Genomic DNA, 143,163 nt, shown 5'->3' on the forward strand with positions numbered 1-143,163 from the left:
CTCACTTGGGGGTTCAGGCTGCAGTGTGTAACTCTCCTTGTCACCAACAGGAATGCTGCATGCACACAAAGAACCTAATCCCTTTTGAAAATAAAGCTTTGCTACACCAATGAATAATGAGCTACATAAAATTCTGTTTATTACTTCTATCAGTCTCAGGTTTCACAAACTGGGAGGTTAGTGACACTGAATTCTACTTTCCAATTCATCAGTATTTAGGTAGGTCTCTATCTCATCCCTTAACTGTACTACTATTCTTCAGAAAAACTGCATAGCTCAACATGTATCTGTGAGTTTGTTTGCTTGTTTTGAATAGATTAGAAAATATTTACAGAGCATTTTAAGTATATGGAATGAGTATACTGCTGGGGGGAAAGCTGTTTTTTGAATAACCCCTCTACATTCTCTATGACAGAAAAAAATGTGTTTTTCTTTTGATCATATAGAATCATATCCCAAGCTTCCCATAACTTCAGACCTTTGTATATATCACCAAAGCAGATTTCAGGGAATAATATTAAGCAAGTTGTGAGCCTTACAGCAAGGCTCTACAACCTCTACAGCAAGGCTCTACAACCTCTACACGGCACGTGATCAGAGAGGGAAATGGTGAACAGGACTGCCCTTCTCTTCTTCACGTGTTTTTTTTTAACTCTGTCACAACTTCCTATGTGACCTTGACCAAGTTTTTCAATCTATTTTCTAATTCCCCATGTGCTATTTTGGGTTTAATAATTCCTTATGTCAGAGTTGAGTGTAAATTAATTGCTAGAGGTTTTTATGCTCAGACTTCTAAGCAATATGCCCTCTCAAAGAAAATTACCTTTCTGCTAAAGCAGCAATTGCTCTATTGATTATAAAAGAACCTCGTTTACATTTTCAACTTTCCGGTTTATCAGAGCTCTTGGTCTGATACGTCCACATTATGTACCTTTTCTGTTTGTTTACACAGCAGGAATTTTATTCCACCTATATTTGATACTTTTACACATGTTTTGATCAGCTATAGATTACTATTTTTGGTGACAAGCACTGAAAAAGTTAGGCCTTCTATGCTCTGGGGAGGAAAGATGGGAAGAAAGGTATGGAGCAACAATCCTTGCACACACACAAAAAGAATATCTCTGGGCTGAATGAATGAAGGATGGAATGAAAGGCATATGAATACGAAGAGGCGACTTTCAAAGACAGTTTTAGCCACAGGCCTTTTCATGTCAAGAATCTGGTATCTCCAAGCCGTAAAAAGCAAAGCAGGAATTTCTAGGATCAGTTTCACCCCTTTGACTCATCCCCTTCCTTTTTGCTCTCACAAGACAAGTCCAGAGTGTGCAACAGGAAACCAAGCAAAAACAATACAAGAAAAACACATTTTAATTTTAGCCACACAGCTGCCTCTGGGTTCTTTAAATACACTCCCCTCTAAGTGCTTCCATACACCAAGCTATCCAAGAGCTCTAGACAGGCTGAGTCTCATCGGCAAGCTCATTCCACAACTAATCTCTGTCTGGCATTGTTACAGCAATCAACCCAAGCTGGTCCAATGCCCAACTGGGGCAAACTGAGTGCTTATCCAAGTGCCCTCTACCAGCCTCTGTTATGTGGCTTGAAGTGACAAACCACAGTCTCTGTATCCTTTGGGAAGGACAGATTTTCAGTCAGGGCTTAAAAACAACCCCTTTTCTCCTTATCCTGTCTCCCTGCACATTAATACAGAGAGTAAGCATCCAAAAATATCCTTTGAAGTCGTGCCTGAGAGTGACACCGTGCCCCAGTACGATGTGATGGGTGGCCTGTTCTCCTTGTGCCAGAACGCCTGTAGCCTTGCTGTCTGGAAAATCATCTGGGGAATTTAAGGACTACCAACAGAAAATAAGAAATTTGAAAGCCCAGCCACATCCTCAGTTCTTCATCTAGGGCTGTTTTCCTCTTTGGGTATTGAAAGTGAAACATAAGGCACCTCTGAATTTTACTGTATTTTACCGCCATCATGTGGAGAATTTTCTACAAAAATGAAAAGTCATCTTCCCTGATTGAATATCATTTTCTCTGCCCTCAGCAAACTGAAAAATCTAATTCAATCTTACATCTATAAAGGGCCAGCCCTGGAGCCACAAATGCCCAAACATCTGCAAAATATGCTACTGTCCTTAGTACACTTTGCTTTAGCCCTACTTAAGCAAAATATCTGTTGGCACAGCAGAGCTGGTCAAGAGTGTGACAGCCCGGCTATGCTTCCATTTCATGTATCCCATTGCAGGTTTGTGGTCTGCACAACATACAAACATTTAGTACCAGTGTTATTTCATTCCACAAAGCAATGAAACAAATGGAAACATTATTACAGAAGAGTATCTCAAATAAAATGACATAAAATATCTTAGAATCAGATATTTGTGTTTTTCAGGCATTACTACTCCCCTCCACAAGCGTCCATTATATCACATCACTGCAACACGAGAGGAATTTGATAACAACCCTACAACAGTTCCAGAAGGCAGTCATTTTACAGGGCCATATTCATTCCAATTTAAGAAGAAGAGCATTTCCACCTTTCAGGAAACTCCAAGATTCCAAAAGTTTTGACCAAAACCATTAAATATATTTCAATTCAAAACAGCAAAACAGAACATCACCAGGTTTGGTTTAGATTTTATTTCTTCTTAGTTTTGTATTGTAGTGATTAACATCGCACCTACTGCTGTAAAAGTCAAAATAAAATATTTAGGTAATTTTTCAGTGATGTCACAGCAATTGTGACACATTTGCCATAAAGGCTTTACTTCTGTTAAATCAATACGGTCTGTAAGGCAAATACTGTCAGAAAATCATCTAGGAGCTGTTTCTTTTCCCAAAAACAAACAAATAAATGGCCTCATTTGTTAAAGTGGACAGCCCCCTACGGCACTGCCTGAATTCAGCACAACAGCAGAAATCAGCCCTGCACAAAAGTTAGAAATTTAATTGCTATCTCCTGCCCATTCTGCCCTCACTTGAAATCAGAACTGTTTCTTAGTTTCTTTCTCCCTAAATGGAGACTGGCAAAGATACCCATTAGAATCAGTTAGGTTCATAAATGATTCCAAACTAAGCACGTTCCAGTTGATACAGACCTTTGTGAGGTACAAGACCTCTTCAGAAGAGCTGCTAAACTTGATAACTATTGAAAGTTGGCCTGAAGATCTGTGAAGTGCTGCAATCAAGGCATTACCTTCTTCTAGTCTCATTCAGATTCATTCAGATTTGGATACACTATTGATACGGCACAGGAAAAACCAGCACTCAGCAGCTTTAGCGCGATCTGCTCCTACAGATTTGCTTTTTTGGACACAAACAGTTCAGCGTTTTGCTTTGGCAGTCTGTGTGGTACAGACTCTTAAGCTAACGGTAAAATGGATCTCCTACCACATAGGAATATATTTCACCCCAGGAATCAGGAGCCAGTTCTACATTTGTCTTTTAAATGGTTATAATAAATTCACACATTTCACAAGTAAATTCCCAGTCCCTGCACTACCAAACAAACCCATGCATAACAGCTGCATTCAGCCACCCAACTTAACAGCCATACAGGGAGCCGAGTCACAAAAGGCACAAAAGCTGAGTGTCTTGGGAAGCACGTGTCCAGTCTATGTCCTTGGTTCATCTAGCTGCACTATGAGGCACAACACATGACTACATCGGTGTTACTGCATCACACGATCACAGTGCTGACTAGACGAAGCTTTAGAGCATCTAATCCTTCTACGTGCAAAAAATATTCCCTTGATCTGCAGTGGCAAACTGGCAAATGGCAAACCATTATATACTGAATGGTCACATTCAAAATTCTCATCTGAGAGAATGAGGAACATTTGGTATCCTTGCACATAAAGTAATGAGTTCTTGCCTTTTCATTTACAAAAAGGATAGGAAGTAACAGGCCAAAACCCTTATCAAAATAATATTCTCAAATACAGTTAGGTGGAAATTACAGATTTGATGTAGCATTAATTCTGCTGCATTATGCATTAACATTACCAGATTATCTTTAACTTCCCAGTGACATCTTAGGCTTTTTTCCACCAAACAATGTGCCATTCAGTGGACAGAGTAAAAAATCTTGGGAATAAATCAAAGCCAAATAGAGAATGAGGCTGTTGTAATTGTTGTCCTTGCTGTATAAATAACACTTTAAAGTAAGATTTACAAATATTTACTGTTATTCTATGTAAATTAAATAAAGCTCTTTTAATTCTGGCAGAAAAAAAAAACAACACAAAAAAACCTCCTTGATTGGACCACGTTTGACCTTTCCTCCCTACCGTAATCCAAGGAGACCCACGACACCCTGTGGTTGTCAGAAATAATGCAGGAATGCAGAAAGACATTAAGAATGTGAAGATGCTTAGCACCATTCTCTGGTTCACAAAACTAAGATGTGGCTAGAAAAATGAAGACATTGAACTATTTACAATCCAAGTTAAAGAGTCAGTAAAGTTGACCTTAACAGGATCAACATTTGTGACATGCACACCAAGACAACCCAACCCAAAGCAACCATCACCACTCAAAACACAAACTCCAATAATTTTATCTCCAGGCAAATATGACAGCCATCCTCCCATGGAGTAAGAAGCACCTCTTTTATGGCAACTGTGTAAATCCCATATATTCTCTCCTCGAAAAACAACAGTATAATGAGGAAATCTCACAGCCTGCAATGTATACCCTACAGCCTTCCATACATGCACTGGAGACACAGAAGAGAGAAAGAATCTGCTGAAGGCTATAAGAGAGCATGCTGCCTTCCAAACTACTTTGAACTGCTGAAATGCCATTCCAGCTAAAACCAGTCCCTGGGGCTGTTCTTTTATATAGCTTCCCAAAGGGGAGAGGGAATACCACAGCTAGCTTTGCTATCCTCCAATATAAATACAGTACAGTGGAGAGTAAAGATCACCAAAGGTGCATTTTTTATGCACGCTGTGCTCCCTCTGTTATGCATCTGTTGTGAAATAACCTTTATGGTGCCTTCTCTTAATTTGGAGTTAATTTATGTTAATGATATAGTTGCAGATGGACACCTGAAGCTGAAAGGTAAGTATTCTGAAATGAAAGCATTGTTGCATAAACTTGAAATGTAGAAGGCAAACAAACAAGTGCTAAATACCTTCTCTAGAGAAAAATCTTGTTAAAAGAACTTCTGGATGAAATTCTATGACCTATGAAAACTTTAGGTCATAGTAACGGACCACAATATATCTCTTTCACGCTTTAATAAGTATTAAATAAGATAATGTTAATAAAGCCCATATGTGGAATATATTTTTAAACAGATCAGAAGGTTTAACAATGCTCTAATGTCTAACAACACACACAACACAAATACAAGAGGAAATACATTTGAGATTTGGTGTCAATCTTTTGAAATCTGAAGCAACTACTTCATATCTGTATCCATTCTTTGGTTAAGACTGACAAAAACTTAGATGTGGCGTTTCAACAATATTCTTCAATTAATCTATTAAAATTACAGAAACTAATAACAAAAACAACCAAGATGTCTGTATCAAATACTGAAGTTAGCTTTGGTTCAATAAAGTGGCATGTATAAAGCTATTTATTTGCAAGCTAATTCAATGCAACGCCTATTAAAGTGTATTTTGCCAGTGACAGCAAAATAAATCGGCAAGTGTATAAAGAAGAAAGATTGAGTATTTGTTGCTTTCAAACAAACAGCTCCTGCCTCTCCAGTTCAGACAATGTATTACCAAACTGTGCTCTTCCTCTGATCTGGCTACGTTTTACTTTCAGAGTTTGCCAACCATTTATTTCTACTGTGTTAGGATGAAAGATTATTTCTTCCGTAAGCATATATGAAGTCCATATATCATCACGTGTAACTGTAACCACACAAGACCTTTTAATTGCTTCATTGGATAAACATTTGCTTGAGTCACCAAAGACTAATTCTACATCTTTTCCTGGAAAAAGAGATTAAAATTAAAATGCTGAAACACCTAAACTGAGCAAACATGCAGTCACAATTTACCCATACCCTTTCCACTCTTTTCCTGTTGCATGACCAAACTAAACAAGGAAGTGAACGAAAAGCTAACACTCATTTGCCAAAATGTTCACCTTTAGAATAAACAAACCACAGTGCAGCTTAATGAAAAAGGAAAACATCCCATTGCCACTGACAGTAATCACTGAAAGCACACAGCATGTGAGACTTTGGATCAACGAAAGATCAAGAGGGAAGAAAGGGAAAACGATATAAATTATTAAAAACACACAAATTAAAGCACGATGTTATAGAATACAATGAATTCAGGTGATAATGTTCAATTCACATCTAAGGTATAATTCAACTGAATGCAGAAAGAATTCAAGTGATAGATATAATTAATTTAAGACAGAGGCTTACCTTGACTATCCAATAAAACTTCTCTGTGAACAGGAAAGTAGTTCCATACTCCTACCTTGGATGAAAGTCTGGTGTCAGGCAGTACGAACGTCCTGAATCAGCTCAACTGAAGGCAGGTTTCTTTCCCAAATACAGGTCTGTTGCTCTCTGATGAGTTGTTTTCAGACAGAACCCATGAACACTCTATACTCTGAAAAATCTGGTCTCTGTGGAGATCGGTGAGGGTTGTTTCTGGGAATATGGCAATCAGCACCATGCCTAAGCAAATATCATGATGTAACAGCATTCTTAGCATGCTTTTCCTCAGAATCCAAAACTCCAAAATGGTAAGGGATCCAAATCCACAGCCTAGATATCACACATCTCACAGTACTGTTTAGATGTACTCGGAGACAGATCTGATATTTAAATACTCAAAAATGCATTCTAGCAGTCCGTGTAACTACAGTTCTTTCACAGCACTTTGAATTGGTAGGAATGAAATCCCATTCTGTGTAAGATTTTCAAAATGACAATGTCATTTCACACAGCCCCAAACATTCTGATTTGCTTTGTACATGACCGGTTATTTGCAAAAGAGGGCTGAGGCTAAAGATTCCTTTCATTTCCATTCGGGAACTTATTAGATCACATTGATCTTTTTAGTAAGTGTGTTTCAGGTTCTTTAACCAAGATCACCATTACAACGGAAGCATTCATTTTATGTACTACTATTCAGGGAAATAATTGTCGTTGCTCAGCCCTTCCACACATCCCTTTTGTTTTCTCTCATGAAACTGCTTTTCATCTCCAAATGCAAAATATCCTGATAGACTTCTGGCTGCTGGCAGCATTTAGGGGTCTTAGAAAAAGAACATCTATTCTTGCTGTAGTCACTGATGTAGAAGATCCTCCTCCTCCTCGTTTGCCCTTGGCTTCCTGCAGTTCACGGAAGGCAAATCCACACACACATTCCTTCCACTATTTCATATTTACCAACCAAGGAGAAGAGTATCCTTTACTCCTCATTTGCTTATGACAGCTCTTTCATCTGCTGTGTTTTCCCTCTCCATTTCTGGACTTCTGATGCTGCCTTCCCTGTTTGCTATGTGGCTGCGCATACGCTACGTCTCTTCCTCACAGCACAGCAGGCACTAGAAAAGCCTAAACTGTCATTTGTTAGATGAATTATACTGCTCAGCACAGCGCTTGGGAACTCCAGCAGCACCCCGGATTCCTGGCTCTGATCACTTGCCCGATCCTCTCAGGTGTCCAGGCCGGGCAGCTTCACCCACTTCCATACTTGCTGCGTATAGCAGAAAGCACTAGTGCTTTTATTGCAAAGATTCTCTTTTCCGACACTTCTCTGACAGCAGCGGGGTGGATGGACCTCCCGAGTACTTTTCAGGCATCACCTCAGTGTGCCTTCTTCCCTGGCGAGCCCCGCGTGTACTCACAACAGCTGTGAATCTACAGCTGCCTACTCCCCCACACCCGACCCCACCGTACGCTTGAGGGCCAGCGAACACGGTTTCAGACCGAATTTATTCCCGCCTCAACGCCCGAGGTGGCTGCGCGCCGCACACGGCGCCACAAAGCACCCCACTGCCCTTCCCGCCCTAACGGCCACGCACGCGCACTGCACCCGCCCCACCGACAGAGGGCGCAAGCAGACGGCCGTGCGCATGAGCGCTGAGGGAAGCGGCTGTGTCACTTTCCCTTTCCGGGGCGGGCCCGTCTAGGCCGGCGGCGAGCTTTGCGCCCCGCGGCGGTGGCGCCGCGCACGCGCGGAGCGGGTGGCGCCGAGGCCGCCGGCGGCCAGGTGAGGGGTGTCGCGGCCCGGCGCGCGTTACCGCTGAGAGCGCGGTGTGACCGTAGTGCTCGGGGCGGCCCGATCTCGGCTGGGACCGGCCCCGCCTCGCCGCGGGGAGGGGCTGCGCCGCACCTCTCGTCCCGCTGTGCTCCGGGACGGCCCGGCCCGGTCCGGTCCTGCCCGCGGGTGAGGCGCCGGGGAGGCGGGCGGCCGTGAGAGCGCGGCGGTGTGGGAGGCAGCGCCGGGAGCGGGCTGGGGGGGGGGCTCGGCGCTCGCCGTCCCGAGCGCTGCTTGCGGGTGGGTGTCTCTCAGTTAGTTACCTCGTTAAGGGAAGATCGGCCGGCAGCTCGCAAAGCTTCCCTTGGTGGGAGCCGAGGAACGGCCTGGAGTTGCGTCTTTGGGGGGACGCCGGTCGGATGCCGGCATGAGGTTCCGTCCGCAGAGCGGTCGGGCGTGGAGCGGGCTGCGTGCGGCGGTCGCAGCTCCAGGGCCCGCAGCTGGAGAGCTGGGATAGCTGTCTCGGCCGTAGGGTTTGAACTTTGAATGGTGCTGTGTGGAGCCGGGAGCGGAGCTCTGTGAGCTTCGTGGGTCCCTTCGACGGGGTGCCTGGCTGACAGAAGGGGTGCTTGTATTTTATGTATTGCTAGCTCTTCTTCGCACTAGCATTCCATACGCAGTGCTTTCTTAACTAATGTCTGCTTTGGAGAAGGATAGGTAACAGAAGCTGGGATCCGGCTCCTTCATTTAGCACTTGTCCATATCGCAAACATTCAGCCATGCTGTTCTGGTAGTGACTGCAAAGCAGGGTTATCTTCATAGCTTTTAATCCAGTTAAAATTCATACAGATTACAATGTATACTGATAACTAGTTTAAAATGCCAGTAATTACTGGATTTCCTGATCGTGATTCCTTGATAAGTCCTATCAGATGATTCTATGAATGAGACACAAAGCAGGGATAGCACCTAGGTTGCTTTTCCGTAGTTCTGACAGCTCCATATCTGTTAGCAGGTCAGCAGGTGTGACTGAAGACAGAAGTAGAAATGAGGCAGAAGACTAGTGACTAAGTTTTCTTCTGTTGAACATTCTTCTGCCTTTACAGGCAGCCACTTAGCATGTCAGCAGTGTTATTTAACATACGGAATTCATTAATGGAGGTGCTGAGGCTTAAGAATTTCAAGCACAATTCTAGCCATCAAGTGTAAGGACCTTAAGGAGAAACTTGCTTTCGGGGGTAGGTTATTCCAGAATATGTATGTTGCAGTGTTACTTGAGGTAGATGTCACTAGTCAGGGCTGTTAATGGGCTCCTGCTCTGTCTGTTATGTGAAGTTCAAAGTTTCTGTAATTTTAATTTAAATATACAGCTCTAACATGAGATGAAACTTGAAGGAGTTGCTTTATAGGAAATTTTTATGAATAGTATTGGTCAATTTCTGTGTTTCATCCTGTCAGCTTTTTGTTAGCTAATGTCTCTCCTACCTTTTATAAGAGGAGAAACTGTTCTTAGTTTTACAAAAGCCTACCTACCCTTAGGAAGCATGGGAAGGTTGTTACAAGTACGTGTCGCAGGAGGCCATCATGTAACTGCATTTTTCTGTTTTGTCACTTCTAGTTCCAGACTTTCAGAATTTTCATTCAGAAAGGGTATGGGGAGGCATTTCTAAGGCCACATCTCCACCAGGAGTGACTTGCAGGTATACTATGTGTTGTGCTTTTAGCAGTATGGATTTCTTCATCCCTATCTTGTTCTCTGATCACAAGACTTGCTTCATTAAGAGAGTGAAACAGACTGTTATAACAAAACCACAGCTTTGCAGGTTTCAACTGTGTTTGTTGTGTGGGCTTCATCCAGCATGGCTGACTTATTTGCAATCCAGCTCCTAGAATAGCTGTTCGGAAGACAGATGTAACCTGGGCAACTTTAATTCTTGGGAAAAAATTGTTTATGAGTAGCTTTTAGCTTGTTTTGCCTTTGTAGGAAGAAAAGTCGCTCTAATATTTTATTTGTCTATTTACATTTCATTCTTTGAGTCATTTGAGCTACCCCTAAAGTCTCCAATTAATTTACTGGCAGCGTAGAAAGAAATAAGTGACTATTCCACTTCACTCAGAAGAGCCTTGTTTTAGTTGCAGATGACTACTGTACACTATATATCTGCTATTTGATCTTGGTTAACCATCGTGCTGAACTTCAGAGCCATCCAGTAGAGCTGGGCATTGCATTTTTGCCAGTTCAAGAAATTACATTCATCTATAGGGATGTGGGATGTGGGCATGGTGCTGATGGGAGGGTGGTTGGACTTGATGGGGACTGGATGGTCTTAGTGGTCTTTTCCAACCTTAATGATTCTATGATTCTATTTACTAACATTTGTGGCTATAGAAGTTGTGAGTTGTTGCCTCATCTGTCGGAATTTTTAGCAAAGTTAGAAATATGTACTGTGCTCCCAAAATGAATGTACCGTGCACCAGTGATTTTACGTATGGAATGATTCTACTTCAGGTAATACAGTAAGATTGGCAGATCTGTGCTCTGTACTTGACTTGCCAAGCTACTGAAGGAAAGAGCTGAACAAGATATGGTCATCTGCCCTTCCGCCAAATCCATGTCTGTAGTACTTCTGACTCCTCTTGGATTTATCCACTGGCAGTGTTCACAGCAACAGCGTGTTTTAAAAGAGCAATTGCATTCAACAAGAACAACAAAAAAACTGTACTGTACTTCTGCTTCAATTAATTTCTTTATTTCTGTCTTAGATTTTTCGACATGTTTTAACCTACTCTGAAGGACCCAACAGCCACGTCAACTGTGGTATCATTCCCTTGTAGTTGGTACAGGGAACTGAAAGATTGGATTGTGGGAACTTCCTTGAAACTTAAGAAATTAGCCTGAGGCAGGTGGAAGGCTTGAGTCCCAAAAGTTCTACAAAGTAATGTGATGCAAAGAATTGTGGCCTGTCTTTTCTGTTCTCAAATGTGTTATTAAATATGAATAGTTCAGAGTGTTTTGCAGGGAATGAGCAGTGGTTTCACTGGCAAGTCTTTGCTAACCTAAATCTGTGATAAAAAGCAAATGTGAAGCTGGAAATTTAATAGAATTCCACAGATTGCTTAACAGATGCCTCAAAACTTTGATAAGATTTCTGCAAGGACATGCATAGCCGCTTCTGACTTATGCTGTTGGATCTTTTGTTAGATTCAGAGGAAGTCTCTGTTTTGTTTTTTAATGGTTTTTATAGTTCCTCAATGGAAGAGGTGTTGAAGACAGCCACCAGCACTGGGGAAGCATGGAGACAAAATAGTCATGTACTGACACCCTCAAAAAAATACTGAGCACACGGATGGAAATGAAGAGCTTGAACCATCACTTCAGCATGGCAGCAGCTGAATCTGACAAGGACTCCGGATACTCAGGTTTAGAAAGACTGTGCTACTTTTTTTTTTTTCTTCCTGTTTTCAGAGTGCTGGTGATGTTGGATAAAGCTGACTCCAACCCTTTGCAGTTTGTGTTTGATTACATGGTAGGGTCTTTATATCTAAGGCAGGTTAAAAAATAATCCTACCATCAAAATTTTTGGAGTGGAGCGTTGCGTAGTTCATCCTGTGAGTTTCAGTGGCATGGGAATATAAAAATGTGCCTAACAAAGAACTGAATGGAGGAATCCTTTTCTTCAGAGTCTAGAAGTGGGAATGGAAATTAACTTTTGTTCTTTGCAGTGATCAATGAACTATTGGATTATGTCATGTAATGTCTTGCAGTTTGACTGGATTGTCATTAGAGCCTGATTGTTAGTAAAAAACCGTGATTTTTGTAACATCAGCAAAATGTAGACAGTATGTTCTGTTTTAATAATCAAGAAATAATCATACAAAGATTTCCTTTAAAAGTTAAAAGTGTTTTTGTGGGAGGTACTGTGCACACTGGGTTTGTAGGTAGCAGATTTAAAAATGCAAAAGATTGCAGCATGGACCTGAATCTGCTAGCTCTTTTGAGTAACAGTCTTCAGAGCTGACTTTGTGGTAGCATGTCATCCCTTGGAAACTAAATACAGATGAACAAAAATAAATAGATTTTCATGGAGACAGTATTTGCATCAGAACTATTGTGAAATACGAAGTCTTTTAATAAATAAAGGTCACTTAATAGCTGTCACAAAAGATCTAATTTTATTGGTGTTGCAGAATTGAACTTTATTATTCACTGTGCTTAATTGAAAGGGCACAGAATAGTAGAACAGAAAGGAAACAGTAAGCATGCTACATGCAAAATTACTAACAGCTGAATTCTACATTTGGCAGATGGCAGTTCAGAGTGCCTAAGTGCTATGGAGCATACTGACTCTGAGGATGTCCTGAATGCACTGTGTTGGAATGCAGAGGATGGGCCTTGGCCTTGCCCTGTGACCACAAGCAGCTCCTTTCCTGCACTTTCTCCTATGGTTGTAATGAAAAATGTTCTAGTAAAGCAGGTAAGGAAAAAATAATATATCAGAAAATACTGCAAAAAATTTTTTTTTATATTTTCTTTTCAAAAAGGATTATATTAAGTTGATGCAGTCCAAAAAGTAAGCAGTAATTTGTAAAGTTTTGTTAATAACAACCCCTCTTTTGGAGAGGCAGCTAAAACTGCTAAGGGGGGAAAAAGATGAAGTACAGAAGCTGCATTGCATCTGCTCTTTGTCTCAAAGGGATCTGCAAAAAATAGATCTTTATGATGTTATTCAAATGGCACCAAAGATCAAACCAGAATAAGTATTTTTCCATTCAAAAGCTGATGATTTCTTGGTCTAGTACTAAATGTGGAGGTTGGTGGCCCTGCATGTGGCAGGAGGGTTGGAGATTCGTGATCTTTGAGGTCCCTTCCAACCCTGGCCGTTCTGTGATTCTTAGTTCAGTTTAGACAAAGGAGTGGGATGATTGATTTTGCTTTCCACTTCTTAGATTCTAGAAGTGCTTTAGATGCAATATGAAGCCTTCATCTAGAAAGTTATAAATGAACAAATCAAATCTGTATCTAAAATTAGTTTCAGTATATTTATTTGAGCAGCTTTTTTCTTAATTACATGTCATGTCTCACGTTGCAACAATTACATTCCATGTTTGTACCTTCCAATATCGTGTTATGTGTTACTCCTCTAGCGCTTCTGTGACATCAAAAAGGTCTGTAATGTGACAGAAGATGCAAAAGCTACAAGTTTGAAGTACTGCTATACTGTTAGGCTTCTCGCTTCTACTCGTGTTGATAAACAAGGCAAAAGTACTTCAGCCTATTTTACTATTAGAATACGTATGAGAATACAGTGAGAGTGAAGAAAAAAGAAATAGATCTTCATTCTTTTATACTGAATCTGTTCTGAAAAGGAGAAAAATCTGTTAAATGCTGTGTGTCAGAGCCAGCATAGAGGTGGGTTCTTGCTCATATTTCATAGAATCATTAAGGTTGGAAAAGATCTCCAAAACCATCTAGTCCAACCATCCATCCATCACCACCATGCCCACTAAAATGTGTCCCTGAGTGCCACATCTGCATGTTTCTGAAATACCTCCGGGGCAGAGACTCCAACAATTCTCTGGGTAACCTGTTCCAATAATTTGACAGGTCATGCATTTGTTGGGGCACATGGTTCTGATCTGAGCATTGTGCTTCATCTTGAAGCTTTTTTTTTATAGCCATGTTCTCAGATGTGTGGACAGAACGCTCATGACTTAAAACACAAATGCCCAGGTTCTCTTGTAGTAGGGAAGAGGCAAGCTTCACCACAGACTGATAGCTGTTGGTCTGGGGTTCAAGAATTGGGCATTTTGAATTCTTGATTTTGTTACAAATAGGAAGGAGAAGTATCCATATGATACACATAACTTGAATGTTGATAGTGTAGCAAAAGGAAAAAAAGATGCAGAGGAAGATGTAGATAAAATTACCAGACTCAGTTAATTGGAGCAGTTCATAACATTTAAATCTAATTATTTATGGATAAGGGCAGTCATTTTAAATTGAAAATGTTCATTTCAATAAGTAAAAGCAGCAAGACAAGGTCAGAATGATGGAGTGTCTTTCTAGCTCTTTCCGCTGAGTCTTGTTACCTCAAGTGGTCATGCTGGTCATCTTATTAATGTGCTCTTTTCAACACAATTCTCAATTAGGCTCCCTGGACCAAAATAATAATAATAATAATAATAATAATAATAATAATAATAATAATGATGATGCAGTGTCCCCAGCTACCACAGTTTATCTGTTTCAGTCTCGGTCAGCATCACCTTCTGTCTTAAAACCACTGTGTTTCTGCTTAGTGATGTTTATCTGCTGTCCTGATTTCAGAGTGCAAACAGCTAATTATGTTACTAAAAAAAATAAAGCAGGAAGTGATTCTGTGGAATACAGTAGTGCTGAGGTAAAGTTTGTAGAAGTTCATAATAGGTGAGAAGGCTTTTTAGGTGAGTAACACTGGTACGTGCAGGATGTTGACTGCAGAATTTGTAAAACTAAATGTCTCCTCTACTAAAAATGAGATTTTTGGGCGTGACAGTAAGAGCAGAACACAATGAGAATGGAAAGGACAAGAAAGTGAATAGTGGAGATGGGAGTAGGGGATAAAAACAAGAGCATGGTAGACTGTTATCACAGTTCTTTAGGCCTCGAATTTGGGGCTCCAGTATGCTGGGTACTGCATAAATAACAATTTCTGAGTCCAAAGCCTTGCTCTTAAGGTTTCATGTTCTGTCTAATGTTTATATAGCCATGGTATGTATATATACTTGCCCATTCTTAATTTGTCTGGGTACCTTTCTTTTGGATGTGTTCTTTTGTCTGTGAAATAAGGAACTAATGTTAACTACTACAGAGCTTCTTGCCCACTGAACTCAGTGTCAGAGTTGGTAATTGAATCTCATCGCCGAGTCTCAATATCTGAATCAGTGGATGACGCCCACCTTTGTCAAGTTAAGTCTTCTGCTGACAGGGGTGGACTTCAGCAAAGCATGTTAGCATTTGCCAGTTTAAATGTTCTGAGGCTGAAGAAACGAGGCTGGATTTCAGATGAATCAAAATAGTACAGAAAAGAATGAAATATTGTAGTGCTTCTAAAACTAGTGCCCTCAGCAGGCCTGCAGTAACATTCCAAATAGTGGACCGTAGAAATTGGAGAAACAGCAGAGAGTATATTGTGCTAGAAGAAGTGAAGATTTTTTTGTTTTTGTTTTTCCTGAAAGAAATACTATTTTTTACCAGACCATTTGATACGTCAAGAGAAAGGTGTGCAGGACAGGAGATCTCATGAAGTTCCCCAGTAGTGTATTTGTGAAACAAAAGGTAAAGTCTTGTAAAAATTGATGTATTACCCTACCTATATTGCAGAATGTGATTTGTGGAAGGACATAAAAACTTGAACACTTTTCTTGACATATAATGCTTTTAAGGCATTGCACAGGATTTCACCAAAAGGATGGAATTAAACTGTCTGGGGCTTAGAACAGGCAGTTTTCCTTGAATTGGTTGATAGTCATTATTTTTTCTTCTTTCAGCTTCATGGTTTTAAATTTATTGCAACTGTTTATTGTACTCGTGATTCCAGGACTTACTGAGCAGCTACGTTAAGTAATGTCTGTATTAAATAACCATTTCAAAAGCTTGCTGTAAGAATAGAAATGACAGAATTGGAGTTGCTGCATTTCAACAAAGAGGGAGTCTGAATTGCTCCTGAAGTGTCTGTGCTGTCTCCAACTCTTCTGGAATATTTCATAATCAGAATTTTTCAAGTTTATTTTTCAAATTTTCTGTGTACTTCTTCTTTAGCCTCAAGTGCAGTAATAATTTTACACTAGCACTGCATGATACAAGCATGCACTGTAATTCTTATTAGGGAAAGTGTGTATAAATTGAATTGTTTTTAAATATATTCTCTATGTATGGTTTTCAGCTTTGATTTTAGTGTTACGTTCTGTTGTCAGAGAAGAGAAGAACAAGTTTGATAATAAGCTGCTCACAGTGTGTTACCTTGTGTAGCATGTATCAATTATGAAGAAATGGCATAATTCACCTGTTTTGCTTAAGGTTTTTTAATCCTTATCAGTAGCACTGCTGTAAGAATTGTTTTTCCCCATTTATGCTTCTCAGGGGAGTTCATCTCAGCTCCAGTCTTGGACTGTCCAGCCATCCTTTGAAGTGATTCCAGCTCAGCCGCAGCTGGTATTTCTTCACCCATCAATCCCACCTCCCATTAACCCTCACCCTGTCGGGAAAAAGAGAAACGATCCCACTAACTACCTGCCCATCCTGAACTCTTATCCCAAAATAGCACCACAGCCCTGTAAAAGAGATCACTCCTTCGATCTAGAGGAACATCAGGAAACCAGTTGCCATAAACGACTCTGCACAGAAGCATCTAAAATGGAGACTTCTCCTATATCAAGGAGCACAGGTTTGTCTACTAGTCCTTTTGCCCATCTGCCAGTTAGCTGTAAGGCTCCTCAAGATTCTAACCAGCAAAGTTCTTCAAGCTTGATGACAACTGGAAAAGTGTCAACTCTTCCTGGTTTACATCGCGTTTCTGCTGACACTCCAAAAGTTCCAGGTTTGGCTTCTCTTTTGCCTTTTGGAACTCTACAGACAGCAAAGTGCACTCCTCATGAGAATGAGAGTGCATCACAAACTACAATGCAGTCTGCAATGTGGAGCCTGCCACTGATACCAGAAGAGACTTGCACTACCCCCGAGCTGCTTTTGCAACAGCAAAGTAAGTGCAGACGCTTTCAGAATACACTCGTTGTGCTACGCAGGTCAGGATTGCTAGAGATCACTTTAAAAACCAAGGAGCTCATTCATCAGAACCAGGTGACTCAAGCTGAGCTGGACAGGCTGAAGCACCAAACACAGCTTTTCATAGAGGCAATAAAGAACAATGCTCCACAGTCATGGGCAGAGCTAGAAGCATCGCTAACAGGTTCAGATAAAGCTAATAGCAACCTTGAAGACTCCACTTATCCAAACATGTAGTAAAATGGTACATAGATGTTAAGTTATTCCCGTGCCTCCTATTTCCTGTCTCAAGCTTTTACTTGAACATTCTGAGTCCAAGATGTGCAAGGTAGCATGCCATTCACAGCTTGTCTTTACAGCCATCTGTGGGACTTGGACAGCACAGTGGGATCTTGGCAAGATGACTACTCACTACTCCAGTATGACCTTGAACTCCTTGCTAACTCTATACTGTCTTGGACTTCGGAAGCTTGGATGTGCTCTGCTGGCATGCTCCCATTCTTGCTGTGAGAAGACAGTCATTTGCAGAATTCTGCAAGCAAGTCTTTTCCTATTCCCATCTTCAGATTGTCAGTTCTGAGAGTGGCATGGCAAAACAGTCCCCAGCATTGGGCTATCACCGGTTGCAGGAAGGGAGTTGGTGTGAGGAGAAGATCAGTTTGGTGGGGTGCTATCAGACTGTTGCTGACTGTCGATGGAGAGTCTTGCTTTTGGGGTTACAATTGTTTTGAATTAGTGAAGATCTGCTTGTGGTGAAGCAACATTCTGTATTTATTGCAATCTTTGACCAAAGTGACAAAAGTCTTAGGAGCCCGCTGACTTGATTTTGTTGAGTATATGTTGGATTTTGGTCTGTAAAGATGAATGAAGGAGAATTGCAAGGCTTGCATTGGAAGTGTTTGTTTCAAAGCTGTATTTATTTGCACTTCCCGTTAGTGACTAAAAAGTGTACGGAGCAAAAGGCTTTAGATTTTCTTGGTAGAATGCAGAGGCATTTTTAAACATTGTGCAAGAAAGACACTTGTTCACCAGAGTTAATTTGGCAAGACTAGTTAAATGTTATTTTATCCTTTTTTTTTTTTTTTTTTTCCTGTGAAATTGCTCCTAGTCTTGTTCAGCATCTGCATCAGTGACCTTGATGATGAGGGGATAGTGTCCACGCTCAGCAAGTTTGCTGATGATATGAAGCTGGGAGGAAGCACACCAGAAAGCTGTGCTGCCATTCAGCGAGACCCGGGCAGGCTGAAGAGTTGGGCAGGGAGGAACCAGATTAGGTTTAATAAGAGCAAGTGTAGAGTCTTGCACCTAAGGAGGAATAACCACATGCACCAGTACAGGTTGGGGGATAACCTGCTGGAGAGGAGCTCTGCAGAAAGGGACCTGGGACTCTGCAGTGTGCCCTGGTGGCCAAGAATGCCAATGGTGTCCTTGGATGCCCTAAAAGGAGTGTGGCCAGCAGGTCAAGGGAGGTGATCTTTCCCCTCTACTCTGTCCTAGTGAGGCCTCATCTGGAGTACTGCATCCAGTTCTGGGCTCCGCAGTACAGAAAAGACAGGGATCTGTTGGAACGAGTCTGGCAGAGGGCCGCTAAGATGACAGAGTGCTTGAAGCACCTCTCTTTATGAGGAAAGGCTGAGCAACCTATGTCTGAAAAAAGAATGCTGAGAGGGGTTTGATCAATGTCCGTAAATATCTAAGGTGCTGGAGGCAAAGGGACAAGGCCAGACTCTTTGCAGCAGTGGCGAGAGGATGAGGGGGAATGGCCACAAACTGAAGCTTAGGAAGTTACACACAAATGTGTTTGAAAACTTCTTCACGGTAAGGGTGAAGTGACGGAGCACTGGAACGGGCTGCTCGGAGAGACTGAAGCCTCCTTCTCTGGAAATGTTTAAGATCTGCCTGGATGCCTACCTGTGGAACCTGGTCTAGGGAGCCTGCTTTGGCAGGAGGGTTGGTCTAGATGATCTTTAGAGGTCCCTTCCAGCCCCTACAATTCTGTGAATCTATGCAATCAATTGCTAACAATGAAAAAAAGGAGAGAAGTGAGAGTAGAAGGGGCTCATGGGAAAACAAGTCCTCCCATCTCCCTTCCCTCCTTTTTTTTGTTACTGAGAGAAATTGAGTGAATATGTGTATTTAAAAATAACTAAATAAAAAGATGTCAACTTGGAAAATCTTGCTGAAAGTTTTATCTGCTTGAGTTTGAAGTTAAACAAAACCATTTTTGTCCATGTAACTGTGTCTCATCCCTAGCCTGCTTGACATTAAATGTAGTTAAGGGCTAACATCTTATGCAGTGGTATTAGCAGACATCTGCAGTTGTCAGTTGCAAAAGCTATTCTACAGATGTCAGTTTATCTAGACACTTTTGTCAGTCCCTCCAGTAAAAAGGGTCTGTTTGTTTGCTTTTTACCAGAGGCAGGCTGTACAAACGAACTAAGAACGTCTCTTCCTATGAGGGATAAGAAATCTGGATTGATTATAGCGTGTTCATTTCCACTTGAAAATGCTTTCCAAAAAATGTGCCATATAGATTTCTGGGTATTTTGATGCTCTGATCACTTCATTTCAGATTCGTAAAAGAGGTATTTGAAATTATAGTAGAACTCTCGCTAGTTTGTGGTTAGACCCCTTCATTTTCTGATGCCTTTGGGAATTAAGATTAGAGAAGGCTGTGGAGAATGCTGTTCTAGACTTCCTAAAATACACTCAGTAGAAAAGGTGCAAGGGATTTCCCTGTAATAAGGGGTTTCCCCCTATTTAGGGAAAAACCAATGTAAAGAAATGCTGTAGATGTCTCATGTGGAGGAGAAATGGGAGTCATGTTTTCCCTACCCAGAGGCCTAGAGATAAATTTTGTGTCAGGGTTCCCCATAAAGCCCTTTATGAGCTGTAACAAACTAATAGCAGTGTGTTTCATTGTTCATCCTGTTCTCCTGCTGAACTGCTGTGCTGCTGCTCCTGTAGCACGGTACATAGGAATATATTGAGACAGATTTTTGAAGACTGTGTTGTGTTTTCACTATAATTGTGCATAATAGGATATCCCAACTTGCAGCACAGCAATATCAAAATTGAACCAGAGAAACCAAAAGGCAGGAAAGCAGCATAATACAGTGCAACAATGTAGGACGTAACTAGCTCTTCCAGAACTGCATGTGATGTCTGCATTAAATGACAATTGTTGGGTGGGTAGATATGGTGGGGCCCTGTGCCATTTGTGTAAGAATCCCAGAGGATAAGAGCTTCTTAGAGGAAGGAGTAGGAGGCAGTTCCATTGATCTGATACCTTTAATAGTCTTAGAGGTGTAGTGTGGGAAAGTGCATAGGATATCTATTCTATTTTTCTTAGCATTCTTATTCTGTCTGTCAATTATAGAGAGGAATAGGAAGTTCAGAATGTGTTAATAGGAAGTGATTGTCTTCCTAGAAAACACGATGGATTCAGGTTTTCTCTAGAGATGAAAGGAGGTAAGAAAAATGAAGTTGAATTCCAGCTGTATATGATGAGTGAGTACACCGGTGACCTCTTAAATGATTCTGTGTCATTACTTCGAAGGGACCTTCAAAGATCGTCGAGTCAAACTGCCTAACTGCTTCAGGGCTAACTGAAAGCTAAAGTGTGTTAATGAGGGCATTATCCAAATGTGTTTTCTAATATTTCAAGCATGGGGTATCATCCCCCTCGTAGAGATTTCCTCTAGGAAACTTGTTCCACTGTTTGACCACCCTTACAGTAAAGAAATTTTTTTTTTTTTTTTACTATTTGATCTCCTTCCTATTTCTGTTGCTCTGTTGGAGTATAGGGAATGGAAAACCTGGCCTTGCACTGGCAAAAAACTTGGCCTGGCACTTTGGCTTAGGGAACTTCTAGCTGCTAAAACTCTCTCATAGTCCTCTCAGCACCACGTACATTTTTCCCTGACAACACCAAGAGTGAGCTGAAGTGTATGCTTACAGCTGATAGGCATTTCAAATGGTTAATTTGTATAAGTATGTATTTGATAAATCTGGAATAATGTTCAGCAGCTGGTCAGAAATCTACTGGGCATCAGTGCAGATTTAAAGAGGTTTTGCTGAACTAGAAAAACTCTAGTGCTCTGTATGGGTAAGGCCAGGGCCCCATAGGAACTGTATCCCTAGACAAATTTTGCTTCAAAATTTGCAGTTACCATAAAGGATTTTGAAGGCCCTAATAACAGATACATTGTCAGATATCTTTCTGTTCAGTTTCTCTTAGCTGCCTTTATTCCGAGAAGTCCTAGTAAAGCTTTAAACAGTAAGGACTTTCCTTTCTTGGCTGCAATTTAATAAAACAGCATAGCTCTGGTGCTCTTTTGAGGAAAATTAGTTGACTGTATTAGGGCAAGAGTAGATGTTGAGTCTGGGCAGGGATCTGGAAGCGGTCCAGTGGAGATGAGCAGAAACATTAACCTCTTTAATTGGAAACATGCAAGCATAAACTTAGAGGGCTTTTTTGTTTTGGTTTGGTTTTTGTTTTTTTTTTAAACTTTAAAAGTGGCAAGACAAGTTGGTCTAAAGCACGTGTCCCAGTCTAAAAAGTCAGTGAGATGGTCTGCTGGGGCTTCAATTCTAGCTACAATTAGCAAGCAGGGTATCTTCATGGCTCAGACAAACTGCTGTTTTTCTATTGAGGTTAAATAAACATTGGTATTTTTGATTACTTTTGCTACATATTTTTGAAGATCTACTGCTCTAGTTGGAATGTAAACTTTTTCTGTACCTTTGGAGTTCATTGTCAGCTTTGAATACAGTAGCCTAAGAGCCCTGTTATAAAACATGACCTTTTTGTTAAATCTTTACAGAAATAGACTGTGAAATATGAATCAAATAAAGTATATAGTTGAAAAACATATGGATTGGTCTAGTGCTGTTGAGCTGCCATGTCCTTGATTCCAAATCATGCTTTACTTATTTCCACAAGACCATGTTGTCCATGTGGGAAAGTGCAGATCCAAAAGTGATACTATGATTTCTTACTGAAGAGTGACATGTGAGCTTTAACAGTGTATGTGAATTAAAGGATTTCTGGGAGGAGCCTGACTCAAAGTGGCCTGTACAGAACTCTAAAAATATATTGCAGTGCGTGACCATTGCCATAGATTTGTCATGAAAACTTGGAAGAATTTTTCAGTTCCTTAACTGTTACTTCCATGTGATGACTGTACATTATACTCACTGTCTGTGCAGGGCAAACTCCTACACTAGCTTAATCTGCCAGCCAGATACGCGTAAGGTCTGAATTGTGAAGGGTATGGATAGTTTTGTTACCAAAAGGATTACTTGGGTGAAAAAATTTAGTCCTTTTCTTGGAGGAGAATGCTCATCAACTAAATCTGTATCCCAGATTTTCAGTAAAACAGGTTTTTCAAAATGTGGTTGTCTTTTCTTCAAGATCAAACTTACAGCAAGAACTAGGCAGTCATTCCCAAAACACCCAGCAACGTCATGGCTTGAGATACTGTCATAAAGTAAGGTACAGGAGATTCTGCTTCAAGTTTTCTCTTTGAGCTAGGTGGAACAGTGACTTGAACCATATTGCTTTACATCCAAAGAGGAGTGCCATCAATGGAGGTCTTTCTATTCACTGAGAGTGCAAACTCACTGTTTGCAGCCTTTGTTCTCCTGACAGGTATAGGTACAAGTAAAGCAGTAGATTTTTTCACCAACACAGTGTTTCCATCTCTTCTGGCTCGATTTTTTTACACTATGAAGTCTATCTACAGGATATTAGGCCTGCTAATCTTTATTTCACTGAGGACGAGTCTTGCTTCTTTATCTTTCTGATAACACAAAAGTCTGAAAGGAGCGGAGTCCCCAGCAGACTTGAGCTGAGGACAAAATTTCTGGCATGCACTAGGCTGTAGCTTGCTGTTACTGCTTTTTTTTCTCTCTATTCCGGGACAGAAATAGGGGCTCCTGCCTACACAGTTTTACACTCTTCCTTTATCTGTGTGTTAATTCCTTGCAGGCAGCTGTATAGTGTAGCCATACAGTTCTCAACTGTATAATGTGTTCCAAAGTGTCCAAAATGCATGAGACTTCTGTCTGTGAGACAAATTTAACTTGCTGGAGTGTAAATTCCGCTTGTCTGACTCAGAAGACAGAGGGAAACAGTGTTTTGGCCTCCTCTATTGTGGAGTGCAGTTTCCAAGACTTCCTCAAATTCTTGTTTGAACTAAAGTGCATCTTTGAAAGAAGCATCCAGCCCTCATTTGAAAGCTCCTCACAATGAAGAATCCACCCAAGTTGTTCACAAGGTAATTACTTACAGTTAAAAATGTGCCTTTTATCTTGAACGTCATCTTTCAGTATCCAGCTGTCAGAGCTTTTACCTTTTGTCTGCTAAACTGAAATGCATGCTGTGATATTGCTCTTTTCACTATAGGTATTTATAAACCGAACAAGTCATTCCTCAGCTTGCGTTGTTAAAGTAACTGTTTAAGCTCTCAATTTTTTCCCATCCTTTGTTCTGGTCTCTGGATCTCTGGTGCTCTTCTTCATATCCCTTAAAATTATTTAAATGCATTTTTAAGTGGAGCACTTAAAGCATAACAGCATTGCAAAGAGTTCTGCCATATCGACTTTCCCCACTGCTACTATCTCTCATTTTAGTAGCACCTATGGTCTGAAGACTAAATCTTCTGTGGACCTGCTAAGGTTAGTGACCTCCTGTCCCTTAAGTATATTTCCGTAGTCCTTTGAATTCAGTTTGCATCCAGAAAGCAGGTCAAACTGATTTTAAGTCACCAGTCTCATACATTACTAACAACTGCTTCCTTCCTTCTAAGCTGTTTCATCTTTAGTTATAAATAATTCTATGTTGTATTCCAATTTAAAATAATATTAAATGACGTAGACAGGAGCAAATTTTAGGCTGTTTTTGTTTCAGTGGAAGAAGGCAGTGTTTGACAGATTACTATATACAATCAAGGGACCATAGTTGTAATACATTTCACACCATCCAGTTAATTTCATATAATTCTGGCATCAGAGTGTGTCACATAGCACATTTCAAATACCCATCAGAGGTATAAATATATCCTTGTTTTTGTCCTCCCATCAATTTCCAATTCCATTTAATCAAAGTAAGGTCTCAATTTTATTTGGCCAGTTCTATTTCTTTTAAGCTTCATTAATTTCAGTTATTTTTGCTTTATACCTGCTTAATCAAAAATTACAGGTTGTTCTAATGTTTTCTCTATGTTCTGCAGTCAATGTTCGTTCAGATCCGTCTTCCTATCTTCTGAAAAACTGGAGCTGTATTAGATTTTCCCTCCCCTAAGTCCACTGAAATCTTGCCTAGCAGTCTGAAATTCATTGCAAACACATTGCTGGTCCATAGAGCTTTTTGTTAGTTTGTGTTAAATTTTCAATCATGACTTATTCAGACTTGCTGACTTAAAAATATTTAGCAATTGTTGTTTAAAATATCTTATTATTTTACTTTTTGAAGTGGAAGTCAAGCTGTTGTCATGATATGAGAAGAATACATCTGGCCTTTCTCTGATCACTTATTCTCTTGATTTTTTTTCTGGAATGCTTTTGCTATTCTGCACTGCAGCAGTATGATTTCCATCTTGAAATGGAGCAGTGCCAGTTTAAAGATTCCTCCTACATCTCATGCGTTTCAAGAAATGGAGGAAGTAGGGCTTTTCAGGGCTGAAAGAGGAGTTTCCTCAACTTCTTCATTGTTTTCTTTTTATTGTGATTAAATTAATTGGAATAGTTTAATGGAACTGGAATGCCTCTTACTATGACCACTTAGGCAGTTTCACTTTTTTTTCCATAACAGTAGCAGGGTTTTTTTTTTTTTAGGCCACTTAAATTTACCAGAGCTAAGAAATCCAATAACAGACAGAAAACCAATGCTTATTGTTTTTTAATAGATAGAACTGCTTGAAAAATTGATATGCTTTGAATGGAAAACTCACGTGTTTTTATTGGAAATGAAAATGCACTTTGTCTGGAAGCTCAGCGTTTTGCAGCATTGGTCGTAGCATCCATTTTTCAGTGAATCTTAATCAGTGTGGAAATGCTCTGGGCAGTGTGGGTGGGCAAAGATATTTCCCTTTACCTTCATCACCTTTTGAATTGTTTTGGGTTTCCTGTACAGGAAATGGGACCCTAGCTTTGAAGAATGGTTCCATCACCTCATGCTGAAGAAGCAGAATCTCCTGTAGCAGGTCTCCTGAGGTGAGAATAAAACTGCACCTCCTAAAGAAATTCTTAGCTCAGCAAATGCAATTTTTTCCACAATGCCCCTAAAATGTCTAATTTTAAAAAATAAAAATAAAATAAAGGGTTTTATTTAGTACAGAACACTGCCATACCAGACAGACCTTGTGCTATACTTCACAGAGGCAGTTTAATGCAATGAGAATTTTGTGAGTTTTGTGCTTAATGTGTAGAGTAAAATATGAGTAGCTACTAGGAAAATTATTTTTACCCAGAATAAATGTTAATAATGCTTATTATGTTGTGCTACAGTTGCTTCCCACCCAGAAGTTAACAACAATATCATCAGCAGTTTTTCAAAAAGTGAGTCTTGTGTGCTACAAAATATAGTGTCAAATCAGTTTTGATGCAGTCAGGGTATTCTCAAGGCTGGTGATGTGTTGTCAAGACAGCAGCATTTCAACTGGAAGGGGGCTGTTTTTGTCTTGACACACCAAAAGAGCCCACAAGAATTATGGTATTTGGTATGTATGGTATGGTTTTGTCACTGAGAAGGTGATTGTGACTGTCGTAAGGCTGCAGGTACCAAGGCAGCAGTCTGACTGATACCAAGTAGGCTATCAGTGTTACCTGCTGGACATGCATATAAGAACACATGAAATACTATGAAGTTATAAAATCTCAGTTTTATTCAAGGTACCCACTAGCATCCCAGTTCTTAGAAGTATTTGATCCTTTGAAACGTGTTTTTGCTAAAAGTTGTCTCCCATGCTAATGCTAGTGCTATGCAGCATGGCCAAACATGCTCGGAGTTCAGGAGAGGACAGCTTTTATCACACTGAGCTTGGCTTTCCCATCTCATTATTCATTATTCTACCCCTGACCATGCTTGCAACAATTCTTGCACAATAAAGCTTTCTGAGTTCACTCTGAAGTGGGTGGCTGACATCAGTTACATGAGAAAGGGCCAAAATGAATTCCCAAACATTTGTTTCCACACTAATTGCACAAGTAAGGCAAGTCTGGACTTGAAGATAATCATTTGAATACTAAAAAGCCTCCAAATGGATAATGGGCGCTGCAGCCAGTCCAAACTGGAAGAAAAAGAGAGGTGACTGCTTGAGGTTTCGTTGCTGCAGCATTTGTGGTCTGCAATGACAGCGCATCAGTAGAGGCTGCCACAGTTAGAGAAGCAATGCTGTTCAGCATGAGGGGGTGTGTGGAGGCACCAATGGCTCTGACAAGCTTGTAGCGGTTAATAATGAAGCTGAGCATTCAGGAAATGCACCTTCTGGCCACAGCCATGCGGTTTACTTCTATGAAAATCTATGAGATGCGAACTTAAGGCCTGCTTGCACATGAAAAATGCTACCCTGCTCATTTTTTTCTGCTGCCAAACTTGAAGCAGTGAAATTAGGCAAAGCAGAATGATGCACTGCCTCTGTCTGATCCTGAAGCCAGCAATGTTACAGGAAGCATCACTGCAGTTTGTAAGGCTTTCTTCTTTCAAATTCCATCGCTTCTCCAGCACAGTAACACCTTCCAACCAGAGATACTGCAGCCATCTGATGTAAAAGCCCTGAGTTTATCGGTGTGCTTGGCTTGGTGACTGGAAGCAGATGAATGCCAATAAAATAAAGATTTTGAATTCCCAGGGGTGAGATTACTTCCTGATAGCACTTTTCCTGTTCTCTGTCATTATAGCAGCTGTGCACGGTTGAGCACATATGGGGAGATCAGTTCATCTAGATATAGTGGCAGTTAGTTCAAGCACTCAGCAGTCCTGCAAAGAATCACCATTACCCCTTAAAAAATAAAGACAATAACAGCAATAGGCCACTGTCTGCATCTTGTATTAGTATGGAGAAGGGAGGAAAACAGTTTGTTGTTCCCCTAAGTCTAACTTAACTTGGGAGCATTTCCATAATTCCATTATTGCTCCCGGTTCTGATGTGAGATCAGTTCTTAGCACATCATTTTTCAGTAGATGGGATAAATCATTTAAAATATAAATGTGACTCAAAAGAAGTCTCTGTTTGCCTGGAATTGTTTCTGCTTGGAATGGAACCAAATATAGCAGCACTCAATTCTTGAACTCTTTCATGCATTTCCATGGCACTCAAGCTGCAGGTCAGAACTGCTTTAACCCAAACATTCATAGCATTCATAACAACATGAAGTTGATATTGGCAATTATGTGCATACTTACTGTCCAACAGGTTGTACCATTAGCACTGACATATCTGACGTATACTTTTGGGCTTTCTACTTTTTTCAGATTTCCCTGGTCTCTATTTCAAAGAAGGTCTTGGTGTAGAGGTGGTATTTATGATGTGTAATATCAGCTCTCAATCCTGTTTTAGTGATTGGGATAACAGTGCTCTCAGTGCACTGTAATTTTCCATTCCTTTTTCCATAGTCTAAAAAATCACATCAGGTAAAAGATAAAATAAGAGAACTTTGAATGAGGAACTGGTCGCCATATGGCTGACGCCCAAAATCTCAGCAATTTGAGGGGATGGAAGCAGAAAAAGATGAAGTAAATTCCACAAAATTTGTACCATAAGTAGGTGGCAGCTGCTAGAAAAGAAAAACAAAAGCAGAAAGGAAAAAAACACTGATAAGCAATGCTATGAGGATGCATGAAAATAGATCTTAAGGTAACCATCCACACGTAATATCCTAATCTTTTTACCAGATTTCTTATTAAAAAATCGCGTCTCTGCATTTTTTCCCATTTGATCTGGATTTATAAGCTGAAATATATTTTGATGGTGGAAATGAACTCACTCGCTGCCATCGCTGGTTACTTGTTGTTCTCCCCTCCTCTTTTCTCTGGCCAAAGAGAATGCTGTAGGCTTAGGTTCATGGCTTAATGCTGTGAATCACACCCAGCTCTAAAGCACCTGGCACCATCGTCACCACTGCTGCATGGAATAATTTAAACAACAATATATGATTGGAATTGAGATGGTCTAAGGCTCTGTTCCTTCTATCCTTGGACAAAGCACTTGGATCTTCTTAACTATAATGTAAGTATATCACTAAAGAAAAAACAACATTTGTTTCTTATTGTAAAATCTTTAAATTTCTCTTGTAGGAATTGCAATATTGGTATTTTCTCCAAGTCATGGCTGTGGGCTGCCATGGTTCTGGTACTGAATTTTCTAAAGGCTGAACATCTGTGTAGTTGTACTAACCTATCATTTGTTTCATTTTAGTGAACTAAACTATATGGCTGCTGGGTTAATTTCCCCTAATGCAATTCCACCAGTGAGTATAGAAACTTACTCCTTATGGAAAACTGAATGGAAGGTACATGGAGACTAAAATCTCTTTTTGTATGCCTATAACAAGGGAAAAATTTAAAATATCTCCACGTTGACAAGGCTATGGGTGTAAAGAGGGTGATAGCTGGCTGTGTTGCATACAAACCCTCTCCAGCTTTTGTGGTGTAAGCAGACATCTATCTTGCCCACACACATATATTAATTCATGCCTGCACATGTCTTTTTCCTCCCTGGTGTGTAAACTTGCTCAATAAACTGTAGTAATGCGACATGTGAAATAGAGGTCAAAAGCCTGGAGGCTTATCAGATGTTACATTTTCTTATCTAAAAAAGTTACAGTGTTTTAAATCAGAAAAACATGTTGATCTCAGTCCTGGAAGGCACTGAGTTCTGCAGCCAAACCAAGAGAACTTAGAAACAAATGACTGAAATGAAAGATGCGAGTAGTTCAGCTGTAGTTATGGGACAACGACTATGTTTGAAACTCTTTGTTTAAATCTTTTCTCCTATACTGTGTCGCTCTGCAACTGGTAGGACTGAGAGCATTTTCATTATTGTCTTCTGTCCTGATTGTACATGCCTATTGATATTGTTATCACAATATTATATCAGTATTATTATATCTTATATTAACAGCTGAGATAATTAAATGTCTACTTTCTCCTTTTTGATATTTCCCAAACACTGCGCTGATCTCCCATTCTTCTACTCTTTTCCAATAAGCTGCTATGTTTTCCTGTATTGGAGAAAAATACAGGAAAAGTATTTTCCTGTGTTAGAGGAAAAGTAAATTGAAGAAAGGAAAGAAAGAACATCCTAAAATGATGTCAAAATTCAACAACGATCTTAAATCTGTTCTGACATCACGCCTCTTGTGTATTTATGTAGCTGCTCTGTTTAAGGGTCATGTTATTGCCAGAGGTTTTTAATTGGCAAAGTTTCTTATCTGAAAGCTGTATTATAGGAATTTAGCATACCTAACGGTATGGAATGAAAAAGATTCCTTGTATTTGTTTGTTTGTTTGTTTGTTTGTTTGAAGTTCATTTGCATTCTGAAATGCTGTCATCTTATTCCGCAGGCTCATACGGAGTTTGTCCATCATACTATAATTTGTAGTCTGGATTGGCATACTCCTTCATGTGTTTCACACTTTCCTACTCTTTCTGTTAACATAATACATACCCTAATGAGCACCCTCCCTTCCCCCAGATTTATCCTTTCCCAGAGGGTGCTAATAGCTGACTGGATGGTGCCGAACCAGTTTTCATCAAATTAGTTCAACAAGAGCAGTCAGTGCACAGAGCCAAAGACAGATCGTCAGGGGAAAGATGTGTTTGCCTCCAGCCTGATTACAGAAGTTCTTGTATCCCAAACCCACATCTGGCAGAAAGCTTCTGTGATACATGAAAGATTTTTATCTGAGCTAAAGGGTTTTTGATGTGCAGCCCAGGCAGTAGAATTTCTGAGCTGATGGTATTTCCTGCTGCAGGCCATCAGCTCTGCCCAGGCTGATTGTGCCTGCCAGCTGCAATGATTGTATGGGCAAATTTCTGAAACCACTACAGACTGCATAGCTTCCCTGAAGCAATGGGGTGATGTGAGGTGGTGTTTGGTTGAATTCATACACACTGAATATGCTCCAATTCTGAGAACCAGAAACTGAGTCTTATTATTTGCTTTGAAATTCCAGTTCTCCTGGTATTAGAAACACATGAGCTTTTTTGTTTGTTTTTATTCAGAAGTTAATGAAGATCTGTTTCCACAAGCTCTGAAAGAGATTTTAGATCTCCTTAAACAACGTGACTGATAGCTTAGTAGAGCTTCATTACCACCTTTTGCTTCCTGCAGTCAGTAACTTTATTTCCATATCCACAGAGAACATCTAACAGGAGTCTTAAATATCAAACTCTACGTGAAAAGTAATAAGCTGACACTTGAAAGTTGTTGGCAGGAGGGACAGTTTTCCCAAGATTTAAAGGAACTTTCATTGCTCAAAACATTGATCATAGCATTGAGTATTTGGTAGTCTTTTGAAACACTTTCTGCTTTAAGTAGTGGTGTTTTGAGTTTTCTCTCAATGTGTTTTTCTTGCATCTGGACTCAGGGCCTGCTTGATTTTGGCAGGTCATATTTAGACCCACAAGGATTGATTATGTTGTACTCATCAACAGTTTCCTCCCAGCAATCATAAGCCACAGGGAGTCCTGACTGATGATGTTGGACCTGTCCTTTGTTTTTGCTTCCTAAGGCTCACATCCTTCCCTGAAAACAGGCTCTGTGACAAGGCTGCATCCAGCAGTTGCTTGTTAACTCCCAGGACATTCTAATTTGGGTCCACTGTGTTAACTCCTTCACTACTGCAGGTTTAAGATTTTTAAGGGTACACTGTTGGAAAAGCCTATTTATTGCATTTTCAGCAATCTTATGTCACATAGGTACAAGTCTTCACTTCTTATCTAATATAAACAGCTGAGAGACTGACTTAACATCTAATGGGAACCTTCCAGTCAGGCATGATGAAAACCTGAATCTGGGAATGATTGGTGGCAAAAACAGAGAGAGAAAAGCAACTAAATAACATACTAGAGACTAGGCATCCCCCTAAGCCTGTGGATAAACAGCAATAATAGGAAATTCAAGTTGCTAACTATTCAAGATCAAGACAGATTAACAGCAGCGCTGAGAAAATCAGTAGCAGACAAACGGAACTTTCCCATCCCCACTGATCACAGGTGAGTATTCTCTTGTACATGCGGAGCTGGTTACTGCCATTCACCCCCTTCCATTTTCAAAGCAAATTGTTGCAATGTGTTCCATGTATTTTCAATTCACATCAGTTCTGGAACTGCTGTTAAGGTGTCTGCCAGAACGTTAAATGAGGCACTGTGCAAGGTACCTGACACCAGCACTTGGGAACTTGTATTTTTTCTTTGTAAACACATGAGGAGACTTGGAAAATGCTGACTCTAAATCCTTAAGGGCCATGGGACTGTCCTGCCTGAGCACCATCATCTCTTGGCAGTTAGATCCTGAGGGAAACCCAATGCTAAGACCTCTTTGGTGTGGTGAAGATGATGCTGGCAGAATGCTTCCAGAGGAGATCAGAAGCATTAACTAGTCCATATTTGTTGACGTGTGGTGTAAGCTCCAAGATCTCTTTATTCCCTGTGCTTTCTGGAAGAGAACTGAAAAAGCAGAGAACCCACATTTGGACACGTTGTTATTATTATATAACACTGTTATACCATCATACTATTTATTAATGTATGTTGCTTGACATTATGTTTCTATCAGTGTAAACATTTAGAAGAGCAGAGTCTCCTTAGATGCTTTAAATTCTCTTCTCCGTTTACTTATTCATCTTGAACAAGTAGGTCATCACTTTATTCCAACCATGATAGCTCTGGTTGGTCTCTAAGTAACTTGAAGAGAACTGTTACACAGATTCTGCTCTTATGACTTAGGACTTCTACTCATTGAGCACCTGCTGATAGCATTATTTGTTATTCAGCTGAGAAAAGCCCTTTGAGTTCTGCTGGAGGGTTTTGAGGGGTTTTGTGCAGAAAATTATTAAAAATCTGTTTTCTTAGACTGGGCTTTCTCCATGTCTTTTCAGTCAACAATCAATAAAGACAACTTGAATTGTGCTGTCATACTCCTATCGCCTGCTGGATGTTGGTGCATCATCCCTACCAACATAAAACCGCTTCTACTCTTACTGGGAACACATCTCTGATTGCTTTCCACTGACTGTTATAAAGATAGCTGCCCTCATCCCTGACCTTGGCTTTTCTTTTCCTCGCTACAGGACTGCCTGTCCTCCTCCAACTATCTTCTTACAGCTAATGAGTCCACTCATTCATTTATTCTGTCTCCTTGCAAGTATTTTTAGACTGTGATCATCTCCCTTGAGTTGGCTATTTCTTAAAGAAGATAAATGCTATTTCACCTCATCTTTTCTCATCTCTTCCCCATGCCTTATTACTTCAGAGTCTTCATGTTTCAACTCTGTATCCTTTGAATATATTCAGTGGAGACCTTTTGCATGCAGACCTGAATGATTGCCCAACAGTGTAGTATGAAAAAGAATATCACCTACTTCTTATTTGTATAAGAGTTTCGCTATATATAAGAACTGATCTCTACTGGTTTATTTCGCATTTACATTCCTCAAATTGTTTTCCATTATTGTTGCAAAGGCTTCTGAGGCCTTACAGATGGCACTATTTTTTTCAGGAAGCCACTCAGTGAAAGCCTGTGGTTTCTGTGGCAAGGAGTTGGGCAACAGGGAGCTTTTCCCCTCAGCCATTATCATTACTGGAGAAGAAATTATGGTCATCAGATTTTCCAAAGCCCAGAGAAGCCCTAGATGTTTTATATTTAAAATTGTTAGAAATACTTAGACATTGTCACAAGAAATCATGTTCTGAAATGCTTTTGCTATTGCGGCTGCTACTTAATAAAATGCAAATGGTAAGCACTAGCTCTCTAAGCACAGAAATTGGGAAGCTTTTATTTACCCTTATAAAACTTCAGAGCCATCAAATGGATTTAGCTGAGATTTTGTGACACTGCTGTTGAGCTAAGCCCTCATTTACCAATTCATAGCTAAGAGCAAAGGCTCTATTCAGAGCTGTTGAGCCCTGTTACATTTTCTGCCCAAGGATTTCTACAAGTGAATGCACAGGTATGACTGGGAAGGGGTGTCAGGACAGCTGGATAATCAAAGAGCTGCTTTCAGCTGTTCCTGCAGAACTAATGATCTGCCCCCAAATAGGGCAGTCCACGCAACTGGGAATGAGGAGAGAAATAAGCCAATACAAGGAGTCACTGTAATGTTACATTTTTATAGCTCTTTTCATCCCAGAGGATCATAACTGTAAAGACTGCATACATCTGAGAGTCCCACCACTTCTGCCGACATCCAGCTGTTTGCTGCAGGGGAAGCATTTCACTGCACAAAATGACAACATGATGGTTTGCAGTCAGAACACAGATGTCTGAATAAGTCATGGGGAAGAACAATTGGGTGAAGGATAACTGTGGGGAGCCATGCTGTGGTTGCTCAAATTGAGATCCCCCTGGGCTGCAACATGGAGAAACCTTGCAGCGAGGGCAGACAGCTCTGACTGGCAAAGGGCAGGCATGGCCCAGCATCAGTGAGCAGAGATAGCAGGCTCTGGGGGCAATTAACATCACTGCCTGCACAGGACTGTCCTCACAGGCAGTCCACCCAAGCTGTGAGCTGGCTGTGCCTTCCCCACAATGCCACCCCCAAAAAGCTCATGGCTTGGCAGCAGGCCCTGAATGCCATGAGCTGCACAAACTGCAGCATTCAAGCGCCAGCTGCAGAGGGTAAGAACATAATTTCTACTGATGTAAAACCTTGGGAGCCCTTTGCCTGTAGAGATATCTGATAAAAGAAGTTGTTGCATCAACTGATTGTTGGGACAAGAACAAGAATAATTTTGGAGCCTGTCCAAGATGACGTGCATGGCTCCGAGTGCTGGCTCAGCTGCCAGTGACAAGGTGACTGTCTGCTCACCTTGGTGCCACCTCACCAGTGGGGAATAATTTACTTTGAGATGCTGTTTGTGGGCAGTGATAACACTCAATTTTCTTGTAGCTTTCCACTGAGATTTGTAGTGTAATTTATAAATAGTGATTAGAAAGCATCTCCAAGTTGCCTGCTAGATGCATTTTTAGATTGGTCATTACATTAAAGTAGAAAGGGTGAAAAGACTTATCCAAAATGTTACATTGAATTACTGGCAAATTGATAAACACATCCTGACTTTTTCCTTCAGAATGTCTGTATTCATGAGGTAACAAACGTAGCTTCTGTCACATACAAAGACAGATAATGAACTGTTAAAAAGCATAATACAGCCACCATAAAAAGTCAAAACACTTTTTATTGTTCACAGTTAGTGCAAATACAGATTATTACACATTGCAATAGTAGTGCATTCATGCGAACACACACAGTGTGGAAGGGTTTGTATGCTACAAGTTTTAATTATCCAGTTAGGGTTTTTTCAGTATATTTTCATGGTTGCTTTGCTCATCACAATAGACTTTATTATTGATCCAAACGCGTATACAAGTGTGAAGCTATAGGACTGTGTGCCTCTGCTGTGTCTCATGAGGAATGCAAGGATGTGAGCACGTGTGCTTCTCTACCTGGGATAGAGAATGCATAGAGAGCATTTTTGAGGAAGGGAAAACACATTTTTCACGGCTTGTCAGCATATTCCCCAGCTTATTAAAGAGAAGCAATGGATTTCTGCCCAGCCCATATAAGCTGATGCAGTTTGCTAAAACAACAGCTTCTTGTTGCAGGTGCTGAGGAGCCCAGCACTATGATCCTGGTCAATGTTGCTCATTCTTTCTTAAGGCACCTATTAGCGTAGCATATCTGCACTGATCTCAAGGGCTGTTGCTGCAGCTGGAAAACAACTGACACGTTAGGCTGATTAATCCCTGTAGTAATTCCATTAACCTCCTTAATGGAGTTATAACATGGATGAATTTACCCCTCTGCAGCAACGTGAGAGGGAAGAGTTGCTCCAGAGAGCCTAAAAACACGGTGTGGCAGGGATGTCCGAGGTAAACATTTTGATTTTAGTGCAAAGCAAAGTGTCCTGATCCACTGAAACTGCTCCTGTTCCTGGCATTCAGAGCCCCTCGCAGCACCAACAGTGTCGGTGCCCTCTGCAGAGTGTGGTGCAGGGGGACGTGGGCACATCCCTGAACGTGCTCTTGTCTCTGTCTTTCACCCAGCCTGACAGTACATTTCCTCAGACACAGCTTTCCATTCACCTCTGCATTGCCTCTCCCTTTGCTCTGCCTGATGCTGATATATCTGCTTGCTGCAGCTTTGTCTGTGCTGCATTCCTGGACAAAGGGCTGCTGAAAGCATGTGGCAAAGCTGCAGTGTTGGCCTGTCATTGCACAGGGAATGGGTTGCGACAGAAATGGAGAAATACTGGATTTCTCTCTGTTTCCTTCCTGGTTTTTGAGAGCAGATTAATCTGCTGCCATAGCCGTGTTCACAGCCTGCTCCTTTGGAGGCTTGATTGCATTGCAGGTCTGCCAGGGAGGGCTTCTCAGTGCTGTTGCCTCCAGAACGAAAGGGCCAAAGGCACCTTGGAGGCTCCAAATGAGCAGATGTCAGTGTTGCAGCCTATCACAACAACCCAGGCTCTCAGGGAGCTCCTGCTGTAGCTTGTTTGGGGACATACAGGTGGCCGAGGGCAGATCAAACTAATCCTACTGCTAGTTCAAAGCCTGTTGCCATGTATGCAGGTGCAGTGATGCGACTACTAAGCTGCAGTATCTCTTCCTCTACATGGTTTGTGATCTCTGCATTAATAGGCTAAATTGATTCTCCTGGATAGCCGGTCCCATCCTCCTGCAGAGGCTGCAGTCTCAAGGGATGAAGTGGCCAAGCTCCTCACAGTCCAGGAGCTGGGGATTGCTGCCCGCAAGGGATGCACATGCAGGGTTTTTATTTCACTTTCTGCCTGCGGCAGTCACTTCCCACATTCAGCATGGGGACGAGAAGCCCCAGCAGCCATCTCTTGCCGAAGACCTCCCGCAGATTCTCCCTCCAGGGCCGGGCTTTCACCACCATCCCCTTCCGCACCTGGTACCGTGTCTGACCACGCAGGATCAGCAGCAGCTGGTGGCAGCAGAACCCAGCACAGGCCAGCCCAATCCCAAGCCAGAGGTAGAGCATGAGGATGACAAACATCTCAGAGCTGAGCAGAGCCCCTGCACAATGACAGTCAGGGGAGGGGAACAGCAAAAGAAAGAGTTTAGGAATCTCTCACATGTCAGCATCGCACGCAGCCGTGAGGGCCTGGCTGGCCACATTGAGCAGCCATACAAGAAGTGAGTGAGGAGAAAGGTAGGGTGGTGAATAACGACATAAAATTGCTTTCCTTGTAGTGGCCAGGCAGTGCATCCCTTTCCTTGTAGTGCCCCAGGCAGTGCATCCCACTGGGGAGGTACTAAAATGGTGGCAGTCTCTGCAGAGTTCTCCTTTTGTTGTTAATGTGTGGATTTCAGAGGCAGTCTCCAGAAGTGAAAGCATTTGTATGGCTGCAGCTCTTTTGAAGAATATGAAATTATTTCAGCACCTGCCTGTTAAGCACAGGGACTCAGGGGTTCCCAGGCTCCTTTTGGAAGGAGATGCAGTTCTATAGCATTTAGATGCTTCCAGAAACCTTACTGTATGCATTAATACCAGGCAGACAGATATGGGGCTCATCACTAGACATACATGTGCCCAGAGAAGCTATAGATCCCATCCATGGAGGGGATTGAGGACAGGATCGATGGGGCTCTGGGCAGCCCAAGCTGATGGGGAGGCAGCAGCTCTGCCCATGGCACAAGTGGGAACTGGGTGAGCTTTAAGGACCCCTCCAACCTAAACCATTCTGTGATATGTATAATCGCTGAACAAGAATATGTTTAAAAAAAATGAAAAATCAGTAATGCCTTTCCTACCATTTGACAAATACAGCTTTCACATGAATGCAATAAACTGAAACAGAAAACTTTCCCAAATGCAGTCCAAATTTCTTTCTTAAAGTTGCTACTAGAATACTCCATCCAACCTATGGTCCCTGAGCCCAGCCTGCCTGGCATGCAGGGTGGGAGCTTAAATTTGGCACAGGCTTGCACCATGCACTCAGACCTGAGCTCTGCCTGCAGGCCACTCTCAGGGCTGTTGGTGAGAGTGCTGCTTGCAGCCATGAACTATTGTATCATCCTGCTAAGAAAAGGCACCAGAGTTGTTCTGTGCTCTCTTTAATTGCAGCATCATCTAACGAGAAATCATGAGATCCCAGTGGGCTTCATATGTCATGCAGCAAGGAGAGAACAGTGTCCAGGATGATGACAAACCCCCAGACCAATTCTATCAGAATAACTTAGGAGATCAAACTGGAAGTGCAGAGCCAAATACAGGTTTCTCTGCTCTTCTGCTGGACCTGTATGACAGGCATGTGTTCCCTTCTACAGCTGATTTCAGATGGGATGGAGCAGAGGAAAGGGACTTTCTTCTGAGCCTTGGAAGACAGCTGCAAGCTTTGTTTCTATGAGCTGCTGAAATTCAGCATCAAATAAGTAATTACACTCATTTCCCTTTGCATTTGTTCAGCATCTCTCAACCATATTTTCCAGATGTGTGCATTTTTTAACCTTATTTAAAAATGCACGTATACATTTTTTGTAGCTGCCCACAAAAAGCATTTTCTATCCATTCTTTCTTGGATCTGGCCTGACCTGTATTTATAGAAGTGCTCTTCATTTGCCCCTCATCACTACAGTCCACTTCAGTCTCGGGTTCATTTTGCTCTGACTGACCTGGCGTGGTCTCCAGCTTATTACCATACGTTATCTGTGCCAGAAAAACTGAATCACAGACTGAAATTATAGACTCTGGGTCAGACGCCAAAATATATGCTTGAGCACGGTCTGGGAAAATGAGCCAACCAAAAATTTTCCCAGCATGGAAGCAGGAAACACTGAGTTGAGCCTGAGATCAGCAGATTCAACTTCTGTCCTCTCCCTCCTCCCCAGCACCAAGGGCACCCTGGAGATGAAGGGTAAAGTTGTTTGTTTGTTTTTTTTCCTGTTATAGCAATGCTCTGTTTGGATTACCTAAGTAATGGCTGCATAAGAACATCGGGTGGGCAGTCCTTCTAGTCCTTCTAGTAACTAACTATTCCAGGTCTTGTTTCTCTTTCCTGCATAGGAGGTAAATGAACTGATGGAAGCCCAGAAGGCCCTTCCTCCTGAGCAACCGAGGCACCTGCATGTTACTGTGTGCTGTCACTCCAGCTATGGCAGAAATTCCATGGGATCATGTTTCTGTGATTCTGTTGGCTCCTGGGTGCCCAAGCCCCCAATCTTGCCCTAAGCCCCTTCGCATCCCATTCACACACTGCTGTGTGCCAACCTTGGCACTGTGGGTGCTGACACCAAAACTGGGGCACTCCAGTGTCTCTTCAGACATGTGCCAGGACCCAGCTTGGTGCAGATGAGTCCACAGAATCAGGGAGATAACTAATTCCTGGATAATCTTCTCCCACATCCCTGCTTTCCCTTCTAGGCTGATGTGCTGAGGAGAGCTTAGGCACCAAGGAAAAACATGCCAAGTGTTTTTAATGCTAGTGAAGCTCGTGCAACACTATTCACAAAAATTCTTTTGCATGGAAAAATGACTCCATAAAAATGTCATGGCAGGATTTCATGTTTATAGTCTCTCAGTGATTACCATGACGAATCTGTTCATTTGCCAAGTAGAGATATTTGTTTGTTTTCAGATGGCAACCCTGCAAACCCAGCCTGAAATCTGAAAGCAATCTGGGGCCTTTCTGGCTCTTGCATCACCAGCAATGGAGATCCCCCTATCCGATAATGATCAACAATTCTGGTGGCAGTCCACAAGCCAAAACAGACTCCAGGCCCTTCTTACTGTGCTCAGTTGAACCTTCAAAGCTAAAATATGTGGAATATCTATTTTAAACTGATCTAAATGTGCTCAGCATGAACTGCATGTGGGGAAAATGGCATTTTTCAGCTGTCAATTTCAGAGCAGACTGCTGTTTGCGGAGTAACTTGCCCCAGATCAGGTTTTATCTAGCTCTTACATTTAGACGGAGAAAGGAAGGATGTTGGAGAGTTTGAGAGCATGGTGAAAGGTGAAGAGACAGGGCTGGCAAAGTGGGGGAAAAGGCACAGGAACAGAATGAATGGGAGGGAAGGAGAAATCCTGGGGACATTTACAGGAGGACGGGAAGAGAAGGGAAATCAGGAAAAGCAGAGGGACGAATAAGGGATGGTGAAAGGAAGACAGAGGTTTGCTTTGGGTGCAGAGCTCTTCCAGAGAGCAGGAATGGATAATTTGTCTTGGCTTTCTGTAGAGCTGCATCCCAGACTAGAATCAACAGAGAGGTGTTTGATCACATTACATTAACAAATTGCTTGATTTCTGAAACACGAACCCAAATTCTCCTGTGCTAGAATCAGTAAGTTTGCTCTGACAGGAGGCAGGAGGTGGAGTAGGTGCATGAGTTGGATGAAGAGAATGGTCGTATCTCCTCTGGGATACTCTCCGCATCTGCATGTAAGACTCCCCTCACCTGTAGTACAGTGAATAAAATCTCCCTTCTCTGTCTAAATGCCTCATGCATGACCGCAGCCCTAGACCATCTCTGGCAGTCTGGTTACAGAGTGTTTTCCAGAGTACAACACATTATGAATAGGGCTGTATCTGTAACCTGGAGAGGGTCCCAGTCTCTGAAGCCTTTGCCTTTAAAGGAGGCTCTACCAAACACAGACAATTCTCCCCATGCCTGCACCCTCCCCCCACCCATCCTCACACACAGCCAAACAGCAAAGACCATGGCCACTATCCTGGAGCCCTGGAAGAAGAATGGGCTCCTCGTGGCCAAGGAAGGATCCTTACCTGAGAAGAACTGGCTGATAGAGTGAGGCAGAAGTGTGAGGAAGGCGAGTGGGTTTGCAAAGGACATGGAGAGTGAAGCAGAAATGTAAGCCATGCCTGCCACCAGAGAGTCGAGGCAAGCCAGAGAGGTGTAGAGGCAGAACATGATGAAGTTCCGCATGTTCCTGCTCCCAATGCAGTTCCCTGTGAAGAAACAGTGGTGGTCATGCCTCTGGGTGACTCTGGCACACAGTCTACAGTAGTGAGTGCTGGGCAAAGCTGAGCCAGGGGACCTGCTTCCATCCAGCCAGTCCGCCACCATTTCAGCTCCTTCGCCCAAGTTTAAGCCCTTGCCCAGTTCCTCAGGGGAGCTCTGGATCACGAGGATGTAGTTGCCCAGGGCATTAGCTGAGAGGAAGAGGAAGAGGGCCCCATGCAGCAGAGCAGGAGAGAAAAGTGGGGTGGTGGAGGGGTCTCTGAACATGCTGGGGATGAAGAGAAAGATCTGGAGGACGAAGGTCACTAGGGAGATGCACAAGAAGTAGGCTGGAGCAACAACATTGAGCAACCTGAGAACTAGCATTGCGGATTACGTTCCTGCAGGGGAGAGCAAGGAGAGGACGAACATCACCGCTCCGGCTGCACACTTCATCCTTCCATTTCCTGCCGGGTCCCCGGCCCCGCTCTGCTCCGGGAGAGCCCCGAGGCGGGGAAGCTCTCTCTCGCCGCCGCCCCACGGCCCCGGCGGGGCTCGGCAAAGGGGAACCCCAGAGCAGCGCCCGCTCCCCGGCGCCCGGAGGAGGCAGCCCGGCCCCGGCGTCTGCCTCGGGGGGAATTCGCAGCGGCGGTGCCCCGGAGGGGCTGCGGAGGCTGAAGGGGAAGAGCTGGCTTCCTCGGTGTGCCGGCGGTATAGGCACCGCTTCGCTCGCCTAGCAGAGTCCCTCTGCCAGGCAGGGTCAGTTTTGGTATTGCATGAGAAGAAAAAAGGTGGTGCTGGAGGAGGGGGGAGTGAATTGGAAGGGAAGGGGGGAGGAGAAGGGGAGGGGGGAGAGGTTGCTCTAATCCACTGCAATACGGATCAAATCCAATGCTCTAATTTATCCTTTAAAGCCACGGATCTACAGATTACCTCTCTGACCGCTGCCCTGCTGTGCACAAAATTAGAAAATGCACAAAACAGCTGGTCAAGTGCTGTCCGGATGCAACCTGCGGCGCTGGTCTACCAAGCCGGGCGGCCTCGCAGCCGCAGCCGCGGCTCTGACCGGCTACAGCGCATCGGCACCGGCCGGGCGGGCTCCCCCGGCTCTCTTTGTGCTCCCCTTGGCCCCGGAGCTCAGCCTGTACCGTGGGGACGCGGAGAGCCCGGAGGACCGAAGGCAGCTCGGAGCCAGTCCGGTCGCGGCGTGGCTGCCCCGGCACCCCGATCACTCCTCGCCGGCAGCTCCAAAGAGCTCCCCGGCGCCGCGGTGCCTGCAGAGTCCCGGAGACTGTGGGCGGTCGGTCCCTGTGCACGCCGCCGCCCTGCAGCCCCCTTGTTCCTGCTGCCCTGGTACCGTTCGTCTGGCACCTTCGAGCCGCCGTTACCGCCTCCAGTCAAGCCGAGACCCCCGCGGCTGCCGCGTCGTAGAGCAGTCCGACCCCGCGCTCCTTCTCCTCCCTCCGTCTCCTTTTCCTTCTTTCCCTCCCATTCTGTTTTTTTTTGTCGTCCCACACTGTTCGGCCTTGTCCCTGTCCCCTGTCTCTGTCGCTGCCCCTGCCCTGCCTCTGCCCTTGTCGCTCTTTCTGTCTCTCCCCCCCTCCTGCCTCTCTTTCAGTTTTTTTCCTATCTTTCTTCTCCCTCTCCCCCTCCCCAGCACGATCCTCTCCCTCTCCCCTCCTCACTCCACACCCTCGTCCCCGTCCCTTCCTATCCCCCTCCGTCCCGCGGACCCGGAGCTGTCCGTTCAGCACCACCGCACGCCCTTCACCTCCCTCCGCGTTCTCACAGAGGCTCCGAGGGGGGACAAGCGTGTGCTCGGGGCCTTGAGGTGTCGCCGTCCCACGAGGCATCTCCTGCTCGAACCAGCATCTGAGGCAGGGGGAAACCGGGGGACAGTCTCTGCCTGAGTGGTTAGTGCTGCGCTGTACAACAGCACGTGCGTAGGAGAGGGTTTGATGTATGAGCAGAGGTGCTTGGGCAACATGGCGGGCTGGTAGAAACCGTGCCAATATGTATTCCCCTCTGACAGCTGCACGACCTCTACCCCACTGCCCACCTACACACTCTCACACTGTCTACACTCGTGCTATGCACAGCCTCTTATTCTCCCACACATCTACATGCTGCACCCACTCAGCTCCAATGAGAAGCATCCCTTCTCCCTCCACAGACAAACCACCCATGGCAGAGGAAGGGGAAAGAAGAGGACTGCTGGCCTTAGCCTTATCATAGGCCCAAGGCTTAATAGCCCACCTCAGCACACCCAGCAACAGACTGCCTCTCCCTTTGTCTGAATACACAGAGCAAAATTAAAATGTGTTTCCAATCTCTTCTTCTAGGGAGAGAGAACTGCAGCAGAGGGTGGCTGTGCTTATCACTGACACTTGCACCAACTTGGAGGTTGGTGACAGCAACCAAGTTCAAGGGTTCTTTATCAGAAATGGTTTTTTTCTTCCAGATAACTTTCATGATTCAACATTTCTGAGAAAAATGGAGGCAACGATACTCATAAAAGAAAGTGCAAACTAAGCCTGTAGGCGCTGGGTCTGCTGTGACAAACAACTAAGAGACACCTTCAGCAGAACTGAAAGGAGAGCTGCTCAGAACCAATCTAGCTTTCACTCCCACCTCCCTCATTCTCCTGTCATGACTGCTGAGAATAAAAATCCTCCAATATTCCCTCAACTCATCAATTTAAAGTAGACTGAGCCTTGCAATAAAGACGCATGACCCAGTGAGAATTTTATCTTTAAACAATCAGATATTGTTTCCTCCATATTTTAACAGCTTACATCAAAATAAAATAAAAAAAAAACTAAAAACAAAACAAAAACACACACAAAAAAAACCCCACAGAATTCTAGAATTCTTTTCATATAATAAGAGACTTTTAGATTGAAGGGACCGTATCTCATGAAAGATATTAACTCTGCCTGTACAGGCAACATAATAAGCAACAGCCAAAGTGGAGGAAAGGGAAGAGGAGAGGAGAGGAGAGGAGAGGAGAGGAGAGGAGAGGAGAGGAGAGGAGAGGAGAGGAGAGGAGAGGAGAGGAGAGGAGAGGAGAGGAGAGGAGAGGAGAGGAGAGGAGAGGAGAGGAGAGGAGAGGAGAGGAGAGGAGAGGAGAGGAGAGGAGAGGAGAGGAGAGGAGAGGAGAGGAGAGGAGAGGAGAGGAGAGGAGAGGAGAGGAGAGGAAAACAGTAGGGCAATTTATCCCACACATTCTCATTAAAATGCTCCTGCAAATTGCTGCTTATGATTTGTCACTGTCAAAATACTGGCTGCATATTTTAGAATAGAGTAAAAAAAAATTCCTCCTTCAATGCCATTGTGTCGATACGATGAGATGCTGACAGGATGGGGAAGCAGTTATCTATGGATGAATTTGCCTATTCATGTACAAGTGTATGCATAAGAGAGAGGTCAGTAAATAAGGAAATTAGCACAATGAGTAAGTGAATAGTGAGAGCAGCAGCTAATCTGGAGCAAGTAGCAAGATTTTCTTTAGGAATTTGAATTTTTTCCATTGTAAGATCATCTACATGAGATAACTTGAATGTGCGGCACAACCCTACTCCTCCTCTAGGGAGATAGTTTCCCTGGACAGACTCTGGTTGTGACCCAGGAAATGGAGTAGTTCTCCATCCTGCTTTCAATTGTAGATAAATTATTTAATCTATGTATTAGAATTTTCCTGCCTTCGTATAGGGCAGGTTTCAAGCCACATGTCTGCCTCTGGAAAACCATGACAAGTGAGCATGAGGAACACCAATAGGAGCAATCTATTGTTGTTATTACGTACTGTGCAGATGTTTTCCAAAAATTAGCATAGTGCATTGAAATAATACTCGCTCTCATTCCAGTGTTAACATAACTGAGTCTCATCATGTCACTTTCCCCTGCTCCCTGTGTGTGTGTGAAGTGGGTATTGTTCCCCATGTGTGTGAGGGGGCACATTTCCCAACATTTCCCAAGCAAGGGAAGTGGCATAATCTGTACAGTTGTCAGCCAGCTGACGTTCTCATTTTCTAGCTCAATAAAATAGGCTACACTTGGTCACAATGACTGACAGATGAACATCTTGGTAGCTTATTCCCTAGATCCCTTTGTTCCCTATGCTCAGCCATTTTAAGCAAAATAAAATGCAGTTCTAGTCAATTCCATGCGCTGATACACTCTGCTCAACCTCTTTCAAGACCTTGTTTTAAATTGCATCACAAATTATGTATCATTTCTTCCAGCTCAAAATGTGCATTACTTCGTTCAGATCCATTAGTCTAGCATTCAAGATACATCCTGATGGTGATTTTTTTCTGAAATGAGTGAGTTAATATCTGCTGTTTACTGTGATAGCTTGGGAGAAATGAATGCTCTCTGTGGTAAACTCATTGCTGCTCGTCTTAAATTATCATTTAAGTACAAACCTTATAAAGTTCTTGTGAGATTTTTTCCTTTTTCCAGCTAGTTAACTTTCAAAATTTGAACACCCACAATGTCTGGAGAGATTTCCTGTTCGGTTAGGCGAAGTTGAACAGCCATGAAATGTAGCAGGTGAGTCCTGATGTCTTCAATTTAGCAACAAAAATTATATAGCATGGTTGGCAGCAGAGCTGCAGGCTTTTATGCTGTCCAGCTTCAGATCTACATAGGTGGAGACTTGAACACTGAGAGGAAAAGAGAGCTCAGTCCCTTTCTTACACTTGCCTATGCCATCAAGGGACAGATCTGAACATCCTGAAATAGGACACTAACACAAAGTTTCTACTCGAAGTGATAAATGATCGTCAGAGGCCAACTCAACCACCTTTCCCACTGCCTCTTTCTCCTTGACCCAGATATATCCATCCCTTGCAGAAGAGGGTCCAACTAGATCCTGAATATCCCTGCGGATTCTCCACTACTCCAAGGCAATTAATCCAGTTCTTTTCCGCCTTTTCAGATTTTCCTCCTATCTGACTTGAAATTCCTTTGCAGCAATTAAAGTCCTTAGTCCTTATTTCATTTCCAGTGGATACAGAAAATTTAAATCCTTTTCTCTCTGTGATGTCTACGTGCTTGAAAATGGTTACCATGTCTTCTCCAGATGAAGTCACCTCATTCAGTCTTGTGCTGTGTTTTGGAAACCTTCGATGAAAAGCCTGAAGGACCTGGGGTATTGTCTGTTGCTCAGGTACCTGAGTGGAGGGGCAGCCAGCACTGAGTGCAGGCAGCTGTCAGTGTAGATCTCCATAGCCAGATTTTAATGATTTTGACTTAGATTGCCCATTGTGCTGCATCAGTTGTGTCAGGGGTTTCAGTGAAGAGGACACTTATTAACAAAGTAAGAGGTGGGAACTAAACAGCTGAAAAATAGTCATGACTTTAACACACTGCCAAGTGCATGCTGTATCTGAAATTATTACTTAAGCATTTCCATATCTTTTCCAGTCCCCATCTGGTCAATCTTCACCTGCTCTCACTTTCTCCTTCCTTTAAGGACAATGTTGAGAGAGGGTTTTTCCTTTCTGTCTCAGTGTGACAGGTTTTCTGAAGGTTAATTTGGCTGCAGTTTTCTCACTACAAACCTCTCAGCTTATCACTCAGTGTAGGAATAAGCTAGGAGATAATTTGAATTGTGCAAGGTATTTAGGCAGGGACATGTTATGATTCAGATAGTGTCATATATTGAAAAGTAATCCAGACTTCTAAAATAAACAAGTAAATTATCTGCCACCTAAAGACATATCCATGCCTTGCTGTGTCTTTGTATTTGAAAGAGATGTTTTTGGGTCAATAATCCATGCAAGTGAGGAGAAATGGAAATGAATAAAAAATGCACCTAGAACCTGACTCATTCAAACATGCCTGATCTCCAGCTTCCCCTGCAACAGCATCCTATAGCAAATGGGTTTCCAGCACTTAGGAAGACAGAGGAACTGTTTATTGACAAAGGGTCAATTGCCTCCAAGGATGAGCTACTGAATAGATTTTAACAGATGTTTTATGTCTTTTGAGCAAAACCCACCATCAGAACATCTGAACAAACCGCAGCACATTTGCTGTCACTTCTGCCACAGAGTCCATGACTCAGGCAGCCCAAGCAGTGTGAGCATCAAGGATATATTTAGACAAGGAAAAAAAATGGCTGCTTTCTAAGACGTGTCAGCTGGTGTCTCCTAACCCACAGGATTTAAAGCAGGATGCAGTGTCTTAGGTACAAGGACAAGTCATTCTTCAAAACATTAGCTGATTTGCTTTTTCAATGCTCTGCATGAGTTGGTGCTGGCTGCCTGAGACTGTTTGTCCTCCTACAGCCAAGAAACTGCCACAATGATCACATTCCTCCAATATCAGATGTGATGACAAGGAGAGTCCTGTGAGTGCAGAATACAGGCTGCTTACAGTCACTTAGCAAGGAATACTGAGCTCTTTCCACAAAACATCAGAGCAGTCACCAACACTGTCTTCTCCTGTATGAAACTCCTTACAATTCTTCCTGCCTTTCCTAGACAATCTCCTTCATTCCTGGAGTCATATAAACATCTAAACATCTTTTGGGAGAAGTAGAGGAAAAATAATGCAAAACCAACGATGTTCCTCCAAAGGTCTGAGCATCTTCTGAATGTGTCCAGGTACTCTTGAATCCCCATTATCCTTAGCACTCTTCAGTACCTGGCAGATAACACAGTGTCACCCTGGGTCTCCAGGGGAATCCTTTTCTTGATTTTCTTTCTAGCAGGCTCACAGGAAAAATGCACAATAGTATGTCTCCTGTTTAAGCTGACTGATGTGAAGCTCCTGAGCAATAAAGCTCGAGTCAAGCCATAGATTCCCTCCCCCCCAGGTGAATACCACAGCAATTAAAAGCAGCTGGCCCAGCTGTGCTGTGCTAGGTCATTCCCAGACAGGGCACTGTAGGAGCATATCTTCTAAAGAACAGAGAATTAAAATAATAAACGTGAATGGAGGCAATCCAAACCCAAATTCACTGACACAAATTCAGTGGAAGTCTGCTATCAGCAGGAGCAGTTGCTGCTCCAGAAGAGGTGCTATTCCCCTTTTTATAGGGGCAGCATTATTCTCCCCAACCCCAAGCCAGTTGCCTGGGCTTCCTCTCCTATGGTCTCTTGCTGTTGAGCACTGTGTCAAATCCGCACATCTAGGGAATCCTATAAATAATAAACAATATTGCATGCACATATTCATAACCAAGTCACTGTTTACATAGTGAATATTCAGCACCCACCAGATGGCTCTTCTTTCACTACCTCCAAAATGGAAATGACCAGTTACTAAAGATAAAATATTCTTTCCCCGTTGCTGCTTCCCTAGGGCTCCTACTTGTTGTTCTCTTGCAGAACTGCTGTTCCCCAGAGAAGCAAGCCTTTCAGCCTTGGAAACAGTGAAATCAGATCTGAAATATGAAATGCTTCAGCAAGAGCTGCAGATAAATGAACACAGTGTTAAATCAATTCCAGAAAATAGAGTTGGATTAATCCTGCTGCCTGCTGCGGTAGTGTTTTGGGAGAAGAGATCTTGCTCCCTGCTGTCACATGGCTGCTGCCCTGTCATGAAGATGTTCCTCCAGTGCATCCGTGAGAGCACTGCATCTGCAGATGCAGATAAATTAAGGCACTACAAAAATGCTAGCTATCGACCGGGGCACTACATGCATTGTACATAACTGCAGTCATATTTCATACATGCAGTCATATTTCTAAGTACTGCCCCAGCTACAGCGCAGGTGGTGATGATTTTAAATGAACACTTCCTTGCTACATGGATTCTCTCTACTTAATTTCTACCTGCTCCAGCGTGTGCCTTTTCCTTTTAGGATTCATTATGCAGAATGTTCTAACAGCATTGGAAGCAGAAACCAGATCTCCAGCCACCCATATACCAGGTCAAATGCTGTCTTGCTTACTGCAGTGTTCTGTCCCCATATACCACAGTGTACAGCTGCCTGAGTCCAGTGAAGGGCCTGTCTCACCCCAAGCCATTGGTGCTTTTGTATGAAAGACCAGCCTCTGGTAGATGTAGAAGAAGCTGGATCCCATGCACTTGGCCTTGTGAGCACTGGGTTTGGTGCAGAAGAATCATAGAATGATTAACATTGGAAAAGACCTCTACAATCATCTAGTCCAACCCTCCACCTACCATCAACATTGCCCACTAAACCATGTTTCTCAGTACCACATGCAGACATTTCTTGAACACCTCCAGGGATGGTGACTTCACCACCTTCCTGGGCAGCCTGTCCCAGTGCCCAAAGAAGAAGGGCCATTACCTTGTCATTCTGATGCCCACTCGGAAGGGGTTCCTACAACAACCCCTGAGTAGGCTGAGGTGTTCCACTGTTCATCCCCATCACCAGTCTCTGTGCACCTCAGTAGCTATTACTGATGAATGGCATATTTTCCTGGAGTAGATCTGGCTTGATCAGGAGCCACCTGATAAATCTGGTAGCAAATGAAGCCCTTGTTGCTGCTTCGACAAGTCCCAAGGTCAGGCTGATGGCAGCACATCAAGGGCAGCCGCACACCAGGCTGCCTGAAGCAAGGGTAGGCTCCCGCCAACTGAAACCTGCCCTTTCAGGAAGCAGTCCCTGCGGCAACGAGACTCGGGCTTTCTCCAGCGCTTTTCCAGCTGCCTCCCTCCGTCTCCTGCCCGGTGGGGTTGGAGTACCGCCGCGGTCCCGGCCGCCCCCCATCGGGCCGTCCCGCTCCCCGAGGCGCACAGGCGCGGGGCGGCCAGTAGGTGGCGCTGGGGGCCCGCCGAGCCCGCGCAGGCCCCGAGAAGCCTCGGCCGGGCCCCGGGCTGCTGCGGAGGCGCGTGACGGAGCTGGTGCTGAGAGGCTCGCAGCTGTGCTGGGCTGTGCCGTTGTGCAAGGCGCCGGGTCTCAGGGGAGCTTAGGCGCACGTACAGGAAAGGAGATAGCAAAAATGCTTTTGTCGAGTATTTTGCGTGTGAGGCATCCTGGTTAGGGTTAATGGCTCTAGTGGCATTCAGAAAGGACCATGCTGCTGAATCTTCATTAGCTGGGCGCCTGGCGGCTCGTTTTAGCCGGGGAGAACATCAGTGCATGGAGTGCTGGCTGCGTGCTGGCAGAATGGCCGGGCACGACCCTGTGTGGGGTCACATCCTGCATGCAAGGCTCTGTGCTTGGCCTGAGCTCTAATATGGCTCCTTACATCCCATGCTGGCTCTCCTGGCTCAGGCTGTCAGCTCACATCTGCCCCCAATATTCATTGACATTCTCATTAAAACTACCTTAACTTTTCCCTGCTATCTGTGCAATCAATCTCTCATTGCTTGAAGCATCATCACAAATGCCATTTCCTGATTCAGAAGGTCAAGGACTCAGACTGGATCATCTTATCCACCGGGAACTAGCTCTTGCAGCTCTTAATACAGAGGGGATGTTTCCCTTAAATTTGTAGGAAAGATTTGGCTCTGATCTGCAAATCACAGAATCATTAAAGTTGTAGTATAACCATCAGCCCACCATCACCACTTGTATGGGAACTGTTGAGTCATGGCCTGAACCACTGATTGATCATCTGAGTAAAGGACTGAGTCAGTTGCAGGAGCACAGGTGAAGCCAATAGACTCTAAACCCCATTTAATGGCTGACTGCCCCAGGGAAAGGATTTCTTTCTGGAGATCTTTCCTCTGCGGAGTCTTTCCTGTGAACCTAGATTCTTTAGATACAGGTGAACATTCCTTCCCTGTTTGTATTCCCATTTTCACCGTGGTAATCTTTCTAACTGTAACACCTGTCTGTAAGAGCTACATCTACACTTTTCTTGAATGACCTCCATTTCAGAAAATCTCTTACCTCTCTACAAGCTGTGTGTAATGTTTATTCTATTTCTCTCTCAGATACATCTGTCTAAGAGAGGAAGAAGTCTTTTCCAGAGAATGGGCAGATCCAACTGAAGTTGGATGACACTGACACATATTGCCAGAGCCACAAGTAAGCAGTGTGCATACCCTGGGCTTCAAGGCACAAGGCTAAGTCAGTGCCTCTGACTAAAAGGTGAGTGGCAGTGGGTCTGACCCCAGGGCAGGCTTTTCTCAGGGAACGCATGAGTGTCTGATGCATGAAAGTCTGATGCACAGAAATGCAAGCCTGCAGGTCTAGGTGCTGATCTTCCATTTGTCTTCCTTCAAGGGGTAAGTTAAGTGTTCAGTGCTGCAAAAGGCAGCAGTAGGGAGGAAGATGGATTGGTGAGTGGCAGGATGCTGGGCAGGAGATACACTACCTGCTTGCAGGGGCAGGAGAGCAGGTGGGACCCCCAAGTGATACTGCTGGAGGCAAAGATGGCTGCAAGCAGAGTGGCTGGCATTCATCATTCATCAGGATGAGCAGATGTGTTGGAACCATAGCAGTGGTTTGGATGGCTTGAGCCACCCGTGCTGCTGTGCTGCCTGTTGGTGTGGGGCTGTGGTGGTGGGGTGGCACCTCAGGAGCACCTCGCTGCTGAGGGCAGCTGGGAAAAGGAGGTTGAGAGCTGGGGAGAAATGCCACACCTGTAAGTATCGAGGCATGCTGTCCCATCAGAGCAGCAACTGAGGAGAGCCAATTAGCATACTTTAATGTAACTGATTAGTGCCTGGTCACACAGCCTGGTTAATGGGTGATGTTTGAAGCAAATTTGAAATTACAAGCATGCACATAGCAACCCATGAGGGAGCTGATGGTAGGAGAAATGATTTCCTGTCTTAGCAGCTGTGGTCCCCATTTCTCTGTTATTACCCATTGAAAGCTGCCTTCAGAGAGCCCTGCAATGGTCTGGGGTGAGCACTTGAAAATTAAGAAATTAACTTTCTTAATTAACGCAGCAGAGGTGGCTGGTGTGACTGCTGGGAGGTGCAAGTGGGGAGTGATGTGCTGTGTTCAGTCTCTGGGATTAACACAGGCGGACAGAGGCTCTGTATGGCTGTGTGTGGGACTGGCACTGCCATAGCCTTGGGTGCACATCTCAGCTACCTGGGAGCCCTTGAGGCTGCAGTGCTGGTACCCAATGAAAGAAGCTGCTGCCTGCAGGAGCCCTGTTTCCTTAGCTACCGCAGCTGGGAGGTGTTTCTGGAAGGTGACAGGCAGTACTAGGAAGGGAAAAGGCTGGGGAGGATCAGGGAGTAGCCTCCTGCATCCATCCAAGGGGCTGCCTGAGGTGGGATTGAACAGCACTTGCCTTGTGTGGTTACTGAACTGCTTGGGCAATATTTGCTGGGTGTCTACTCAATGCTCTGGAGCCCAGTGTAAAGAAATGCTGAGCACTCATGGCTGCAATGAGAGTGAGTACTGCAGGGCTGTGTGATGTCAGCCTCAGAGAAGGACCACCCAGCACTGTGTGATTGCAGGGTTAATTCCCTCAAGTACAAGCTTGCTTCTCTATCTGGGGATAACCCCTTCTTGGTCACCAGGGTGAGAATAAACTCCTGCTTATAAAGGATAGACACCATGTAATGAGAAGAAATCCTTCCAGTAACAGATATAACTCTGTCTTTGAAACAGTTTGCAGGCAAGGAGCAGGGGTCTGCACCCAAGGCTGTATAGAGGATGCTCTAACCTAGCACCACGTGCAGGGCTTCTCTGCCTGACCCATGGCATGGTGAGAGACTGCACAGCAGTGCACCCATGCAGGGTGCCTCATAGGGGTTGGCTACCTCTCTGCCTGCTGCTCTTCCCCTGGGCTCCAAATCTAAACTCTGCTTTTTCTCCTTCCACCATCTGCCTCCAGGCAAGACCCACTGCACCCTGCTGGGCCAACCTGACAGGGAACAACCAGCACATGAATGTCTCAATCCTTCAAGACCATATTCATAGTGCTCTTCATCAGTGTCAGGGTCCCAGCTGAGGAGGCCAGCTCTACTCAGGAGTCAGTGCTTCCCCATGGCATTTCCCAGTTTAAATGATGGAGCATCTTGCTTTCCAGCTCAATGGACCAGAGAAGGCATGGCTTGTGAATAATACAGTCTGTACTCACTGAGAAATGGGAGTCTTGCACTGGGGAACCAGAAGCAATCCACTGTCACAAGCGATTTTAGAAAACCCCATCAATTTGTCTTTCTCACAACCTCTGCAGCTCATTGTTTGCAGAGCACATGTTGTGCAGCCTGCAGAGTCCTGACACAGCCCATGTCACCTGCCACAAGGAGCTGTCATGGTCTCAGAGCCTGAGTGATACTGTAAGACCAGTGCTGGCTCATTGGGAGTGAGTGGGCAGCTGAGCAACTTCTCTACATCACAGCTGCTGCTGGGGCTGAGGGAGATAGAGAGAGAGGAATGGAAGTCCTTGTCTGTTCCAGTGTTCCCTGATGTTAGGCACATTTCTTTAGCTATGGGAGCTTCTCAAAGCCACAGGCTGGGGACAAAGGTCTCACTGACGGTATAACATTTTTTGGTGGACATCCAGTTATACCCTGCTTTGCTCTGCACCATCAGCAGTTCTACGCCAGGGCTACAGCCATGAGGAGGTTAAAGAGAAGGAAGGGCACTGTGGGGGACAGCTGGTTCTTCTCTTTCCTTGGATCCCCACGGCTCAGAAGCAGTGCCAGCATGAAGGCAGGCTCCTGACTGCCTGCTCATTGTGTTCTTTGGTTCCCTAGTGTAGCGTACCTTCATGGCTGTGCACATCAGGCTTTAGCTCCCCTAACAGGCAGGGGCTCTGTACTGGTCTGTGCTTCCTCAGCCCTAAAGCGACCCAATGAGTCTAAACGAGTTTTTAGAGAGTGCCTCAGATGCTGTTCACTCAGCACTGCAGCCACGTGTGTGGGACTTGGGCACCCCCATGGGGTGGCAGCAACGGGACGTCAGTGGGACCTCTCCGGGGTCACCCTTTGGTGGTTGCTCCCGACTGCTGGCTGGGATGGGAACCGGGGAGGCCGGGAACACCTGCAGCCCACCGTGCTGCTGCTCCTTCGGCTTTTATTGCTGGGTCGGAAGGAGCGCAGTGGGTACTTGGGGGAGAACGGGCTCTCGAAGCCTCTTTTGCACCCTCGCGGCTCAGGCTTCCGTCCCACCCTACGGCCGCTCGGCACCGGTAGGATCCCCCGCCAAGTTTCTCAGCTGCCGCGCATCCGCAGCAGAGATTCAGCGAACGCCGCTGCGTTCCGCAACGCGCGCCGTGCCGTGCCGCCCTGCGGCTCCCCCGGCCGGCTGCCGCAGAGGCCGCTCCGCGCCGCCCGGCCCGCAGCGCTCCCCCCAGCCGGAGCCGCAGGGCCCGGCGGGCCCGTTGGAGCGCGGGCGGCCCCGGCAGCGCAGGCCCCGGCTCCGAGCAGCGCAGAGGCGGGGAGGGGGGCGCCGCAGCGGGGCGGGCGGCGGGGCGGGGCGGCCCCGACCCCCTCCTCTTCCCGTGCCGGGGCCGGGCACCCGGCGGCCGGGCGGCGGGCCCCGAACGGAGCGAGCAGCGGGCAGCGGGCAGGTCGGTGTCGGGCGCGGGTCGGGGGAGGCCGGCACGGCCGCGGGAGGGGCCGGTGCTGGGCGGTTGGGAGGGGAAGGAGCCGCGCCGGGGTTCGGCTCGCGGCGGACGCGCTCGTGGGATCCGCCGGGAACGTCGGCGGCGGACGGCGGTGGGATGCCGGAGAGGCCGCGCGGGTCGGGGATGCGGGGATGTGGCCGGTTTGCTGCCGGAGGAGGTTTCTGGGTACTTCTCGCGGGTGAGGTGCCGTTTCCCGCCCTCGTGCTGCGGCGTGTACCGGCGTGGCTCTACGTCTGCACCTGATGGATGGGCGGCTGGGCACAGCGCGGTGCGGGGCTGCCCCGGGCTCCTGGAGCCCTCAGCGGCACAGGGAGGGAGGGAGCCCCAGGGCCGGGCAGCTCTCTGAGTGCCTGTGCCGCTGCTTCTGTGCCAGCCGAAATGTCATCCCGCCGCTGTGTCATGCCACAGCTGTACTCGGTCCCCACGTCATCCCGGCCGTACAGCCCACCCGGGGACCACATCTGGAGGGGTGCCGGAGGGGTCTCTCCCCGTTCTGCCCCCGGCTTTGGGCAGTGATAACTGCAGCAGAAGGGGCAGTAGGGTTGGGGTTGTGTCACTGTCTTAGCTGCCCTCCCTCACTGTACTTCACCCGGCTCTGTCTGCAGACCGGGGCCGTGCCTTCTCCCTTCCGCACTTCATGTCCTCCCGCGTGGCAGCGGTGCTGCATAGAGGTGTGCAATGCAGAGATCTCCCTGCCACAGAGAGTGTTATCCAGCAGAAAGAGGCACCTTTGTTTGGCTGAGGTTTTTGGTGTTGGTTTGGTTGTTGGTTTCGTTTGTTTTTTTTTTGTTGTTTTGTTTTGTTTGTTTTGTTTGTTTTTTTGTATGAATTTTTTTTTTGCTTTAACTGCTTTCCTGCCATCTCCAGAACCGATCTGTGCTTCTGCTTTCTCCTCTTTGTGAGAATTCAGTGGGGAGAGGATGTGGAGACAGGAGGGGAGGAGAAGGCTGGGTGGGCAAGTGGGTGGGGGCGATCACCTCTCTCCATGGAACCCTGCCCCATGTTGCACTGGGCCTTACAGTGCTAGTGCAGGGCAGGCCTGTCTGAGCAGGGGAGGAGGCAGAAAGTACTGCTTGGGATGGAGGGGGATGCTGTGGTTTTTGTTCAGAGGGGAGTTTGGGGAATGTGTGGGAGAAGTAGGAGGGAGCAGGACCAGGTGCTGCAGGGGCAGAGCTGAGTCTGCCCTGCTGGCCCTGCTGCCTGCAAAGCGGTGCCGGTGCTGAGCAGATGGAGAGGGAAGCAGGGGCAGCTCTGTTAGGAAGGATTTGTCTTTGGTAGCCTGGCAAACAGCCCTCTGCAAACAAATGAGTAATAAATAAAAGCATGGAGGCTGTCTGACCCCTGCAGCCTCCAACTCCATAGCACATATGGGCTTTTCTGGCTTCCCTGTAAGCTTAAACCTCTGCCTGCTTGCCATGGCAGCATGTTGGCTCTGCTTTTCCCATAACTGTCTCAGTCTCTTTCAGTGCTTTCTCTTTTTTTTCTTTTTTCCCCATGATATCACACCAATCCCTCTGCCCCTGCTCTCCAAACCACTCCATGAATTGGCAGGCCCACACTTTAGCCACTGTGGCCTGCTGGGAGCATGATGCCTGCTGCTGGCCACTGCTTCTCTGCTATCCAGTCTTGTGGCCCCAGGCACGGGAACTGAGGTTCAGCACAGCTCCAGAGCCAGAATTTGAGGAGTTGTAGAAGGAGGAATGTCTGCTTTAAATATTCCTCGCAGGAAATACCCATCTTCACAGGCCTTGATCACTTCACTAAAGCAGCAGGGAGAAGGAGAAATGTTTCTGACACCCACTAGTGAATTCAGTTGTTATTAAACTAATCAATCACCTAAACTCACATGAAGATATCAATATGCTTGCTGTGCAAGTGCTGACTCCTCCATGAGTCCTGCAAACACCAAAGCCTTCTGCAGTCATCACTCCTGTGCCTGATGAAACAGCTATTCTTACTTACATAGTTTAATTGCTGCAAATATATTTAGCGTAGTTAGCCAAAAGTTTGAAGAAAACGTTGCATTGCTTATGTACTGAGCTCAGATCAAAAGCTGTTTGCTGTGAGATCATTTCAGGGAAAGCAATGGAGCGTATTTGTTCTTTTTTGGTTGGTTTCTGTGCAGAAGCTCCAGCCCCAGTTTGCCTCAGCTGTGGCCTTATTGTGCTCAGTCCCTACCCAGCTGTGAGACCTCCAGCAGTGTGATGCCTCGGTGCTTTTCACGACCACTCTGGTATCTACCTGCACTATAAAGTGCCTAAATGTCTTTTAAAAGCTGCTTTAAGTTACTGCTTCAAATGCAGCTCAGCCTGGTAAATTTGATTGCTATCACCCCTGTTATTAGGTGACAACAATGGTGTGAGTTTACTCACACCATTATGACAACAATGTGATCAGCTGGGGCCAGATAGCTGTGCACAGCCCTTCCCATGCCAGGGCATGGTTGTTGGTGCTTAATGGGTAAGACAGGGCCAGGCAGATCCCACAGGATTCCTCCGCACAGGTGGCAGGAGGTGGGATAGAGAGGCCTCGTTCATGGGTTCTCCTCTCTCATCCCCCTGCCCTGCTTTACCTTCCCCTCTCCAGCCCTTCCCTCCTTGTTGGGTCTAGTTTGTGGCTCTCTGTGGTGGTTACAGAAGCGTCAGCATGGTCCCACCCTGCCTGCCCCGTATGGCCCTCTCAGTGGATGGCTGTACAGACTTAAGTGCTGCATCCATGCTGAGGGCTGCGGAGCAAGCCTCTTTGGCTGGGAAATCACATTCCTAATTGAAATTACTGTAATGTTGTTCAGTCTCCAGGGAGTTTAAATGCCACTGTACGGAAGCATTTCAGCACCAGGATCATTTGTGCAGCTCCCAGCACTGTCCCCATGAGTCCTGCTTTGGCTAAGGAGGGGCTTCTAGAGCTGTTGTAGTTTGATCTCAGTGACGGTATATTTAAATTGGAGAACCAAAAAGGAGACATAGTGCTTCTGCTCAGTAGGAACATCTGAAAGCTTTAGGTGACCTGATTCCCTTACCCTCAGCATTCTTGTCTTGCATCTTGCTATCTGCAGATAGGTTGGGTGAGCCATGGGGAAGGCTGAGTTAGAATCATAGAATCACCAAGGTTGGAAAAGACCTAAGAGATCATCCAGTCCAACCGTTCACCTATTCCCAATAGCTCCCACTAAACCATGTCCCTCAACACAACATCCAGTCTTTCCTTGAACACCCCCAGGCTCGGTGACTCCACCACCTCCCTTGGCAGTCCATTCCAGTGCCTGACCACCCTTTCTGAAAAGTAATACTTCCTAAGTTTTGTTCCTAAGAGTTCCTAAAAAAGTTCCTAAGAGTCTTGTTCCTAAGAGTTGATGTGAGCCAGGCTTCTCTACACCCCCAAGTGCTAAAGAGCAGGGTATGAGAGGTGGGAAAAACATCTCGAGGTAATTCTAAGTTCCTCCTAAGAGAGAGTAAAAAAGGGCTCTAGCACGGACTGCTTGATTTTGTGCTAGAAGATGGTAGTAGGAGACTGGAAGTGCTGAGAGGTTGAATGAAGGCTGGCAAACTAAGGTGGTGAAACACTGGACTTGGAAGTAGCTGGCCAAAGATCACAGAGCACCGGTGCAGCTGGGATCCCAGCTTCTAGTGATCCTGGGCTTGGGACCGTTGGGCTGGAGGACCTGTCTGCAGCAGGCCAGTGTGGGCTCGATGTAGCTCTGGTGTGGAGCCGAATCTCTGTCATTGGAGATATTCACAACTTTCTTGGACGTGGCCCTGATCAACTTCCAGTAAGTAACCTGCCTTGAGCAGGGAGGTTGAGCAAGATGGTCTCCAGAGATACCTTCTAGCCTCAGCATGTCTGTGATTGTTAGTTGCATCTTCTGAGAAATTTGGTCGCCATGGTGTGATCCCCAAAGTAGTGTCAGAGAAACAAGCAGAAATAGGGGTGGTTGTCTAGTTCCCCCGAGCCTGCATCAGCAGTCTCTACATCAGTAAGAGATTTCCAGGGCTCACAGGTTCTGGGCTGGGAGTATACTCAGTTCCTTTTGTTTCTGGGCTGCTTTCCTCAAGGTGAGGACACAACTCGCAGAACTACGTGGAAGTGGCAGAAAAAAGGCAGAAGAATGAGCTGTGCTTCTTAGATTTGAGAGTAAATTTATCTGTGCCTTGCTTGCTTGGCTCTCAGCCTGCTGCTGAATAGGATGGAGGGGCCAAAGTCACGATTTAAATGAATGATCAGAAAGTGCTGATGTAATTGCCTAGCTGTAATCTTCCTGTGTTTATGGATTGCTGCTGTTTGCCTAAGGAGCAAGCTGATTCTTGGTGATGAGTATAAGTTGTGGTACTTCTGGCTGAGCAGGGTGCTGCACCGTTCTTAAGTGAGTGAGGTTACAGCGTGACATGCATTTGTTTCAATTCTTAATGCCTGTAGTTCTTATATTAGAGGATGGTGAGTGACACATTTCCCCATTAGATTTCACTTCATTATTTATTATAAATTCGTTCCAACTGTATTTCAGTGGAAAATGAATTTTGATTCCAAATGTCAAGAGCGAGCATTTGAAAAATGATTCCTAGTTAGCTGAATGAAACTGCTTAAAATCTGTGTCCTTTAAAAAAAAATACATTATAAAAGCATTATTTGCAAATACAGTGAATTTAACAATAATGATTCCACAGTAGGAACAGAATTTTATTAGAATTTAGGAGGAATAGAATATAACCAGGATATGACCTGGCTGCTTTATGAGAATTCAGAACTAGCAGAGATTTTCCTTTCACACTCATTTTTGTTGGGATTGGAAAGGGAAGCAGGCACTCCTGCTTGAGCTCACTGGAATTCTGTGAACTTTTAATAAGCTTATTTCTGTACTCAAATAATTGATTATTTTTTTTCCCCTCTGCTTTTTTTTTTTTTTTTTTTTTTTTAATAAGAAAAAGTTTGCTGCTTATGTAGTTCATCAGGTTTTATTTCCAGCTGCTCAGCCAGTGAGCATATCTCTGATAACAAGAACACACCGTGTGCGTTTCTACCTATTTTTTCCCAGATTAGAGTGATCTAAAGTTTTAGCATGTAGCTTATTACAATTTCAAGTTTTAAATTGGTTTTCAGTTCGGGCAACATTTGATTACTTTTTTGTCAGAGATGTGCTTCAGAAAGTCGTAATTCTTTTATTTGTTCTGGTTCCAAGTCCTCTTTATTGCTTTTTTCCTTTCATATTGCTCTGCTACTATTCTGATCAGGCACTTTCATTGGATTTTTGTGTTGGGAGCTTTTCATCAAGTTTTTAATTCTTTCATCCAAGTATTTAATTTCTTCTGTTTTCTTTCATGACATTTCATCAAATTCTTCCTTGTTCAGAAACAGAACAAAAGTGAATAAACTAAGAGAAGCTAGGGTGGTTGTGCCACCTCCTGAGAATGTTACATTTTAAGGACTTCCAGGTTAGCTCAGTTGTGGCAGGGAGGTCAGGGCATGATGTGTTTCTGCACATAGAGTTGCACCAAGCTGTACAAAAACAAGTAATGGGACTTATAAAGAATATTGCTGAATGTTGCCATGCCATAATTACCCTGCTATCTCTTGTATGTGTGTACTACTATTGCCTACAACTGTCCTAGTGTTTCAGGGTAATAGTTAGGTTTCAGGGTTAGTTCATCCCAGCAGTTACATGTGTGAGAGGAATTTCTTTAACTTCCAGTTTAGTCAGACAGCTTCTGCAGCTGAATTTCCAAGGTTTCTTTCCATCCAAAACAATGAGGTAATTTTAAGGCCCTGTTGAAAGGAGTGTTGCTACTGGTTTCTGCAGAGAGATGATTTTGCCCTGCATGTGATGGGGTTTGGCCAGAGGACATCCCAGTGGCAGGGGACATTTCCACATGTCCATCAACTTCATCTCTCCAATCCCAGGTAGCCTTTTTCCGAGGGTGAGTTGTGCTCAAAGCATCACTGATCCTGGCTTTGTGCTGCCCCTCTCGGCCCACACTTTCTCTTCCTCCCCATGCCTTGTCCTTTCCCCAACCTCTGTATGCGCCCAGATGTGACACTTCCTTCTTTCCCGTAAGGGAAATGAGCCCTTTCTCATGTTTTCCTTTGTCACATCCAACCTTTGTGCTGGCTGTGTGGCGCTGCTGGATGGTGGACATGGCCAGAGCAGGCATCTCATTCCCCTCCCACTGCCTGGGGTTTATTTTTGATACTCTGAGGCTGCTCAGCTCCTCATGTCCCCTCTGGGGGGAAGGAGGAAGTGGGTTGAGGAGGTGAGGGGCTGCCTGCCCTGCCAGGCCGTGTCCTACCCTGCAGGGGATACGTGGCTGTGGAGAGGGGACAGGTGGCAGGAACAAGCCATCTCACCATTGCACCCATGACAGCGGGAGGAGGCTGGAACAGTGTGTACCTTGCAGAGCCTGCAGCTTGCCTGGAGAGCAGCCTCTCTCCACAGCAGCCGCTTCCCGCTTCTCCCTCAGCGGGCTGCGTGGGCTGCACAAGGCTGGGGGATGAGGCTGGGAGCCTGGCTCAGCATCCACCCTCTTCCCATTCAAGGACCAGATTTGCTTGCATGCTGGGGAGGAGGATGGCTGTGTGGTGGGTCCCCACAGGGTTGAGAAGCTTTGGGGAGCACCTTCTATCCCTGTCTTCCCTTCCTAGGCTGCTGTGCCCACAACCAGAGGCTTCCCCTTCCCTTTGCTATATGCTGACCCAAGGCCCGGCCACAGCCCTGTTATGTAACCCCCTGGGTGAATCCCCTGCAGTGCTGCCAGCTCCCACACACTGGGCGGTGTGATTCATCCTGGTCATCTGGTGTTACCCAGTGCTGCTGGAAGCCTGGCAGAGGTGGGAGGAGAGCTGTGCTGGGGCCACATTTGGTAAGCGATGTGTGTCTGTGGGCTCCTGCTGCAGCCTGAACCTCACTCTGTGTTCCTGGCACTGAGCTCAGGCAATGGAAAGTGTTCCAGCACTGCAAACGCTTTAAAATTACGTGTGTGTGTATATATAGTGTTATAACCACCGCTTGCAGGAAGAATCTTTCGTGCTCACCAAGAGGTGAGCTGGGCAGGGCAGGAGGATTCCTTTGCTCCAGGAGCTGAGCCAGATGCAGGGGTACTGCGGATGCTGGAACCTCAAGGGCAAAGCAAAGGGAGATGTCCAGCAGAACCTGAAGGAAAGACTCAGGGGTCAGGAGTAAGGTGGGAGGCTGAGGAGAAGGAGCTGCACTTGGTGGTGGCAGGGCCTGAGAACCGGAGGGGAGCCCCAGCCCATGGTGGGGGCTTGGCTGGCTCTCCTGCTCCTGGTCTGGGGTAATGAGCACCACAAGCACAACCCTGGCCTGGTCCTTGCCCTGGGGAAGCTCCCTGCCCAGCCTGGCACTGCCCAGGGCTGGGCTGGGCAGAGCTGTGCAGGGCTGCAGATAGAGAGGAGCAGGTGGCTGCACACCAAACTCCCACTCTCCTCGCTGCCTACCATTGCTCCTGAGTAGTGAGAGGGGTCTGGGGATGGAAGAGTTGCTCTCTTACCTTCCCTTTTCCTCATTTCTGGAGCCCACAGTGTTTCTGGCACCTTCTGCTGGTGTGAACTGCAGATGTGACCTGCAGTGGGCTTGTACAGAAATTGCGAGCAGCCATGCCTGTGTTTCCAAGATGTAGGGTTTATCCCAGAGGAGGCAGCGCTTTTCTCTGTGCTGGCATGGCACTCTGCTCTATGTGGGCATGGTCACCCTCACAGGGGAAGCAGCCGTCTGCCTCCAGGTGCTTTCCTGAGCCTCTGATACCAAATAAGAGCAGCACTTGTCAGCCTTGCTGGTGTTGGTGGGTGTTGGAGATGAGATGATTCCTGTTGGTGGAACAGCTGGTTGAGGAGGGCACCACCACTGTGGGGATGTACAGGGACAAGGGACGTCAGCTGCTGGGTCCTTGTCACCTCTCTGTGCAGTCATGTCTTGCTTGGTGATGACAAAATGAGTCTCTGAGCAGGTGGTTATGCCTGATAGAGGTCATCAGCTGCTGCCAGGTGGTCGTTTGTTTCCAGACTTTACTGACTCCAGAGTCTGATCAGCAGGGCAGGTTGCTGTTTCTGATGTGTTTCTCCCTGTTGTCAGGATGTCTGTTTTCTGGCAGGCTAATAGGACGGAGCTGGTACATGTTCTTTGACCCAGTATCTGTTCTGAGAGCTATGTCCTGGAGGCAGCGCCTTGGGGATGGGGTGTCCTCAGTATCCTGCCCACTCAGGGCTGGATGTGGTATGCAGCATGCCTGTTCTGCTGTTCTGCTGTACACCAAGCTGCAGGGATGGAGAGGTCACCATGCCCTTTGGTGCCTTGGCCAGGCTGTGCTGAGCTCAGTGCAGGGCCTGGATCAGAATTCCCAGCTCCAGCCTTGTGCTGTGCTGAGTCTGTGGCAATGTCTTATGTTTCCTACCCTGCCCCACTCACTGCTAGCCAAGGCCAGGTGCTGGAGGTGCATGGCCAGGGACACAGACAGGCATGGACCTGATTTTCCTGTTACATTGGTCCTCGTTTTTCCCTCTTGCTGCCTGGCTCCTTGGGAAGGAAGAGAAGCACTTGTGTAGCAGGATGATGTCTTTCCAGGAGACATTAGGCAAGCAAATATCTGGTTTTATAGCTTGGCTTCCCTGCAGGACCAAGTCCCATGCCACAGCTGCTGACCTGCCACAAAAACTAGTGAGTCTGTTCTGCCCAAACAGCGTGTGGAGGCTGAGCAAGCACTGGCATTTGGAGGAACCCAGCTTAGTTATCTGAGATCTCCCAAAGCTTTGTTTTGGTGTTTTGCTACTCTGGCTTTCCCTTACTGCTCTAACAAATGAGTTTGCTGTCAGAATGTTTAAAGGGAAAGACAAATTTTATAAAATTGTGTCTACGAAAAATAAATGTTTGATTTTTAATTGGAAATCTGATTTTCTGGATTAGTGCCCGCCCAACCAGAGAGGAGAAGCAGATGCTGGTGTATAAACAAAGCAATCAGGGCACTGATTATTTAAGGCAAACCTCACACGCTGCAAATGGTTCATAGAAATCATCCAACAAATAATTTTGAACAGTCAGTCTGATAAATGCACTGCCTGTTAACAGCCATTGCAAGAGGAGGAGCAAGTGCTTTTCTGTCACCCTGCACCTTTCCTAACCCTGTATTAGCATATCTCTTGTAAGACCTTAATGGGCTAGGGCACGTATTGTGATTCCTGCCTGTCTGTTACTGCTTCATTTTCCCAGCTGCAGCCCTGCCTCTTCTGCATTTCCTCACGTGGCTGCCACTGTCACTGCTAGGGACAGTGCCTGCCCAGAGGGATGCCTGGCTGTGACTGACGCTGGCCATACACGCTAACAGGGAGCTCTTACGGCACCCCTGGATGTGAATACACCCACCTGGCTTTGTTATTCACAACATCACTTCCTCTGCTGCCCCATAAAGGTCAGGAAAAGCGCAATGGCAGGAAGCTTCCCTGCAGCAGCGTGGCAGCAAACAGGAATTGCTCTGCTGATTATGTGCACTTGGTTGGACTTCTCTGTGCTGTTAACGGAGTATTGCGAAGTACTGCATTATCTCATAAACTGATGTGAAAATGTGGCTTAGGTCTTTTGGCAGCAGCTGTCTATCTGACTTACAGTACCCATGCAACCTGTCGCTATGGGGATCTCTGCTCTGGAGGGAGGTTGCCCATGTCCTACAGGTCTGGGCTCAGGCTGTGCACAGGAGCAGAAATCTTCTCTTGCCATTTTTGTGCATGCGCTGTTCCTATGCGAGTTACCTATCTGGTTGTTTCCAGCAGTTTCTGTTAGTGCTGCTGCTATGAGATTTGCAGAAGTTCTCCTAAGAGAACCATAAGAGTTGGGATCAGATGGAAAAAATGGTCCAAAATGGCACTGGTTTGGGAATCTGAAGGAACTGGTGAAAAGGCAGGAAAGTGAGCTTGAGATCATCTTCAGAGGAGTTGTGATTTGCTACAAGCACCATGTTACAGGACTGAGCATGATGGGATGGCTTCTTTGGAGCAGGAGGTGCTCAAGAGAGGGGGGACAGATCTGGTGGTTTTAGGCCTCTCTTGCTCCTTAATTGTCTCTGTGCAGGAAGACTGACATTGATGAAGTACTGCTGGGTGGAGAAACAGGGACTGGCAGCACTGGGTAGGTGAAGGCTTGCATTTGGGAAGCCTGCAGGCAGGAAGGATTGGAGTGACAGCAAATACAGCCCGCTATTAGTGAAAGATGGTAGCAAGAATGGCTTGATAGGAGAAGCCAACTCACACCAATCCTCTCACCAGTCCTCTCACCCTGTCATCTTGCAGCAGTGTGTTCCCCCTATGGACATGAGCACAGAGCCTAGAAACAAACTGCAGGATCCTACTGCTGGCTGCTGGATTGTTGGTGGCAGAAGCAACTCAGAGGTTGCTAAGTCTCCTTGATTATTTACTGAAGGTCCAACAGCTCCCTCGGCCAGAGACACACTCTCTGTGTTAACAAAAAGGCAATGAATTATTTAGCAGCTGGAAATGCCAGATGGTGATGGCTCTGCTGTTTACATGGGGAGGGGAGGGAGGAAGATGTGCACATGGAAAGAACAGATTGAGAACATCTCTGTAGGAAAGTGCTGACCCCGGCCACAGGCCCTGATGGCCTCACAGTGGGCAAGAGGCAGCCTGGCTGGAACAAATGGCTGCTGCTTGTTTGTCCCCTCACACACCCAGCTGAGGCTGGGTTGTCTCCAGATGCCATGAACTGGCCATGTCAGTGCATATATGGCTGCACACCTTCAAGAAGAACTTAAGCTGAGTGATCTAAGAGGAAGAGACTGAGGCTACAGCAGTGCACATAGATGTGCATGCTGCTGTAGTCTCCCATCTGTCACACTGACACATCTGCAGTAAATGTTTCTCAGCAAAAGCAAATCCTTGTAGAGCTCAGGAAGATCCCCTTTCTAAGCTGAGGTATTTTGTGTATGCTCTCCCTGTGATCCCCAAGGACCTCTCAATCAGATTTCCTTTGGTGTTGAAGCAGACTTTGTCCTGTTTGGTTTTGATAGGAAAAAATGCCATAAACACTTTATATACCCAGGTCTCTTGAGGTGCTGGCTGCCTTTGTTTGCATCCTCTGTCACTGCTTAATCAGTTTGTGGCTCCTGCTTTTCTTCATCTGTCCTGTCCATGTGGTTGAGGAGCATCCTGCATCAGTGATGAGCTGGGGCTGAGTGGCTGCAGGGGCTGCAAAAAGTCTCTGTCTGCAATTTAGGCAAAAATACAAAGCTTGCAGAGTCCGTGTGAGTGGGTGCAGTGAGGTTTCACATAGCCTCACAGGTTGTGGTCACAGTATCTCTGCTCAGTGGGTCTGCAAGACAAGGAACTCATTTAACTCCATAGAAATTCCAGGCAGGCTGGAAGGTCACCTTGTCAGGAGCACAAGTGCCCAAGAGTAGAGATGCAAAATAGCCAAGGTTGGAAGGGACCGCTTGGACATCATCTGACAAAAGCCCCTGCTCAGGGTATGATCAACTTCAAAATTACTTTTGGTTGCTCAAGGCCTCCAAATACAGTGTTTTGTCTGGCTGTTCCCCCTCATGTTGGTAACCCGTCTGTCCCTAAACAGAGGGGTTTTTGATCCTCTCCTCCTGTGCTTCAGCAGCCATTTGGCACCATCCTGGCACACAAGTCTGCAGTATCCCTGTTAATAATGATCATGCTATTTTACACTGGCTTCTGTAGGATGTTTGTTCACAGGGTTCCCAAGCACTGCGGGTTTAGAGAGGATTCTCTCCTCCAAAGCACACTAGTAGAAAAGGTTTGGAAGTAAGAGACAACCTTGACTGTTAATGGCCTTTAAGCATTTCCTACTGGCAGTGACTGTAGCCTGCACCATCAGCTCCCAGAGGAAGTGGAGGAAGTCTTGGAAGGAGTAATCCTGGTCTGGTGGGAAAATGGAAGGGTAGTCCCATGACACTCAAATCACGCACACCATGATGGAGAAGGGAGGCCTGGACTGCATCCCACAGTAGCTTTGGCTGTCAGGAATTAATGAAGGGAAGCCCTAGCAGCCCCCTTGCTAACATCATCATTTCTTTTTCTCAGAAACTCGAGCAAATGCTTTGAGTCCTCGTTCTTACCTGCTGACTGCAACAGGGTGGCCATGGCTGAACTCGGCTTCCGAGACTGAGTGGAGAGGTGGTGAGAGACCTGTCTCAGGTATGATAGAGACAACCAAATAGCGTGGGCTTTAATGCAGGTAAGGAAAAGAGTATGAGGTAACTGTAAGACTTCGTCAACTCCCTTCTGCCGTGTGCCACAGCCCTTCCCTTGTAGCTAGTAGGACTGGGGAAATGGCTCTCCCTAGATGTGATCAAAAACTGTGGAGGTACAGCATTGAGTTACATGGTTTAGTGGTCATGGTAATAAGGGTTGGACTAGATGATCTTAGAGATCTTTTCCAACCTTAATGATTCTATGATTCTGTGAAAATGCAAGTTCAGCACCTAGCTTCATTCCCTCCCTGCCCTTAGCAAGTTCCCAACCTCTGTGAAGGACCGGAGGGAGCCATGACCCTTTTTCAAGCAGCTGTTGCTTTATCCTCACCCTGGCCCTGTGTTGCAGGGTGAGGCCCTGTGACAGCACCAATGGAGAACGTGTACTCGGTGGAACCAGCGCTGGACGGAGCTGGCCCCACCTCATTGGACATACTCAGCTTCCTGGACACCCTGGTGAACAGCACTGAGGAGCAATGCTTCAGTGCCCGCTCACGCAGCACCGTCCTGCAAGGGCTGCCGTTTGGTGGCGTGCCCACTGTGCTCGCCATCAACTTCATCCTCTGGCTGGTGAGCAGACCAGGAGGGTACCATGTCCACAGACTCCTGGGAGAACATGGGGGTCAGGACTGGAAACTCAGTTTGCTGTGTCCCAGCCCCTAAAAGGATGTACCCCTGGGAGATGAGGAATAGCTGTGTCCTGAAAGAGACCTTGTTGCCACATCTCACCCATGCTGGAGGCAATCTCCTTGAGAAAGGAGATCAAGCAGAAGATGTTTGGGTCCCTGTAATGCCCTGTTACTATGATCTGTGTGGGCCAAGTAGCTGTGAGGTCCTTCCAGCCCTTTCCTCTGATTCTGTGGGACAGTCCTTGCTGTGTTGGTATTTGGGTAGCCAAAGATACATGTGGTAAATGTCCTCCCGTGGTGCTGCAGGTTGGTGCTTTGCAGATGTAGTGGGAATGGAACTGAACCCCTGTGCACATGAGGACTTCTTCTGCCCATCCGAGTAATGATGCTCAGCCAAGGCCCACAGTGAGCTTCACCTGGGGTTACAGGGCAGGCTGTGGATATGGTGGCTGTGAGCACAGGTGTGTGTTACAGATGTGGTGGCAGCCACACGTGTATGCAGTTGTGTGCTGGTGTTCCCTGCTGCTTTGGTCATGCAGTTCTGATGGCCAAGAGCCTTCCACACTTTGTGGTGGATGGCAGATAATGCTTGAGCAGCTGCAGAAGCACCAGTCACCAGCACCTCAGGGATTGATGCCGCACTGGGAAATAATCCAGCTTCAGGGGTCTCTCATGGTGCACATACACTCAAGGCTTCATGCTTCAGAGACCACTTGTGCTGTGTCAGTGTCTGTGATGTTACCTGCAGCAGCAATGGTGAGGTTGTGGAACAAGAGCAGTTTGGCTTGAGGAGAGTATTATGTGAGCTCATCAGCAGGAAAACAGGAAGGAGGGAGATGGGGAGATCGTGTGGCAAAACCCTTCGCTGTCCCTTCCTTCCTCCTCCAGCTCCTTCTCCTGATCTTCTCCTGCCTTCGGAAAGCAGCTTGGGACTATGGGCGCCTGGCACTGCTGATGGACAATGATAGGTGAGCAAGCCACAAGGCTACTGCCGGTGATTGGCTCCAGCCTCTCTAATGGGGCTGTAGTGCAGCCCATATAGGAGTCCTGAGAGTGCTGCTGTTTTGTCCAGGCCAGAGGTGATGACCTGGCAATGAGGCCAGCACTCCTGGCCGGGGGGAACACAGGCATGTTCCTGTGCTGCAGGAAAAGTGGTGATATGGGGCATGTGGTGACATGGCTCTTGGTGCCATTTGGGCAGGATACACTGCCTGAACAGTGCAACAGCTGGGCTGCTGAGATAAATCTCAGTGTGGTTTCCCTGTGGCTGCTCTCCCTCTCTTTTCTGCAGCCTTTCCTGTGCCTCACTCACTGCTTTCTTTTTCATCCATCCAAAGTTTGACATCACTTTTCTACGGGGAGCAGAGTGAGAAGGAGAAGTCCCCATCAGAGAGCAGCCCCCTAGATGTCGACAATAAGGACATGGTGAGTACACAGCAGCTATGACAAAGGCAGTCTGCAGCTGCTCTTGGCATTCTCAGCAAAGCCATTTTGAGATGCTCAGGACACTCACTGCCAGAGATGCCATGAGGGCACCCAGAGCTACCCTCACTACCACTCTACCACTGCTGCAAATGTGCCTTTTTCTCCTCTCGGTGGCATTAGGCACTAAACAGGCTACACTAGAAACAAGCACAGTCCAACCCATTTTGCTGTCTCTTTCTGTCTTTTGATAACAAAAGTTCAAAAGTCAATTTGTGTTATAGCTATTAAAAAAAATGAACTTATTAAAAAAAAATAACTAGGCAGGGAAAGTAGAGGAGCAAAATAATTGCAGGTGGCAGAATAACTATTTAAAGGCATCATACTGGATATTGTGTGCAGATGTTTGTTACTCATCAAAAATAAGGGAGAAAAAAACAAAAGGAAAGCCAGCATGGCTAAAAAGCAGATTAAGGAAGATTTACAGATGTTAAGATTTATAATTTAACCTTTTTAAAGTTAAGCAGTTTCCAAATGAGGAAAATCTGAACTCTGGCAGGTTAGGTGTAAAATGCATTCCAGGCAAGGGGTAAGAGGAGTTTGTAGGAACATTTGTAGAAAGCTTGAAAACAAGTACTTAAATTATTTTTCAGCCACTTAGAAACAGGAAATGTGCCAGAGAGCTTGTGAGGCCAACAAATATTGGCAGTAGTAAATGAAATGCTTGAAAGCAGAGTGTGGCAGGAGATCTACGTAAAGTCACTTGTGTCTGTGTTCAGTGAGGAGTAGTTTTATCTTGGGTAAAGGTGGGGAGAGGAGAGGAGTAGCAGGGACAGCTCTCACAGGAGGAGAAAGGAGGGCATCCCACAAGGCTCTGCCTGCAGCTCCTTGCATTCAACGTCATTATAAGCCCCCAAAGAAAGGGAACAAAGAGGAGGAGATAGAGCCCTTAGGGTCCCCAGGGTCAGCTCCATATTAGGGCTCTGGGGGTGGTGGTCCTTACCTCATCTTGTCTCTCTCTCCTTCCAGGGATTCTGTTCCTGGCTCCTTTCTATCTACCAGATGAAGTAAGTATGTACTGTCAGTGTTGTGGCCATGCTGCAGGGAGCTGGTCCCTGTGGGTGGTGGTCCAAGAGCTAGAGCAATGGAGGAGAGCTCTGCTGAAGTGTCCCCCAGGGGAGAGAGCAGAGGCTCCTCTCTCTCTGTCCTCCACTGCTTTGCTGACCCCAGGTTCCTGCCCCAATGGACAGGGCTTTAGCGTCTCCCAGTAAGATCCAGTTTTACAATGGGATGGCAGCCTGAGGGCCCATTGCCTCTGTGCCCAAATCCCACATGCTGCAGGCAGAATGCCATGAGTTTTCAAGGACTCTGTGGGGCTAGAGCAGCTCCATTGTGAGCCCTAGTGTCCCCAGAGTGGGTATGGAGACAGCGGACCACAGTGGTGGTGACAGTGGTGGTGGTGACATCCCCAGCACTCACTCCCACTGCTCTCTCCCAGGGATGAGGAAATTCAGAGCAAGTGTGGGATCGACGCCACCACCTACCTCTCCTTCCAGCGGCACCTCCTGGTCCTGCTGATGCTGGTTTGTGTGCTCTCCGTGGCTGTCATCCTGCCTGTCAACTTCTCGGGGGACCTCCTAGGTAGGTGCATCCCAGCCTCAGGGTGGCACAAGCACTGCACTTTGAGGTTGGAAGGTGAAAGGATCCTTCTGTCAGTTATGGTTCTTCAGGGTGGTGGGGACTTACTGGGGACCTGGGAGGTGGGAGGACAGGAGGAGCAAAGAGGGCCCACAGGCATCGTTTGCCCTGCAAGCATGAAGATGCTCTCTGCACCAGATTCTCATAAACTTCTGCTTGTCCTCTTCTCCTGCAGGACACAACCCCACTCACTTTGGCCGGACCACCATTGCCAACATCCCAACACAGTACGTAACTCTGGCATTGGGCAGCTGCATGTGCAGCTGCAGTGCTGCAAGCACTCAGATGTGCTTGCAGTAGTGCATTGTTCTGGGGCCTGGCCTTAGTGAGCAGCACAGCACATGTGGGAGGCTGTGTGTCTGTATGCACCACATGCGTTCTTGGCTTAGGTCTCCAGCACTGGCAGCAGGCTCAGAGGGTTCTGCTGGGTGGCTGGGTGGCTATGGCAGAGTGCTAAATACCACACTGGCCCATTTGCTGCAGCGTGAGCTGATGCAGTTCTCTCCTTCTCCAGAGATCGTCTCCTGTGGCTGCACAGCATCTTTGCCCTCATCTATTTCATCCTCACCATCCTCTGCATGGCTCACCACTCCATCCACCTGGAATACAGAGAGAATGAGAAGGTGAGCTGTGTCCTCCCCACAGCCACCATCCCTGCCTTTTTCAGCTCAGATGGACAGCTCTGGATTTGCTGTGGTGTACGTAAAGGAAGCTTTAGAAGCAGCTCAGACCTGGATAGACATGAAAAGACAAGGTCATTTTTCTCCTGCTTCTGAAGAGAATGTGGAGGCAAATGTTCTGCTGCCTTGTCGCAGAGACTGGATCTCAGCTGTGTCTAGCTGTCAGAAGCTGGCTGTCCAGCCAAGCCCTGAAGCTGAAGCCCTGGGGCTGGCAGTTGCCCACAGGCTCTCCTGTTCCTGCAGCATGCGGGAGGCCAGCAAGGGACAAAGGCTGTGGGTTCTGCAACTCCTAGTGCCTCCACCTAAGTGCACAATAGTGTCTGAGCCCTTTCCCTTAGTGCACATCCCTTCCCTTTCTGTACTGTAGAAGATATGACCACAAACTGCAATCTGGGCTGAACAAGATAGCAAATGAATGGTCCATGGACCCCAGCCCCATCCTCTGCCTCTTCTCCTTTCCTAGGTCGCCCGGACATTGATGGTTACTCACATTCCCATGGAAATCACAGACCCTTCACTTATCATTAAGCACTTCCAGTGAGTAGCCTCATCTCAGCAGGGTGTCCCCATCCTACCTGGGCTTCCCTGGGAAGGAGGGAGAAGTTTGTCTCAATTCCTGTCACTGTCCCCTGGTGTCACCATGTCCATGTGCCCACAGTGAGGCCTATCCCAGCTGCACTGTCACCAACGTACAGTTCTGCTTTGATGTGCGCAAGCTGATGAAGCTGGATGCAGAGAGGTGAGTTCATGGGGACCCTGTACCTGTCTGTCTAATGGAGGCAGAAGAACTGTTCTATCTGTTTCCTGGCAGGCGTAAGGCAATGAAGGGCCGGCTTTACTTCACCACCAAGGCACAAAAAGAGGGAAAGATCATGATCAAAATTCACCCTTGTGCCCGGATCTTCTGCTGTCGCTTCTGTGGCTATGAGCAGGTAGGAAGCAGAGAGTTGGGCTGCAGGCAACGTGGTCCCAGTGTGGGCAGAACTGCAGGCAGCACAGTAGCTTGCCCATGCCCCAGCCCTCGCTGCTCCCACAGGTGGATGCTGAGCAGTACTATGGGGAACTGGAGGAGAAGCTCACAGATGAGTTCAATGCTGAACGCAACCGCATCACACTGAAGCGGCTTGACATGGCCTTTGTCACCTTCCAGGATGAGCGTATGACAGCTGTGTGAGTGTCTCTTGGGCCTGCTGGTGCGAGCATGACCTGATGGTGGTACGGGATGGGGCCACCATTTCTGGGGACAGCAGGGGCACTTTGACAGCTCCTCCAGCCAAATCCAGGCAGCCAGTCTGTTTCTGCCTGCCTGGAGCAGCAGGGAGAGACTCATGAGAAGCAGGGGGGATTCTGAGCCTGTGGTTTGGACCTGACCCTGGGCTTCCTCCTGCAGGATTTTGAAGGATTACAGCCACATCCACTGCCAGAAGCATCCCCAGCAGTCTTCTGTGACCACCGTGGTCAAGTCACACCAGTGGGGTGTGCGCTACGCTCCAGCACCCAGTGATATTATCTGGTGAGCTGCCAGGGTAGGAGGAATGGAGAGAGGAAGGGCCAACAGTTGGGAAGGGGAAACCATATCCATAGCTGTAGAGCACCTTCCCAGGGTGACGGGGGCTGTGAAGAAGATTCCTGTGGTCATAGCTGAAGTTACCTATGGTAACTGGAACAATCGCTCCATAGGTTGCAGGATCAGACAATATTTGGAGCGATTGCCAGGCTGTGACTTCTCTAGCCTTACTCCAAGGCATCCTTGTAGCACAGGCCTCACTGTGGTCATACTCAGATCCTGGGATCTCTGTATCTGCGATGCAGCAGCATAGGAAAGAGAGTGACGGTAGGCTTAGAGGAAGGGCTGTGGGGTGGTTGGTGTGGGGAGCAGGGCACAAAGCATTGGAGGACTGAGACAGAAGACCCAAGACACACAGTGGTGTTTCCTCTGCACTGCATCCAAGTTATATTTTCCTCTCTTAGGGAGAACTTGTCAGTCCGTGGCACATCCTGGTGGGTGCGATTCATTCTCCTTAATATCTGCCTCTTCATCCTCCTCTTCTTCCTCACCACACCGGCCATCATCGTCAACACCATGGACATGTTCAATGTCACACGACCTGTGGAAAGCCTCAAGGTAGTCCCTGGAACACAGTCCTGAGCCCTGAGCATGCCTGAGCTTTGGTGCCTATGTTCATGGGGAAGGGCAAGTTGGTGGCCATGCAGGAGAAAAGGGGTGGGAAGAGCTCCAGGAGATGTCAGAAGCTGCTGGCAGCACATTGCTTTCCTGCTTATTGACATGGGAGCTGTTGGAAGAGCACGGGAACTTAGCATATTTTCGTGATGCCTTTGGCTGTCCTCGAGCTCTTGCCTCCTGGAACACGTCCCTGCTCATGGAAGAGCTGCTCCATGTACACCTGCCCAGGGAGCTGCCTGCAACATGATGGAGCAGTGGTAGTGTAGGCAGGCACAGCCTGTTGCTCCCTGGAGCTGGCAGAGTCCTAAGAGGGTGTCCACCATCTCTCTTCCTGCAGAACCCAATTGTTACCCAGTTCTTCCCCACGCTGCTACTCTGGGCCTTCTCCGTCTTCCTGCCATTCCTCGTCTACTACTCAGCCTTCTTTGAGTCACATTGGACAAGGTAAGGAGACCCCCTGCTCCTCTAGGACCGCTCAGGGCCATGCTGGAAGAGAGGAGCCCCAGTAGCATCATCATGAGTGGTGTTCCCCAAGGGTCAGTGCTGGGCCCTGTCCTCTTCAATATCTTTACTGATGACCTGGATGAGGGCATTGAGTACACCCTCAATAAGTTTGCAGATGACACCATGTTGACTGGAAGTGTTGATCTGCCATCCCTGTCGATCTGGGGGTAGTGAGGTAGATCCCTGCAGAGGGATCGGGACAGGCTAGATAGCTGGGCTGAAGCCAGTGGGATGAGGTTCAACAAGGCCAGATGCCAGGTCCTGCAATTTGGCCACAACAACCCTAGGCAATGCTACAGACTTGGGGCAGAGTGGCTGGAAGACTGTGTAGAGGAAATGGACCTGGGGATATTGATTGATGCTGGGCTGAACATGAGCCAGCAGTGTGCCCAGGTGGCCAAGAAGGCCAATGGCATCCTGGCTTGCATCAGAAACAGTGTTGCCAGCAGGAACAGGGAAGTCATTATCTCCCTGTACACAACTCTGGTGAGGATGTATCTCGAGTACTGTGTCCAGTTTCGAGGCCCTCACTGCAAGAAAGACATTGAGGCCCTGGAATGGGTTCAGAGAAGAACAAAAAGCTGGTGAGGGGTCTGGAGCACAGAGCTTATGAGGAGTGGCTGAAGGAGCTGGGATTGTTTAGTCTGGAAAAGAGGAGGCTCAGAGGAGACCTTATTATTCTCTGTATCTACCTGAAGGGAGGTTGTAGTGAGCTGGGGGTCGGCCTCTTCTCTCGTGTAACCATTGATAGGACTAGAGGGAATGGCTTCAAGCTGCACCAGGGGAGATTCAGGCTGGATGTTAGGAAATACTACTTCTCTGAAAGAGTGGTCAGGCACTGGAATGGGCTGCCCAGAGAGGTGGTGGAGTCACTGACCCTGGAGGTGTTCAAGGAATGTTTGGACATTGTGATAAGGGACATGGTTTAGTGAGAACTATTTGTGATAGGTGGATGGTTGGACTGAGTGATCCTGTCCTGGATCCTGGACTGGTGATCCAACCTTGATGATTATGATTCTGTGATCACTCACAAGGAGTGCAAAGTTCTCTTTTTCTTCCCTTTCCCCAGGTCAAGTGAGAACCAGCTTACCATGCACAAGTGTTTCTTCTTCCTGGTGTTCATGGTCATCATCTTGCCCTCACTGGGACTGACCAGGTACAGACCAACCTGCAGCCTGGGCATCACACTGGGGTTGTCTTCTCCCCACAAGTGAGCCTGAGAGGGCTGAGGGACAGGAGCTGCTTCCATCACAGATGACACATGGCTATCCCTGGGAAGGAAAAGGTTCGTGCTTTAGTGATGCCCAAGCTGCACCCAGATGGGCACAGACAGAAAATACACCCCATAAAGTAGGTGAAGATCTGTCCCAGGCTGTCACAGCTAGCCTAAGTTGCTATTGGTGCCTGTCTTGTGTTGAGTCCTTCAGCAGATCCAAGAAGGACCAGGTCAGGTATCTGCATAGTCTTGGCTCCAGTAAGTGTGATCTGAGCCCAGGGCAAGGCAAGGCAAGGCAGGTGCAGGCTCTATGTCCCCCACACTGCTCTGTGTCCCCTTCCTGAGCTGCCCCTTTGTTTCTCCTAGCTTGGATCTCTTCTTCCGTTGGCTTTTTGACACCCACTTTCTGGACCAGGCTGACATCAAGTTCCAGTGAGTAAAAGCCTTCTCCCCAAAACTTGAGAGCCTGCAGAGCAGAGCCCAGTGCCAACTCTGCCGCCCTCTCACCCTCCCTGTCCATGGGGCAGGTGTGTTTTCCTCCCAGACAATGGCGCTTTCTTCGTCAACTACGTTGTCACCTCCAGCCTGATTGGGACAGCCATGGAGCTGCTGCGCATCCCTGGCCTCTTTGTCTATACCACCCGGCTCTGCCTCGCCAAGTCAGAGCCTGAGCGGCTCCACATCAAGCGGGTACATGGCCCCGGCTTATTCTGAATACACAGGTGATCCTGTGCACCTGGAGAGGCAAATGCAGTAACAGTGTTGTTGGTTGTGTCTCAGAGCCAAGCTTACCAGTTCCAATTTGGGTTGGAGTACGCATGGACCTGCTGCATCTTCTCTGTCGTCATGACCTACAGCATCACCTGCCCCATCATTGTCCCCTTTGGTGAGTATGGCGCCACTGTGTCCCCATCCATGCTGAGAACAGCTTGTCCCAGCTATCAGTAGCAGTGTGGAGACTTCCCGTGAAAGGAAGGAACAGCCACCAAAGATTCCCTGTCTTTCCAACAGGTTTGCTCTACATGCTGCTCAAGCACATGGTGGACCGATACAACATCTACTATGTGTATATCCCCACCAAGCTGAACCAGCGGCTCCATGTGGCCGCCATCAGCCAAGTTGTGGTGGCCCCCATCCTCTGCATGTTCTGGCTGCTCTTCTTCTCCGTCCTGCGCCTTGGTAGGGACAGCTTGGGACTGCCCCTTGCCACTTCTCAGGGTCACCAGTCTGAAGTTCTGGGGGATGAGCTGCACCCTTGAGGGATGATGGTGTCACCTCTGAGTTAGACACAATGTAGGGATTGGGAAGAGGGACGGGAAGACATGATGAAGACCTGAGAGATGCAGGAGTATCAGTTAGTGTTTGGAAGAGGGGGGTGAGAGCTCAGAGCACCCCCAGCATACGCCAGCCTGAGGCTCAGTTAGGTGTACAACAGGTCCTTGGAGGTTCGCGTGTTGACCTCATGTCTCTGCCCTAGGTCCCACCCGCCCTGTCACCCTCTTTACCTTTGTGGTCCTCCTCTCCTGCATTGTCTTCTCCTTCTTTGGCCTCTGCTTGAAGAAGCTACAGCCACGGAAACCATCCAGCTACCAGGTGAGCAGGGGCAGCTGCTTCCCATCTCCCACTCTGTGCTTTGCTTGGGTGCATTTGCAGTACAGAGTCAGAGAGTTTGGCTACACCTGGATCAGAACAAGGGCAGGGATCGGTCCAGGCTCTGGCAGTCAGCTCTTTGGTACCCATGCAGGAGCTCCCCATTTCCGGACATCAGCGCTGGATGGTGCTGTGGTTGGGAGGGTCATGGCCAGCATTTCTAGCCCACTTGGGTGAATCCTATTTTGGCTGGGATTTGGACCCAGCCTCGGTGAGGGATGTTGCTCTGGCTGGAGTGTCCCAAAGCTTTTCCCCTTGCCCCTGTGCGGCTTCCTCCTGTCTCCCCTCTGCAGATGTCTGATCAGTCCGAGGGTACCTTCACTGATGCCGAGCGGAGCAGCGTCTCCTCCACTCCCAACTCCAATGTGAGTACATCTCCCTAACCCTGCTGTGGGCCCCCAGCTCACTCCCAGCCTGGGACAACATCCCCTTACATCCAGCCTCTGATCCCTGACCTCACTGCCCCTGGGGCAGCTCTTTGTGGCCACAGTACTGCAGGAGCCCGAGCTGAGCCTGACACCGGCAGCTTCCCCGGCACACCAGTCTTATGGCACCATGGGCAACCACCTGGAGCTGGTAGAGGAGGGGGAGGACTGTGGTCTGCAAAACTTTGAGACAGAGCTGGAGACGGTGGAAGGCGAGTACAGGACCGGCCCCGTCATGGAGAGCCAGCCCCGCTACCAGTGAGCATCTTGCTCCCAGGGTGAGAGCCAACACTAGTGGGTGCCCACCTCGCTGATGGACCCACACATAGCTGATTTTGGAGCAGGGGGGCATCAGGACTTAAGTGAGGGAGGGACCTCAGCCCATGCAAGGCAGTGTGGCCTTGCCACTGCAGACAGGCTTGGCCACCCTGCACCCCCGCAGCCCCATCTGCCACATCCAGTCTAGGATGGGGAGGAGAGGTTGCAGGGCTTTGGGTTAAGGTCTCCCTGAAAGACTGTACTGCAAGGGGAGGAGGGAGGCCCTGCCTCTGGTCACACATCCTCTCTGCCATGACAAAACTTAGCTTGCCCATCCATTGCTGCAGCCATCCTGCTGCCTCCCATGGCCCTGGGTGCTGTCCTCCCCAGCCCATGTAGTGCTGAGAGCACTGTCCTGGCAGGGCCTGCCCTCTTTGTGCCCTCCCTCTGCTGCTGCAGTGTGCTTGTGCCCTCGGGTCTTCAGGGACAAGTGTATTTTGTGGCCATGACAACAGCTGCCTTTCACTGGTGGCTCCCATCCTTCCACTCTTGCAGCCCACGCTCCCCTCACTCCCCTCGGGGCTGCCTGTGGGGATCCGCACAGCTCCATCCCATTGCAATAGCAACAGGGGGCTGGCAGCACTCCCTGGGTTGTCCAGGAGCCTCTGGAGCACGAATGCTGCTGCACTGGGTGTGTGCACACCACCTGCTCCTGCCCAGGCAGCATCCTTGGGCTTTTTGGGCCCTGGATGCAGGAGCAGGTATTGCACTCCCAGCCTTGCTCCCACAGGGTGAGTGCACACAGTTCTGCTGTGCCTGGGTGGTTTCCTGCTGGGGTAAAGCCACAACAGGCAGCTGATAGCAGAATGGTTATGGTGCCAGTGGGGGACCGACCCATCTGCTACCTTCTGAAAATGCAGAGGTGGGGCTCTTGAAATCCTGCCTCTTCCCATGAGTCATCCTCCTGTAGTTGCCAGTTGCTCAGGAATGAGGCAGTGTTCAGACAGTTTCTCCCCACTCTGGTGCAATGCTGTAGAGGTAGGGGCTGAAACTGGTGCCTGCCATGGGTGGCGCCCAAGACCGTAGTGGGATGTGAGAGAGCTCATCTGGGTCTTTCCCTTGCTAGGGGGACATTTGCATTGCACTTCTGGGAGGGTGCCCTGCCCCAGTCCTTGCTCTCCCCAGGGGTGATGGAGGGGTCTGACTCCAGAGAACAGCACTGCAGGGATGCCCTGTGCCACTTCCCCTGCCCAGCATCACTGAAGCTGTTGGGAGTGGGGGCACAGTGTGTAAATCCTGGGGCACCCAGCAGTGAATTGGAGGTCTCAGCTCTCAAGGCTGGCAGCCCTGCTGCTCCCTGGCTTCTACATGCCCAAGTGGTGGCTGTGGCAACCAGAAGTGACTCTGAGGGGAATTCCCAGCTCCCTACACTGGTGTCCTGCAGCCACTCATCTTGGGGCTGGTAAGATGCTGGTGGCCCCATCCAATGACTTGATGCTCCCTTTCTGGGGGGACACAAGTGCCTGCGAGTGGCACTGAGTCCTGCGGAGCTCAGGCTTGGATTGCCCTTGTTTGCCACACTGTAGGAATGTGCCAGAGGTCTGTACCTTCTTGTTATTTATCGCTATGACCGTGCCTTGAATAAAATGACTTCACCCACCTGCTGCCTGCAGTCATCACCTCTGCGCGTTACTCCTGTCTGGTAGTGACAGCCATTGTCACCCTCTGCCCAGCTACAGACCCTCTCCAAAGGCAAGCACTGTCTGTCCCTTTTGTATCCAGCCTATGGCACTGTGGCAGCAGCACAGCAGGTCAAAAAAGGCAGCAACTGGAAGAGCTATCTGGGCTGGAAGCACTTCAGGGGTAAGGGGAACATGCAGGAGCAGAAAAGGTGCAGGGGGAAGAGGAGCACCCAGTGGTGTTACCTCAGAAAGGCTGGTATAGGGTAAGGGATGTCAAATTAGGTGAAGAACTGGAACATTTAAATCTAGCCCAGCAAACTCCTCTGTCATCCTTTGTTAAGCTTGCTTAGGCCTCTCAAAATAAACAGGCACCCAAAAGGGCAGAGACTCTCGATTGTTCTTTATTAAACAGTATACCTGGGTATAAGAGGCACACAGACTAGTTTGTTTCCCCTAGGAATTACACAAAACGTGGCACAAAAAAGGAGTTGAAGCTAAAGGACAAAGGGACCGTTTCTTGCAGTAGCACACACTCAATTCCTCACACATGTGGCTATGTGCCACGGAGGTTCAGAACATTCCTGCCTGTGGTGCTGATGCCCCAGATCAGGGCTGTAACAGGAACTGCTCCATTCCCCGCCTCTCCTACTCTGTATCAGACTGCAAGAGCACAGCCTGGTATCCTGGGGAAGATAGCATGCATGGCACATACAGCTCTGCCCTGACACCACTCCCCTCACAATCAGGGTCCTTGCTGTGTGCTCAGCACAGCCACCAGCACCACAGGGCAGGGGACAGGGATGGTGACACATCTCATGGATTGCCCTCCTGCTCAGAGGGAGGATAGGTCAGCACAGGAGGGACAATCACAGCCCTGAACACTGGCCTTCTCCTGCACTGAAGAAGTGAAAAAGGGCACTGGCTGCAGACGAGCATTTGCTCCTTGTCCTTACCCTGGGATGACTTCCCTTAAAGATGACCTTCTCCATCGAGATCAAGTTCAGCTCCCTTGGAGCACGTGGGTTCTGCCTCCCAGCCATTTCATTGGTAGCTTCCTGGCAGGTGCTGTACTCCTGCCCTAACATGGCCCTACCTGCTCAGTGTTAGCCGTGTGCCTTCTCCCCTCCACGGTGACTGTGTCTCAGGTACAGCGGAGTTATTTCTGGAAGGTGAGGAAGCTCTGCAGATGGGCACTGTGTGCAGATAGGAAGCACTCCAGGTCCTACCCCCGTAAGCAGAAAAATTACAGCCATTCTTCCCCTGGCCAAGAGCCAGCATCATTTCCAGAAGCCGTTGCCATGACATGATTGCAACTTTCATTGTTATTTTAAGACATGATTTCTTGTATTTGCTTCATTCTTCTCAATACAAAACATTAAATAGCCACTGCTGCTGGTGCACTTCAGCCAACTCTCACACATTAAAATCAACTGGCCAAGTCCACAGGAACCCTTCTGGGCAGCAGCCTACATCACTGAGAGCAGCCTTACCTTGGTATTAATGTGATCCCCCACCACTGGAAACACTCGCAGGGAACACACTACACTGCGACCAGCCTCACACAGGAGAAGGGCAGAGGCGCACCAAGATCACTGCCCATGGTGATGCTGGGTGAAGAGAGCAGGACGAGAGCTCGCTGTGGGGCTTGAGAGGCCCTCACCAGCAGCCATCTTATGGGGATGGGCAGCAAGAAGAGCGTAGAGTGCCAGCAGAAGGCCAAAGCACAGCTACAGGTGCTGGCACACAGGAACCTGGCACTGGGAAGTGGTGCTGTGCTGGACACTCTGGGCTGCAGAGAGATACCCTGTGGCCACCAGGAAAGGCAGGGACATGGCAGCGTCAAAGCAAGGTGAGATCACGATCACGAAGAGAACCCAGCACATGTGGCTGGAGGAGGTGGGCTGGTGCATAGAGGCAGACAGGTGGAGAGAGGCAGAGGGGTGAGTGCTCATCCTGTAGAGGGCCAGGCCTAGGGCTAGTCCCCCTCTGGGAGGACCTCCCAGCCACGCTGCATGGCTTTCACCACCACACTGTAGAGTTTGATCCAGGCCTCCCTCGCATCCGGGCTGAAGGCAGCACCTAGGCACTTCTCCAACATGTACAGCAAGGACTCGCCAACTGTCTGCAATCCAAACAGAGAAGTGTCAACTCAGTGCTGGGGAACAACAGGCAGATCCCTTCCCTCACCCCCGCACCACTTTGGGTGAGAGACAATGGTGCACCAAGCCATCGCTCTCTCCAGGTGGGAAATCATAGAATCACAGAGTTGTTAAGGTTAGGAAAGACCACTAAGATCACCTAGTCCGGCCATCAACCCAATGCCACCATATCCCTAAGTGTGACATCTACATGCTTCTCGAGCACCTTCAGGGACAGTGACTCCACCACTTCCCACCTGGAATGGGCAGCCCATTTCCAGTGCCTGATCACTCTTTCAGGACGAGAAATATTTCCAAATATCCAACTTCAGCCTCCCCAGCACAACTTGAGGCCCTTTCATCCCATCACCATAACCTGGGAGATGAGGCTGACCTCCACCCTGTCACCTGTTCAGGGAGTTGCAGAGAGCAATAAGGCCTCCCCCTGAGCTTCCTCTTCTACAGACCGAACAGCCTCTGAAATGCTTTGCTCCCCTCTGCCCTCACTCTCCAGGCAGGAAACAAGGGGAGCTCAAGGGTTCCCAGGCCCAGGCCACCAGCCTCCTCTCCAGCCAGCTGCACTCAGCACAGGGCGCAGAATTGGAACCATCAAGGATTGCACAAACAGCCATAGTGGGATGGGAGAGTACACCTCACCGAGAAGGACTCAACCTTCACACCAACTGCCTGATGCTTCTTGCCGAGGTTGCAGAGGTATTCTTCCAGGCAGGGCAAGTCCTCTAGGTGGCTGACAGCTGCATCAATCACCAGCATCACCTGAGGGAGCACAGCAGCTGCACCACATTTGTAGAAGGCCAGCCCCTCTAGCTCACCCTGCTCAGCCCAGCAGCTACCACCACCTCCCAGCACAGCAGAGGAGCTGTTGGCCTCCCTTCCCAGAGGAGAAAGTGGAACCTCTGGAAGTTGCCAGGATAGCACAAAAGCATAGGAGACAATGCTAAGGTAGGCCAAAGTATTTTGAGGGGAGGTGGGGGAGAGCCCAGCCAGGAGATCTGCTCTGGCAATGCACAAATGGCAGTGGGCTCCCAGAAGGATGAAGAGTCACGTGGGTGCAGAACAGAGTTAATGAGGGATGAAGGGAGCAGACAGAACAAGTTAGGAGAGATTAAAACCTGGGCATGGTAAGCCCAGCAAAGGCAAGAGGTGATAGAACCGTACTCTATAATTTCAAGAGGGAAACTGTCTCCAGCTAGAGCAAAGAGCTATTTCAGCTTAAGGCAATAAGAGCAGAAATAAAGATGGACGTTGCTTGTTCAGTAAGCAGCGGCAGGGAAATAGCAGAAAGCCTGCAGCTATCAAGAAAAGAGCCTCTCACAAAGAACAAGGTCAGGCGAGCAGGCGCTCCGCCGCTTTAAAGATGGAGGTTATAAAGGCTGGTTTGAAGATGGAGGTTATGGGGTTACGAAGGCAGCACAGGCTGCACTCTGTCCCAGCAGGGCTGCTCCTCCGGGCTCACCAAAGGGCTGCGCTGCGTTATGCCCAATTCTTCCTGTTCGCGAGCTCCCGCGCGTCAGCCTCAGCACCGCTCCCTCCCCGTCTCGGGGACACAGCAGCCCTCCCGCGCGCTCCCATCGACTCCCGGCGGTCCCGAACCCACCCGCGGATTGCCCCGACCCCTCTCACCTTTCGGATGTGATCCAGGAACTCGGGAGCAGCCAGGCACTCCTGGGGGCTGGCAAACTGCTTGCAGTTGTACTGGAAAAGGGGCAACAGGTCAGGGTCCAGATCGAACAACCTGCAACGGCGGGAGAGAGGCCCCATCTTCTCTCTTTGTTGGCTCCATTCGGAGTCCCGCTCACCCGCCGGCAACGGCGTCGCAGCCCGTAGGGAAGACGCTGAGATGCGCACGGCAGAGTTCGGCTCGGCTCCGCGAGCTCCTGCCCGGCCGCAACGCGGGGCACCGCGCGGGGCAGCCCCGCACCGCCCGCCGCCCCGGGGATCCGCTCCTCCGGTCGAGCACCCTGGGCGCGGAGCCACGCTGCTTCCCGAGCCCCAGCTCACCTGGAGAAGAGGACGACGCCGTGCTGCACCGGGCTGCCGCTCACCCGCCGCCAGCTCTCCCGGATCAGCTCCTGCTGCGTGCGAGACAGCATCCCGCTCTCCATAGCGGGGCGGGGAAGAGCCCGCCCGGGGAACCTGCTCCCGTCCCTGCCGCCCGAGGTTCTCTCCGCACGCAGCGGGGCCGGCAGAGAAGCGGAGCCCGGAACGGAGCGCAGCCGCCCGCCTTCCGCCCCCCGCCGTGCCCCCGCGCCCCCCCGGCCGGGCGGTACCGCGCCGAGCTGCCCCTCGGTCACCGCTGTGGGCAGGTGCCGCTCCGGCGTCGCAAAGAGCCTCTGTCATTTCAGGGTAATTAACGGCTGAATCCTGCGAAGGTATTGGTACACAGAGCGGAGACCAGCTTTGTCAGACACGTTCAGGATGCCCAACTTCTCCTTAGAGAAGAGAAGGCTCCGGGGAGATCTGAGAGCAGCCTGTCAGTATCTAAAGGAGGTGTAAGAAAGAAGGGGACAAACTCTTTAGCAGGGTCTGTGGTGATAGGACAAAGGGAAATGGTTTCAAACTTAAAGGGGACACTTAGACTGGGTAAAAGGAAGAAGTTTTTTTTTTACAGTAAGGGTAGCGAAGGATTCAGGTTGTCAGTAGGTGTGACTGGTGTAGTCGAGGTGAGGCTGGATGGGACTCTGAGCAACCTGATCAGCTGTAGACATCCTGTTCAATAGAGAGAGTTGGGCGAGATGGCCTTTTAGAATCTCCTCCAACTCAAGTGTTTCTATGAACTTCTCTTTATTGCTCAGAAAAAGGTAAATGATGCGTTTAATTTAGCCCAAGGGAGCACAAAGGAAACTCAAAGGAGTGTAAGCAAGCAAGGGCTCAAGGAGCGTAGCAGAACCCAGGAAAGAAGAGCAGCCCCCATGGACAGGAGTTGCAGAAGAATGCAAACACCACAGAAGCACCAGTGTCACTGAAACCCTTGCTCCGCTCTGGAGTAACAACCGTGCCAATCTTATCTCACGTCCTGCTGCAGACAGTGGCCTGGACCCCAACCCAGATGCACCTTGACCCAGTACAAGCAGAATGGAGGCTCTCTGCTTCAGAGCACCACCATCCACCTTTGGCAGGAGGCACAGCACCATGCCTCAGCTCAGCTCCAACACCCAGGGCTCTTTCTATTCATGAGGCAGCCCAGTGGCAGGGCCATAGAAGGCAGTTCTGGGACCCAAAGCCCTGCCCTGCTCATATAGGCTCCTGGAGCCCTGCAGCCTTAGGGCAGAAGAGACACAGTGCTGGGTACAGAGAGCTCCAACCTAGATCCAGACTTTCAACTCCAGCAAACTCACAAGGGAACCAAGCTCTTCAAGGAGACTCCAGCTCTCTGCCTGAGGAGCCAAAAGAAAACCTCAGTTCTGCTTTGAATGTCACTGGTGTAGCAATTGACCAGATCAATACAATGAGAAAATCATTACAACCGAGGTGTGATGACAGAAGGACCAGCACACTAAAAAGGTGCTATAAAGGAAGGAAAGAGAATTGCTCACCCATATCAGAAGATTCCAGATTCACAGGGGAAAGCTTCACCAAGGAGGAATCTCCAAAAAGAGATCCTTCCCCAGCAGCAGTCAGCCTTGAAATGAGGTCTCAGAGAGGTGCAGCCAGGCTCCACCCCTTCTGGTCACACAGCTGAATTGCCTTCACCTGTGCCCCCAGGGCTGACCGGGTTCTTTCCCCAGGTGCTCAATCAGTGGTTCAGGCTGTGGTTCAGCAGTTCCTGTGCAGAAGGGAAGCACCTAAGGCAGGCTGCTGGAGCTGAGGGATCAGCTGATGAGTGAGATGGGCACAGGGAGTACAAGGCAGGAGATGAGCATGGTGAAACAGGGAGGCAGCCTGGGAATGCTGCCTCAGTTTTGGTTGGGACATGGGACACCTTTCCCTGGCTCCACGCAGGCACTGTACAGCTCACACCCCAGAGCAACAGCTCCAAGTGGAAGGAGCATCTCATATGGCAGCACTAAATGCATGACCACGATGGCAGTGGGAAATGACAGCTCACTTCCCCTCATTGTACCTCCCTCCCTGCCATAGACGGTGGCCACCTGCTGGTGGCACAGAGCAGACTTTTGTAGCAGCAGCCTCTGCCCAGCATGCCCAGCCCACTCCCATTGAAGATGGAGGTGCCCCAGGGGACAGTGAGCTGGTAGGGCTGTAATGTATTGCTCAAAAAAAAAAGTAAAGTAAAGTAAAGTATTAAATGTAAAGTATTGCTCAGTGAGGGCTAAGAATGAAAAGGAACCAACCAGTTCCTTATCCCTCAGTACTGGCTCCCTTGGGATGGTGTGGGGACACATCCAGGAGCTGTTCCCTGCCCTCTGCCCAGCAAATCTGTTCCCCAACATTCTGCTCTACCTATTGAAGGGTCTCGAGAAGACAGCAGTACTTTTCTCTACCAGCATACATCCTCCAGCACAGGAGCAGGGAGCTGTCAGGAGGGATGCAAGGTGGGAGAAAGGAGGGACTTCAAGTCTCAGAAACATCCAAACATCATTTGCATGACTTAAAGTGAGGGCCCAGGAGACACAGCGCTTCTTCTTGCATGCAGAGCAGCTGCTCCCTCACAGCTCTGGGGCTGTCAGAGGCGTTTCTGAAGCTGCTGCAGAACCACAGTGCTGCCAGCACAGGCTGAGTCCGGGGAGGATCCAAAGAACAAAAAAAGAGCAGGAAAGCTCCCTCCTTGTTCAAGTGGTTAGCTAGTCTTGAGGCATAAGGAAGCCCCAGGATGTGTCTAGAGGCTGAGCACTACAAACACTGCCATGTCTGTGCATTTCCTGCCATGGTCCCAGCTCCCTGAGCTCTGTGCAGCCAGCCCAGAGCTCAGCTCTTTCCTGAATTGTTCTTAGATTCCTGCAAGACCTCCCCTGAAGCTGTGAAGAGTGAAAAAGAACCAGTTCAGCAGCACAGGCTGCTCCAGTCACCATCAGGGTGCCTGCAAAAGAGTGAGGCAGATGGCTGACAAGGGGCTCTGACCTTCAGTAGAGCTCTACTGTGCTTCAGAAGACTATGTTTATGCTGTTTAAAATTTGTGATGGGTCTCTATCTAATTTACACTCCCCTCCAAAGTACAGTACCATCGCTCTCCTTGCCAAGTGTCACTGCCTCGGTTTACCTACAGGGCTACTGTGACACCACTGTTGCTGTTCTAACAAACCCAACCCCTCCTCCCCCTCCTTTTGGGCTCCTGCTCATTTCCAATTCCTCACCCGTTGAGTCTTCATGAATAGTGCTGCTCTGATCCCTCTACCCTGGGCTCCTCACTCACCGTGCAGCCAGATTCTTGGGCCTCATTAATCCCCTTTGCTACTCTTCTTTCCCATCTCGAACCACAGAGCCCATAGTCTCCTCCTCATCCCACCCTCAGGCAGGAGCAGGAGGCATGCTATATTTCCAGCCATCTTCTTACACTGTCCCTCAAGCCACACAGCTCTGTAGCAAAGCAAACCACAAAATAGTTACATAACAAGAAGCAAAAAGGACACAGGAGAGAATAATTTTCCCCATAAAATGATTAAGGCAACAGCTGTAGAGCTTGCAGGCAGTGCTATGCCTGCGGGGAGAACAGGGCCACAACCCTGGCCTTGGAGATTTCAGTTGAAGGAAGGGGAGAGACAGAGAGGAGGAACAATGCGTGGGAGAGAATGCAAGAGCAGAACAAAACAGAAACATGCTTCCTGATGTCCCTTTGATACTGGGCATCCTCAGGTTCACCCCAGATTGCCCAGGGCCTGGCTGGGGAGAAGAGTGTGCAGACAGGTGAAACCCAACCAAGGCTGACACACAGACTGCGCAGATCCACCTGCCTGAGCACTGCTGACTTCTGAGGGGTGTGGGCAGGTCTGGCTCCTGCAGGCGCAAGGACCTACCTTAGCTGTTAGTCACTCACCCCCTTGTTAGCACCACTGATAACCCCGAAGAGCTGCCCCACCACCAGGCTGGAATCTCACCAGAAACACACCTGGTGGCCTGGCAAGCACAACAGTGCCAGTAGCCACCTGGCTCCCGTCCCACCAAGGGACAGCCACAGGGGCATGGGCCTCCACCTGCCACCCTCCCACCTGCTCTGGATCACCTACAGTTGCTGACACCAGCTTGGCGCAATGAGCTGCTCTCCCTGAGGAACTTCCTCTATGCCCTCCACTGGGCTCACTCCTCTCAGAAGTGCTGGCAGTGTCAATATCTGAAACATTTGTTGATCGTCTCCAGCCTCTGGTCTTTCCTTCCTTCTTGCAACTCACATGGACACCACTGACCGGGGCATCTCCTGCCCCATCTGTCCCACAACAGTCTTCCCTGAGCACAGCGCTTTTTGCAGTGATTTATTGAAGCAGACGCTTTGCATTAATTGCATCCTGCCTTCATGCGGGGCTGTGTGAGCGTCATCACCTTTCGTCTCTGTGCTCAGCCATCTGCTTTCAACACAAACCCCATGTGTTGTGGCTTGTGTGTGTGTCACCCCTCTCCAGAGGATCCTTGTGGCCTTCCCCTCCCCACCCATCTCAGCCGTTCCAGTTTTGGTCTCTGTCACAAATGCTCTCTCATTCAGTGAGAAACTTTGCACCTGCAAACTGCAGAGTCAAAACGTGCGAGTGCTGATGAAATACTTTGGTTCTGTCGTTAAGGGAATTATGTAGCTGTGCCGCATCATGAAGTACTTTCCAACCCATTGGGAACTACATTGGATTTTGAACAGCCATCATTAGCAATCCAGACTCAAGCCCAGCAGGCACAGACAGCCTGCACCCATGAGTCCTACAGCTCTGCCTGAGGAGACCTCCAACCTACTTGCATTGCTATTATTTAAAAAACAATAACAATCCTTGGAATAAACAGAAACTTCATCAGATTTACAGAGAAGAAAAATGCATTAATACTCCAAGAGGCCAAACAGGATGATTACAAGGAAGAAACCAACTGACCTGATAAAAACCAGCACAGAGAAAGTTGAAAGCTCAGTGGGGAGGTTATAATAAAAGCAGTTGTGGATGGGTGCACAACTTCTCAGGGATCTGCCTGTCCATACCTTCTCCTCTCTGCCAAGCAGTGGTCTAATTCTCAATCCATCTCGTACTACTTACAGTTCCTTCTACCTTTGATGCTCCTCATTACACCCCCCTTCTGTGAAGCAGTCCTCCCCCTTCCATATGACACCTTCGCAGCCCCTAGTAGCGCAGCAGTTGTCACTCTCTGTATGCTTCTGTCCTGTATTTGAAGTTGATGAAAAGCTTCTCTTTGGCTTCTTTGGCACTTCCACCCCACGCTTTGCTCTGGGATGGCCAGCACTTGTGCTCCCGTTACCCGTTGTTTAAATCTCTCTCCTCAGAATTGCTTCCCATGGGATTTTGCCTGGAAGTTACCAGATTATTGAAATTCATTTTTCTTCAACTGCAGTGGCTTGTTTGGGTTGTTCTCAAACAGTTCATATATTTTACAGAGATTCATCACTTCACGTATGTTCTCATTCCCACCTCAACCAGCCCCTCCCTTTTTGTCAGCTAGATTCCTTCTTTGCTTTGTAGCCATATAATTATCGTCCCTAAAGCATTTCAAGGGATCAGTTGCAGACACATTCATCTGAGCAAGAAAAAAACTCTCTTTCTGGTCAGTGGAGAAACACGGACACTGCTGAACTGCCTCATCCAAAACTACAGTGAAAAAATCAGACAAGCAGAGCCCAAGAGCTCCCTTTTATCAGCTGCAGGGCTGCAAGATGATGAGCTTAGGGTGAAATCTGGGGCTAATACAATGGCTGCAGGAATGGTAAACATGGTAAACAATTTCCAGCAATCACAGCACCCAATAGACTATGTCTATTTAGATACAGCACAAACTTTCTTCTTTCAGATGATGTATTACATGGGCCAGAACTACATTCAGAGATGGCATATTAGAAAACAGAAGTATAAGGATATATACACCAGTACTTGGATGTAAACCAGGAAGATGGGGTCAGAATCATGAAGATTTCTTTCAGCATATGGAATTTGGGAGTGCGATGTTGGAAGGCATTGTACAATTTAGGAAACCATATGGGTAAAATGAAGAAAATGAGAAAAGAGGTACAGGAGATTAGAGAGACAGAGAAAGCAAGTTAAAGTTTGCAGTAGAAGTTTCTATATTTGGTTAGCAAAAACATTAAGCAAAGCTTGAGGATCTAAATGAAGAGAAAACACCAATTTATAGGGGAAAAAAAGGTTTGTTCACGTTGAGAACCACATAATGGGAAAATGGCTGTAATTTAGAGACCCAAGAGATTCCAAACATGGTATAATAAAAACTACATACAGAGCATTATACAAATGCCGTCAAGCATCCGTGCCACCCCCGTGAGCTCACTCACCTGAGGACAGAAGCCATTCTTTTGCAGGACTAGGAAGTAGAGTTCTACCTCAGATGTAATCAGCAGTTTCTGAACACTGCGCATTTCTCTTCCTTATTCATCCTTATTATCCCTGCACCCCAGAACAGCTCCTGTATCAGCAGCCCTTCCTTCCAGGATGAGAGCCCACAACCAGCTTGAGCTTTCTGAAGCAGCACAGAATACCACCGGGCCTTCCAGGAGCTCTGTCTGCCTATTCTATCACCTTGTCAAGGCAAAGTCCAGTTTCCAGCCGTCCTGACTTTACTTCAGCAGCCGTTGGATGAGCTCTAAGCAGGCTGGCTGGCTCTCCTCCAGCATTGATTTGGGCATCACTGCATAGCTGCACAGAGGAAGGCTGCATTTTTCCCCCTTCTAGTTCCACCCCTTGCAATGCTGTACTCAGAAATGCACGCTGCTCTGTCATTACAGCCTGGCTCCTGATTTACAACATTCCAGTTTTATTACAGATTCTTGCATTTAGTTCACAGCAAGGGCCTCATTTGTACAAGATTGTGCATTGAGCTGATGTTAGGGATACTACACATTCAAAATAAGAATGACTCATACATAAATGTTGATTTCTTGGAAAAAGTGCCCAATCTGCCAAGTTAGATGTCTGAAGGCAACCTACCAGAAGCCTGATGAATATACCCATTAAACAGCACGTATTACGTGTACTTACAATTTAACATAATTTCAACATAGAGAAATAAATCCACGTCAACAGATAGTACTTTATCCTCAGCGAATCTAGCTCCACTTCTGCTGTGCTTACCAGTGCATTGCTTAGACTGCAGCAAGACTTAACCTCCTGGAACTGCAGCCCAGCAACATTTGTACGCTAAAAGCTGATAAAGCTGATGCTGGCAATGGTTTCTGTATCACTGCTGCCATAAGTCAAACTCTCCAATGGTTCAATTTCAAATCCATGTTGCTACCTCAGTTGTGTGTGGGAGGGACAGGGAGTAAAGGGAGGAAGAAGAAAAAAAGGAAAAAAAAAATACAACCACAAAAGAATGCTTGAAAGAGGTATTTATTACAAAAATGAATTCAAAATTCTACCACATTTTCCACATTTCTCTGTACAAAATATATTCATAGCTCAAGGGACCATTCTCCCACATTCTCTCTGCACACTGTACAGTGCAGTAATCCCACCTCAGAAGAATCAGAAGACAGTCAGATCACGGACGGGTGCACACATGTGCATGTATGCACACACACGTACAGCAGCATTAGTAAGAAAGGCATGGAATACAGGACAGGATCACATAAGAACCCCTGCTAATGTCCTAACAGTCCACATGTTTTTGCTTTCATAACTGGTACTTGACCAATGTGGGAGGGCCCCACCTGACTCCAAGTGCAGTCCCTCTGCTGTAGAGGGGAACACCCTTACCTACACTCTGCAGCTGATGGAGATGCAGGCTCACAGCTAGGGAGGTGTTTGCACTGCCATCAGTACCTTGAGAGGAGGGAATGGTGTTACAACAGCACTTGTCAACAGAGGGCCAGCTCAGAATCCATCACACAAGCTTGGCCAGCAGAAGCATCTAAGCACAACAGCAGAGGACTTCAGATAAATGTCTGCATTTCTAATGTTGACAGCTAGTTCACTCTCAAGTCCCTTGATGAAGATTCTCAGAGTATACAAAAAGGGCAGTTGGCAGAAAAAAATCCTACCTATGAACATTTGCTTAGCTTTCCATTAATTGGTACTCATTTTGCTCTCACTGCAATAGCTACTCACTCACTCAGGATACTACAGGACGCCCTGTCTTACTCCTCGTTCAGACATGAATGGATGCACAGCCTAAAACATAGAGGAAAATGACTCTTCCTGCAGTTTGGGGAAGAAACAGAAGGAGAGAGATATAAAAAGGAGGATCCTATCCATGCTCTCTGTGAACCAGGAACATTCAATCGAGATGCAAAAATAAAACTGCAAATGAGAGTGGTACTGGCTGTCCCACTCTGTGAACTGTGAACAACAGCAGTAAGCAGAACATGACACGAAGTCCTCTGCTTGAACCAACAGTAATATTGGCAAAGGAATCTCCATTCAAATCCTTCCCAGAGTCAAAGCCCTGTCTTGCAGCGTGTGTAGCTGACCTCCTGGAAATGGGGCAGTCCCTCCTGCTGGAATAGGGGTGTGCAGAGGTGTATAGAGGGAGCTGCTAACACATTTTAAGATGAATGGCACGTCTAGGATGAGCCAAATGAGTCAAGAGGCCTTTTATTTACCCTCCAAGGACTGAAGAGGTGAAAATAGCTATCAGATTAAAACAAAATACAAAAAAAACCAAAAAAACAAAAAAACAACACAACAACCATAACAGGGAACCTGGAGATCTGCAGCTTTTTGTAGTCTGACTCTACAGACACCGTTTGATGAAATACTTCACTAGGGATAAAAGCAGCCCTGTCAAGCAAACTTCAAAGAAACAGCTGCTCCAGAGAACAGAATCTTCTGGCCCTGGAAAGCACCACAAGCTATTTTCCATGTGGCTGAGGAAGAGGACTGTGATAATCAGCCTGCAGGATGAGCCTGAACTTGTTCCACAAATACGAAGGGAAGAACAGAACTGAAACAGCCCAAATTCTGTCCAGAATGCAGAGTGCCCTGTACCCTTTGCCTTATGGCTGCACCACATCTTTTTATGTCAGAGTCAGTAGGAGAACCCAAATATATTTTTATTCACAAAATTTTGGTTACTATACTATTCCAGCTATTACCAGAGAAGGTGCATTTTTGTTTGCATGTTTGTTTTTGAAAAGGAAGTATTAAATCAAATACTATTTTTTCAGTGTTCTTCAGCAGAAAGAATACATCAGCATCATTTCAGTTACTTGAAAACCCATCCCATGGAGCCCAGAAGTGGCAGATGTCATGTGTTCTTTTTTCATGTCTGCCCTCTAGTCTTCAAACATCAACCTTTTAATGTTTTTAAGTCCAGATTAAAAAGAAATAAAAAAAATCAGCTGGAGGTTGCTCCCCCTGGTGGAATATCTGCATTTTTTTCACTGTGTATCTCCACGCCGCTACCAGCATGTAACACCTAGCAAACAGGCCAGTCTCAGTGCCAACCGACTGTTCTCAAAAGAGAATTTCTGAATCGGCTACTGCAAAGAGAAGAAAAAAAGAAAACAACGCAGCCTTTGTCTATATTGAGCCACCAATGCCCACCCACTGCTATTAGCAACAGAGGACCAAAGTACTCTGAGCAAGGAACACGCAGGCTCGTCTTCCTCAGGCAGTTCTTACAATGCTGACACCTTCAACATCACCAAAATAGCTGAGGTCACTGAGCTTTGTGCTTTCAAATTTAAGATGGCAGATAAACAATGTTAGAAATTATCATTCCATAACACAAGTTTTCTAGGTTTGTTTGGTTGTTGTTTGCTGTTAAATGGAAATCAAAGGCTGGGAAAACCCCTACACTTCAAATCACAGCTTTTATCAGCACTTATGGAAATTCCTCTCCATGACAATAGGACTACTGTAGGAAGAACTCATACTCAGGGCAGCAAGGCATTAGGCTGATAGTCTCACCCAGAGCAAAGATGCTGAATCACACTGCTACAAAGGCAGCACTGCACTGCCTGTCTGCCATGTTGCCAACAGTTAACAATTCTCAGCTGCTGTGAGATAAAGCAGGACAGCTCTTATGCAGCTGCTTCCACATCCTTCTCTATGCATCATCTCTGTGAACCCCTGGCTCGTGCAGGTGGGAGCACTTCTTGCAACAGGCAAGTGGAAAAGAATCATCAAATCCAGCAGCTAATTAGTGCAACAGCTTCCCATGACGAACTATCAGCAGGTGATAAACTCAAAACCTTTAGAATCAAAATCACAGACAATCTGTGTTAGTTTCTATAGGAGACAGCTTCTGGAGTTCTGTGGCACTCTGAGCCAGAAGCTTACAACAGCAAGCAGCTGCCTATGGCTCCTCTACTGAAAAGGAATGAAAGGCAGTCTGACTAGAGTCCCAGTTCCTCACACAGAAAACTGTCCTGGAGATGCTAACACAGCCCTTCTGCGCCGTATGAGTTGCATTAGAATTCAAGGTTTGATAAATGAATGAACAACTGATGTTTTAGCAGACACACAGACCTGTAAACAAGCTTTAATGGAAGGCTGAGAAGCAGAGCAAGAAATCTGAAAAGAAAAGCCTGAGTTCCTTAAGACATACATAAAGAGTTTTGCAAATATTAGTTTTTGACACAGGAACACAGCTGAGGTCTAAGTAGCAACCAAGGATTGTGACAAGAAATTCAAACTGGGTAAAGAACTGAAGATGGAATACAAAGAACATTTACAAAAATAGACCTAATACAGGAGAAAGGCATCTGATAAGTAACATTCCACTTTCATGGAAGGGGTGGATTTAACATCCAAGGGCTCCTGACACTTAAAGAATTTTAGCCTGTCCTCACATTTTCTTCTATATAGTAATTAAATGGACAGCTATTAACAGGAGGGAACATGCTCAATATTGGAACACAGTGTGCAGATGCCAATGGCCAGTTCTGCAGCTGCTATGTTCCTTAGGATAAATCCTTTTTCCTAAAACCAGAAATACAGGCATTGAGATAGCTGGGATCAAAAGACAAATGACAGCTATCTAAAATTTTCACCCAATCATTTCAGTCCCAAGCACCCAAGGATCAGCCTTCACAGCACACTGGGGCAGAAAACAAATCACCTGCTGTTCCCACTGTAATTTCCTTAACAGTGTCTGACAGAACTGGAAAGAAGATACAAAGTGCAGTGCAGGAGCAGTCTGGCTCTGAGCACAGGCTATTGTTATAAATGATTAAGAGTGACTAGAAAGCAAGGCAGTACAAGGGGGTAAACAATCTCCATCTCCTCTGTCAGCAAAAGGCCTGGGAGACAGACAAGGCACAGTGGTTCAGGAGCGGTTCAAGCAGACCCCTTTCAGTCAAATTCTAAAAATTCAAGGTTGGAGCAAAAAATGCAGACAGCCACTAAAGAGATCCCCACGTGCTTACTTGAAGATTTAAGAAAAAACCTTACCACAAGAAAGGTCATGAAGCATGATTCATGTTTCAATATCTGGACACTATCTGGCTCTCAAACTGCAATGACACAAGAAGGAAGACAGACAAACACAGGTGAACGTTCAGCCACACACAGTACCCAATTCGTACAGCTCTGACTGCTGGAATGCCACTGCTGTTTGCTTGTGAAGAGTCCCAGTACATTGTTCAGTAGAACTGAGATCTAACCAGCCAGTTGTCCAGGAATATCACCTAAAGATTCATGAGTCTTTCTAAGAGGATTAGCTTCTGCATCTCCTAATGCAGACAGTGCAAACAAATGCCAGAGCAACAGGGTTACTGCAACCAGAGTTCACCAGAGAGGACACTTTACATGTCCTCCAAAGCGCCAGAAACCAGCTTGACGTGCAGCAGTCCTCATGCTTCTTATTCTTTGTCCCCAGATGCTCTTCAGTGGCTCTAGAACTCCCAGGAGTCCATCCACCGGAGCCCTGCCATGGGGCTGCTGGTGTCAGATGCCATGGGTCCTATCATCCCATAGGACAGAGGATGGAAGAGGTAGAAGCTGTGGGAAGAATTAAAATGCCATCAAGGACTGCACAGTTTTCTGTCTTGAGAACAACGTAGCATATTAGTCCATATGGGTATGAGACTTTTTTTTTTTTTTTTTTACTATGGCTCTGAGCTCCACTGGGGACATTCTAATCTCTGCTGAACACAATACATACATAATCCACACTCCTATCACTAGTGTTGCTCTCATTTAGAAAGCAACAGCTTCGGAGAAAAGCCAGCTAAGAAGATCTACAGCAATGAAGAATTTGCCTGTATTTGAGAGATCTGGCACCACTTAGTATGGGGAGTAGAATCAGAAACACTGAACTGTGAGTTCAGAAGGGAATGGAGCATTCGCACTGAGTAGTAGAATGAAAGATTCCCTGCAATTGAAGGATGTTTTAAAACATACTGCTGAGAGCTTAGGATTGGACTCGATGTCTTAAAGTCAAGATCAGCAGAAATGAGTGGCAGAGACACCATCGAGGACAATTAATAGACACAAAGTCTCCACTGAGACTTTCTCACACTGAGAAAGAGCTGAGCTTTCAGCCCTCACCTGTACATGATGAGCAGAATCAGTGTCAGGATCCCCCCTCCATAAACTCTTCTAGCTGTAGTGCTGGGTGACAAGAACTGAGAAAAAAACTTCAGTAGTGTGTCCCAGGTGATTCCTAGGAGAATAATGAGACAGAAGTCAGGATCGGTGCAGATGCCAAAGACAACAGTTGTTACACTGCCACACTGTGCTGACAAAGCTCTGTTATCACCAGAGGACCTTACCGATTTTTAAATTCATTTCCCTTGCTAACCATCACAACTACAGAGATGGTTTCCTATCAGCAGAAAGTTCTCTTTTCCTTCCCTCCCACCTGAATAAACAGACAAGACATTTAGGCTCCAGCTTGCTAACTAAGGCACAGGAAAAGCTAGAAAAACTAATTACAAATGAAACTGCCAGAAAAGCAGTGACAATAAACAATGGGAAGTAACACTTATAAAAGACTATAGAAGAGCAATGATACGGCAGAGAATAGGGATCACATCTCAATTCAAATGCCCTAACCTCCAGACACAGCTGCTCCCTGAGGGTGGCAACACAAAGAGACAGTTTGGCAACACAAGCTGCTTTGTGAAGAACATTTTCAGTAAGTCAGTGTTTTCAAGTTCTCTGCACAAGCCAAAAACGTAAAACTGTTTAGTCTGAAAATGTTCCATCTAACAGAATAAGAGAATTTCACCCATGTCTCTGCCTCACCTTCTCCTAGCATCCAATATTTACCTGTCAACATGCTGGAAAAAAGCATGGCAGGAAAGTAGTGGTGAAAGTAGAGAACTCTGCCCATCATGAAGAAGGGTAGGTAATGAAGGAGCCAGCCCAGAGCAACCTGCCCTCCACCACAGAGCACAACTCGAGACAGCTCTGGAACACAAACAAACATGTTTCAGCAGAAAAGAATTCAACATACAATTCCTCTTAACAAGCTCTGTCACAGTCAGTAGTACGCTACACATTCACAGTATTACATTTTCCTACTACACAGTACCTAGCATGTTGTAATATATCGTTACATGCTGTATTATATTACTGTATTACATAAGAGTTATCCAAAAAAGTCTCAATGGACAAGCAGCAGATTGACCAGGCTCTACGTTAAGACCAAATTTGCAGTTCCTCAGTGTATACACAGGTCATTTCAATTTCAGATGTCTTTGATTCTGTCCGCAACAAGACTACAGGCCAGCTAGATGATCACTTTGCCAGCCTTTCCCAGAAGGAAATGCTGCCTACCTTTCAGAGCCTGGAGAAGGGACTGAGAGCTCTGGTTTGTGCAGATGACTTGGCCAATAGCTAATCACTGTGGGACTGAATAGTGTCACATCACACATTCCAACACAGAGATTTCATTTTCAACACAGAGATCTACAAAATGAAGTAACCACTGATGTATACTGCAAAGGTTAACGTATGATGTACTCAGATTTTTTAAAAGCTCTACAACCCTGGCATCAGATGCAATAAAAGACCCTTAACCATTTATTTTGCATGAAATATCAGGAAATACTTATTTCAAAACAGCATGCATATTACAATGGTACACTATGCTTGCAAAACTTGAGAGTAGACAATTTGGATCAATACACAATCTCCATCACAGCCAACTCAGATAGCTCCTTGAAGTATCTCTACTGAAGATTGGTCTTGTTCATGGTTAAACTACTTGAGGCATGAATCTCACAAACTTTTTCTCATGGACACCACTCCATAACCTAACCTCAATGGTCTTCTACTCCTGGTACACAGTCCTGCCTTTCACAGATTTCTAGGGCATCTGCAAATGGAATTTATGAAAAGGAAAATGGGTATCAAGTAACTTGTGTGGGATAAGTAGCAGTGTTAGAAAACAGATTGTAGGCATCTGCAAAGCAAAAGAAGGTAAGGCCATGTGACCAGTAGATGTATGCCTGAGAAACTTCCTGATGCAGACATTTATCACTTTCTTATTGGTATGTCCAGATCAAAAACAGTCTTTTCAACGAATATGCATCGAGGTTTTGGCAGGGATAGAGCTGAATCTCTTTGTAGAGGCTCACTGATGCTGTTTTCGATTTTTGATGAAAATAGAGGTGATAACACACACTGATGTTTTAATTGTTGCAGAGCAGTGCTTACACTAAGTCAAGGACTTTTCAGCTTCTTGTTCACAGAATCATAGAAACACAAAGTTGGAAAGGACTTACAAGATCATCTAGTCCAACCATCCTCCTATTACCACTACTATCCACTAAGCTACTAGACCATCTCTTGTAGCTCCTCATGCAGATGCCTCTTGAACACCACCAGGGATGGTGACTCCAGCACCTCTCTGGGCAGCCATTCCAGAGTCTGACCACTCTTGGAGAGAAAATGATTTTCCTTACGTCTAATCTAAATCTTCCCTGGTGCAACTTGTGGCCATTTCCTCAGGTCATATTTGTGACCTGAGGGAAGATGCTGACACTCTCCTCTTCCCAATCTCACTTCAGGAAATTGTTGAGTGCTACATGGTCTCCCCAGAGCCTCCTCTTCTCCAGACTAAACAATCCCAGTTCTGCCCTGCCAATGAGGAGTCTGGAGGCACAAGAAGGTGGGAGGAAACACAGCTAGTACAGATGACCCAAACTAGCCAAAGGGATATTCTATACCATATGGTGTCACACTGAGCAACAAAAGCTGAGGAGGAGGAATCACAGAATCATAGGGGTTGGAAGGGACCTCCAGAGATCGAGTCCAACCCCCCTGCCAAAGCAGGTTCCCTATGCCAGGTCGCACAAGTAGGTGTCCATGTGGGTCTTGAACATCTCCAGAGAAGGAGACTCCACAACCTCCCTGGGCAGCCTGTTCCAGTGCTCCGTCACTCTCACCAAAATTCTTGCACACATTTGTGCGGAACTTCCTATGCTGCAGCTTATGCCAGTTTCCCCTTGTCCTGTCTCCACACACTGCCGAAAACAGTCTGGCCTTGCCACTCTGCCCCCCACACCTTAGGTATTTATAGACCTGGATCAGGTCCCTCTCAGTCTTCTTTTCTCAAGGCTGAACAGACCCAGTTCACTCAGCCTTTCTTCATAGGGGAGATGCTCCAGGCCCCTCACCATCTTTGTGGCCCTCCGCTGGACTCTTTCCAAGAGATCCCTGTCTTTTTTGTACTGGGGAGCCCAGAACTGGACACAGTACTCCAGATGAGGCCTTACCAGGGCAGAGTAGAGGGGGAGGATCACCTCCCTCGACCTGCTGGCCACACTCTTTTTAATGGACCCCAGAATGCCATTGGCCTTTTTGGCCACAAGGACACTGTTGGCTCACAGCCAACCTGTCATCCACCAGGACACCCAGGTCCCTCTCTGCAGAGCTCAGAGGAGGGGTCCTTTAAGTGATTTGTCATCCCAAGAAACCATTATGTGTGATAAGCCCTTTTTTCCTGGAAGTGGGTGTACATCTGCCTACTGATGAATGAATTCTTTGTTTTGCTTTACTTGCACGTGCAGCTTCTGCTTTACTTAGTACACCATCTTTATCTTAATCCACAAGTTACTGTACTTTTACCTTTCTGATTCTCTCCCCCATTTGACTTGGGGAGAGTGAGCAAATGTGATGCTTAGAACCCTGCTTGGGTTAAACCACAACAAGCAATCGACATAACTGATAGCAATTGTGGCCAGCATCTCAGCTCTTAACAGTTCCTAAGCAACTGTCATGCTAGGCTGGGCAATCACCTGGCAGAGCACAGCTGGCATATGAATTACTAATGAATCCAAACCTTTGCTTCCTAGAAAAAAATAACCTAGCAAAAACCTACTGTGCTTCATACCCTTGGATCACCTTGAGATGCCAGCCTATACCTAGTTCAGCTCTGTACTCTCCAGCAAAGGAGTGGTAAGATTGTTCAGGAGCTTATCATAACTCCTTTTTGTGAATTATTTACAGAGCTCTTTTCCTCATTAGCTTTCTATGTACATTTTTCAGGATCTTGGTGATTTGAGGATTTCTGATCAAGGCTTACAAGCTTAGGAAATTTGGTAACTCATTGTTTGCCAGACAGAAAGCCAGATTTTACTCAGAGTCATTATTTCTTGTACAGCATCTTCTGTTAGCAATCACATCATTCAGTAGTACACTTTCAAAGCATTATGTAGCCCAGTGTTCAGTATATGCAGCTTCCTGAGTTTAATGCATTAAATTCCCAGAGGCTTTAATACAACATACGGGAAGATTTTTAATACAGGATTCCCAATATGAGATCTTGTGTATCGGCAAACTAGGACGTTATGAGATGACTCTCTTGCATAGGAGGCATAGGAAAACTGATCTCACCTTTGTGTTCAGAAGTCAGTTGGACACCTCTCTTCAGCACCACTGCAGTGGAAATTGCTATCAGAAGATATAGCCCAATAGTGAACAGATTTAGCCACCATACCACCTATGTAGGAAAGAGAAAGATTTAAGACTTAGGGCTGGAAACAGGAATGAACACGAGAGGAAATGAAAAGCTACGTGCAAGTATAAGAATACTACTAGAGAAACAGTCCAAAAGAAGGATGAAAGGATTCGTTATCAGTGGAAAAAGCAAGAGTAAAATTTGCTAAAGACAGTGGCTTGGAAACTCCTGTTCCAACTTACCGGGTTTCCCAGCAAATAAACCCGATAATCTGTCTCATTGACACCAGAAAAACGCAGACCCTGAGGAAACAGACCAGAAGTAAGCAAAGTGGATTTGTATCAACTTGGTTTATATCTGTTTTCTAGTGCCAAAGGTGAGACACATTCCCTTCCCATGCAGCTCAGGTGCTACAAAATAAAGTTGACATCATCCTCAAAATGATTAAGAGGTCTTATGCTTCAAGAAGCACAGTAAAGTACTTGAAAACAGAAAGGGAAGAGGACTGATTAATATACCTGGTAGTTGATGGGCCAGTGCCAGGGTTTAGATGTAACTTCATTGTCCTTTGGTTTCAGGCCACTGTTTCCCTACAGATAAGTCAAGATAAAATTGAAATGAGTGGGTAGTTGTGCTGCAAACAATGCCCCAAAATGTCTGGGTTTACAAATGTATGTGAATATTTCTTCCAAGTAAAGGCTGCTTTCTGACTACATACACACATCATCTTCTGGAAATAGCCATGAGGACAACAAATGTTTTAATACTATTACACAAGTGAAAACGTTCTTTGAGTATCCTTAAAGGCAGTATTCTCTCATTTCTCTTTACCAGGTTTTCTGTCACTGAGTACACATGTTGCATAAGCAAGACCTTTGTTCATTAACAGACTGCTTCAACAGACTTTCTTCCACTCTGAAATAAAATCCTCAGAAAGATTATTTCCATGGAAACCCATGCAGGTGCTTTCTTACCTGAGACAATGTTATCATGGGTTGTCATAGAAATGCTTACTGTTAATAATAATTTGATGACCTTCTTTCTTTCGAGAATTTGAGAAGACATCTGCAAACAAAAAAGTAAACTCTCTTCCCAAAATGGTAGATTCCCATTCTTAGGGGCAACAAAGCTGGTAGAAGAACTAGAAGGCACGTCCTGTGAGGAGAGGATGCTTGGGTTGTCTACTCTGGAGAAAAGAAAGCTGAGAGGTGATCTCAGGGCTTTCTGCAGACTCCTGAGGAGGGGAAGTGGAGAGGGAGGTACCGGGCTCTTTTCCCTAGAAACTTATGACAGGACACCTGGGAACAACACAAAGCTGCTCAAACTAGACACCAGGAAAAAATTCTTTACTGTGAGGGGAGTCAAATGCTAGAACAAGCTTCCTAGAGAGGTGGTTGATGCCACACCTGTCAATATAAAAGGCATTTGAATAATGCCCTTATTAAATATCCTTTCACCTTCAGTTAGCCCCGAAATGGTCAGACAGTTGGACTTGATGATCTCAGAAGGCCCCTTCCTACTGAACTTTTCTATTCAGATGAAGGAGTGAGTAGCTGAAAGATGAAGGGATGTGGCCAAGATCAAAGAACAACCACAGGGAAAGACCACCTTGAAAATACTAAATCTAGTCCATTTGCAAGTATCCTTGGGGATAAAGAGAGAAGAGAAAGGCTGAAAACACAGCATCTCAATGAGCCTTAAGAAATTATCAGGAATTTTTCATTTTCAGTTCAAACACTTATTGTCCTTTTATTGTCTATTCAGCTAATTTTCCTGAGTCTGACCACAGTAATATCCTCCTGCCTTACAAATACTAATTTTACTTTAAAACTTTCAACAGCATGGGAAAAATACTAAACTCCCCTCTTCCTCCCATAAGGAAGAGAATTTCATCAGCAAAGCAATTACAGAACTAGACTGTAACAATATTACATCAACAGCAGAACTAGGCATTAAGCCCATGGCTTCCAAACTTCTGGAAAAATTAACCTCAAGACCACCCCTTTTATGAAGCAAGAATGCAAGCAGGTGGTTGGAGTGTGTAAATTCTGCCCTAGTTTGCAGCTATCACCCACACGTTTCAGAAAAAAACTATTTCTTTTTTTAAATGAAAAACAAAGGAGGAAGAAAATGCCATCTAGAACTAATAATACCCTACCCGGATCATAACCATGTGGGACTCTAGAAGAATTTCCAAAAAAGAAGGCTTCAAAACATCCAGGCTGATATTAGGCACTATAGGAAGAGAAAAAAAATAGATGAGAATTCTGTATGTTTTACATTTTTTTACTCTTGCATAATAAACCAAATTCCCTCCACTTGTGACAAATCTGCATCTAGCACTTCTGTTCATTCCCTGTGCAATTCATTCAAATTCTAAACACAGAGGCTTGCAGTCCAAAGTATCCTCCATTTCACAACTGATATATTCCTAGATTTCCTCCTTTACTCCCAGGAGCAAGAAAAACACAAAGAAGTCCCTGAAGCAGATACCTATTTCTAGCTGAAATTAGATATTGTTCATAAGCTGTTGCCTATTTGTAAGTGAGCCATGAGCATAATAATACACAAGGCATTACAACAGAAGAGGAAAATGCCAAATAAATTGCACAGAATTCCTTTCCTCTGATTTGCACAGCTGCTCTGTAAGGGTGAAGTACACCAGTTTTCGGTAATTCAGAAATCAGCCCAAGTCATCTGCAATTCTTGGGAAGAAAACATATCAAATAATTCAGGCCAAGTGAGGCTATGACACATACCTAACTCATGGATGAAGCTGCAAGGGTCACCTCTCATTATCGGCACACTCAGGTCTCCTCTCAATCTTCGTTATACCTCTACTATCTACTACTTGATTGTACCACAGTGTCATTATTTTGCATCCTCTCATAAGAGAAAATGATACATTAAAAAAACACAGTGGTGTTTTTGTTGGTTAATCCCCAATTGAGCCAATCATATTAAATATAATAACTTGCACTGCACTCACTATAAAACTCCATGCTTCTGCCATCCAGGATGATTACAAAATCCTTTAATAAGTCTTTATATTTCCCATTATACTTGAAGCATTATCTCCAGTTTACTGTACAAACAGTTAAGTTATAGAATCATAAAATATCCTGAGTTGGAAGGGACAATGATCATCAAGTCCAACCTCTTGCTACCTAAAAATTACATTATTTGCCTGAAAGTGTTGTCCAAACACTTCTTAAACTCCTGTAAGCTTGGTGGTATAATCACTTCCCTGGGGAAGTGCTTGACCACCCACTCAATAAAGAACCCTTTCCTAATATCCAAGCTGAATCTGCCCTGAAGCAGAAAAAGCCTATACACCTCTAAACAGTTGGCCTAAGTTTAACAAGTTCACATTTGAGCTGAGAAACAACAGACAAATCCCAAATGCTGACTGCCAGTTCTTGACATCTGATAGTTCATCCATCTCCCTAACAGCAAGCCAAGATGTACCCTCAAAGGAAAGGAAAATAAATGACTTACACTTAGGGTTTATATGATCTTCAAAATTCCAGAGGGAATTCGGAGTCTCTTTCACATATGGTGTGCAGGTGACTTCCACTTGTTCCCAACCCCTGAAGAACAACAGAACAGTCAAACACTACTCCAAAAAGATCACTCAGTATTTCTAGCTCATGTCTTTTTTTTTTTTTTTTTTCTCCTATCTGGCTTCATGCTTTCCCATAACACCAACCACATCATTCAACTCCAGCAGTCACTCCAATGCTATGTAGAAACTGAGACAGGCTTGAAAGGCAGCCTACATCAAAATTCCACTAAATACACAGCCTGTATTTCTTCAGTTTGGCTGCCTGAAGTATAATCTACTTCAAGTCAACTCTTACAGTCTCTCCAGAAAAAAGGAAAATCATCATCATCATCAAGTCAATCCATGACTACAGAAACTCTATTACAGAAACAAAGGTTCAACTTTAGAGGAAGGAATGCTGGTAAAACAATGGTTGACTTCACTTGCTCTATCACTCTATTTCTAGCAGGTCACACCAAACACTACAGGAAAAAGTGTATCGGAGCCTGCAGTAATGTGATGAATTAATTATTTTCCACCAATCACCTCTTAACAGGCTTACTTTCACCAATTAATCCATTAATTAATCACTAGTCTTGGAAGGACAGTGATTATTCCCCTTTGAAGTCTTTAAAAAAAAAAAAAAAAAAAAAAAAAGTATATATATATATATAGTTACCAGGTAGTAGTTACCAGGCTTCCTCCCTCCTCTCAGCTCTTAATGTCATCAGTATTTTGCAGCACTGAATTCTATTAACAGGGTGAGCTTGTGTTAGTAGAAAAAGATACACCTCCTTTCTTGAATGTTGTTGTCAGAGGTAGTGATTTGTCTCATTATTATTATTTTAAACCAGTTATGTTATTTACCCACAAACCCAGTCTTACCAGAAAAATATAAATGCCATTTGCCTTCCTGACGTGGCAGTCACCGGCAGAAGTATCTGCCTGCACTCACTATGTATGATTCAGCATCCACCAGATATAATAGAAATCCTCTTCACTGTAAAAGAGCTAAGGAAAACCTAAGCTAGCAATAACAGAGGCAGCTCTGGAAACAGAAGCACCATGACTACAGAGCCTGCTGTGTCAGGATCCCTTTTAGCATTCCATACAGTACAGCTTTGCAGATACAGCAGCTTGGCTGGCATCAACCTCTGCACATCCTTCATTTTATGATGAAGATACATAACTTGAGAACTCCCTGGTAATATCAGCTTGTTATTGCTGCCCTCACATCGGATGCTGCACCCAAAAATGGCAGGACTGCCAACCACAAAAAGAAGTTAATGCCAACAAAAATAAGTTTGGATGAGTATGGCATGGAACAGCATCAACTGCCCCAGTTCTTTACTTACTGTGAACCTTAAGGCTAAAATGGCCTTGAAGAATATGGCTGTTATCCGCTCCTGGACTTAATGGACAACAAAATCTATGCCCATGCCACTCTTAGATCTACAGGTGTGGGATTGGATTGTTATGGGATTTTTCAGAGCTGCTGCCCACCAGGTACCTTCACTGTAACAAACTGCAGAACTCTAACCCAGATCTACTCTGGTTATATTTTTAGTACCTGCTGATTACTCTTTTATTCTTACAGCAGCTCGAAGTCTTGTGGAGTGGGGCAGGCAGAGCACACAAGCTACATACCACTTTGGCAGAGTCTTTCCAGAAGAGCCCAGAATACACCCTGTGGCCACATGTGTGAGCCGGATCTTACTCCGTAGGACTTTGATAAGCTTCCCAGCCCTTCTGCCCACCACCTCAATCCGCCAGAAGTCATTGGAGTCTCCTGTTCCATTCTATCATGGAAACCCACCACAGCAGAGAAAAACAAAGAAACAAAAATCAATCAGAAGACATACAGATCGAAGCACTGCAAATAAGAAATTCTGAAACTCTAATGGTGGTGAAGCTAAGCAAAGGAACCCACACTACTCTTGCTCAGACTTCACAGTAGAGATTCCCCATAAGGAAGAGATGATTCTTCATATGAGCAACTACCCACAAACACATTTTTATCTTGCCAAACTTAATATTTTTGCTCCAAATTCACACTTGACTGTGCCTCAAAGTTGCATTTTAAAAGGGGGTAACTTGGTGCTTTACAGAAGGGGTTCAGGCAACATTCACTTGCTTTCGGAAACTTATCTCTCAAAGCAGATTTTGTTTTTATGATGCAAAATTCTGTCAACATCTTGTCAACAAAAGTCAGTTGTCTACACAACAAGGCCAAATATATAAAATAATACTTGTCAGAGCAACTTCAAGGTTGCTCAGTTTGGCATTCATGGAATTGAAAGCTGCCAAAGCTAGACTGACAGTAAAAGCTTAAGTTATTTCCTTGTCTGTGTTCACATTAAATAGACCTTAAATGAGATACGCTGTTTTATACTAGATCATCTTTTCTTCCAGCCCAGTAGATCCACATCTATCACCATAACTAACAAACTAAAAGCAGAAATAAATTCCCTTGGCATGGTCTGAATTCTGCCAAAAAGAAAGAACTTTTGTTGAATCCTGCCATTCACTTACTATGCCATAGCCAGTGACCTGAAAGTGCTTCCTTGTCAGGGGAGCCTCATGCTGGTGACTGTGAAGATTTCTAGAAGTTCTGGAATGAAATCAGAAGTCAAGCCTTGTTTTGTTTTTATGCATCAGACAATCTGTTATAACTTTGGTTTGAGCCATTCAGAGAGAGCTGTCAGCAATTGGAGCTGCTTCCCCCAGCGTAACTCCAAGCTTATGCCCCACTGGGAAAGGAGGACAACATGAGTAAATCCAACCTTTAGGCTATAAACACTATCTACAAGTGGAAATAACATTGATTACTGCTCTAGCTTGTAAATCACACATATTTACTGAAACTGCAGAGATTTTCCTTTTTTAAATCCCCTTCTTACAAACAGCAAAGGTGGGGATGAAAGTCTAGCTTTTGCAAGAAGCAAAATAAGATTCTGACCTCCCTTGATTATCAGTTGGTTTTTGAGAGGAAGACTATCATTCAGTCAGATGCACTGAGGTGGGGACCAGCAGCCCCCATTAGCACAGCCATACACAGTGCTGACAACACCCCTCCCCAGTGGTGGCTGTTAGATGAGGCAAGCAGAGAAGCCTGGCCATATTCCAGTCTTTAGTAAATCCACCCACACCAGGCGCCATCATCTCCCACAGCAGAGCTGCTCCCAGCCCCGCCTGCCTGCACACAAAACTCCAACACAAAGAGCTGAGAGCCACCTACTGGATCTTTCCCCCAGTGCTGCAGCTGTACCTCCCATTCCAGAAGCCTATCCCCCTCCAGCATCTGAGTTAAGCGAGCACAGTATTACCAAATCCAGATTTCATCACCTTTATTATCAGAAATTTAGCAGTAAAATCCAAAATCCAAGGCACTTTTTTTTTTTTTTTCCTTCAAAGTCTTACAATCATTTTGGAAGGTTTAAGCAATGATTTGTGAACATGTAATACTGAACACAGTATGATGTGGCTCACAAATACAGAGCTTCTGTTAAGAAATAAAAACTGTGACAGAGCATTGTGGCACAGCGAGGTTAGACTACATAAGATTAAATATTGAGTCACTAGGGCACCCATGTGTCTCTTAGGTTCCCATCACAGTGAGGAAAGGCACAAGTCATCATTTTTGTTCAGTTTCAGGGGGTGTACACTGTCTGTACAGGCAGAACCAGTATGCAGTTACCTTCATACTGTATCTCACACAGCTGAACAGATCTCTGTGCTGCTTGATGAAGCTGAGAGGTTCTGCCAAAGGTTTCCCATTTTACAGACAGCCATCAAAACACAAACCACAGAAGAAAAACTCCATTTGCAAATGCAGACATTAATACACCTCTGTCACATGATCCAACTTGTGCTGGCCTACCCATGCAGTCTTCAGCAGGTCAAATCCCCCACCACTCCTATCTAATCACTCAGACTCTCCAAATCACAGCCATCAGCCTTACTCTTTATGTTCCAGGCGAATGATGTCTCCGTGCCTCACAAACTCCACAGGGCTGGAGGAATCCAACAGATCTGTTGGAGGAAGAAAACCAATCATGCCTGTGCACTAACAAATTGTTGCCACAGAGAGTTCTCAGGGAACTCTGCCTCAAGCAGAGAACACAAGGCAAACCCATTTGTGTAGACTGAAAGCCTGGTGTGAATCACTGCTCTAGTTTAAAGACCAGCCCTGAAAGTACTCTGTAGAACCGTGCACAAATGTGGCCCAAAGCAGAACATACTGCCCTTAAATAAAGGGGATGCTCGGCCAGCCTAACTGAACACCATAACTAGATATCTGCATTTTATTTTCATGCACTATAAAGTGACACTTGCAAGACTGTTCATATCATTATATCTTGGTTATTTGAATTTGTTTGTTGTTTAGACTCTTCCTTGTTGATTTTCATGCATACATGCTGCAAAAATAGAAAGGAAACTAGCCTAGCCCAATCATTCAGCTGCACTACCTGAGGAATAACACCTTCAATAGTCCCAAGCAAGCATTCATGCAAGCCACCTGGACACCGTGCACCGCAGCATACTGGGAACCCTCTTCTCCAGGACCCACAGTCACAATAACAGATTCCACAAAATATGGACTGAGTTCACATTAATTTCCTCTCTGCTATTTGCAACCCCATCTGGTGACCTTCAGCTGAGAAAAGCTGATTTACTTTGACTGTATAACATGGAGAAAAAAGCAAACAATGACAGAGCAGACACAAACGCAGAGTCAGATTGCCCTTGTTCTCCCTTCCATCTCATCTCTATCTATGAAGCACACTTTGCCCTGGAAGGAACTCAAAATATTTATGTTAACAAATGAAGCAGTAATTATAAGAGACTCTTTATCAGTATTTGTTACCTGTATCTGAATCATGCTTCTTTATAATCCATAGGTTATTCAAATCCTTATGTAAGTAGGCTGTGACCTGAAAGCAGAAGATAAATTATTTTACTAAAAAAAAAAAAAAAAAGAAGAAGAAAAAAAAGGCTGGTAATAGCAAAGATGCACTCATCAGCAAATTGAAGGTCCAAATGAATGCATTACTAACACAGAAAAACTTGGCATGATCTTTATGATGGTCCACATAGAAGGCCAATTGCTGGCCACTGCTTAACCCAGATCACACCTTTAATCAGGTACAGCACATCTGCTCTGGAGGGCTACACTTAACAGCAGTTCACTTGCCTTACGAATAAAGCTTCCAACCAACCAGCTTGCCCTGCTCCTACACTCATTCAGAGATTCCTTCCAAAACAACAGGATATCTGAACCTGAACTTCTTGAATTTTCACTGACCAGTGTGAGTAGATGGAAACAGCACTGGCTTTCTAAACTGGCATCGTTGGTAGATATTTATAATAACAGGCTGATTAAGATAACTGTTATACTAGTGCCAAAAGTTCCAAATTAAGGTTTCAGGGACCAACTCATAAAGCAGTAAGTGCCAACTAGCTAACGTTCACTAAATTGCTCAGCTTCACACAGAGTAACTTTTCTTACTGCTACCAAGAGCAGGGAGGCCATCTGGCCTGAGGGTGCTGCTACTGAAAGCCACACTTCCAGGCAGAAGGAACTTTGCCCTCTGTGCTCTCCTCTCCCAGCTGCAGAAGCAGCAAGCCCTGCTCTCCAGGACCCCAGCCCAGCCTCACACCTGTGCCTCCCACCTGGGTGCAAGCAGACCAGCTAGTCGATGGGTGACTGAGGCAGAACATACAGGAGTGTCTGAGGGTGGGAAAAAGGGTGAGTAGGAACCTCACACACCTTGAGGTCATAGCATCAGGAGAGAAGACAGAGAGATCATTATTTCCATCTCTTACTCCCCAGGTCTCCTTGAAGCTGTAGATTCCTTCCTCTCTGCATACCCCTCCAGGGTAGGGATCACAGTGGCAGGAAAGAGGATCTCCATCCTCTCCCACCTACTCCAAACGAAATTCCCATCAACACCCTCCAATTCCCTCTTGCTTGTTTCTACTGCCATAAAGCATATTCTGCACTTAAATTTGGCTTGTTCTATAATGCCAGTTTTGGCATTGCTGTCATGTTAATGGCATTTGGCAATGCTGTCACCTGACAGCATTGGAAGTATTTCTGGCTGGGAAGAACAGCAAGAAAAGATTAATTAAAGTTTTTTTTTTTAAATCCTCTTCCTCATAACAGAGACTGAGTTAAAAACAAACACTTGTTTTTCTCCAGAAACTTTCTGTCAGACAGTTCAGAACAATTTTTAGACACCGACGTTTATCTTAGGAAAGCCACAGAAACAGCAAAGATTTATGAAACTTGATCGTGACAGTCAAAAAACAAGAAATGCACTTAATTTCTGTAATAATTAATTAGCAATACTTACATGGTGGTTTTGTTTTTTTTTAATTTACTGGTTAATCACTTAAACATAAGCCCTTTGAGAGTTCGGCTAAGCACCTTTCATTATGGGCAGCTTATGAACATACAGATATCCAATTGAATGAACAAAGCCTTACAATTTCCCTGGTGACAGATGAGGAAAATAAGGCACAGACGAGAAATTAATTCACAAAACATCACAGAGGCCTGTGGCACAAATGGAAACAACTCTCAGCACTTCTATTCTGTTGATTTTAACACAACTAATAGGTTTGTTTGTAATAGTTTTACATTCTTGCCTGAGGTAACAACTGCATTTTCATTACGGAACATTACTTTTCATTATATTTAAGTCCTAGTGGCCTCCATCTATGGAGATGGGTCTTGCTACCGCAGTGAAGCTCTGTTACTCTTAGTCACCTCCCTGGTGCAAACTGGTGGGCTCTTTACACTCAGGATTCCAAATTAAGTGCTCAACATTGGCATCAAGAAGATAACAGATGCTGAGAAGATAACACAGCTCCTGCCACAATGACACCTAACACTATGTGCAATGGGAGCGAGTAGATGGCTGCAATTAGAAGCAGTATTGCAGGACACCAACCTGCTGCTGGCGAGCCCCAACACCCTCCGGGTAGAGGTGCCAGTGGGAGTGAAGGTAACCCCCTGCCATCCGAAGGTTCTTCATTGTGACCACAGACCCATAGGCCAAATCTAAATGGGAAGGAACAAGGGAAAAAAGCATAAGCCATCTCTCCTATAAATACCTCCCGCAGCCAGCCTACAGTGCTCCAATTAGGCATATGTGTTCCTGCTTTGTTTTGATGAAAGCACATTTCCTGACTGAAGTGTTAATCCAAATAGCTCATTGCAAGCTTTCCTTCCATCACCATCCACTACTATTCCGTGAAACTGTTCTAGAAGTTTCAACCAAACATTATATATCTCTCCCAAATCATTTTAACATAAAGAGCCAGGTTCTAGGCTGAACAGGTGAAATCCCTTTTTGTTGTCTGAAACAAAATAAAGGCCAAAAAAAGTGAAGGTGCATACACACAAAACTGTATCTATCCTGCACTGCTTCAAAGGAGATGTAGCTTTTATCTAAAGTCCCACATGTTTTGACAGCTCAGAACAATTCACTTCTTTGGACACTCACGCTCTGGAATGGAGACATTATGAAGATTGTTCCCAATCAGCTGGGACTGAAAGGCAGAACTGAAGAAACCATCCCCAGGACCACTAAAACACAGAGCAAAAAATGTGACAATTCAAAGACTGGCAAAACATAGCATACAAAGTTCCACTGCGCACAATCAGATTGTTTATACTGAAAGAAAAAGAAAACCAGACGAAAACAAAATAAGAGACTTGGTCTCAGAAGAATGATTGGGTTTTCCTTAATTGCATCTCTAATGCTGTGAATCACAGCTGATACACACGCTCTTGCAGGAAATGGACAAGGACACGAGAACATAAAAATGTGTTCCTTCTGGCACTGAACAAAGCACAATCAATTGTCTTTGTGGGTGCTCTTGTAACAAACAAAACCCACTGCTAGCTGACATCTAATAAAGCCTCTTCTTGAGATTTCCCAAGTCTCATTTCTGCTAAATGGTAAAACCAGCTGACTTGAAATGAAAAAATAATATATTTAATTTTACATTCTTGTTAATGGTTAAATGCTTTTTTCACCTCATCTCTTATGGCAGCATACGGAAAATCATTACTGGACTATTTTGCTGCTGCTTTCCAAAAAAATGCCCTCCTTACCAGAAGGCATTCAGTCTACAGTTCTCTCTACAGGAACAGTTACCAGACATTTTTCATCACAGTCAAAGAATTTTTCAGGAATGCACTGCCTTTTTGGGGAGAGGGAAAGGGTAGGCTGGCAGAGTGAGGTGTGCTTTCTAATTTAAAGAACAACAACAAAAAAAAAGAGAATGGATTTGAGACATATTCAGGTTCAGGAAGACAGGAGGGAGGAAAAAAAAAAAAAAAAAAAAAAAAAAAAAGAAGAAGAAGAAGACACTGAGGACTTGGTTAGGATACTCAATTCACATGTCAGAATGTCTCAAGCTCAAATTCTGTTTCACTGCCAGCTTGGCCAGAGCCCTTCTCTAAGAACAATGCAGAAGTCTGGGAAGGGAATTAAACAAAGACACAGCTCATGGCTGCGCTTTTGATGCTGTGAGCGGAGAAATCCATAATCAGTGTTCTTTAATTCAAAGATGACAGATGATTTTTCTTCTGTAAAAAAAAGAAAGAAGAAAAAAGAAAAAGAAAAGAAAACTGAAATACCTTTTATTTAGTACAGCAAAATGAACAGCAAACATTGCCACATAGAGGGTGAGTGGAAGCAAGATGAGGCAGAGCACTCGAGCCAGGAAATGTTTCCCAAACACAACCTGGAACAAAAACAACCTAGATCAAAGAGTGAAAGGAAAAGATGATTGCATAAGCTACTAGATAGTGTCTTCCTATACAGATAGAATGCAACAAGGGCCAGGTACCTAGGTTTCCTCCACAGAAACCAGCTCACTTAGCAAGGATACTCTCACACTCCAACTTCTTTTCTTGCTCCCCAGTGAGAAGTTACAAAGAGTCAGCAACACATCCTCAATGTTTCAGCTGCCTTGACACAAAAGCTGAGCACTCCATGAAAATCACTGAGAGTGGCAGTTTGTACACAGCTGTGCTAGATTGTGATTGTGTGATCACATCCTGCTAACTCTGCTGGTCACAGAACAAATCATCTGAACACATGATGGGCAGTAAACAGCTGTGGGACAAGAAAATACCATCAATGTTCATTCACAAATAACTACAAAACTGATTAAGGCAAATGTTCTTATCTTTTTTTCCTCCTTTTTTTTTTTTTTTTTTTTTTTTTTTTTTTTTTTTTCCTCCCTAACATGGAATCTATCATACAATCATTAAGCAAAAAAAGAAAAAAAAAGGGGGAAGTTTTTTTGTTTGTTTGTTTGTTTTACAATAGGGGTGGTGAGGCACTGGAATGTGTTGCTCAGAGAGGGGGTGGATGTCCCATTCCTTGGGACAGTCAAGGTGAGGCTGGATGGGACTCTTAGCAACTTGATACAGCTGTAGGTATCCCTGTTCAGTGCAGGGAGCTGGACCAGATGGTCTTTAAGGGACCCTTCCAACTCAAGTGATTCTATGATTCTATGAAAAAGAGCTGCACATATTACAGAAATAAGAACCGACTGAAGCCAACAGGAGAAGCAGCTGCTCAGCACAGGAACTTGAGCAGAAGACTTAACAACTACTGGACACTTGGACAAATGCTGACTGATGGCACGTAACCAAATTTATGCATCAGTGGCACATGAGCTAATCTCCAGTCCCCTAAGCAAAATGACTGAAATAGAAATCTCTTTCACAAAGATCAAAGCCTATAACCACAGATTTCAATGCAGTGTCAAAAGAGAAAACACTAGAAGGAAAGCATCAAGCAAGCTAGGATGGAGAACTAAGATAAGCTGAAAATTGTAGGAATCAGTCTAGTCCCTGAAACACTGCATGTAAATAAGTTGTTTCCTAACAAATGCAGAGATAAGTTATTCAAACTTCATGGGTTTAACCCTTCTTTTTTTTTTTTTTTTTTTTCTTCTTTTTTTCTTTTTCTTTTTTTTCCCTCCTCAAGCACCACAGTTGCCAAATATTTAGGTATTCAGAAAGAAGCATCTACCTTCTGGAGTAAATTTCTTTACACATTCTAACACTCAGGGGCTTGCTGCTTTTGCTGCCAGCAGCACGAGTGAAATCACTGTGCAGCCTGCTGCTGGCAGAAAGCTTAGACATGATGGATTTGTTCCATTTCAAATGCAATTAACTGACTTTGCTCAACAAGTGCTTCTCTGGAGCTGGAATACGGCATCTTTGCAGCTCATATTGATTCACATTAATCAGAGAAAACAAATCACACAGCAGGAATAGAAAAAGCCCCCCAAGACTCCCCTGTTTATGAGACAGGACAAAAACAGTAAGTGAAAGAAACAGAATTTCTAAGCTTCATGAAAGACAAGGAGAGAACTGAACACCTCTCAAAAGATGTGCTCAAAGAATTATTTTTTATCCTGCTGGTTGCAAAACAGTAAATAGTCTATCGAGGTATTTCTCCCAGTAGCAGATTTCACGGTTGCCAGTATACAATATATTAGAACAGGGCACCCAAATACACTAGTGAATTTCTTAGAGCTTAGAAGAACTAAAGATGAGTGAAATCAAGCAGTCTCTGGCTCTCACCATCCTCGGGACAAACTGCAGAGACTGCCATTACAGAGTTTGCCTATGACTCTTGCTGGACTACAGCACACTGCTGCTATGCAGCCTGTGACACAGAAAGTACAGCCTGAGCTTGCTCTGCTCATCATATTCTATGATTCTATGCTTATGCAAACTCAGAACTGCAAAACACACCTGTCTGCCAGGTATCATGCACTCCTCAGAAGGTCAATAACAGAGCAGAATATCATCATGCTTTGGGCCACTGTACAGCCATTTTCAACCTAGACCAAAATAAAATTCATCCAGCTGGAAAAAGCAACAACCTTTTTTTGCGCTCTTATGAGATTATATACAAGTTTTTAAAAACAAATGGCAATAGTTTTTTCTATCACAACACTCATCGCTAATCATCATAATCTACCTCAGTTGCCTGTTTGCTGTAGATTATCACTGTTTGGCTATTTCCATAGTTATCAAAAACCAAAATTACATAGATAAAAGAAAAGAAAGCAAAATAAGGAAATCCTTAACATAAATAAGTTTTTAACGCTCACCAGTGACAAGCTGAGGTTCCCCAGCAAGTCCCAAAGGTCATAGATTGTATTGAGACCAACCAGCAGGACTACAAAAAGGCCAACAAACTTCACCCCCATTGCTCCAGCAAGGTTCACCCCTGTCAGACTCAGCCACAGCCACCAGGAAGCAGAGAATGGCCTGCAGGACAGAGAGATGAAAGCAGAAAATAAATGATGGCTACATGAACAAGCAGCTGTGATCAGAAAAACAAACAGCAATCACTACCCCACAAAATTATGTTCTATTTTCTCCCCAGGAGCTCATGAGTAACAGGAAAGAAAAAAAAAAAAAAAAAAAGAGTGTTTCTGTCACTCTCTAGATGATTCTCATGATACAAGGATGCTCTTGACGCAGGGTCCAGCAGAGGCCATCACATCAGTGTAGGCACCCCTGTATTTCCCCTTTAAAAAAGGGAGCACAGACATCATGTATAAGCTGAATTATCATTTGAAAGACAATTTCACTTGTAAAGGGTTTGAAATCTGAATTCAGACTTCATTAATGAGTTCCATAAAAATGCAAAATTACATCGCTCAGATGTAAGGACAGGGAGGATGGCATCAGAAAAAGAGCAGCCACTTTCAAAAAAGCAGAAAGACCATAGAGAAGAACATTTAGCCAAAGAATAAACAAAAGCTGACATTTAACCAAAGAATAAACAAAAGCTGTAGCAAAAAGCAATGACATTACAAACTAAACTAAAATTGAAGCAAAAAGATGAATGAGGATGACAGGAAATTTAAAAGCCTTTTCCTCCTGACTCCTGATGCCTCGATACCTGTGTTTTGGTTAGAAACCCTTCTGCTCTGCTACGCAACACAAGAGATAGAGCTGGCTTTTAATATATGTAAAATCGACTAGGTAAAGCTAATCCTGTTTTCAAAGACAGGAGAAAGTTCAGGTCATGGTACACACAGCTGCATCACGAGCTGATCAAACACTGCCCTGTATCTTGGTGCTTGCACTCCCTGGCGCAAGAGCTGTCAATTGGAATGGCTCCGCATGGCCCTATATGACTTTGTGGGCTGTGTTTCAGCCATGCTTGCTGCAATCGTGCTAAGACTTAAAGGATCCATTCTTGAACAACACATGAAACAAAAAATACTTATCCAGCATCCTAAGATTTTATGCCTTCAAATTCTGCATGCATTGTGTGGAAACTGCTCTGTACAGCTCAGTCACAAAGAAGCCCTCTGACAAATCCAAACAGCTATAAATCACCACTCTGCTTGGATAAGTCTACAGCAAATATCCTAACCATCACCCTAACTGTATTTCTCAAGTTTTTAACCTCTTTAAATCTAACTAATTACTCTTTACCTCATCCAGCAGGATTTATAAGTACTTGTAAGATTACAGTCATGGTTAAGCTCTGTTACTCTGGCCTGGAGACAAAGAGACTAAGCCAAGACAGCATATTAATATTTTTGCCATTAAGGAGTAAAGCCTTGGCAAACTACAAAAATTTTTCATTCCTCTGTCTCCAACCAACAGTGTCCCATGCCACATTCTTTCCAGTCAAGGAGTTTTAAAAAGATTTTAAACTTCATTTTAGATTTACCATTTCATAACCACTATTTCTGCTGAAATTCTTCTTCCTGAAAAATAATGTATTTAAGTCTCTCTCAGTTTACTTCTGTCATAATCCTTTCTCCCTTGTTTCACAAACCCCTATACTAAGGGGGTTTATCTCCTCTACCATGCACCATTTTCACCTCCAAGTTTCCTGGAACAATCTAGTCTTAGCGACTCTCACAGACTATCAAGTTTCAGATGTGTTCAAGTACTTAATCCATGCAAAAGTTGGGTACCTACAGTTTAAAAAAACAAAAATCTTCATCTTACCTATCTGCACAGGAGTTACACTTCACCATACTCAGAACAGCTCCCATAAGGAAGAACATCAGAATGGGGTCAAGAAGAATATATTGAGACAAAGTAATACAGCCTGTATCTGCAGATACACAACAACAGCAAAAATGTTTGCGGTTACAGAGTGAACTAACATGGCAGGAAGACAGCTTATTTGGTGTAGCTGAGTCAAAAAGAACAAGGGCAATTTTAGAACTTGAAGCAGGCTGGAACAACTCAATGCCTAATTGGATAAGAAATAAACTTTCACTCACAGAAACCAGGCAGAGGAGCAGTACCTGTGAAACAGCAGTCAGTGTGCCAAACATATTCAGATGGAGAGTGCTGCAGACAGCAATGATTAATCTACTAAAGCACCAGAACGGTGCCTGAGGATGATGCAGAAGGAGAAGTCATCTTTCAGATACCATCTTTAAAAAAATGGGAATTTGAAGTCCCCGTGCCTCAATATCTGCATCTCCCAATAACGCTCCAATTCGAGCAGCTTCATTTGAAATGCTCATTGCTCCACTGTTGGCTCAATTCCACAAAGAGCATTACTTATTTCTTACTGTGAACTCTTCCATAGAGTGCAGCTGGTTATTAAATATCTTTGCAGTTCATATGGGAGATATCAATATTTCACCAGTGGGCAAAATTATTCCTGACTGTGTGTGTTGTAAAAATTCTTAAAAGCGATGTGAAACGTAGTCCAATGCTGGGGTCATGCACATAACAGAGATACCAATAAACATTTGACTGTAAAATCCTCAGGAGGATTGCCAATTAAAAAGCTGCATGTAAAATAGAAGGACTTGGCTTTTGGGAGCCTTTTTCAGTAGGCATAATAACCTTCCAGGTAACACATGGTAAGCCAGAAATGACGTTCTCTGAATTCATCTATTCCACTTTGCTGTAGCAGGAACACCTACCAAAAATAAGGATGAAAGCTGTGAGTAAGGCTGCTGGCAGAGACTTGGACAGCTCTAGCACTGTGAGGTAGGCAAAGGGTACCAGGCAGGAGCCAAGGAATGCACAGAACTGTAGGGAAAGAAGATAATGGGAAGAGTTATACCTTTCCCCAGTGTGAAAGCACACACATCCCTTTCCTTCCTTCATGCTGTATACCTATAAACAACAAAAGGTGCTGAAGTTACTGAACTGACTCACTGGTATCACCAGACAAAAGCCAAATGAGCAAAGATACTGCTCAGAGAACAGTTGCTTACACTGTTCTGTCTCTAGAGGTGTCAGGAACAACAGTTAGTCATTCTCCTTCTAGACGACATCAGATTCATAAAAACAAATGTCACGTAAACACATTACATGTCCACCATATTAAACTTATTTCAACAAGATATTAGGATATAAAACCTAAGAAAAATGCATCTCTATCTTACATCTTTAGCAGACCAACATCATCTTCTCTAGACAAATGAGAGTGAGGGTAGCTGAAGGGCAAAGAACCGAGAACTCGGCTGAGGGAAATGTAGAACCATAAGTAGCTAAAGACTGGGTAAGTAAACTAAGGAAATACACCTTCCAGTTTTCATCCTTCTTTCTACGCACCAGCAATTGGCAGCTCTTTTGACTGGAGTTATCTGCTGCCATGCTTATGGCTCTAAGTCTCCTTTAGTAACAGCACAGCCAGGGTTTCAAGCAGAACACCAGTCTGAATAGTAATCTTCCCACTTTGGCTCATTCAGCTTAGTTTCACTAGAAGCAGAATGATCCTGGTTTTCTTGAGATCCCTGGCTCCCAGCCATCAGGGAGTTCAGCAAAGCACAGCAGGGTGAGCAGAATCCCAAGCTCAGCACCATTCCCTTTGTAGGACAGGTAATACACCTGTCACACTCAAGACTATAGACCCTTTAAATTCACAGTAAGAGACAACCTCTAGAATCACCTCACTTTTCACATAGCCTCTCACAGCCAGACATCAGGATTTACTCACAGTACAACTACCAGCATTCTTTTAGGGAGCTTAGAGACAAGGCACAAGGCCAAACAGATCTCTGATCTAATCTAATAGAGCTGCTCTTAAGACATAATACTCTGTACTGAAAAGCACAGGAGAGTTAAAAAGCTTGATACTAGCCTTTCATGCCTTACCCCTCTCATTCCCATGTAGTTGTGCTGTTCATATCTGTCCCCTGGCTTTTGAAAAGGAAACGTTCCATCATATCCACTCAGGTAGCCAGCAAGTCCAATCAGCATCTAAAAAAAAATGAAGTTAAAGAACTGATCAGGAAGGAAAACCCAAAGGGAGAACCCAAAACAGCAGCAGGTAAGATTTTCATACAAGCCAAGTCCAATTCACAGCATAGTAACTTAATTCAGAGACATCATCCAAAGAATGGATTTCTGCACAGAATTAACATGCATCCATACTGCCTTTGTCCAAAAACAAAATCAGAAGGGATCAAAACTTCGGCTCTGACTAGAATGACAACTGCAGGCTTGTAGCCCTGTGTGTGGGGTTTAGCACATTGAATTCTGTCTCTGAACATGCTCCCAGAGCTTAAGGAGGTTAAGCCTGAAAGGAAGACAACCTGAGGTGAAGAGAGCCTTACCAACCCTGTGCAAATCTTCTGTTACTCTAGGACAAGTTCCCTACAGCAAGCCATGGCTTCATGGCAGGCATCTGAGCTGCATAGAAGCCATCAAAAACCATTTGCTTCCTTTAATCTGTAAGCTTCAATTAAACATCCCCTCTGGACCACATAGTTCATTTCTCAACTTGCACATGCTCAAACCTTCCCAATACCCAGCAGCAACACTGATTTGTTTCCTTATACTAAGCACTTCTACAGAGAGAAGATCAAGCTAGGGCTCAGGATGCAGAACGCAAACACCATGAAGCCAACAACAGCTGGGAAAGGTTGGCATTCATTCAAAGGATGGCACAGCCATCAATCAGAAAAAAGGGGGACAAATCTGGGGCTTCTGAAACACACGGAGCAATGCCATTTACCTTCCCCAAAGGAGGATGGACATCAAAGAAGAAGGTCCGGTTAATGTAGTAACTTCCCATCTTCCCAAAGTGGGTTTCATCCCAACTGGAAAAAATAAACACAGAACAACCTACTGCAACGTCGACAACTGTCAAAAAATCCAGGTCGGTTTTTTCCTCCCATTTTTCATCATGTAAAGGGTTACTGCCACACACTCTATGAAGGACAACGCATTGCATTCACTGGGACGACAGCGTGGCGCGTACTTTAGCCTTATTAGGCAGCGCCTTTTCTAAGATTCCGACCCCCGGCCCGTACCAGACGTGCGGTGGCTCGGGCAGGCGGTGGAAGCGGGAGGCGAAGCTGAGGAGGGTGACGAGACCCAGCGCGGCCCGCCAGCCCGCCAGAGGACGAGGAGCGAGCGCGGAGACGGGCGGCGCTCCCTGCGGCCGGCGGGTTCCCCGCTGCCGGAGCGGGCCCGACCCGGCCCTGCCGCCCCCCGCCGCCGGCATGGACGGGGCTCCGCCGCGCGGCAGCAGGCCGGGTGCGGGGCGAGCTGGGAGGCGGAGCGCGGGGCACGCCGGGAGCCGTAGTCCTGCCGGAGCGCCGGATCTGCTGCCGGAATGAGCTCCGCCGCTGCCAAGGTACCGGCGGCTTCGGGAAAGGGCGGGCGGCGGGCAGAGCCGCTGGAAGGCGGTGTTTTCCCCGTCCTCTGCTCGGACGGCCCGGGCCGCACTCTGGCCGCCACCGGCTGGTTGTTGCCTTTCTGTCCGCCTCGTTGCCTTCTGGCGCCCGCAGGATTGCAGAAGGGCGGAAACGGTGGTTAATAAAGGCAGATCTACGGCTCTGCAGTGGCAGAGCTCTTGGAAGTGTAGGGGAAGCAATTTGCTTAACGCGATTTAGTTACCAATGAGTGCAGGCTGCAAAGGGACAAGGAGCTGTGGAGGGGGTCAAGAGAAATGTTTCTGCCAGCTGAGGGACCAGAATCTGCAACAGGTGTGGTGAAAGAAATGAGATTGCAAGCCAAAACGTTGCCAGCCAGGTCCCCAGGAAGAATGAGTCAAATAGCATCTCACAGACACCGTATGCTTCCTTTTAAAAATAAAAAATAAAAATAAAATAAAATAATATATATATATGTATTTAGAAGTCATAGTTCCTATTTCTTTCTCTGCAGCCCAGTCTGCGATTGGGCTGGTACTGATGGGAGGAGGGCAGCAGGAGCCCTGGGGACCCTCCTCCAGGAGCTGGCAGCTGCTGCCCAGTGAAACAGAAGTAATGCACACAGCTTTGGTCCCATCAGTTCATGTCCTTGAGCTGTGTTTCTGCACTGGCAACTGCAGAGAGCCTGACAGTCTCTCCAGCTGTCTTATTTATCCAGGGCAAAAAGCTAGAGAAAGAAGTATGGCTTCTAAAGTTTTGCACAGAATGGCTTAGGTTGGAAGGGACCTTAAAGATAAGTGAACTCCGAGTTCAAAGCTGATTAATATGTTCTGGCAGCAGGGCTGGGGCTGCAGCACAGCACGTGCGGATGCATGTGCAGCTGGCTGCAGTTCCCAGGACTGAATCCAACTGGCTGGTTACCTATGTCCTGAACATAGACTTTGGGGGCGTGGTGCTTTACTTATTGGCTCCTAAATCCTTCCCCGTCCGGCTGAGTTAAAGGGGAAAGAGAAGCGCAGTTCTTTTATTTCCTGGGCTGAACCGCACACACTGGCCATGGCTTCAGAAAAGGTGAGAGCTTGGTTGGGGCGAAAGCATGCAGGAAAGCTGCCTTGGTGCTGGAGTTGAGATGAAGATGAGTTGTCTGCCCTCTTGGTGTTCGTCTTGAACAGCAGTAGCTCATCTCAATTGGAAAGATGCTGGTTGTGCCTTCCTCAGCTTGGAAAAGCTGTTTTATGCTTGGCACAATCACTGAGGAATTAGCTTCAAAAATACATGACAGAGGGAAACCTTGTAGGGGACAATTTTAAGATCACTTGTACATTGCTGAAAAGAGATGCAACTGAACATTCAGAGGGCCAGAATGAAAAAGAGGAGCACTACTTGCACAGCCAGAATAGGAATAGAGACTTCCAGAAAGAAGTTCTCTCCCCTGACAAGCCTTGCTCTGCTGTATCTTATGCCTCCTGAAATGCCTTCTGATCATGCACTGCCCTCCTTTAAAATATTCTGGTATTCCCACCACGTAACCACTTCATGTCTTTCTCTTCTCAGCCAATACTTTACAGCTATTTCCGAAGCTCCTGTTCATGGAGAGTGAGAATCGGTAAGAACTAGTTTTACTGTCTTGGCGCTGCTATGATATCCCCAACCTTTCACTGACAAATGAGTCACTTAATAGAGATCAGCAAACATGAACCTGGGACAGTGACACAGCATTTACTTAACCTTCTCTGGAGTGGGAGGGAACACCACAGGCTACCTGGAGCTGCAGGATGAGAGGAGCAGGCAGGAGGTCTTCTCAGTTAGAAGGGAATCCAAGGGTAACTTCTATAGCCATCCAACATTCAAGCAGGAGGGTGCACATCGCTGGTGTAAGCTTCTCCCTAGTTTTCCATACTGGAGGGCAGAAGCAGCAGCTCATTGCTCAACTGTGGACAAACCTTGCTCAACAAACTTTGGAAGAGTTTTCTGTTCTCTTAGTATTTTTTGCGGGTTTGTCTGCAGTTTGTTACAGCAGTTTGTTGCTTTTGTAAAGCTAACATGATGCAAATGGCTGTTTGTTCCATACTATTTCAAGAGACACTAGATGCTTTTTTACGCCTATACGGATCAGATCACCCTAAGAGCCAAACAGGGCTGGGAATGAACCCTACTTAGACTGAGACAGTCTTGAACACATTTTGGAAGGTGAGCACAGGATCACCTGTCTTACCTAAGCCTCTGTCAGCAAGTGCTGTGCTGCAGAAAGCAGCAAAGCTTGTTTTGAATAATACAGTGTTTTTGACAAGACTGCTCTTTGGTCCTTCATTTACATTTGGTCCTTCATAGAGTGCTGTCTTCTCACAGGACTCAGGCTGCCTTTCTTGAGGTATAGGGTGTTTTTTTGTTTTAAACCTTTTTTTTTTTTTTTCCTCCCCAAATGGAGATAGTAACATTTCCATGAGGTCACTACCAATGAAACTGGTCTCAGTGTGCCTGTCTGAAGCTGTGTACTCTCTTCTCCCTAGCGCTGGCTATTAAAGGGATTGCCTATGACCAGGTACCAGTGAACCTCGTGAAGGATGGGGGGCAGCAGGTAAGGATACACCCACCATTAGTCCCTCCAAAAGTACTGAACTTGGGGATCAGCAGGGGAATTGGGATGAGAACTAAGGAAAGTTGCTAAATTCCTCACAGCTTCTCTGTAGTAGTTGCTTTCAATCAGTATTCCCTGGGATGCAGAGTAAAAGGAGATGACTGCAGGAGACTAAAGATTTTCACCTCTGCCTCAAAGATCTGTGATTGAATTTCATAAGTCTGAAGATCTTTTGCTCCTGCTTAGCATGATATAACCTAGCATCAGGAAGGGACAGCAGAACAGAGAGGGCCATCCAAAAGATGCCAAATGATACAGCACAAAGCTTCAAATGGCCTGCCAAAGGCTGTATTGCCAGAAGAGATCTCCAATTAGAATGGTGATAGTGATACTGCTGTACTGCCACCCATCCTGGGCTTGGCACTGATGGATTATAAAGAGGTAAGGCAATCTCACCTTGGGTGAAGTAATCTCTGAGCCTCAGCAGGAACTTGCTGTGGTAGGCTAATGGTGCAGCACAACTTAGTGCAAATGTTAGCACTGAGGCAGAGGGAAAAGCCAGTTTGTTGGGTTTTTTTTTGTTTTTTTTTTTTGCTTTTTTGTTTTTTAAAAAAAAAGCCCTGTGGGAGCCTGAGGAAGAAAACAAGAAAAAGTTCTGGTTGCAATAATCTTGGGTTCATTTCCACAGTTTTCTGCTGAATTCAAGGCAGTGAATCCAATGCAGCAAGTCCCAGCCTTGAAAATTGATGGTATCATAATTAGTCAGTCGGTGAGTAACAGCCACATACCTGCTAAACACTGAATCAAGCTGCTGACCAGAAGGCAGGGGGGGAAGCTTTCCCTTTGTGTTCCCTCAAACCTCTCATCTGTGTATTACAGAATAAATAACATTTGTGTTAAAGAATCCCACCTGGGGGGAGAAAAAATAGCATGTAACCCCTACAGGGAAAATCCTGTCAACTCAGCTTTGGTTCAAAATTCCACCTTTTACTGAGCAGTTTGTAGTCTGGCTTAGAGTGCTGTGCCACTTTGTCTGAAACTACAGCAGGTCTAAATCAGAAAGTCTTAACCAAGCATCTAAGGGGATATGCTGTTCCTCGGACTAGGAACAAATTCTATTTGAAAACTATTGTATTTTGTCGGACCAATTTGAAATTTCCCTTTCCTAAGTGTTCTGGATGCATACTTTTCTACTTTTCCCTCTCTCTCCAATAACCTTCCCTTATCTCTTTGTTCGTTACAGCTGGCTATAATTCAGTACCTGGAGGACACTTGTCCTAACCCCAGGCTCTTGCCCCAAGATCCAAAGAAAAGAGCCCAAGTCAGAATGATCTCGGATCACATTGCTTCTGGCATTCAGCCACTCCAGGTATTGCCCGGTCATATCCATGTAAATGAGAAAACCGGATGGATTTCCAGGAGTTTGTAACTTTTTAAATCTCAGTCTCTTTATGTTGTTGTTGGCCAATAGAGTGGCAGATTTTAAGACTCTGTTAGCAGATGAAATCTATGCTTAGCCTCTGCTTGATCTGTTGCCAATGGCAACAGAATTTCATACAAAGAAAATCCCATAGCACCCCATTGTTCTTTCCAGAAACAACTGAACCCATATGGTTTCAGTGCAGGGCATACAGTGTTTCAGGAAGAGGGAGTGAGCCCAAGAACTTGGGCAGACAAATATCCTGGCAGGTTCTGTTACAGAAGAACAGGTCTAGGAGAAAGCAGAGCACATGGTTCAGCAAGAGGGAGGTCAGGGCTGACACAGCAGGCCAAGTTCAGGCAGGGCACTCAAGCTTGGCACTTCTTAATCTGCCTTCTCTAGGCAAGGTCCAGCCAACAGCTGTCCTTTTAATCTGGAGATTGTTTGCCTTCACAGAATTTGAGCATCCTGAACAAAATGGGGGAGAGAAAAATGGAATGGGCTCAGCATTGCATCACATCTGGATTCCAAGGTATATCCTGCATCCAAAATGCTCAGCACTTTCACTGCTCTTCAAAACTGTGAGCCAGCATGCTGCACCACTGGAGCCCTAGTTTCTCCTCAACCAGGCTGGGAGACACAGGGGTCTTCTTGCTCAGAGTCCCTTGTCCAGTACTACTAGCTCTCTAAGGTCTTGGAGGAAAAATACTCTCCACAGTGTAGTTCCACTGCTGTGCATGGAAGAGGAAAATCCCAGGGCCATCCTCTATGATGCCACAGTTGATTAACCCTGAAGTATGAGGGCTGACACCACTTCTGCTTTCCACTCAGCTGCTCCTGAAGTAGTGCCTTTTGCTTTGAAATTCTATCAACCTATATTGGTATTCTTTTGTCTAAAGAAATCTGATGGCAAACTCCCACAGAATTTGGCATGTAGCAGAGTATTTCTTTACTTTTTGTTTCTTCCAAACTTTCCTCCATATTCTAGAATGGCTGGTGCATCTTCACTTCTGGATAGTGAACTTTTCTACTTTTTCTCTTCCTACTCTCACATATCTCCACATTGTGCTCCTAGGACCTCATCTGCATTGCCTGAAACAGCTGGGTCCTAGAAAGCTTAGGGAAAACTAAAGACTCATGTAACTATGTTACTGTAGGATTTATGTTCTTTCTAGATTCTGTCCTGTACTGCACCTTTTTCGTCCTCTTCTCAGAGTTAAAATGTCCTTGTTCATAATTCACAGTTTAAAAAGTCTCTGAGGTTCCTTTCAAATGATCTTCCAATGCCTTACTCCAGTATACCACCTCTCTTGGCAGCACTAGAACAGATTCTGCAGCACACTGCTGGACGCTACTGTGTGGGAGATGAGGTAAGTACCAGAGTTACGTATTGTGTAATGTGTCCCAGCATGTTCCATTAACTGGGAAAGGGAATTAGTTGTAGAGACACAGCACAACTATATCCTGTGCCTTGTACTACATGCAGTGTCTATACTATAAGAAAAATAGCTGTACCCTACTTAAGCCATTACTGACTTACGAATAGCTATTCAGATATTTACTTATCCCTGCCTAGAAACTGCTGATAGCCAGATCTTGCACTCCTGTCTAAAGTCTGTGAACTGGCTGCCACTAAACAATGTGGGAAAAGGCTAAGTACTTTTCTTGTCCACACATGTAGAGATAGGATGAGGAAAGCCAAGGCACAGATGGAGCTGAACTTGGCGAGGGATGTGAAAAATAACAAGAAGGGGTTCTATAGGCAGGAGGAGACAGATCAAGGAGAGTGTTTCCCCTCTAATAAATGAGAACAGAGAACTGGCTTCCTGAGACATGGAAAAAGCTGAGGTACTCAATAAGTGCTTTGCCTCAGTTTTCACTGCTTGTCAGGCTCCCCATGTTTGCCAGGACCCTGAATCTCCAAGTGTGGGTGAGGGGGGTGGATTCCATATCACTGTAACAATGCAACAAGTCTGAGACTTCCTCATGAAACTGAATGTATATAAGTCCATGGGGCCAGATGATATGCATCCCAGGGTGCTGAGATAGCTGATGTGGTTGCTGAGCCACTCTCTTCTTGGTGTCCTGGGGATATTGAGGCCTTCCAGTATTTGAAGGGAGCGTATAAACAGGAGGGGGAACGGCTGTTTACGAGAGTGGATAGTGATAGGACAAGGGGGAACTGTCTTAAACTGAGACGGGAGATTTAGGCTAGGTATTAGGAGGAAGTTTTTCACTCAGAGTGGTGATGCTCTGGAACAGGTTGCCCAGAGAGATTGTGGATGCCCCATTCCTGGAGGCCTTCAAGGTCAGGCTGGATGTGGCTCTGGCAGCCTGGCCTAGAGGTTGGTGACCCTGTCCACTGTGTGATGGATGAAACTAGATGATCTTTGAGGTCCTTTCTCAACCCAGGCCATTCTATGATGATTCTTTTCACTCTTAGTAGATTTAGTGTCCCATCTGAGGGGCAAAGCATGGCTCAAGAAATGCAAATTCTGCTCTTAACTCTGTCCTGTGTAAACTTTAACCAAGTTATATCATTTTGCTGCTCTGTTTCTCCAATTTTAATATGGGCAGACTGCAGGAAGACATTGCATACAGGTTGTTCTGACCCTTTCCAAGCTAGAGGCAACTCAGACCTGTTCCATTTAGCAGTCCTGTTTGGCAAACAGTGAGATCCTGCCTATAAAAGGTGGGAAAATATTAGTAATGAGGTCTCATGCTGGAAAGTAACGTGTGCTCTGAAAGGTGCCTACAGTTTCGTGACCTGGGTAATAGGGTGGAAACAGTTGCCTTTTGTGCAGTTAAGCAGCTAACTGTATTATATATAAGGAGTGTTCTTTTCAGATTGGAAGTCCTTGAGCCTGCATACAAAGGTCCTGTCATTCAGCAGTTCCTGACCTTGGTGGAGTTCTGATGCTTCTGCAATGCAAACAAGCAAAATTTATACATCCTTTCCCAGCCACGCAACACCTATACCCATCCCCCCAGCTTCTCCCTCTGCAACTTGCCAGCACTTGTTTACTTACTGGCAGTTGCTTTAGAAGCACTGCGTGTTTGAGGACACCATGATCAGCTGATAATTAGAAAGCTCCCTAGGGGCTGATAGCTTCTGTGCTGTTGACTTCTGTAAGGATCCTTTCCTATCACTGTTGTGGCATTATTAGTGCTCACTTAAATAATGGGATTGTTGTGACAACTCTTTTGTTTGTCCTAAACCTATCTGTGAAATGATATCAGATACCACCAGCTGAAAAAGTAATACTCTGGCCTCTTTTCTGTGCTCCATTTGCAGGTATCCATGGCTGATCTGTGCTTGGTGCCTCAAGTTGGCAATGCTGAAAGGTAATTATTAAGGCTAAGCTTGAGGTATTCTTCAAGAGCACCTACTCCTTATGCCAGACTGGCAAAACTTAACTTCTGCTTCTCCTTTTGTTAGGGAAGATCCACATCCTGCCCTATCCAATTATACATGCTTCTCTGCATGAGTTTGTCATAAGTTCTTTGTCTCTTAGAGGCTTTTGGAAATGAGGAGCTAGTTTTTCTTCCCAGAGGCCCCCAGAGAAAGCTTGATCTGTGTCCTAATAGAAAAACTAAGATTGCCTGCACCCTACATCCTCTCTCCCTCTTTGCCCCATATCTACATTGCACAAGGCAGAGAAAAGAGTAATCTGACTGTATTTGTAAACCTGCTCAAGTAGTGACTGCAAGATTCCCAAGAAAGCTGTACTGCCTTCTTACCATAAGCTAAAAGCTATATAAACACCTAGTGAAAATGGAAGAACAAGATAGCTTTTCCATTAGCACTTATTTTTAAACCTGAAAGAACTTCTCTTAGTGCAGATTTGAGATGTGCTGACACTGGGCAGGCACAGAACACTGCTCTGTCCTTCTGCTCACTGGCTGTCTGACTGTACCTCACAAATCCTTTTCTTTTTGCAGATACGGTGTGAACCTGGGTCCATATCCTACAATAACTAGAATAAACAAAGCTCTCCTGGAGTTAGAGGCATTCAAAGTAAGCCACCCATCCCGGCAGCCAGACACTCCTGCAGAGCTGCGATCTTGAGGCCTTTCTACCCATTAAATCAAGTAGCTGGAGTGGCAAGGACTTGAGTGCCAGCAGGAAGCCCTGTACTAACATCTCACTATGTGGGACAGCTGATTTGACTTCTTCCCTATGTCCAGCAGCAATTTTGCAGAATTAATAAAAATCTGTTCAGAGCAAAGCTATAATTAGAAATATATAACCAGCTCACTCCCATATGCTGAAAATTACGGCAATCTCTTCCTTCTCCCATTCACAGACAATGCCCTGTGCATTTTCCTAGTCCTCAGCTGCAAACTATTTGCTAAAGGAATAAATCTCACATTACACGCCCTCCTTCTATGTCTGAATCATGTTGGTACTTTGACTTTGAGGAACTTTCAAGCTGCAGCAGCAAATCCCATTCTGCTCATCTGAAAAGAAACCAAACACCTGAGTCATGTTCAGAGCATCCCAGAAATTCCAGCTCTGTAGGTCAAAAAGAGAAATCTGTAGGTCAAGAAAGGAAACAAGAAGCCTGTAACTGTGTTCTTGTGCAGATTTATCTCAGATCCCACTGAAAGTTCTGGCACCCAAGCCAGGGATACGATTGGAATTTCTACCAGTCTGATGCTGTGTATCAACTGCCCTAAAAGGGCAATACCCACAGCATACAGAAAGACACTGCAAGTCAGTGATGTCTTGTGCTAAGGTAGCATTCACTTGCCACATTGTTGGGACTCATTTATTATTGGGACTCATTATTAACCCTCTTTAAGCTGGCAAAGAGGGGACAGACTCATTCTGGTTATCCTGCATTATCCTAGGTCCAGTTGGATCTTCTTTGTGCTGTTGTAAAAGGCCCCTGCACAGTTGGAGCCCCCAAAGACCAGCACCGTGTGCAGGTTATGCTTATTCTTGTTCTCTTTGTCCACATCCATCATGGGAGTCAGATCAAGCAACGTGTGGCCAGCTCGTGGCACAGAGCAGAGGTCATGGTGGATCACTGTACTCCATGAAAGAGTATCTAAAGTAGAAATGGGTTATAAATAATGGAGGGAAAAACAAACAAACAAACAAACAAACCCACCTACATTCCTAATGCAAGGAGTGAAACAAACACACAAGACTACACATTCAGAAACACCACTGCAGTTCACTGTCACCAAAAGCTATGGAAATAGGGAGGGAGATTCACTCACCTAGGTTAAAAACAAAGGCATCCTGCAGGGCTCCCTTGGCATTGCAGCCTCCACTGATCAGAACTTTCCAGTCCGACACAGCCAGAGCTGCATGAAAACTGAGACCAGAGCAAAGGTGGGGTTGCGTCAGTCAGCAATGGACAGAGGTGAGCAGACTTTCAGGAGCAGACTGGGGGCTTAAGCTGGGGAATAGAAGTTAACTTTTCTTCTGCCCTGACCTGCTGAATGATCCTGGAAGAATTGTTAGTTTCTCTCTGCAGATCATGTCATAAATCAAGCCTGAAAAGCACCTCATTACCTCAGGAGTTAGCAAAACTTCTGTGTTTTGCGATATGGAATAAGATAGCAAGGACTTAAGTCACCTCTCTAATGGGAGATAGCATCCATTTCAGATTTCCACTTAGGTACCTAAGTGGTTTGTACTCCCCACAACTTATGAAGGCCCAGGCATGGGAATTTCTGGTCCCACAGCAGAGGGGCCACCCACAGTGTTTGGCTAGTGAGACAAAGGTATGCAACTGGGTCTGATCACGAGCACCTTTTAAACCTGACTTCACAGAGAATAACAGAGGAAGAAAATGCTTCTAGATCTGCAACAAGATCTTACCAGCGTGCAGAAGGCTGTCCTGCACAGAGTGCAACTGGTGTATATTCCATGAAACCTGACAGGCAGGAGAAAGGTTGATTAAATGTCCAAAAAGCTCTGCTAACAGTATTTCTCTACTTTATAATCAGACAAAAACTTTGAAACACTGTCACATCGGCTACCTGTACTTTCTGTTGCCCAGCTTCTTCCAGAAAAAGGATGTCTTGTTTTTCCCATTACCCACCCCCTTACACACCCACTAAACCAGAGTTTTCCATTTCCATTGCTAGTCAGGATTTTTAGTGTTAATTCTGCCTTTCCATTCTGCAGGCCTTATTTCACAGTCCTTGCCTTAAAACAGACCTCCAAAGATGGTACGGACTTTCTCACCCAGATCCAAGATGTGCATGTCACTGAGGTAGAGACAAGACCTCTGACCCCCAAAGATCAGCAGCTTGTTCTTCAGTAGAGTAGCTGAATGCCTGAGAAGAGAAACAGCAAATGAGCAAAGCATCTTCAGCACTCTCCCCAGTGTGTTAGCCTTTGTTCAGCCTGCCTTGGCTTCTGTTAATGGGTTGCAATAGCTTCTGTCTGCACCCCTCTCTATCCTCAGCCACTGCAGCCCAAGGACAGAGCCCTGACAGAATATTACTCAAAACACAGCCTTATCTTAATGGAGGAAATTGTGGAGAAAGTCATCTAATATTTAGGAATCTCACTGAGGAGGGAGGGAAGGTGAGGTTTCCTGCTCTATTTTGGAGCTCCAGAGCAAGAGCCTCTCACCCAAGCCTAGGCAGAGGCTTTTCCCCTTCTGAGATGGGCTGGTACCAAATTTCATGTTCTGGATTGAAGATATAGAGTATGTTGCTGCAGGGTCCGACTGCCAGTGATGCTGTTTTAGGGAAAGCTCCTCCAAAAACAAAGAGCTCCTTGCGGTAGATAGTTGCACTGTGGTAGGTCAGCAATGGCATTCTTCCTTTAGCCTAGGAACACAATACCTGCTATAAGAAGTTTGTAATTTGCTGCATGACCCATAAGAAAGGGGTTCCACATCATGCCATGAGTTCATCAAGTCTCAATTTTCATTTTACTGGCTCCCCCATCAGATCTTTGCCATTCAAGCAGACAGTAAATCCTTTCCATACTCTGCACCACTAGAATGCTCTGATGAGAGTAGGAAGTTAACCTCCCACTCCAGCTGTCTCAAAAAAAGACAGGGAACAGAAAGATCTCATCCCAGTATTATTCTATAACAGCAGTCTTCTGCTTTAGCCAGGAAAGAGACAGTCCTTAGCTGACAGGATCTGCTTCAAGAACAGGACGCGCAATCCAAAGAGCTATGAGACCTGCCATGCTCAGAGCAGCTCTCTGACTTCAAAAGACCAGTTCCTCAGTATCCAATGTAGCTCTCAATAGCACCATGCAGAATGAGATGCCATTTCCCTTTGCTACTTGCGCAGTACCTCCCACCCACCATCCTGATTAGACACAGCACTCTTGCAGCAGTTTGTTTTTTCCACATTGTTTCATTCACTTTAGGCATGCCCTCTTTTCTGCCAAGCTTATGGCCCTTCAGCACAGTTGGGTTTGACAGATACAAGAAAGTTAAGCAGCTCAGGCAACCTGCAGCAACAACAGACCAAGACTTCTGGAGTACAGACATCAGTACATCAATTGCTACATTCAGGCAGGACTTAACACATTTCATGTGCTTTTATTTTAGAAGAGCTGCAGTGCTTACAACCACAAGAAGCCATTTCCAGGTGACTGTGTCCAGAATGTAGATGCCGCTGTAGTCTTTGTCCTCCCTAATACCCCCAAAAATGTAGATACGCTTGGTGTCTGGGTCATAGGTAGCTGTGTGACCACGTAAGCATGACGGCATAGCATTTTGTTGCTGGAGACTCACTGGAAACCAAAAATCGCTGTCTGTAGGAGCAACACCAGGCAGATGGTAGGTAAGTGAGTTTAAAACGGGGACATCATTATGCCATAAGCACAGATATTAACACAGGTTCTTTGTTCCCTTTCTCCTGTCTGCTTTTCCAGAGCAACATAATCTCTTTAACAAAGTGCAAGTTTCCTGACAGGCACAGCACAGCAGCAGGCAGCATGAAAATTCTGTTGTGCATCCTGCAGTTACCTTCCCAGCACACTGGGAAATTGCCTGGAGTGACATCACCATCAGCCACTACCTAGAACTCACAGTGACTGTGTTAGGAGTTGTGACCCCTCTGCTGTTCCCTCCCCAAGCGCAGACCCCAAAGGACACTCTCCCACCCAATTCATCCTTTATTCCCACCCACCCCATTGCCTTTGACAGCCTTAAACTCCTCACCAATTTCCAACTTCCAAAGAGCATCCTTGCAGGCCTGCTGATCAGCCCCTTCTCCACCAACCAGAACAACCGTTCTCTGATCGCTGAGGCACATGGCATGGCACCACCGCGGGCTGGGGCTGCCTGGGGAGGAGAGAGCACAGTGCTGGGAGCAGTCAGAAGACACTCCTCAGTTCCCTTAACTGGAGAGAATAAGGCAACTGAGGGCTCAGAGGGAGGGAAATAGGAAAGCAAAGACTGCAGGTCTCTTATCATTGGAGTGGCAAAGAACACAGCTCCCTGTGCATGATTTTATGTTGGGTTTGGGGGAAAAGAATTGTACTAAGAGTGTCATCATGAGAAGGAGTCAGCAGAGAGTGGCTCTGGCTGGATGTAGGACACATACAGCTGCCACTTCAGAGACAGGCAGGCAGAGGCAAGCTTGGATCCCACTGAGCACCTATTCCCAGAAAGAAATCCCACTTGTTTTCTCTGCTTGCATTACTTACATGGGGAATGGCTACCAATAAGAGCTTATCGATGCCTAAGACATACCAACCCAAAACCTGGAGCTGCTTCCAGCGATATTCCTCCTACTGCTCTGTTCCTTCTCTTTTCCCATCCCAACCACTGCATTTGGCTGAGCAAGCTAAAAAATCCTTTTTATCAAATCTTATTCCACATCTTATTCTTTGTCTCAAATGGTTACACACCCAGAAGTGTCCCTGAGATTCAAAGGGCTTACAGAAACACTCTTAGAGAGCCTGACAGTACTAAAGCACCTACACAATTGCACGCAATATATACAGACAACAGTGCTTGCTATTCCTGATTGCTGGGGAGATAAAGGATCAAACACAAGCAGCCTGTGATGTCAAAGGGAATAGCATCGCCAGCTGGGTGAAAAGACAAACCAGGGTCTAGAAACCAGATCTTCACCTTGCAACTCCTCCATTGCCAGATCTGCAGAAGAAACACAGAGATAGCTCCATAAAGAAAGCAGCCAGCAGACATACCCTGGGAAACGCTCAGCTCTGCAGTGTAAGAACCCCCTGGCCTTCTTTCCTCAGTCCCCCAGCTCAAAGCTACCTGATAGCAACCAGTTGCAAGACCAAGAATCATGAAGAAAGTCCCATCAGACGCGATGGAGAAGACAGATAAGAGCAAGGCTCACCTCCTCTGACAGCTATCATGCTGTTGCATTTTACATTGCTGATGAAAACCTCATTCTCCCCTCCTAAATTTATCTTTGTGAGAAGCAAGTCCCAGTAAACGATTTCACACGGTGACACTGCGCTACTGTCAAATATTTACACGCGCACTTGGTCACACCTTGGAGCTGACTTGAAATTCACACTCCAGAAGCTAAAGGTTTAATTCCTAAAACCCTTGGCAGCTACCTCCTCACTACTGAAAATTCAGTATAATTATACTACTTATATACACTTCTCCTTTTATCCTCCATACTTTAAAAATAAACAATGTCTTTCTATGGACCAAGTGGTATGCTGATGGCAGGGGAACAGACAGCCTAATGGAGAGATTGCAGAACATAGTAGTAGGTTACTTTTTTCTGCCTCTGTTTACTCTTTCGTAAGACAAGGCTAATGGTACATGCCCTCATTTACAACACTTTTACTCATATGAAGTGATAAAGCATATAATGTTACAGTACAGAGTATTGGCACTATAGAATACATCATGTTCTATATCCTTTTCCCAATAGACAAAAACTGCTCAAGCAGTTTATCCAGGTGGAAGGAGCAGTTCTCAGTACTTTGCCAGGCACAGACAAGCCCAACCCTATCTTGGAGGCACACCAAGAAACGAACTGAAATCTATTGCCATCAGCAGTGAGATACAGTGCAGATAAGACCCATAAATACACCCAGAATCTGACAGTTACCTTCTACATCAAGCTCTCTCTCAGATGCTCTGGGTTCAAATAAAGTTTTCCTGGGCTCCTTGGGGCAGACAGGACTCTCCCTCCAGGCATCACTGGGTTCTATCCCATGAGGTGGTTGCTTCAGGGCGCAGGGTACCACTAGGCTCCTTAGTGACGTGTGGAAGTCCTTCCTAGCAGGCCAGGAAGCTCTTGCAGTCATCTTGGAGCTCTGACCCTTAACCTGTGACAAGAGCTCTAGTCAAAGCAGTTATGAAGAGAAAGACTTGAGGCTACTGCAAATTTATCTGTAACAGGGACAGAGACAAGTTTGACGCAGTGGCTGTTTTCAGGCTTTCCTATTTAATCTTCAGGGTCAGCATGCCAACAACATCAGCTGCCAAACACATACCAAGCCACGCAGACACCCACTGCCATGTGCCCAGCCAGCGGCCTGCTTTCAGCTACTGGCTGCCACAGGCAAGCTTGTACAGAGGCGACCAGAGAGGCAGAGGGGCATCGGTGCCAGTAACCATGTGGATTAGTGATCCCATCAGGGCTGTTAAATTCAACCCCTTTAGAGATATTATCCAACTTTTGCAGCATAAATGAACCTTTGACTCCAAAACCTGCTTAGTCAGGTACTTTCTATGAGAAAGGCAGCATGTGCTGCTGCTACATACAAGCTGAGCAGTTTCAGTTGACAGAGCACATACCAAGGAGGAGTGAACTGATGAGAGGAAGGACCCAGTGCACACTTACAGTAGAAGGATCCTCCAGGTCCTGATCAAGGGGCCCATCATCAGCAGGAAGCACTGGGGACTGGGTGGTCTCTGGGACCAGAAATGAGTGTGCAGGTGTACTGCTGGAGACTCCATGGAGCAGCTGGGACAGGAGCAACAATGTATGGTGTTAGAACAAAAGTCCATGCAAACTATCAGCCACAGAAGATGAGCATAAATATGTACTGCAAGGGACAGGTTCCTTTTCCCAAAAAGGAAATAGCCCAAATCTTTTTGGGATAATCCAACAAAATTAAAAAAAAAAAAAAAAAAAAAAAAAAAAGCCAGACAGTGAAAAATTCTAAATCCAAGGACATTAGCACACTGTAAAGCAGTCATTCGTCTACCACAAATCCAGGAAAGTAGAATTAGAAGTGAGCCATTCTCTGCTGCATATCTGCTGCAATACGTGAGGTGTTTTAGCAAAGTTGTGTTTAGTGAGTAGGACTGGATTACTGAGGAAGGCTGAGGTTCAGACCAGATATGTTAACAGATCTATGCAATGTGGCCCTGCCTTGAAGTAGCAAAGAGAAGAAACACAACAGAATGAGAAAGGAAGTTTAAAGTTCAGAGCTGGCAGAGATGAAGTGGTTTGGAATCCAGGACAGGGAGAGGGGTTATTGTTTCTTTCACCTGTCCATGGACAGTCAGGACAAGCTTCACAGGGTTGCCATCATGCGTTTCTTTCAATGAGGCCATGAAAACATCCGTCCGCCAGTCTCCTTCCCACACCAGAGACCTGCACAGAGCATCATGGGTTTTCAGCCCACAGCTAGCACCAACCTTTGAGGAATTCTTGCTCCTAAACTTGCTGGGAGCACCTCAAAGCCAAAAAAGAAGAACTCTGAAAGCAGCAGAGACATCACAGGAAGCTCTAGGGATTAGCTTTTGTTTGGGTGTACAAATGTAACCTCATGAAACAGAGCAGGACAGGGGCTGTCTCTGATTCTCTTTCACACTATGGCCAATGACATGCGAGACAGCTCTGGAGAACTAACACAATCTCTAAGAGGTAAAGGGGTATTCTTGTCCAAATAACCATCATACTAGACAGTTAAGACTTCCTATTCTAAACAGATTCTTCCACAGGATCTGTGATAGTTTTAGTGCAAACAACGTGCCTGTGGCTTTTGGTTATGCCTCTGTTATATTCACTCTTCCCAGAGCCATCCTGGAAGGCTCTGGTCTACTTCATATAAAGCCTTGAAAGAAAGGGAAAAGGAGGGCCAAGCACAGGGCAGCCCAGCAGCACCCAGCAGCGCCTTGTCACACCGCTACCTGCAGGCAGGCCCCAGCGTGCCGAGCCGCTGCACCCTGATGCCCGGTGCCACCAACACGTCCACTGTGATGCAGGTGTCTGGGGAGTAGCAGCTCCAGTCCCCCAGGCTGAACACTACCAGCTGCCTAGGCAGTGGCAGGGGCAGCCAGGCCTGGTAACCCATCTTGCTGGACTGGCTGGGAGGGAGAGCAAACAAGAAAACATACAATCAGAGAAGAACCAGGAACGCTCAAAAATATACCAAGGAAGCATAGAAAGAGAGGGCTCCTTTTACTCAAGAGCGTTTTGCACGGGGATGCGATGAAGGAAAGCGCTGTCCTCAGAAGGCCACCCGCCTAAGGCCGCACCACGGCCGGCCGGCCCGGCGCCGCCCCCCTCTCTCTGCCCGGGCTGCCGCCGCCCGCGGAGGGGCAGCGCCGGGCCGGGCCGCACCTGCTCAGCCGCCGCGGCGGCTCCCGCAGCGCCCATAGCACGTAGAAGGCGAGGTCGTTTTCCCAGGCGGCACCGCCCGCTCCCAGCTCGCCCCGGGCAGCGGGGCCGCGGCAGGCGGGCAGCATGGCTGGGGAGAGAGAAAAAAAAAGCGGCCGTGCCTGGCCACTAGAGAGGTGCCGGAGGGCGGCGCAGCTGTGGGCGGCCGCCGGGCATCAACCGCCCCTACCACATCCTCGCCGCGAGGAGTCGAGAGGATCTCGTGGCCCGTACGCGGAGGGAGCGGTCGAGGCGACCCCGCCCTGCATGCAACATTGACGCCAGTGACAGCACTTCAGCGGCTAAGGGAACCGTGTCCATACGCGCAACTGGAAAGCGTCCTCCTGCGCGGGGCCAGCACAGCTCGCTGCCAAAGAGCTGGTCCATCCCTATGCAGTTCAACCAACCACTAAAGTTACAGAAAGACTGCGAAATAACGTTGTGAAATGTCACATCGCTTCCCTGCATCCCCGAAATTGTTTAATTGTGCTGTTGGCCCCATGCCTGAGCCAGGACAGATGGCAGAGATCATAGCGAGCTAATGGCAGTCAAATACTGAAGAGCTGCCTCTTTTCCATACTCCTAAAAAGAGACAGTATCTTTAACTTGGCAGAGTTACGGATCCCTTTGATCAACTTCTCTGTGTGATCACTGCTGCCCATCCATTATTTTGTACAAATGCTCCAGGCAAACACAAGGTGAGAAGAGAGACATCTGAACTCATGCAGCATCTGCCCTACTGGGTTTTGAAACAACACATGAGAAAGTATCCACAGCTTCAGCCACCCCAGGTCTCATTTTGACCAATAAGCACTCTCTGAAGATGCTTCCTCTAGGCTACACAAATTCAGACTTCATAGCGAGATGAAGTTGATGGTCAAGCAGCTATGAGGAAATTGCTAAAGACAAACACTTTGTTGTAGATAATTTCATCAGTAGCTGGTAGCTGAAAATATGTTCTTAATCTTCCAGATTGAAAGCTTTAGTAACAGAATACTTAGCTAAAAGTGATCTCTGTAAACTGAGCCAGTATGAAGCAATGAATGATAGGCCATTCAAATTCTTTCTGAGCCAGTTCTACGAGACTGGCCACTTGCTTGTTCCTCTCCAGGTCTTCAAATATTCAGTACAAATGCAAATGCTGCAGATGATTTGAAGAGTTAAAATAAATAAATAAATAAATAATCACCACAAGTCATTTTAACAGAGAATGTCCTAGCTGGAGCAGTGATCACTAGCTGACAGCACATTTTCCTATGCGTTTGCAACTGAAGTGTCCACTACAGTGCAAAGTACATTTGGAATAGTTGCTATTTTGTTGCTTATAAAAATCAGTTTCATTGTATTCATGTTTCTTTTGGTAAGTCTGTATTTCACTTTCTTTTGTTAATACATTCTCTTTAAACAGAAGACAAACATTGTGATTGCATAGTGAAAAGTTTATTTAAAGGGAATAACTTTCAATATAATATTACAAATCAGCCACAACACATCGAATATAAACAATACAAACCAAGCCTAGAAGGAAAGCAAACACACTATAAATATTCACATGTGCTCTTCAGCAAGAGATTTGGTGCCACATCTTGTTAAAGTAACCTCCCTTTAAAACTAATTTCTTCAGAGGAGATGAAAAGCAATGGGTTGGTACAGACAAATGAATTTCAATGTTCTGGGACAACAAATATATTCACGTCACATAAATAAAGACTTAGAGACAGCTGTCACAGTTTACAATAATATATGTCTGGAAAAAAAAGATGTGACCACCTACAAGACACTCTCCACTGAAAGACTATGCTAGCAGATTGGAGCAGGGACTTGAGAGCAGATTGCTCCACTCTGAGGAGAGCAGTTAGTCACTCAGGCATTCAGGAAGTTACAGGGAGATCATCTCCAACTATTTAGTTTCCAAGAACAGCTTCTAAACTTAAAAGTCAAGTAAAGCCTCTTTAGCTCTAATGGTTAGCATTCAGCTTCATGCCTAAGAGACTTCACTCACCAGTCCAGATGGACTTAAACCAGATAATCCTTACTGTCAAACCACAGATCCATCCATTCAGCCTGATGTTCTGTCTTCAGCTGCAATAGCACAAGTGTTTCAGAATAAAATGCCAGAGACTCTTTGGAGGCAAATGCGGAATAATTGCACAGGAAATTCTTGGCCTAGCAAGATGTGTTTGGACTCCACCATTTGATGTTCACTCTAAAACTTTAGTTAGTGTGCCAGGAAACTAACAATTCTACTACTCATCTTACAGCAACAAGGCAGACTAATGAACAGCTTAAATCCCTAAGACAGCCAACCAGGACTCTCTCATTACATGATCTTAGTGCCTCAACCCTACTCAAATAGGCAGAGAAACAAGAAGAAAACCCCTGGATTAATGACATCTGTGGCTCGTACTTCAGACATGCTCCTTGCTCCTAAGGCACTTTGTGATAAATCCTCTGCAAAGCATACTAGGAAGTAGTGAGACAAGAAGGAAGGGTACAAGCAGTGGGGACAAAGTGAACCCATTTAGAGATTTATTCTCTACCCCCAGTTTCCAGCTCACAAGAACAAGAACCTCTTTCAGCAATTAGACACGTGACAAGGGTCACCTCCAGTCTACCCTATCAAGTCCAGCAGCACAACTGGCCCCACTGCAGGCAATACACGACTATATGCACACAGCTACAAGGAGACAGTTCACAGGATAGGACCAAAAAGAAAGGAATCTGGCAACCTTTCAGACTGTTGCATAGTAACTCAACTTTTGTCTTAGTACCTCAAGTCAGTTAGTTAAGCTCTTTCTCTCCTTAAGCACACATTTTCATCTTACTGTTCATGTAAGTGGCTTAGTGGTAGTATTAATGTAGATAACTACTAAATGAGTCCCAAATATTACTTTGGGAATAGCCTATATCTGACAGCAATACCTTTAATGTGGGCCTCCAGAGTTGGTTAGCAAATTAAAACAGTACAAGCAGTGCCTGACTTAAGCAATTTTAACTCTCAGTCCTCAGTGAAACACATACACTTTCAACTCCTGCTGCTACACTAGTGCTAAGGGAGAAGAGTAAGATAAAACAATGGATAGCTTATTACCTGCTTTGACATTAAAAAATACCCAACAGATTGTTACTATTATTATGGACAATTATACAACCCGATTTTTATGCAAATCCTATGCGACAGGATTGTTTTATGTCTCTAAGTCATACTCAAAACAAACTGGAAAACAATTCTATGCTTTTACAAAAGCAAAAAAAAAAAAAAAAACAAAACCAAAACAACTTCACAAAATGTAGAAGCAGCTTATTCCTTAATCAAGTTGTGAATCAATGAAGTGAAAATGCCTTCTAAATTCATTTTTCTTTCTAAACCCAACATTTAGCTCCACAAGTTTGCAATTAGAGCAAAAATGGCTTCCATCACTGCTTCAGCAGACAGCGGGATCAGATACAAGCCCAGGATACACAGATAACAGAAAAAAGGGCACAAGAAATAAGATTACTTCTTTGAACAACTATGAGTTCAATTCTGAATGCAAGTGGCCACTGTTAATCACTAGCCTTGCATCCAAGCTAGGAGATTTACCAGAGAATGAATAAAGACTACAGATCCTTCCTAAAAGGAGTCGTCACTTACAAAATGAATGATACTTTAAGACCTGAGAAACACTTAAGTGATGTGAAAGTTAAAGAATACACCAAGGGTAATTATCCTGTGCAACTGTAAAGCTTCTGTTTCCTGCAGATGAAACATTTTATGCCAAAAACTGTTTTGTGTTCATAAGAGATACCACATGCTTCTGGAAAGCATAAGCAGTGAAATAATACACACTATTAGATGTGTGATACTAGATACTTTTAGTTCCAAGTCTGTTTAAGGGCGTAATGTTTTTGCAGGACAGGCACATACAGATTGGGATAACATGCCTGATTCAATGCTTCTGTTAAGCTGAAGTCAATGAGACTAAGAGATGGGGACAGTTCCAAACAAATGACCTGAGCCTTATTAAAAGGTTGGTCCACATTTCAGAAAGCTAGAACTGAGCAATAGGATCATCACCTACAAGACAGTCTGTCTTCACTAAAACCACTAACAAGTTACCTTGATAACTTGCACATACTATTTGCTTCAGTAAGCGACCAGAACTGGTAGTCAGGCAGGTCTTTTTCTCATCTTACAAGATTAAAATACGTATTTTGAATGAGGATATGATCAAAATACAGACAATGAGAGGGGAAGTGGCTGTGAATTAGCAATAGGAAGGCCACATTACAGGAGAAACATTTATATAGTGGCAATAACAGTATCCCACAGAACGCTGTGAAACTGAGGATCAGGATAAATTTTCTACAATTGCTGCGCATAGGTCAAAATTCCCTTTATCATGAATAAATCCTAATTAGAAATTGGATCAGGTGCCACACAGTGTCTCATACATTAACCAACAAGTGCACATAGGGCCCTGCAGATTACATCAGAAAGGACCAAAGGCAGTAATTGCATTGGGCAGCACTGACATTTTTGGTCAATTAAAGGTTACCTTCTTATTGTCAAAGAACTTCAAGGGCAAAGGGTAAAAAAAAAAAAAAAGGGGGAGGGAGTGGGGGAAGCCCTATGCAAGTGGCTCAGGCCTGATTCAAATGCTGTACATAGACCACAAGATGGTTCTGCATCTCCCCAGGAGGGGGAAAAAGGAAGAAATAACATTCCCCAAGATGCTAAACTAAAGATCACTTTACTATGACAGATACCAAGTCTTACTGTTCTACCTCCCCCTAAGGCTGCCCTATGTTTCCCTCTGCTTGAGGGACAGCTTTGCAGTTCTCCTGTGGCCAGGTCCTCTCTCTCCTTTGAGAAAGGCTTCCAACTCAGGGCCCAGAATAGCACCAGCTTGCTCCTTACCCTGGCCAGCTCTGCTTCCTGTCTGCTCACCCATGGAGCAACCAGTTTTCTGGTTTTCCTTCTTCCTGCTCCAAGCTTGGGCTGCTCCATTATAAACATCTCTCTCTCACACACATCTTTTTGACCTATTAAGTGCTCTGGGGCAGCGAATAAGTAATCACAGCTAGAAGAAGAGCTTGAACATAAAGAAAATTCCACAGCATTACAATATACCCATAAGAGGAAATATACAGCCTTCCTAGTACAGTGAAATCTTTGGTCTTAACTACCCCAAAATCATTTTCTTCATCAATCCCCCTCAATAAAGGGAATGGACCAAATAGAGGTGCCTTACCTGGAGGATTTAAAAATTAAAACTCAGAATTCTACTAGCATCACCATGCAAAAAGCCATTCTGTGTCTCTGCGAAGAGGTAATAAAGCGTAAACACATTACTATTCTTAAAAAGAGCATGATTTTAAGTATTAAAATAAACAACAGTTGCTGATAAATGTGATTTAAAACTCATCTCTGAAGGATTAACATAATCCTTGTTCAACTCTGCCAATACTCAAGCAGGAAGTGCTATCATAGCCACTAAAACATGTCAAGGAACTCTATCCTTCACCACATGATCAGGGCTAGCAATGGACTTGCTCATTCTGGTTTACAGAAAGGACTGGGAAAATCCCACCCCTTTTGAGTTTCTGCTCTTTTGCAACAACACCTCTGTAACAGCAATAGCAGCTGAGAAACTATGCTTCCCTGGGGAGCATCTTCCTTCCTATATATGCTATTATTCAGCTGGCAGCAATGCCAGTGAATCAACATGCTGCTACAAAGAAACACTTCTTGTATATTTCTTGGTCGTATCCCGACCTTTTCATATTTATTCAATACAGCAGTAAACCATTTCTTCTGTTTTTACATCTGGATTACAGGAAAAAAAAAAAAAAAAAAAAAAAACAACTTTGTGGTCACTGGAGATTTAATCATAATTTTTATATCTCTATAATCTACAGATGCAATATCTAATTCTTGATCCACAGGAAAATCTTCCTATGAACTTCTATTTGTGCACTCCCCTCCCCAGCCCCACACACTTTGCTCTAACACATGGATACCATAGGTTGGAGCTGGCTATTGTAGCATGGCCACGCTGCATCCCCACATATAGGAACAAAGGAAGTGCTGGCAGCTGGTGACACATAGTGGCAGTAAGTGATAAGTTTATCAGTGGTTTGGTGACAAGCCAGACATGTTTTTGTCTCCTTGCAGCTGATAGCTGCCCTCTAGTGATCCAGATACAGCAGAAGAGCCTGAAGATCTACAGAACAGCAACAGATGAAGAACACTTTGACTTCATTTTGTACCACTGCAACAGAAAGAAACCAAGACCAGCTGCACCTGGCCTCTGGGCATTTATTGGCTATGATGAAGGCCCAGCACTATACCTACAGAGAGCATGTATGGGAACTACTGAGTCACAGCTTGAACCTCTGATTGATCACCTGAGGTGAGCCATGAGTCAGCCGGAGGAGCACAGGTGAAGGCAATTCACCTGTGCTGCCGGAAGGGGAGCCAGGCTCCATCCCTCCTAGACCTATTTAAGAGCTGGCTACCAGTGGGGAAGGATCTCTTCTGGAGATCGCCTCTATTGGTGTCTTGCAGTGAGCCCAGTCAAAGGGTAAGCCTCCCATTTTATTCTCTTTTGTTATCATTGTCCACTTTGCCTAACTCTCTTGATTATATTGTGATTGTAACATCTTGATATCCATTGATTATACAGAGCAGGACTCCCAGAGTTTCATACAAATGACAGCTGCCTGTGAACAACCAGTCACAACCACTCTTCTCCACCAGGACAGCTGGGAAGGAGGGCGTGGGGAGAAACCAAGTTGTGTCTGAAGAGTCGCTAGCAGAGTTGTGCCTTTGTTCTGTCACACAGAAGTGCTCATCATGGAGTATCAGGGCTGGGTGGCAGCCTGCTATGCTCACCACCTCCTGTCTGCCATCCCTGCCCCTTCCCATCCCTTCAGCTAGTGTAAAAGACATGAAAGAACAGAGTCTTATTGCGGAGGAGAGAGTACGAGTTATCAAATTTCAGCAGGTAGATGCCCTCGCCTGGGTAGTCATGGCTGCCTGCCTGCACCTCCCGATGGCTGTCCCTTCGATACACAGGCATGATTTCTCCATAGCGGTTCCGCAGAGAGCTTTTGGAGCCCCTTTCCACATCACCAACAGGGGCAAGTCCTAAATGGGAAAGAGGAGGAAAGCATGAAAGCATCAGTTAAGCTACTAGATGGCTCATAAAAAGCTAAACAAGACCAGAATACAGAGGA

At 45.7% G+C, this 143,163-nt stretch overlaps 7 protein-coding genes across 8 annotated transcripts in view; 3 read left to right on the forward strand and 4 right to left on the reverse strand.

Annotated features, from left to right (window-relative positions):
- Positions 1 to 11,545: 11,545 nt before the first annotated feature.
- CIPC (CLOCK interacting pacemaker) lies at positions 11,546 to 17,199 on the forward strand (the record flags this gene model as incomplete). Its single annotated transcript, XM_079537130.1, has 3 exons — positions 11,546 to 11,618; positions 12,504 to 12,673; positions 16,321 to 17,199. 3 exons carry the CDS (start codon positions 11,546 to 11,548, stop codon positions 17,197 to 17,199), a joined length of 1,122 nt encoding a protein of 373 aa, XP_079393256.1.
- An 18,763-nt stretch (positions 17,200 to 35,962) lies between these two features.
- On the reverse strand, positions 35,963 to 40,496 carry ZDHHC22 (zDHHC palmitoyltransferase 22; the record flags this gene model as incomplete). The annotated part of the gene is made up of 2 exons (XM_079537575.1): positions 35,963 to 36,228; positions 39,935 to 40,496. 2 exons carry the CDS (start codon positions 40,494 to 40,496, stop codon positions 35,963 to 35,965), a joined length of 828 nt encoding a protein of 275 aa, XP_079393701.1.
- Positions 40,497 to 66,174: 25,678 nt separating this feature from the next.
- TMEM63C (transmembrane protein 63C) lies at positions 66,175 to 76,473 on the forward strand (the record flags this gene model as incomplete). Its single annotated transcript, XM_079537075.1, has 22 exons — positions 66,175 to 66,372; positions 67,320 to 67,399; positions 67,769 to 67,856; positions 68,883 to 68,920; positions 69,352 to 69,494; positions 69,727 to 69,778; positions 70,066 to 70,174; positions 70,695 to 70,768; positions 70,890 to 70,970; positions 71,043 to 71,163; positions 71,268 to 71,401; positions 71,622 to 71,744; positions 72,203 to 72,356; positions 72,754 to 72,860; positions 73,990 to 74,076; positions 74,503 to 74,568; positions 74,664 to 74,826; positions 74,917 to 75,022; positions 75,148 to 75,315; positions 75,614 to 75,729; positions 76,080 to 76,151; positions 76,261 to 76,473. The coding sequence occupies 22 exons, from the start codon at positions 66,175 to 66,177 to the stop codon at positions 76,471 to 76,473; spliced, it is 2,493 nt and encodes an 830-aa protein (XP_079393201.1).
- Positions 76,474 to 80,126: 3,653 nt separating this feature from the next.
- On the reverse strand, positions 80,127 to 82,415 carry NGB (neuroglobin; the record flags this gene model as incomplete). The annotated part of the gene is made up of 4 exons (XM_079537197.1): positions 80,127 to 80,273; positions 80,947 to 81,066; positions 81,934 to 82,045; positions 82,312 to 82,415. 4 exons carry the CDS (start codon positions 82,413 to 82,415, stop codon positions 80,127 to 80,129), a joined length of 483 nt encoding a protein of 160 aa, XP_079393323.1.
- Positions 82,416 to 94,198: 11,783 nt separating this feature from the next.
- On the reverse strand, positions 94,199 to 119,250 carry POMT2 (protein O-mannosyltransferase 2; the record flags this gene model as incomplete). Its single annotated transcript, XM_079537082.1, has 21 exons — positions 94,199 to 94,304; positions 94,854 to 94,968; positions 95,577 to 95,717; positions 99,150 to 99,255; positions 99,456 to 99,515; positions 99,732 to 99,803; positions 101,372 to 101,448; positions 102,712 to 102,803; positions 104,405 to 104,556; positions 105,290 to 105,368; positions 106,720 to 106,789; positions 107,625 to 107,691; positions 109,714 to 109,823; positions 110,269 to 110,351; positions 111,411 to 111,517; positions 113,912 to 114,071; positions 115,779 to 115,887; positions 116,717 to 116,825; positions 117,897 to 118,001; positions 118,759 to 118,843; positions 119,057 to 119,250. 21 exons carry the CDS (start codon positions 119,248 to 119,250, stop codon positions 94,199 to 94,201), a joined length of 2,199 nt encoding a protein of 732 aa, XP_079393208.1.
- Positions 119,251 to 120,961: 1,711 nt separating this feature from the next.
- Positions 120,962 to 127,468, forward strand: GSTZ1 (glutathione S-transferase zeta 1; the record flags this gene model as incomplete). Of its 2 annotated transcripts, XM_079537548.1 has the most annotated exons (9): positions 120,962 to 121,007; positions 121,912 to 121,979; positions 122,668 to 122,748; positions 123,223 to 123,348; positions 123,606 to 123,758; positions 123,856 to 123,931; positions 124,717 to 124,769; positions 126,695 to 126,744; positions 127,342 to 127,468. In XM_079537548.1, the coding sequence occupies exons 3-9, from the start codon at positions 122,698 to 122,700 to the stop codon at positions 127,466 to 127,468; spliced, it is 636 nt and encodes a 211-aa protein (XP_079393674.1). In that variant the 5' UTR covers positions 120,962 to 121,007; positions 121,912 to 121,979; positions 122,668 to 122,697. The 2 variants fall into 2 exon arrangements, with proteins under 2 accessions (XP_079393674.1, XP_079393675.1); XM_079537549.1 differs by lacking the exon at positions 123,606 to 123,758 and having other exon boundaries at positions 120,962 to 120,997; positions 121,950 to 121,979.
- A 15,388-nt stretch (positions 127,469 to 142,856) lies between these two features.
- TMED8 (transmembrane p24 trafficking protein family member 8) overlaps positions 142,857 to 143,163 on the reverse strand; it is a gene marked incomplete at both ends in the record, with an annotated part of 5,049 nt that continues 4,742 nt past the window's right edge. Inside the window, one exon of the mRNA XM_079537930.1 lies at positions 142,857 to 143,074. Coding sequence (XP_079394056.1) covers positions 142,857 to 143,074 — 218 coding nt within the window. The remainder of the gene's footprint in view (positions 143,075 to 143,163) is intronic.

The sequence above is a fragment of the Tetrao urogallus genome (genome assembly GCF_951394365.1).
Source record: "Tetrao urogallus genome assembly, chromosome: 6".
Classification (NCBI taxonomy): domain Eukaryota; kingdom Metazoa; phylum Chordata; class Aves; order Galliformes; family Phasianidae; genus Tetrao; species Tetrao urogallus.